Source organism: Pseudopodoces humilis, chromosome 10 (genome assembly GCF_049639895.1).
Source record: "Pseudopodoces humilis isolate 2021_Gansu_Grassland_sample_001 chromosome 10, ASM4963989v1, whole genome shotgun sequence".
In the NCBI taxonomy this organism is placed as follows: Eukaryota; Metazoa; Chordata; class Aves; order Passeriformes; family Paridae; genus Pseudopodoces; species Pseudopodoces humilis.
This window is the reverse complement of record NC_142209.1, coordinates 8,672,258-8,816,436: the sequence shown is the minus strand read 5'-3', so window position 1 is coordinate 8,816,436 and position 144,179 is coordinate 8,672,258. Positions and strand designations below refer to the sequence as shown.

At 40.1% G+C, this 144,179-nt stretch overlaps 2 long non-coding RNA genes across 2 annotated transcripts; both read right to left on the bottom strand.

The window, feature by feature from the left end:
* Positions 1-68,428: 68,428 nt before the first annotated feature.
* On the bottom strand, positions 68,429-71,938 carry LOC148183672 (uncharacterized). Its single transcript, XR_015773384.1, has 2 exons — positions 71,843-71,938; positions 68,429-69,604 (listed from the first exon to the last, which is right to left on the bottom strand). It is a non-coding gene; the product is annotated as an uncharacterized LOC148183672 (long non-coding RNA).
* A 12,898-nt stretch (positions 71,939-84,836) lies between these two features.
* Positions 84,837-111,989, bottom strand: LOC148183671 (uncharacterized). The gene is made up of 4 exons (XR_015773367.1): positions 111,657-111,989; positions 107,344-107,445; positions 100,211-100,445; positions 84,837-85,419 (listed from the first exon to the last, which is right to left on the bottom strand). It is a non-coding gene; the product is annotated as an uncharacterized LOC148183671 (long non-coding RNA).
* Between the last annotated feature and the right edge of the window lie 32,190 nt (positions 111,990-144,179).

Genomic DNA, 144,179 nt, shown 5'->3' with positions numbered 1-144,179 from the left:
CAGATGGTGATATATTTGCCTCAGCATCCTAACAGCAGCTCCAGAAACAAAACTGTCAGACATTCCACAGTGTTGGCCAGTGATGTTTAATGTATTCCAGGTGGCAGTCAGTTTACTGGTTTAGTTTATGACTTTGTGCTGATAATAATTGTTCTGCAAGATTTGTTCAGCTTTGCTTGGGTAAAGGACAAGCCTGGTCTGAGGAAATTTAGAGCAGGTAAGAAGGAAGATGTTTTTGGTACTTAAAGCATCAATATTTCTAAAATAAGCAAAATGGCAAAGATTTAGAAGCGTGACATTAATACATGCCATACTTCTCACCCTTAACAGTAGCAGTTAGTCGTTCACACTACTACAGAGATTAAAAATGGTCAGTCACATTCATTTTGAGGTCAGTACAATTTTAATTATTCAGTAGTATCCTGCATTAAGATCTAAACTTTTTTCTACCTTGCAAAGACAGGAAAAGTTTGTTCATGTTTGTCAAGAAAAGGTGATACTGTGAGATAACAACTATGGATATGACTGAAAAGGTTATTCCTAACAAAAGCTCATCTAAAAATCAAATACTGAATCCTATTTTAATCTCTGCTATGATTAATAATTTCTTCTAGAATATGAACTGACCTTGGAATACCGAGGCTGCTGACATGGACACCCCTTGAAAAATTAAACAGCATTTAGAAGTGTTAGTAGTTATATCAAAATCAAACCATATATTGCAAACTAAGAATAGTTAAGCTATTATGTAGACAAAACATTTGAATAACAGCTTCATTACATTCTAGAATTACATCTGATTTTAAAGCCCTTGCTTACCTGAAAATTATTCCCTGTGCCATCAAGGGGGAACTTAAATACACCCTTAGAAAAAATTGAAACACTTGTACCACATATTTGTACTTTCTCTTGCACTTTCGTTTTATAATCAATAAATTCAGCCTTTTTCTTTGACAGTGCAGCATGATTAATTTGCAACAATTTTCTGATGAACAGTAAATCTGTAAAAAACAAATCAAGAGGAACATATTTTAAACTGATGGCAGAGGTATAACATTAAAATACTCAGCATTTAGAAATATCTATAATACAATCCCCACTTGTGCTTAGCTGTTTTGATAAATGGACACAAACTCTATGGAAACTGTCTTTCATAAAATACATTTCTTTTCATTGAAAAGGATGACCATTTGGAAGAAGTTGTAAGTTCTGTCTTTAATTTTAGTTCTGCGTGTTAATCACGTTTCTGCCAAGTTTCCCTGAAACTTTCAGCTATGCAAGTTTTTCTTTATCTCTTAAATTAAGTAATTCATTAATTGCATACTTGTTATACTACTTAAGCAAACCTGCATGAGCAAGATATTCCTGTACCTAGACTTGTTGCAGATAAAAACGAGAATAAAATATCAATTAATAAATAGATTTCTGAGCAGTAAATGTCTGATGCCATTTCTTTTTTAACAAATTTATGCCTACTATGCTACAAAATCCAGTTACCAAAATTATATTGGAAAAATGTTATTTTTAGAACTCTGCTGAGTTGTGTTTTCAAAAGCAGCTTCATCTTGCCCAAATGTCACAAAAGGACACTTGACCCAATGAGACAGCGAACGTCCATTAAGGAATCCTGCATTCTTACGCAGTGCCAGTGTTCTAACTGAGTGAAAAGACATATCTGATTTAAAAGCACTGAAATCAAGGCACCTGTAGTGGAAATTAATTTGGATCAATATATAAATAAAAAATTATATATTTTAATTTTATTTATAATTTAATTTGATTCCACACAATTTCTAATAAGATTTTGCATTAATAGATGGGAAACTGAGTTACTTCTGCAGTGTTTTGAATATGAGTTTTGAGGACAAGAGAGATTTTCGCTAGTGGACAGGAAGTAGAGAGCGAGGGTTCAATCACACATCAGCATCCAAGGCTTATTTCAGGAGGCAAAAGCCTTTATTTTGGGGTTTTCAACCCTTTTTATAAGGTGTTCCAATACAAGTTAACCTGATTGGTACAAGGAACAACACCTCCCTTATCCCATTGGTGGGACAAGTTAAACATTCTCAAGTGTCATTATTTTGAGAAACTAAAACTTTGTTTTCACAACAGTCCTTGAGAGAGAAGAAGTTCCCAAAAGACTTTCCCTTGGGAACAGATCAGCCCCTGAGAGCCTAAAATTCTCTCAGGTTCAGAAAATCATGTCCACAAGAGATCTCCCCTCTCTTACTGCACAGAACTGCAGGAGCACAAACGTAAGATGTTTGTCCACAGGCATAGTAAAAGCATCAACAGATTTCTAATTTCTTAATTGCAATTATCTGACACACTCAAACTTTCAAAACAAATGGATAATCTATCAGTGAAATTGTATTATAAAATACCAACACAAATAAAGTTAGCACTATAAAATTGTTTTTTTTCAGATGTGGGCAATATTTGTATTATCTCTGTTGCTTTCTGTACCATTTTCCTTCACTCACATTGCTTTTTGAAGAGTGTGTAGATAACATGCTTCTTCTTCTATCTAAAAATCACACAACTTTATGAATACTGTCAAATATTTTAGCAACTTTAGTCCTACAACTTCCAACCAGTAGTAGCCAGTTAGAGACTGTGTTACTTAATTTTCATATTGTTATATTTGGTTTTAATAGTTTAACAGTTTTAACAGAAAAGTCTTTGTTCTAACACAAGCAGAAGTTTTCTGTACATTATGATTTATTTTACTCTTCTTCAAGCATCTATAAAACGTATATGTCTCAGGATCAAAACCCACCTTTTATAAAATCAAGAACTGCTATCTCCTCTTTTCCCTAACCTGATCTCAAGAAGGAAAATCTTCGCAAATTGTACTATTTGCTGCTTCAGTAAAAGAGTTTTCTGTTTCTGGGACATACTGTGTCCATCTCTAAGGCCAAGGAAGCTAGAGAGAAAACTATTCAATCTTCATCAGTATGAGAATGTGACAACTCATCCAGCTGAGGACCAGCTCCTTGGAAAAGAATTTAAAGTTTATTAGAGCTAATTAGAAAGTGGCAGATGAGTTGGTTAAGAGGAGATTGTAGAGATATGTAAACAGGAAAGGATTTTTGACAGTGGAGCCTTTGAGCAACATCTGAACAGCTTGTAAAGTGAAGGAAATATTATTACCATTTTAATAACGGAGCTTGCATGGTGGTGACAATGGGGAGCCAATGTCTGAAAGCTGCAGGGAAGCTGCTGTCAGACAACTCAATCTTACAGCCCAAAGGCAAAACACTAACAATTCAATGGGCATTTTTGTTATGTCACGAATGACATGAACAAAAGGTGGCCAAAGCCAAATCACAGGCAAGATTTGCAGTGAAATGAGAAGGGGGACGAACAGCAGCCACCACATGGTTTGCCTGTTAGAGAAGCCTGTATGTAAATCAGGGTGACTGCAATGATTTCCAGGGAGCCATGCCCAGACCCAGCTGATGTGACCTCAGCACTAATCCTGCACTGAGCAGGATGCTGGACAAGGTTCTCAGGGACAGTGCGATTCTGTGGCTTGCACTATACCACAATTTGGCTGCTGACAGGGAAGAACACAGTTTTGTTCATATAATTTAAACTCCTGCTGGATTCTACTCCTATATAAGACTTATGACTATCAAAGGAGGACAGAAAAGAGAGAGAAAAGGGGTATTTTGTGTTTTGCCCTCCTTCCCACTGGGGAAAGCAATAAAACAGCAGAAGTATTGACTCCAGAGCCTAATCATCTCTGTATCACATCTGCAAAAAGACAGAGGGACAAAAGATTTGCTGAGTCCAGCTCAGCAGTCATTTAAAATTCCTCTGCATATTCATGAATTTTATACTTTATTAGGTGTGATCAAAGAGTATTTTGCTATGTTTGGTTAATAAAGGATAGGTCTGATTTTAGTTTCCTGGGGAAGGAGGGAAGCATGTTTGTGCCATCCTAACTTAGTAGTCCAATTTGCACATAAGCAGCAATATTCCCAGGATATTTGATAATTTTTTAAGCAAATAATACTGATTTCATTTTTAAGCAAATGAAACATTCTTTTCTCCTCTACTCTTTGGATTTTCTTATAAGTGGCAGAAGGTAATGTGGTAGTAATAAAATGCTTTAATTGACCAACTGCAATTTATTCAGCATTCACTTTATTTAAAAGTATTTTTCCTCACCTATACCAGTTGAAAGTTTAAAAATACTGAATTATCCATCAATATTACAAAACAAGACATTAGATGTAGGCTAATTTGATCAGCTTTTACTTTATTCTTGACTTCTAACTGCTATTACATCGATGTCTATAAAGGTGGAAATGAAATAAATAAACAATAAATGCATATTATTCCAGCCCTTGCCTAAAATCCAACTGTAACTAAGGGTATTCAGTGGTTAATATTAAGTCAAAACATGTCATAAGGTCTGGTGTCATTGAGTCCCACGTATTACACTTTCTATGAAATGTTAAATATTGAAGATGACTGCATTGGTATTTCTGGTGCAACCGCCCTCACCCCAGTTCTCAAGATAAATGTCTGTGGGAACTGACAGTGGTCAAATAAGAGATTTTTAGGCTTCAGGCACTAGCTTGAGCCTGTGGGAAAGTCAAGCATGTAACTGTCTCACTCTGGCCTGGGAAATCACAAGGAGGAATCCAGACAGTATTTAGAGAAGGAAAACAACCTTTGCAGGTGTTCACAGATCACAGAATCACAGCATGAACAGGCTGGAAGAAATCTTCAAGATCATCTAGTCCAACCCATGCCCTAATACCTCAACTAAACTATGGCACCAAGTGCCATATCCAGTCTTTTTTTAAACACATCCAGGGATGGTGACTCCACCACCTCCCCAGGCAGACCTCTCCAGTATTTTATCACTCTTTCTGTGAAGAACTTTTTCCTAACATCCACCCTAAATTTCCCTTGGCGCAGCTGTGTCCTCTCATTCTGTCCATTGCTGTCTGATGAAAGAGACCAACCCCCACGTGACTGCAAACTTCTTTCAGTAAGTTGTAGAGAGTGATGAGGTCACCTCTGAGTCTCCTTTTCCCAGGCTAAACAGCCCCACCTTGTTGCTGCCCGCTCGGCCCTTCACGCCTCGGCTAGCTCTGGCCGACGTCCGCGGCAGGAGTGGGGAACCAGGCGAGCACTGCATGGCTCAACCTGGAACCTCCAGAGCTCCTCTGTGCTCTGGCGCTATGGCTCACAGGGCGACACGGGTTGTGGTGAAGGGAGAAAGAGTGCTCAGGCTCTCCCAATTTCCCAGGAACAAGTTTATTCCAACAGGTGTAGGGGAAGGAGACGAGGTACGGGGCTGGGATCGCAGGGAAGAGGTCTGAGCCGAGACCCTGGGCACCTCCGTGCGCCAGGTTTTAAGGACTGTGGGCGGCCCATACAGCGACCAATGGGACAGCATCAAGGGAGGAGTTGTGGGTGGTGATTACAATACGCAAGACCAATGGCAGGGACCCGGGGGAGGGAAGGCAACTGTACAATCAATAGGGCATTGAGGAAGGGATGATAGGCAAGGAAAGAACTGGAACAAAAGGTGGGGTTTACATAGATTGACGGGGCTTGGGGGCAGGATTGGGGTGATGGATGGGGAACAATCTGGAAAAAGGGGAAGGGTTTACACTGATGGGCAACTGGGGACAAACCATTTTGGATGACAGGGGAGCAACTGGGGTAAATCAACTCTGAACTTAATAAAACTAAACAAATCGGCGGCAACATCTCCCCCTTTCTTTTTTAAGAAAAGGAGGAAGGCGCGGGGTCTGGGGGAGCAGAGGGTACAGCAAACCATTCGGGAGCAGGAGAGGGAGGAGGAGGAGGAGGGGTAAGAGGGTTTAAATCAACATAGTTAACTTGCGGTGGGGGAGATAACAAAGAAAGGATGGACTGAACTAAACATTTCCGCAACACCGCGAATGCACACAAAATAATAAAGACAACAAAAACAATCCGTAATATAGTCCTTATAACAGAAGAGAGCCATCCGGAGACACCCCATCCTGAAAAGAGATTGGTGACCCAGTCACCAGTCTCTTGGTGTATTTGGTGGATCATGCCCTTCATCTCTGAGATGGTTTTTCTGATGTCGGTGCTCTTGGTCGTTAAATTCATGCAGCAAAGTCCCTCGAACTCTCGGCAATTGTGGTTATGCAGGAGCAGTAAGAAATCGATAGCTGCGCGGTTTTGAAGCGTCGCTCGTCTGGTTATTTCCTCGTCTTCGAGGAGGTCGCTCAGCGCAGTTGATGTTAAATTGGCTTGTTTGACCACCCAACACTCGAATTGTCCTAATTCACCAAGGGCTTGTGCGGCGGCCAACCATGGCAAAAATACCGACACTGCAACCCGTTTTGGTCTGCTCCAATGAAAGATTTTGGAGTCACAGTCGGGGTTAAGATCCTTCAGACTGCACTTCTTGATGGCCAAATTATTCTTTAGCTCCCAGTTTTCAATTTGGGTCGTATTGGGGGCAAACAGGGACAACCGGCCTAATGTGCACGGCCCTCCGAGAAGGCGAGAGGGGATGCCAGCCCACGCCCGGTCCCCACAAATTAAAAGCATGCCCTTGAGCAACTGAAGAGGGTGAGAACTAAGGGTAGAAGGCATTTTCACATGAGCAATGTTCTTACACGAGGAGGCTGCTTGAAATTGTTTGTTGTCCTGGATTAACTGAGGATAAAGAGTAGGAGTGGAGGGGTAATAACGAAAGTGGACACAATAGGGTGCGGGAGAGGAGTTTAATAAATCAAATTCTTGGGGCTCAGCGGTTGCCCGCTCTAAGAAAGCCAGCCAGTCCCTCCACAGAAGGAGGGGGTTTTGGACAGGCTTCTTTATTTTATAGATGGGCGCGGAGCGGACTACTCGCTGTGCCGGCCTCCCTTTATTAGCTTCTTTAAATAAATTTAACAGGGAATCCGGGTATTCATCAGGCTTTAACGGGATCCCCACCAGGCACGTGGTCATCGGATTTCCCGCTGCTCCGGTGGATAAGCATAACTCATCTCGCTGAAGGGACTTTGCTAGCATGACCCAAACATTCTGTTTGGGTTGGGGCACGATCCACGTGTTGACCTGGGTCACCAGCATCATCAGGAGCACGGTGGCCAGTGCGACGTTCGGGGTGGTCATCCTTCTGATGGCTCTCTGAAAATAAAGGAAAACAAATACTTCAATTAACATAAAGGGAGAGCAAAAAATCGATAGAGAAAGGGGGTTCGAGACATTCCTCCTCCTCGTCGCTCTTGGGGGTTACTGGGGTGGCTTGCACGGACACAATGACATCCTCCTGCTCGTCTGGTGGCCTGGTAGAATGTTTCGGGACATAAGGTTTCACCCACTTTTGTGGGATCCACCTTAGTCCCTGGGGCAAGGAAACACAAGCGTAGTCTCGCCCCCAGGTCACCAGATCGAACGGACCCAGGATCTTTTGGGTCTCTGGGTCCCGGACCAGCACTGGAGGGCGATGTTTGAGCTCGTAGTTGCTGGTGGAGTTAAAGTGCAGTGCCACTGGAGGATTGGGATTACTATCACTACAATTCAGAAAGTTGATAGTAAACAGCGCCTTGGATAGCCTATCCTGAGGGGCGCAACCTTTCATTGATTCCCATTGTTGTTTTAGGACGCGTTTGAGCGACTGATGGGCTCACTCCACGATTGCTTGACCGGTGGGGGAGTGTGGAATGCCTCTCTTATGTGTCACTCCCCAATTCTGCAGGAATTCCTCCAGTTTCCTGGAGGTGTATGCTGGGCCATTATCCGTTTTTAGCTCTTTGGGGACCCCCAGCACAGAGAAAGCCTGCATGAAGTGTTTACAGACATGCTCGGCTTTCTCTCCTGCATGGGCAGAAGCAAAGACTGCCCCTGAGAAAGTGTCTACGGATACATGTACGAACCTTAGCTTGCCAAATTCGGGAACGTGAGTTACATCCATTTGCCACACCTCACAGCTCCCCAGGCCTCGAGGGTTCACCCCCGACCCCAGAGAGGGCATAACGGTGGTTTGGCAATGGGGGCATGTGGCCACAATGGCTCTGGCTTGATCCCGCCGCAGGTGGAACTGGCGGACCAGACCAGGCACATTCTGAACATTTGGTGGCTCAGCTTGGCTTGTTGGAACCGATCGGGGAGTTGAGCCATGGAAACAGGGGCAGCGAGGGAATCAGCCATTTGATTTCCCTTGGCTACTGGGCCAGGGAGATCTGTGTGCGACCTCACATGCATTACGAAAAATGGTTGCTTCCTGTGGGAAACAGTATATATTAATTTAGAAAGCAACTCGAACAATTTCGGGTTCGAGACCTCCTTCAGGGCAGCGTGTTCTGCTCTGGCAACCACCCCTGCAACATAGGCCGAGTCAGTGACTAAATTGAAAGGTTCAGAAAACCTCTCAAAGGCCCTGACAACTGCATCCAACTCAGCAACTTGTGGAGATCCTTCCACATATTGAACATCTGCTTCCCACTGCTGAGTTTTGGGATTTCTCCAAGTCACTAGAGACTTGTGAGATGCCCCGGATGCGTCCGTGAACACGGTCAGGGCTTTGAGGGGCTTCCTGCTCCGTACTTCTTTTGGAATTGGTTCGAATTTAGAATTGAAAAATTTGTGGGCAGGGGCATGGACCGAAACTTGGCCTTCAAAACTATCCAAAGCAATCTGGAGTGTCTCATTCTCCCGCAGTAACTGATCAAACATCTCTTTTGTCAGCTTATCTGGGGTCTCCTTGTCCCGAGACAAGCTGACTGGTACCCAAAAGCATGCAAAGTCACACCCAGCCATCTCCCGAAGCCTGGCCCGAGCTCTCCCGATGAGCTGAGCCATCAGCTCCTGTGGCCGGGTGACACTTTTGGACCTTTGATGGCTCAAGAAAACCCACTCTATGATTAAGAGGGGATCCTTGGAGCCCTGGTCCCATTGAAAAATCAGCCCACTGAGGTGTGGCATTCTCCCGAGCACAATAAACTCAAAAGGCAGGGTCGGTTCGCACCGATGCGCCTGTCTTTCGACAAGTGCCTCCTCTACTTTCTCCAGGGCTTTCCTCGCTTCTGGGGTCAGGATCCTGAGAGAACTCAGCTCCTTCTCCCCCTTCAAGAGTGTGAAGAGGGGGGCTAGGTCTTCAGTGGAAAGGCCCAGCCAAGGCCTGAGCCAGTTCAAGGTCCCACACAGCGAGTGAAGGTCCGCCAAGGTCTTTGGATTGCTGTTTATTGCCAATTTTTGAGGCACAACAGTCCTCTCAGCAATCCGCAGACCCAGATACTTCCAGGGCGGCATCCATTGAACTTTATCCTCCTGGAGTTGAAAACCTGCAGATGTTAAAACCTTAACCACTCGGTCAAGTGATCGGGTGAGTAGATCGCCATGGGGGGCGCACACTAGGACATCATCCATATAGTGATGGATGATGACCTCCCTCATCTCTTTGCGCACGGGAGACAGCAACGAGGAGACGTACCACTGACAGATGGTGGGGGAATTTTTCATGCCTTGTGGCAAAACACGCCAGTGGATCTCCTCATTGGGGCTTCTCGGTTGAGGGTGGGCACCGAGAAGGCAAACCGTGGGGCGTCATCAGGGTGCAAGGGAATTTGAAAGAAGCAGTCCTTTATATCAATCCCGGCCAGATCCCAATTTCGGGGGAGAATAGTTGGGGTAGGCATCCCTGGTTGAAGGGGCCCCATGTCAACAATGATCTTATTGATGGCATGAAGGTCGTGGAGGAGCCGCCACTTGTCCTTCCCCGGCTTATGGATAACAAATACCGGGGAATTCCAAAGGCTGGTTGTCTCTACAATATTACCCTTTAATAATTGCTCCTCCATGAGCTCATTGAGAGCCCTTAATTTGTCTTTTCGAAGCGGCCACTGATCAATCCAGATTGCTTCATCAGTGGTCCAATCGAGCTTCTGGAAGGGGCGCTCCACAGTGGCCGCTATTAAAAATCCCGAGGGGTTTTCGGGATTTCGATCTTTACCCCACATTGTGACATAAGGTCCCTCCCCCACAAGGGAACCTGAAAATCCGCGACGAATGGGCGCAGGTTCGCCAATTGCCCATCCGGCCCCATAATTTGCACTATGCTCTTTGATACTTGCGCCAATTGAGTACCCCCTATACCCTGAATTTTCCCCGCCACGGGTTGCAACTCCCAATGTGACGGCCATCTTCTCTGGGGGATGATCGTCACATCTGCCCCCGTATCAAGCAGACCTCTCAGGCTGACAGATTCCGCACCCTGCTTGATGCTGCAATCGACAATGGGTTTGTCTTCACCCACTACTTCTGCCGAGTTGATGCCTGGTGCGTGGTCGTCCACTGGGACTCCCTCTGGGACAGGAATGTATTGGGCTATGATTTGCCCCTTTGGGAGAAAATATGGTGGGTGAATGCAGCGCACTAAGAGGATAAGATCTTCCGGACCACCCGGGAAGGTGATCGGGGAGATCTCAATCTCTGGGGGTGTGTGTTTAGTGTCCCCAATGGCGATGTACTTACAGTCACATCCAGTATATGTCTTCTTTCCCTCCAGTGGATCCATAGCAACTACTGTCCAGCGCTGGGTCCGAAAGAGGATGTCCTTAGTGATTGTTAGATGTCGCATCCGGTTAGGTGTCCAAGTCTGATGTAAAAAGCCCCCCTCCCCCGCGAGACCTGCCCCATTTATTACTTCGCGCGGGGCAGGCTCGCGCCGCTCTCCTAGATTTTTCATATTATAATATTGCTTGCCCTCGCCCCCGCACTGCTCCCTTGGCCAGGATGCCCTGCCGGGCAGTCCCTAGCCAGATGTCCAGGCTGCCCGCAGCGGAAACACAGTGGTTGACGCGCTGGTGGTGGTGGAAACTGCGTCACTGCTGCAGTCGGCGCTCTTCTCGACGGTTGCGGTGGGATGGCTCTGGACATCCCCATCGTTGGCACCTTCTTGGTGCAGGCTTCAATGAGGATGTCCAGTGTCGGGGCTGGATAGAGAGGCAAACTGAAAATTATCTGTTTACAGATGTCATTTGCATTGGCTTTTGCCGCTTCTAATATAAGCTGCTCTTGTAAATCCACCCGTTCTACTTGCCTCTCTGCTTGGGCTTGCAACCTGTTGATAAACTTATTAAAAGGTTCATTGAGGAGCTGGAAAATACTCATCAAATTTATCTGGGGTCCCTCCTCAGGTAATGTATTAAAAACTTTTTCTGCGGCCTCCATGATTTTAATCAGGACAGGCCAGGGTAATACTCTGGCCTGCTCCTCTGGCTTGTCCCAATCTCCCTCACCGCACAAGTGATCTAAAGTCAGAGGGACTCCGTCTGCATCAACAGCAGTATCATTACTACGCAAGAGGCTCGGAAGGATGGTCTCCAATGATCTCTTCCACCCCTGTCTCCACAGCCTGAAGTCAGCTGTGGAAAGGAGGCAGGAAAACAACTCCTTTAGATCACTGGGCACCATTTCGTTCGCAGAAAAGGTAGCTTTTAATAGACCTTTAAAATATTCGCTACCCCTCCCGAACTCCTGTGCTTTGCACAGCTCCCTCTTAGTTTGGAAGGAGAAGGCTTCCAATTCCCGGAACCGCCCTCCCCTTCCATGGAAAGACACCAGTGCGGCAAGGGGGATTTCTACCTGTTCCGGGTTCTGGCTTCCAGGCCTACCATCTCCGGTTCCCAAAGCGTGGGAACCGGATGTGGGACTGTGGGAACCGGAAGAAAGGGCATGGGAACCAGGAGCCGGAAGGGGCGGGACCGGAGGACCGCATGAGGAGGAGGGCAAGGGGGAGGAGCGACAATCGGAAAAGGCGGGGTTTAGGTGCATGACTTCAGATGGGCCCGCCCCTGAGGAGGAGGAGGTTCTCGAGGGGAACTGGGAGGAGTTAGTGTAGGGAGAAAGGGTGGAGCTAGGGAGGTAAGGGTTGTTCATTGGGGGACGAAAAGGATTATGGGGAGAAGGAGCACAAGGGAAGGTCCCAGCCATGTGGTCCCCACCCTCTTGTGCCTTTCGGGAACCATTTTGAGGGTTAGGAGAGGGGTAGGGGAACATAGGGGAACATTGGAAACTGGGGGAAACTGAGGCACGGGGATCTGAGGGTGAAAACTGGGGACTTGCAACCTGGGAAACGTTTAGGTGAGGGTTGGCAACTGGGGAAGCGGGGGAATGGGAAGGTGCTCTGGCAGCTTGGCCAGGGCTGCCAGGGCAAGGGTTCTGGGAGAGATGTGGGGAGCCAGGGATCCTGTTACCCTTGGGGGAGCCCTGAACAGGACAGCCTGCCCTGCAGGTCGCTCCGCAGGTCTCCCTCAACTCGGGATCAGGGGGAAAGGAACACGGGGATGGGGAAACTGGGGAAACTGGGGAAGTTTGTGGCGGCTGCTCCTGCATTTTCTTTTCTTCTATTAAGGCAGACCGAATTAAAATAAACAACGTTACAAATTTGGCAGCTGATTTATCTCCTCCATTCACTAACTCTGTTAATTTTGTTCCAACCACATTCCAAAACTCTACAGTGTTCGCTCTGTCTGGGGTCACATTGGGGAAATGCAGGAACAGCCATCTCACAAACTGTTTCACCCTCCCGTGAGAAAACCGTCTATTTCCCCCCTCAAGGGTACCCACAACTTGGTAGAAAACTCTTTTTTGCTGTGCCGACAGACGTGCGCCCATCTTACTAACCCCGGCACAGCAATCCCACCACCCCCTGCAGCTAAAGGCTAACGCAACGAACTAAAAGTAAGGGTCTGGACCGGGCTACCACACCCACTCCCTCCCCAAGGGAGTCTCAACACACAGCAGGAGAAGCTGCACACACTTGCATACCCCCTCGTCCCCCACGTGGGGACTACTCACCTGAGTCTGGACAGGTGCTGCAGGAGACGTCCACAACCCCGAGGCAATCGTCGGCACGTCAACGGTTGCCGCCTCGACCCCCGGAAGCGCCACTTGACAGAAGTGAGTCTGCTCTACTGGGGTAGCTGCCTCTCATGGTCTTTTGTAAAATCCACACAAGTGCATAGATTCACCGACCTCTCCGGGGGTCTCTGCTCCTCACAACAGGCCCCACGTTGGGCGCCAGCTGTCGCTGCCCGCTCGGCCCTTCACGCCTCGGCTAGCTCTGGCCGACGTCCGCGGCAGGAGTGGGGAACCAGGCGAGCACTGCATGGCTCAACCTGGAACCTCCAGAGCTCCTCTGTGCTCTGGCGCTATGGCTCACAGGGCGACACGGGTTGTGGCGAAGGGAGAAAGAGTGCTCAGGCTCTCCCAATTTCCCAGGAACAAGTTTATTCCAACAGGTGTAGGGGAAGGAGACGAGGTACGGGGCTGGGATCGCAGGGAAGAGGTCTGAGCCGAGACCCTGGGCACCTCCGTGCGCCAGGTTTTAAGGACTGTGGGCGGCCCATACAGCGACCAATGGGACAGCATCAAGGGAGGAGTTGTGGGTGGTGATTACAATACGCAAGACCAATGGCAGGGACCCGGGGGAGGGAAGGCAACTGTACAATCAATAGGGCATTGAGGAAGGGATGATAGGCAAGGAAAGAACTGGAACAAAAGGTGGGGTTTACATAGATTGACGGGGCTTGGGGGCAGGATTGGGGTGATGGATGGGGAACAATCTGGAAAAAGGGGAAGGGTTTACACTGATGGGCAACTGGGGACAAACCATTTTGGATGACAGGGGAGCAACTGGGGTAAATCAACACCACTTCCCTCAGTCCTTCCTCACAGGGTTTGTGTTCCCAGTCCCCCACCAGCCTCGTTGCCCTCTCTGGACGCGCTCAAGCATCTCAACGTCCTTCCCAAACTGAGGGCCCAGAACTGGACACAGCACTGAATGTGTGGCCTCACCAGTGCCGAATACAAGGAAAGAATGACCTCCCTGCTCATGCTGGCCACACTATTCCTGATACAGGCTAGTATGCCGTTGGCCTTCTTGGCCACCAGGGCACACTGCTGGCTCATGTTCAGCTGCTGTCACCAGTACCCCCAGGTCCCTTTCTGCCTGGGCTCTGTTCAGCCACACCATTGCCAGCCTGTAGTGTTGCAGGTTGTTATTGTGGCCAAAATGCAGGACTCAGCACTTGGACTTATTAAACTTCATCCCACTGGACTTTGCCCATTCATCTAAATGTTCCAGGTCTCTCCGTAGAGCCCTCCTACCTTCCCAGACTGACACACAGTCCCAGCTTAGTGTCATCTGCAAATTTACTAATGAAGGACTCAATACCTTCATCCATGTCATCAATAAAAATATTGAACAGGATTACTTGTGACTGGCTGCCAGCTGGATGCAGCCCCACTCACCACCACTCTCTGGGCCTGGCCATCCAGCCAGTTCTTAACCCAGCAAAGTGTGCTCCTGTCCAAGCCATGGGCTGCAGCTTTTCCAGGAGTTTACTGTAGGAGACGGTGTCAGAGGCCTTGCTGAAGTCCAAGTAGACAACATCAACAGCCTTTTGAGCATCCACCAGGCAGGTCACCTGGTCATAAAAGGAGATCAGGTTGGTCAAACATGACCTACCCCTCTTAAACCCATGCTGGCTGGGTCTGATACCCTGCTGCATGATGACACTCAGAATAAACTGTTCCATAACCTTACCAGATACTGAGATCAGGCTGACTGCCCTATAATTTCCAGGATCCTCCTTCCCACCCTTTTTGTGAGTGGGTGTCACATTGGCCAGCTTCCAGTCATCTGGAACCTCACCAGTGAGCCAGGACTGCTGGTAAATGATGGAGGGCAGCTTCACAAGCTCATCTGCCAGCTCCCTCATCACCCTGGGATGGATCCCATCTGGTCCCATGGATTTATAAACATCCAAGTGGCTCAGCAGTTCTCTGACTGCCTCCTCTTGGATAACGGGGGGACCATTCTGCTCCCTGCCACCATCTACCAACCCAGGAGGACAGTTGTCCTGAAGGCAAGCTGCTTTCCTACTAAAGACTGAGACAAAGAAGGCATTAAGCACTTCTGCTTTCTCCTCTTCTGCAGTTACTAAGTTCCCTCCCTTATCCAATAAAGAACAAAGGTTGGTCTTACCTTTCCTTTTACCATTAATATATTTATAAAAACATTTTTTATCATCTTTTATGGAAGTTGCCATTTTAAATTCAAACTGAGCTTTGGCCTCTCTAATTTTTTTCCTACATGCTCTAGCAGCCCCCTTAAAAACTTCCTGAGAGACCTGACCCTCCTTCCAAAGATGATACATCCTTTTTTTGTTCCTAAGTTGCTCCAAAACCTCCTTGCCCATCCAGGCTGGACATCTGCCTTGTCAACTTGTCTTTCAGCACACAGGGATAGTCTGTTCCTGTGCCCTCAAGATCTCTGATTTGAAGGACATCCACCTTCCCTGGACTACTTTGTTTTTAAGGGCTGCTTCCCAAGGAACTCTCTGAATAAGTCTCCTAAATAGGCCAAAGTCTGCCCTCTGAAAGTCCAGTATAAAAGTCTTATTTTTGTTCCTCCTGATTTCACTAAGTATCGAGAATTCTATAATTTCATGATCACAGTGCCCCAAGTGGCCTCCAACCACCACGTTGCCCACCAGCCCATCTCCATTTGCAAACACCAGATCTAACACAGCCCCTCCTGTGGTGGGCTCACCCACCAGCTGCAACAAAAAATTGTCATCCATGCACTCTAAAAATTTCCCAGCCTGCCTCTTTTCTGCTCTATTAAGTTCCCAGCAGATTGAAGTTGCCTACAAGAACAAGGGCTGGTGATCCTGAGACATTCTCCAGCTGTTTATAGAATGAAACTGTTTATAGAAATTCTTCTACCTCTTCTTCCTGGCTGGGTAGACAATAACAAACTCCTAGTGGGATGTCAGCCTTATTTGCCTTCCCCTTAATTCTTACCAATAGACATTCAACTTTGTTGTCACTAGTTTCAGTACTTATGGCATCAAAAGCCTCCCTAATATAAAGAGCCATCCCTCTACCTCTTCTCCCTTTCCTGTCTCTTCTCAAGAGCTAGTAGTCATCCAGTGCAGTGCTCCAGCTATGTGAGTCGTCCCAGCATGTTTCCATGACGGCAACTACACCATAGCTCTGCTGTTGCACCATGGCCTCCAGCTCTTCTTGTTTGTTTGTTTCCCATGCTGCGTGCATTGGTGTACATGCACCTCAGCTGGGCTACTGATTTCACCCCTAACTCAAGCTTACCACCCTTGGACCTGAGTTAGATAGGCTAGTTAGTTAGGCTTCCAGATAGCCCAGTGTCATGGAGTTACTTTACCTTTAAGAAAGTTTAAGTTGCTGGGATCTGCCTGGTGTCTTTTCTCCTGACCAATTATCGGTCATTGCTGAGAATTGACAGCAGTTTAGGCCATTGAAAAGTGGGATCAACTTGTGAACCCTACCTTAAAGTGTAAAACCAGAGCTCTCTTGGCTCTCTTTGTTTCCTGGCTGTGAAGGGTGGCAGAGCTCCAGGCCTCCCGTTCCCTGCCCAGGCCATGCGGCCGGGCGGGGACTGGGCAGGGCCCAGCGTCTCCCGGCCAGGGGATGCGCGCCCTGTGGAGGGGGTTTTCTCCGGGCTCCGGCCGGGCCGGGCCGAGCCGATCTCTGGCTCGGCTGCAGGTCTTTTGCTGTGGCTGGATTCACTGGAGACTGCTGAGTGAAGAAGGAGAGGGGCTCTGGGCCTGCAGCGGGCTGGGCGCGGCGACTGCACTCTCCAGAGCAGCCATGAAGAACTTTCCATCGCAGACGGCTCCAGCTCTTGCACCGGCCAAGGCCACAGAACTACCTACAACAGCCTGGGCAAGATTTTAACTCTTTCATTTCCCAGATGAGACTTGCGGATTAATCTTTTTATCCAGACAGAGAAAAGAGAGTGATCAACATGAAAAGAGACTTTATAAACTACTAGTGACAGGAAAGAAAAGAAGCTTCAGAAAAGGTAGAGAATTAAGAAGATGCTTTAATTAAGCTGAAATATCTTTCTGTTAAAACTATGGAAATGGACAATAAGGTCTTGAAAACACTCCTTTAATTCATGACAGTATATAGGGAGGAATAGAGTGTTCAAAGTGTAAATTTTGAGTAAAAAGTAGAGTAATTATGGTACAGTAAAGTGCTGGAAGATTTGAAGCCTTGAGAGGCAATGAGAAAACTGTTTTCTGGTGAAGCTCACAGAAACAGATGAAGAAGACTTTTTGCCTTTGAATAACTTATCCTTAAAAATCCCATCCCTAGACTCATGGCCCATACACACTTGAGAGTGATGTGAAAATGGGAGGAGTGGGCTCTAATAACAGCAGCTCTGGGCAGCTAACATTAGAGCAATGGAAAACTATAACAAAAATAGTTTTTCTTGTGAGAAACTCCATAAATTAACAGGAAGAAACTTCTGTTTCTCTATAAAGACTGGTGAAAAGACTGTAGCAAGAATTGGGACTATTGTAACCATCAAAGTTCCAAAGTTTTTGTCTCTTTTTGTCATGTGAACAAGGGAATAGTGGGTAGACAGGGGATGAAAAGGTTTTTTCTGGAAGTTTATTCTGGTGTTCTTATTGTAGTTTGTCAATAAACTTTCTTTCTTTTTTCCCTTTTAAGTTTTATGCCTGTTTTGCCTGTTCTAATCCATATCTCACAGCAAGAAATAAGTAATTTTCTTAGTTATTGGTTTAAAACCACGACACCCAGGTGCATCCCCTTCCCCCTTCAAACCTAGTTTAAAGCCCTCTCAACGAGGTCTGCCAGTTCATGAGTTTCTGCCCTTAACAGGGAGATGCAGCCCATCCAGTTCTAGCAGGGCAGGTACTGTAAAAGTTTCCCCATGATCAAAGAATGCAAAATTTTGCTGATTACACCAACTCTTGAGCCATTTGTTGATGTGAGTTTTCTTATTCCTTTCACCACTTTTCTTAGCCACTAAAGGGACTGAGGAAAAGACTACCTGTGCTCCTGCCCTATCAACCACTTGACCTACTGCCCTAACGTCCCTTTTAATTGTCCTGACACTCCTCATTTCAATCTCCTCACTGCTAGCCTGGAGTATCAGCAGTGGGTAATAATCAGAGGGATGAATCAGCCCAGGGAGTCTCTCAGTGATACTCTGTACCTGAGCACCAAGGAGGCAACAGCCCTCCCTGTGGGATGGGTCCAGTCGACATGTGGGGCCCTCTGTTCCACTCAGAAGGGAGTCACCCACTACAATTACCCTTCTTTTCTTTTTAATGTTAGAGGTGATGATCTGTCTTAGAGATGAATCGTGGTTGGAAAGCTTACTGGGCATATAATTTTCTTCTAAATCATCTGGCTGACTCTCTAGACCCAGGGGCTCATACCTATTCTGAAGTGGTACCTGTCTAGGGAATGGGGGTTGGGAGGAATTTTTATTATTACATCCCCGAGCAGGGACCCATTTCTACTCCCCTTCATCTACAAGATGCCCTCCTATTGCCTGACAGGGGGAGGCACAGGAATCTTCTGACTCTTGGTGGGCCTCTCTCAAGGATAAAAGGGCTGAACTCCACCAATCTATTTCCCTTTCCCTAATACTCCTTAGCCTTTGTCCTGAGGTGACTTTATGATGTTTGTATCCCCAGTCGCCTGGTTTATGTTACATATTAAGTTCTGCACCTTTAAGACTGGCTCTGAGAGCGAAGGTGGGGGAAGAAGAAGCGCGCAGTTTGTGTTGAAGGAAAACATCACTCCCACACATCCTGCTCCTGGACTATGGTGTCTGCAGCATGGACAGACAGTGGGACAAAGCTTCTCTTTTACTGTTAGTTACTTTTAGCTAGCTGAGACAGGGGAGTTCCCTGGACTTTTTTTTCCCTTGGATCTGTTCAAACCTGCTCTGGACTGAAAAACACCCAGCCAAACCCTGGGAGTTCACGTCTGTGGCCCACCGGGGCCTGGGCCTCGGCACTTTCTGGCCACTTTTCTGGAGGGACTGATAAGAACCTGAGCGGGCCGAGCTACACCACATGAAAAGGACTTTTTTTCCTGAATTTGTCATCTGATTGAACAGTGAAAGTTTTAATTTTTAATATTTTTCAATTTATGTTAAATAAACAGTTTTTTCCACTTCTCTCCAAGGAAACCTCTTTTCATGAACCAGCTTGGGGGAGGGGCCACTTGAATTTTCTTTTCTGGGGGAACCCCATGTTGAGGTTCTCTCCCAAATTTGCCCTAAACCAGGACAGCCTTTCAACTTTGTCTCTCAGCTTGGCCACCAGCAAAAGATCATTCACCTGTTCACACTGCAGGCAGGTTTCCCCCAGAACCCCTCCTGACACCACGGATAAGCTCAAACACTCTGGGGAGGAATGAGTCTGTACAGATGCATCCTTTTTGAAGGGTTCCATTTGGTTACCTACTTGTACTAACTACAGTTTTTGATTGTGTAAAAACCATTACTAACAGAGACCAACCAATCAAAAAAAAAAACCACAAAAAAACAACAAAAAAAAACCCCCAAAAAACAAACAAACAAACAAACTTACTAGCAAGAAAACCTGCAGCCCTGCCTGCTTGTCCTGCCTGCGCAAGCTGCCATGCAAACTGCCTTGCCACTCCCTCCGAGGCGTGCCACGCTCCTGTGTGCCTGCTCCTGTCTGCTGTGGTCCAGGTTGCCATGCTCCCTACAGGCCTCTTATCATCAGCCACTCACAGCAATGAGTGAAGGAAGAACCACCCCACTCTCACATGACTCACAATTCAAGAAACTAACCTGTGTTGTTTGTCTCCTTGTTGTTTACTTGCAAGAAATGGTTGAGGGGTATCGTTCCTAACTGTCCAGTGATGGTGATGTGTTGGTTTGATGCCCCATGAAAGCTTTACCTTTTCGGACCTTCTCGGAACTGTCTATAAAAGAAGATCTGGAAGAGTAAAACTCACTCTCTTTGCAACTCAGCTTGAGAGTCTGTGTCGTCACTGTCGCCATTCTTAATACAGTGAGACAAATGTCCATTTACATCTGGGCATAATTTATAGACACAAATAAATATGATACATAAAGGAGAGAGTTATTTTCCTTTTAAAAGGGTTTTTTAGGGGGGAGTGGGGAGGAGGAAGCTGTTGCTTGCAAAATAACCTTGAAAATGTAGAAATTGTAAGTGGCTGTAGGGGCAGTTCATCTTGTTCATCCTCTACCTGTGTCATTGCTACTTGGCCACTGGTAGAAATACCTGTTATCTGTTTCATTTCTATAATCACAAAGATTCAGAACTCTGAATACTCAAAATTCAGTTCTCCAATATAGGTTTGCTAATAAAATAAAAATAATTATCATGAACCCTTAGCTTTGGGAAAATAGCATAGGTCAGGTTCAGGTTACCTCCTCATCAGATGCACATTTACGACCTTATTGTTGCAGCACCTCTAATAGAGTTTAGGGGAAAAAAAGAATATTTTTGTACAGTTACTTAAATCAATTAGGATCTTTAAGCCTTTTTCAAGTATGAATAGATCAATTTAAAAAGCACAGACTGATAGAATCTCTCTAAAAACAGTTCTTAAGAAATACTACTAAATCTTAAAAGTCAGAGGCCAGTGCAATAATGCATTAATGCATTAAGAACTAAGTATTTAGAAATTTTCAGTATCTTCCATATTAATGTCTACGAATAAACACATAAGCCTGGAAACTCTTCTTACATTAAATTTAGAGTGCTGTAGTATCATTGATTCTGAGACAGTACTGATTCACAAGCATGCAAGTGAGAGGAGAGGCAAATCCAGAAAAACATCCAGAAAGACAGATTAGGAAAAACAGCCAAATGGGAGATTTTCTTTCCCTTCACTGTCAGATAACATAATTTTGATGTACTGCTTTTTCTTTTTTTTTTTTTTGGAAAAGAAGGATTAATCCAGTGGGATTTGTTGAGAAAAACATGCCATTTCAAAGTAGCAAACATCAGTGTCTCAGTGTAAAAAGGAATCTCTGTAGTTGTCATATGCAATAGAAAAGGTAGGCCTTTCAGTACACTTTGTATTCCTGACGTGCAGATACACATTAATGTACCAGCTCAGTGCTCTAATAAAAACATCTTTTCCAATTCTTAATCCAGCCTTCCAGAAATGAGTGTCTGACACTAGACCACTTTTAACAGTTTAGGCTCTCAAGCCTAAACTGTGGGATTTGTGTTTTATAGGTACTTGTCATCGTAATGGAAGACACATTGTCCTAATGCCAGGTTCTTAAAGCAAGAAGGGTCTTTTACAACAAATACTAATTCCAGGCAGGATTTACAAAACAGTGGCAGAGAGGTTTCCCTTAAGGATGGATTTTAGCTAATCATGTAAAAGCATTCTATGTGTCCTTTTTTTAATGCAAAATAAGGATGAGATTGAGGGCTCCTTGGATGAGGCCCTGAGCAAACTGGTCTAGTGGAAGGTCTCCCTGCCCATGAAGGGAGGTTAGAATGAAATGATCTTTAAGGTCCCCCTCCAACTGAAACCATTCTATGAAATTTCTCTGAAATGCAATGTATTTATAAAAGCTTTGGTTGATTATGGAAATAGGCATAATTATGCAATGGAGCTGTGAGGTTATCTGTGGAATTACAGTCACAAACCATTCAAATTCATGGACTCTGTGTATATATGCAAAGCTGAAAACATCTGTGGAACTTCAGCAGAAAGCTGGTCATTGCTTCCATTATTCTGTCCTGAACTTCAGTTCCTAAGGGTTTCTGTTATAAAGCTAATAATCCCTGGTCACTGACTTAAAGCAGTTTCACTGAACATGTAGTTATTCCAAAATGTAAGAACTGGGATTGAGGACCCATTGTCAGGTCACTCTGGCCATAAAGTCACCTGTAAAATGTATGTGATAGTTGATGGAGGCTCTTCAGTGAGGAAATCCCTTCTAACCTCCTTCAGCAGCTTGAAAAAATGGGCATCTACATATAACAAAACCTTAAGCGGAAAGCCCTATCTCCATGAACCCCAGAAAATTACCATATAATCTCATAAAGGGGGAAAGAGCACCGTGAGAGGTAAGGAAGTCTCTTGACATGTAACTTCTATTCTAATCATTAAAATCAGTGGTAATGTTTAAATGCTCCACACAATCATTTTGGGGTTTTTCCAGCCTGTTTGTAAATTAATAAACATTACACCAAATGACATGACAACCCCATAGATGGGTTTGTCTGTACTTGAGGCAGAATTGATCCAAACTGTGTTCCCTAACAAGCCTCTGACATGTGCTACTGGGACTTTGTCTACTGTATGCAGGATCTCAGACTGGGCAGGGCCTGCTTGGTTGGTGGAACCTTGGGCGTTAACTAATCAGGTGGCCTTTGCTAGATGCTGCTCTCAGTTTTTGCAAGATGCCCCACCCAATGCTTTCAAGGTGGTTTTTAACAGTCCATCGTACCTCTCCACTTAACCTGCAGCTGGTGCATGGTAGGGGATATGGTACATCCATTCAATATGATGTTCCCTAGCTTTCCACTTCTGTTTCATCCCTACGATGCAACAAGAACCATCAGTAAAAAGAGTGTAGTGTGTTTCTTCTGCTGGCGGTTGGTTGTATGGTGGAGCTTCTTCAGCCCGTGTCACTTGTTCCTGCTCCATCAGTGAGACCAAAGTTTTCATATTCAGGCAAATTTGTAATTATCTGCAAAATCCCAGGGCAATTCGGATTTCCAGTATGGGCATGCCGTGTGATGAGAGCAATCCACTTGCTCCATGTGGTGTCTGTGGCATGGTGGGTAACAGGAACCTTTCCTTTGAACATCCACCCCAGCACCAGTAGTCGGGGTGCCAGGAGGAGTTGTGCTTCCATGCCAATCACCTCTGAGGCAGTTTGAACTCCTTCATAGGCCGCTAAAATTTCCTTCTCTGTGGGAGTGTAGTTGGCTTCAGACCCTCTGTAGCTTTGGCTCCAGAGTCCCGGTGGTTGGCCTTGAGTCTCCCCAGGCACTTTCTGCTAAAGGCTCCAAGACAGACCATTGTGAAGTGCCCCCGCCCATTGGTATCCCACAAAGCAAGGCAGGTGCTTTGTGGAGAGAGGCAGGTGTTGGTGTTTATGGTGTAAGTTTTAGAAACATTCTAAGCTCCTAATCAAATTTTAATCAAAAAAAAGGCAGTTGTGAGGTGCCCCTTGCCCAGGGAGGCAAAGATTTTGTTTCATTGTTAAAGTGAGAGGCATGGCTTTAAAGCCTGGGAAGTCTGAATTCCATTCCTCTGGCTTGGGGAATGGGCCCTGTGAGCCCAGGAAGAATTGCTCCACCCCAGACCCTCATGGGATGGTAGCCCAGGGGTTCTGATGGGGTTTGAGCCCCTGGGGTTTCTCCCTTGCTCTGTCCCTATTAGTCCTCGACCTTAAACTGCACCCTGGTTCTGTCCCAAAAAACCATCACCCTGCCTCTGTTCGGTGCTCTCTGTCTCTGGATCTGTTCCTGTGTTGAATAAATTATTTCCTGAGCAGAAACCCATCTTGTTGGAGTCCCATGTCAGCCACTGGTAACTGTAGCCTACCTGTACATGATCCTGCAGCCCCGGAATGCAACAGACCATGGCTCCCAGCTGCAGAGTAGAGCATGTTCTTCACGTCTGGTCCTGTCCTAAATGGGCAAAGGGCTACTGCATAAGCAATCTCCTGCTTGATCTGGGCAAAGGCTTGTTGCTGTTCAGGGCCCCACTGGAAAGTGTTCTCCTTGTGGGTGACCAGGTAGAGAGGGCTCACAATCTGGCTGTACTCAGGAATGTGCACCCTCCAAAACCTTTTGGCGCCAAGGAAAGCTTGTGTTTCCTTCTTGTTAGTTGGTGCAGACATTGCTGTGACCTTACTGATGACCTCAGTGGGAATCTGACACCGTCGATCTTGCCATTTACCCCCAGGAACTGGATCTCTCAAGCAGGTCCTTTGACTTTGCTCTTCTTGATGGCGAAACCGGCTTTCAGGAAAATCTGAGTGATTTTCTCTCTCAAATACCGCTGCTGCTGTGTTCCCCGACACAATAATGTCATTGATGTACTGGAGATGTTCTGGAGCCTCACCCTTTTTCAGGGCAGCCTGGATCAGTCCATGGCAGATGGTGGGGCTGTGCTTCTACCGCTGGGACAGTCGGTTCCAGGTGTACTGCATGCCCTTCCAGATGAAAGCAAACTGAGGCCTGCATTCTGCTGCCAGAGGAATGGAGAAAAACGTGTTAGCAATGTCAATAGTGGCATACCACTTCGCTGCCTTGGACTCCAGCTCGTATTGGAGCTCCAGCATGTCCGGCACGGCAGCACTAAGTGGTGGAGTCACTTCATTTAATGCATGATAGTCCACAGTTAGTCTCCATTCTCCTTCAGATATGTGCCGACGCCAAATGGGATTGTTGAAGGGTGAGTGGGCTTTGTTGACCACACCTTGACTCTCTAGCTCATGGATCATCTTATGGATGGGAATCACAGCATCTCAAGTTTTTCTGTACTGCCAGTGGTGCACTGTTGAAGTGGCAATTGGTACTTGTTGCTCTTCCATTTTCAGAAGTCTTACTGTAGTTGGGTTCTCTGTTAGTCCAGGCAAGTCGTTCAATTGCTTGAACTCTGTCTCTACAGCCACTATCCCAAATGCCCATCTGAGTCCTTTTGGGTCTTTGAAATACCCAGTTTGGAGGAAGTCTATGCCCAAAATGCATGGGGCCTCTGGACCAGTCACAATAGGGTGTTTCTTCCACTCGTTTCCAGTCAGGCTCACATCTGCTTCCACCAAAGTAAAATCCTGTGATCCCTCTGTCATGCCAGCAATAGAAACAGGTTCTGCCCCCACATGTCTTGATGGGATTAGTGTGCACTGCGCACCAGTGTCAACCAAAGCCTCATATTTTTGTGGTTCTGGCGTGCCAGGCCAATGAATCCACACAGTCCAAAAGACACAAGGCCACTCTAAGCCTTGTTATCCTTCTTTCCCTGGGCATATGTCTTGGAGGTTCCTTCAAGGGGATCTGACATGTTGTCATCATCATCATACCTGGCAGTTCGGCTACAGGCTACTGGAGCTGCTTTCTTCTTGGTGGAACTTCCTGCCTGAGTCTTCCTGTCTTCCAATTCAAGTGCCTGTTGTGCCAGAGCAGCAGTAGATTTTCCATCCCATTTCCTCATGTTTTCTCCACAGTCACACAGGAAGAACCACAGCTCAGCTCATGTGGTGTACTTTCTCTTCCTGTCTGGGGGACATCTGTGTTTGGTACCAGAACTTCTGATCTGTATTGCCAAGATTTGGAAAAAGCCCTCTTTAATCTCCTCCCTGAGTTTCTTGTGATTCTCCTCCATCTTGTCTTCTAATTTCTTCAGATGTGTTTCCACAGCTGTGATTCTTGCATGTGTGGGGCCATGCACGGCATCTGCATATGCTCTGAGTTTCTTCACCATATCCAGCACGGTCTCCTCCCTATCATCCTGTTTCATTATTGCTAAAGCAGAAGTGTATTCTTGTGGCCCAAGTTGTACAAGTTTTCGCCACATCACAGATGTACATGGTACCAAGTCTGGGTTCCTAGTGTTTAGGTCATCTGAGAAGACAATCTCTGCCACTGCCATTTCTCTCAAGCGTTCAATCTCTTGTCCTATGGTCATCCACTAGATTTGCTGTATATGGAGAACGTCTGCACATAGATATCTTTGTGCCACACTTCCTAGGACCCATGCCCAGAGACTGTGAGGATTAGCCCCCCTCATCATTCCTTGGTTGATAACTGGATCATGTGACAGGGATCCCAAATGCCTTGCTTCAGTACCGTCCAGAATTGTAGCCTGGCCTGAAGCGACCCAAAGATGGACTAATTAACTAATTATAGATTCATCAGGTCATCAAGTGTAATTCTTTCTTAGGCTACGAAGGTCCTTAAGGGAAAAGGAATCAATAGTGACTTCTGATTTTGTGTCAGTTGCTCTGACTTCTGATTTTATATTAGTTGCTTTGACTTCTGATTTTGTGTCATGAACTGTCATTGAGGGTCCTTCCCCCGGATCATTATCATCTAGCGGTGGCTGATTGGTCTTGCTTGTGTGCTTCCTTCCTGTGGCGACTGGCAGGGGCTTAGGCTCACTACCTGGTTTAACTCCTGGCCCAGTCCAGCTGCTGGCTTAGCCACAGCCAGAGTGACTGGGATAGTTGCTGATTTATCTCCCTGCCCCTCTGCCTCTATTTGCTGCTCTATAGTATCTAGAAGTGTGCAATAAGCATATACCAGGGCCCAGCTTATTGCAATGTTTTTTTCTCCTTAGGATCATCGTGGCAATTCTCTTACAGATACATTCTCTTCTTCTGTGTTCTGAATTTGTTCACATGAAAGTTCTGAGGCTGGGGTGTTGCAGTGTCTTTCTTGTTAATTGTATGTTCTGTTATTGCCCAAGTTGATGGTTTGGTCCAAGTTAGTCCCTCCCACCCCATGTTGTCAATACTGTCTTAAGCCCACCACATGCTTGGAATTCCACTAAATTTCCATGTTTGACTAGTCCATGTGACCCAATTTTCCCCCCTACCTCCCTCATTGGATGATGATTTTATGAACCCTGCCTTTCACCCCTCCCCAGGATATCTCCAATTAGCTGATGCTAATCAGCTTTGAACCACCTCCATATTTCAGCTGTTGCACATTCACATTTTCTGTCTTTTTCCCCCAAATTCCCCAGAGCAATAAATCCTCTATTATCCCATGCAAAAGATCTCCCTCTCATCCTAGCCTCCCCAGAGCCCAGACTGACAGCCAAAAAGCTGTAGAGTAAGTGCTCTAGTGGCACCTTGGGTCATCCTGCTCCTGGGGTATGACCCACTCCTGGCACGGGCCAAAGTGATAGAGCCAGATTAGCTCTGGCCCATGCATGACTACTCAATTTTAGGGAATATATCCAAAAAAGAGTATCAAAAACTCTCAGAGATATTTATCAGCTTTTAAAAAGCAGTTTAAACAGTTCAGTTATTGATATTTATGATAAAATTATTTTGTATCAGAATTTTGGTGTGGGGAGGGTCTGTTTTTTGGGATTTTTTGGGGGGGCAAAGGGGATTCAGTTTTGTTTCTTCACTGTTTGACCAAAAAGTTTTCCTAAATAACAGGTGTTTGAAACTCCAATAGTTTACTGATAGTGATACTTTTCAATGAGTCTGCTTACAGCTGAGACTACATTGTTCACACCAGTTTTGCTCATGATAATTAGGATGGGCTCAAATTGATCAATAACTTGTGACATGTTTTTACTATTCCAAGTAATCTTAGACCATGTTTTTGTGATGGCTGTTTTTCCTTGTGTGCAGCAGAATTACAATGTCTCTAAATCTAAATAAAACCTATAAATCCTTGAAATCAGGCAGCCATATGTAATATATTTATACATAAATATATAAATTACGAACTTCTCTGTATGTAATGAGTGTTATTCTGAATATGATTATGTTCAATTTGGCTTATAGAAATAAGCACATTTTTAAAAAATAGTTTTGTTTGCACTTACTGTGGGAAAGCAATTGAAATCCCCATGATAAAGACATACTGCAGTAATATATGTATGATTATTGACAGGATCAGAGAAGTTATGGCAAATGGTCAAGGGATGAACTGCAATATCGGTGTTAATTGATTGCTCCCCCTTGTCCTATAAAAAAGGAGAAAACCAAAATGTTGTATGTTAAGTTTAAGGAGCATAAAGTAAGAACGTCTGGAAGTTGAACTTCTTCACCCTTTTATTCTCCATGTTGTTATTTATACATTATTATTGTTACCATTAGGTTTGTCTTTCATCTTTCTTGAGTAAAATAAATAGACCCAAATATTTCAGTCTTGCAGGTTTTCCAAACCTTAAGTGACATTTTCAGTAGAAACCTCCCAGTTTCTGCAACACTTTTTTTCACTGCAGACCTTGACCACTATTCCACTAGCAATTTTATCATGGCAAATAGGGACACAAAGTAGATGTTCTATCTTTTCAGTGTGCAGCAAAACTTCTGCTTAACACCTTCTACTGCACCATTATTGTCAGCTTGGGCTCTGGATTCCCAGGGCTCTCTCTGATGTTATTTCTTCCCAGTACCCTTTCCTGTCCCTGAAGAACATGAACTATTACTTTTATTCTGTATAAAACTCTATATTTAGTCAAAAACAAAGATTAATGTTTTCTACTTGTGCCTGGTTTACCATCAAGTAGAGATGGCTTTTTGTCATGATTATTCCACTTCATTAACCTTTGTCTCAATCTTTATATATCTGCAAATATGACAATAATTCAATTTATTTCTAGTGAGAAAGTCACTTGTCAGAGTATTAGTTCCAAACTTGGAGGAACTTCTTAAGTGACACCTAATTAAAAGTAATATCAGTCTATAGGGTCCTTCAGTGATTAGTGATATCCTAAAGCAAATATTTAGCTTGAGATCTGTTTCGTCTCCATTGGTTTGTTGTATATTCAGATTCCATGGCAAGAGATTAGTGTTTACAGGGGATGATGTTGGTGATAAGAGTGTCATTGAGAAAGTTCTTGTGACATAATGTAAAAGACAACTACCAAAGACTGTGCAGACGCTTTCTATTCCAAGTTCATTTCATGACTGAGTCTCCCTTAAATTTAAATGTTTTTATTTTGTGTGAACTTTTATCTGTACATAGTTCTTTCAGATGAAATTTATAGCCACTGGCTAATGTAAGTTACTTATTCCTCTCTAGAAAGTAATCAAAAGCTGTCCAGATTTGATGGAACGTTTTAATAACTTCAGGGAAAAAGATTAAAGAAAATCACATGCAACTTACTACACATGAACTGATGAAACACTAGCTATAAAATATTTTACAAATTCAAATTTAGTGACTCCTACATTGTTACAAAAAATATTTGGTAGAATTTATGTATTTTAATTAAATTTACTTATTACTAATTATTAATTTACTTATAATTAATTATTAATAATTCCTCTTGAACCTATCCTATTTCCAAAGTTTTCTTTAAGTGTTATTATAAACACTTCATGTTTATAGTTCTTTTATTTAAAATACAATTAAGGTTAAAAGAGAAAACCCTCTTCTGCATCGTCAAGAGAGGGACATTAACAGTGGTAAGAGGAATGGGAATTATTGTGCACGTGGGTATATTGCAAGATCTAAAGGATGATTATGACTCACCTATATTATTTACATCCAGAAGATTGCACCTCAGCTCTGTTACTTTTTTCTTAGATTTGAGGATTCCTGCCAGTTAAATGTAAAGTCTTCACTGGAAGAGTACCATTGCTGAACAATAGACCACAACTGTGGCACCAGCACTTATTGCACCTGATTTTGTCAGGATATTCCAAATGCCATCTTTTATTAATCTGCGTAAGTTCGGACACTAACAGTTTGTATCAGTGTAAAGGTCTTTTTTTGGCAGTCTAAATAATTTTTACAGAAATAAATCTCTTTTACTTCCTCCCTGTGGGTGAACTTAGATCTCTATTTTGTCCTCTGAAGGTAGTAATGTATTTACCATAACTATAAATAGTGTCAGAAGCTGCTTTGCTTAGAACCTAAGTGCTCTAAGGAGCTCTTGAAAATCTACTGATCCAATCCAGGATCAATACCTGTAGTATGGAGATACAGTATAGGTATCTTTCTTTTACACTCTGCTGTGTTATCTGGCTTTTCTGGGCATATACACAGAGCAAAGCTTTGTATAAAATGAAAATCAGAGATAGGCTGTCAGAGGGGAAAAATGCTTAACTCGTGGCTTAGAAGAAGTAAGGTTTGGATAAGCTTCATGATTTATTAATTTAACCGTCAGTGAGCCAGTCATTCCTGATTGCTACAGTAGCCTGCACAAAATGTTAACCAAGACCTACGATTCCCTAAAAGCTTTAAAACCACTCCTCAAATGTTCTAGACTTCCACCATGTGGACACTCCCTCTCCTGAGTGTTGCACTGACAGAAGTCACCTCACCAACACTGTCAGCAGAGGTGCAGCAACTGGGGACTCAGCCCTGGGTGTGTGTGGGTGACCGTGGTGTCTTTGCCCCCAGAAGGTTTAGTGGATTTACAGGTTTTAGATGGGGACAAGGTGCATAAAGCTGGAACACCACAATTTCTAACAGGAGCTGCTCCCCCAGGAGCTGACGGGGTGCCTGCAGCTGCCATGGCACTCATGCGTGGCAAATGTATTGTTGCAGCAGGCAATTACTGTAAAGTTTCAGCTTGTTCTATACCTGTGATGGTCTTGATTAACAAGCTTCTAAAACATTCCCAATAGACAGGGCTGTCAATACAACTGACATGTATCTTGTACTTTTATTGCTCTGCAATTCTTTTAGGGGTAAGATGAAGAGGCCAGAAAATGTAAGCATACTGAAACAGGCTCTGCTTGTCACTCTTTTCTTTACTATAGAACAGGCATTAGAAAAAGGTTATTAATTTTTGCAATGTTGGCTCAGTTTTTTATCACTAAAACAATAGATTTTAACCTGAGAAGACAGCCTAGTTTGAGCAGCTTCCTTCAATAACCATTATACTCGCCAGAATTTGATAAATCCAACCTATTTTTTTCCTTTTGTGAGAAAACTGTCATGTGTATTCTTTTTTCTGTGTATCTTGAGCCACCATTTCACATCCTTGATGTTATAAAATTTGTTACTAAAAAAATTTCAGAAATGGATTTGCATAATAGAAATTGTAGAGTATAATCATAGATAACATTAGCATGGCTGTGGAAAATTTGTTGGTTTTTTTTTTGTCTTTTCGTATCTTCCTTTTTAATGTGCAATGAATTGTTGATCTTTCCTACTTCAAAAGATAAACTGAAGTTATTTTGTACCTTGTACCTTGTTATCTTATTGACTGTAGTACATTATGAATCTTACTTGGGAGCACAATCTGGCACCCTACCAAGAACAAGCTGTTCTGTACTCCAGTTCATTGCAGTGTCTGCTTTGGAATAGAGCAGAAGTCCCTTGACAGATGTCCTGACAAAGCAATAATGAAAAGGTCATATCACATTTCCTGCAGCATTTATCTTGTTTTTAGTAGCTGTGTACTGAAAACTAGAGCAAATTACACCTAATTAGGGATATAGCAATAAAGTGTCTTTTATCAAAATTAATACACATTGTATTTGAAATTCCTAAAACTCTTAAATAGCATCTTGGTAATATTCAGATCCGGTCTTAAAACATTTTACCTTTTCTAAAGATCAAGGTCACAAACCCAGCAGTTCTTGTTTTATGGGGCCTTGGGGCCGTTTAGAACTACTACTGTTTCAGGAATTGTTGATTATGATTGAATACTAAAACAAAAGCACATCACAGTCTTCCCTGACAGCATTGCCAGCATATGGAATAAGAAGTGCCTAATATTTAGTGACAATTATGAAAATACTTGCTTATCAATTATTTCTTTTTCCCTTGAAAAGTTGTTAATCATTAAAGGCTGCTTCTAAAAATACTGCATGTTTGAGAAAATACACCATTTTTTTTTAAATCATAATCTGATTTTAGAAAACAAAGTAAAACCAGTTGAGGGTGATGAAGAAAGTATTCTGTATCAGGATAGAAAAGTAATTTGGTTAAGTTTGGAACAGACTATTTGGAAAGGCTACAGAAGTCTTTCAGCTGACTTAATTAGTTTTGATAAACTCACAGGCTGTTAATTTTAGTAGCAACAGTGTCATTATGCCACCAGTAGAATAAGGTGCTTAATTGTGCAGTTATTATGCTGCTTAATAAAGCCTTATTTATTTTCCTTTATGTCAGACCTTTTCTGCATAACCAATAGCAGTAACAATAAACTGTTACATTCCAGCTTGCTCCATATTTTAAAATGCTTAGAAAATGTGGTCCAAAATCAAGTGGGAGTTACAAGTCAAGACTGTTCTCATCACATTTTCTTCTAAATGGGAAACATAGATTATAATTAGTGTTGGAGTCAGAGTCACAGAGAGTGTGCCCTTATCTTTGATACCTGGCTCTGACACCCAAGAAAACACTGAATTTCATATAACACCGTGAAAACACCTGTTAAAGTTAAATAGAAAAACTAAAAGTGCAAGTGTGTAAATTAGAGAGTTTTCTTAAGTCACTGGGTGAGAAAGTTAAAGGTTTAAGCTAGTTTAGGAAATAAGAGGCAAGATGGAGGAATTAAGGCATTGTCTCTTTTCCTTCTTCTTTCTTCTTCTTCTTCTAGAGGTTTTTGGGTAGTAGTAAGTGATTGGATAGAGAACGCCGCAGTGCAGCACACAGGTCATTGGGTCACTAAGAAAAATAATTTACTTGGCATTTGTTAATTGGGTAAATGAACATATAAAAAACCTCGAAGAATATTGTTGTTATCCATTTTGCACCTTTCTATCTTAGTGCATGTAGCTCCTTGTACCTTGTAGGTATGTAATGCAGATAAAAGAAGAATAAACAATCAAGTCCGAACAAGAGAAAACTGCCTTTCTGTCATCAATCTCAGTCCAAGGAGGAAAACAACCCAACCACAAATGTCCTATCAAGACAAATTAGTACATCTGGGGACAACCTGCTTACATAAATCTTATTTTCCTTCTGCTTTGTGTAACAAGTGGAGGAGAGTCAGAATATAATGTTCCAATCACACAAATGCAAATACTGGGTCAATTTTTTTTTTTTTGGTAATTAGATAATTGTTTAGTAATGATAATTGTTCCACTAAATGTTTACATTTTTCTTTCCCTCTGTTTTTTCTAGTCTGGTGATTAATCTGCGACATACTCAGGTCGATGACCAAAGTTCTTCCTGTATTAAGCTACCTTTTTTTCACAACATCAAATCAAAATACACAGACTGAAGGAACAAAATTTCCAGTCCAGTTTCAGTCCAACTCTGTCAATGTCCCTCATAAAAATTACTTTTACATTCATGTATGTTCTACACTTGATATAATAGACACCTAAAAATAATGCACTTATATCCTGTGAGAATCTTTTTGTTATTGAAAAAGCTTTCTTCCAACACTGCATCAGGACTGATAAACTTGATTTTCATTAAGAAGCATGAGGGAGTGTAATAATCAAACTAAAACTAAAGCTGGTGAAAAGAAGAAAGTGAAATGAATGCAGCTTTGGTACAGTCTCTTAATTCCTCTTATTATTCTTGATAAAAAGCATATTTGGTTTATTTACAAAATGCATTTACTGTTATGTTCTTATAATATGAAACCCAGGATTAAATTATAAATAATTTATATTTGTTTTATTTTATTCCAAGAATAAATGAAATTAATTCTATTATGTTCACATCTGCTTTTGTGGGTTTGATCTACTCCCTTGACTTTATTTCCCAAAGTTTTTACTCATACTGTGGTTCCATCTTTGAGTTCAACATTGAGATGTTCTGTTGGGAGCATGAGAGAAGAGCTGATCTGGAGAACAAGACCTGCCAAGCAATGATGTGAGAGCAACTCTGTGACTGGAAAAAGCAAAACTGAGACCATCTGCAGAAACTGCAGTGCTGCAGGAGATGATGATGATGTCCGTCATCAAGACTGAAGAGCAGACAGTCCAAAAAGACTTCTGAAACAATGTAGAAGTACTTTGAAAAGAAATACCAAAGATACTGTGGGGTACCTACCTTGTGGGAGAAAGAAAAAGAAGTAATCCTAAAGAAATTCTTCCCCCTCAGACATCACTTATTTGACTTGCTTTTCCTGAAAAGTCGTAGTTTTCATCCTTGTAACTTTTACATAGTCTAATCCTAGAGAAAGAAGTATGAGAGTTATAAAAATAACTGAAGATAGAATCGATATTATAATAATTATTTAAGACAGAAATTATAAATAAAGTGAAGTAGAAATAATTGTATTTAATTTTTTTCTCTGTCATAGCGAACTAGGGACTAGATTCTTAGTAAAGAAATTGTTTAATGCAGACTTATTTTGTACAGTTGAGGGTGTAGGCTCATGTACCTCAGTGCTGTTCTGAGACAGGCTCTTGAAATTCATCCACTTCTCAAATTATGGGTGTTGTACTCAACTGAGTTATAAACAATTGAAAAAACAAATCATGTAATGATATGGAGACCATTCAAGATGAATTACAAAAGCAAATCAAAATTAATTACAAAAGAAAATCATAGCACCAAAATTATATAGGATTAGGATTTGATGTGCTGCTAGACTTGAACCACAATCATCTTAGCCAAGAACGAGTAATTATTCAAAATAAAACACTATTTGCTGTCAATGCAGACTTCTCAGAATATATGGGGTGTAAGTCTTCCCTGATGTAAAACAGTTTGGCTCAAAGTCTGGTTTCAGAATCAGTGTGTGTCTATGATTTCAGCTCTTAGCCCTAAAAAGGGCTGTTGAGTGATTGCAGCTCTTCAGGTGACATGGAAAGAAAGAGATGGGGTCCTTGTGTGGAGTTCTGCAGACAGCCTTTATTCAGCTCCTTCCTCGGAGGGCTCCAGGGACGAAGAACTGGGGAGTTAGCATGAGCAGGGGTTTATATAGGAAAGACAGGGGGTGGGGTAGGGCATCAGGGCCAATAATCTGAGGGCTCAAAGGCAGAGCAAGGGGGGAGGGCCAATGGGGTAGAAACAATGTACATATAGAGTAAAGGCATGTTTGGGGTAACCTTTTTGGCTCACCACAACTGAAAAGCTATTAGCTACAGTTTCTCCCTCAGGGGAAGTGTGTCAAGCTGAAGCCTAAGGGCTTTCTCTCCAGGGGAGAGTGGGCATATTGTTGTCTGGCTCACTGGCCTCCATAACTGTGACCTTTTAATGTCCTTCAGTTATCAGCATGTTCCAATAGCATGGATAATTTTTTCAGGCATTTTAAAAAGGAGTCTGCAGAGACAGAAACTGTATTGAAATTGTACTCTAAGCCTCTCTACTATCAACACTCGTGTTTTTTTCAGTCACACAATTTTATTTGGTTGTTTGTTTTTTTGTTGGGTTTTTCTGTGTGTTATGCTGTCCTATGAATTAAGGGTCAGTGACCTTAGACAGCCCCATGTTTGGATGTTCTTGGTGGACACTAATAGAGAGATACAACTGCAGGCACTGGACACTAAAATTTTCATTGAGAATTTGAATGGAGCTGTCAGGGTGCTGTGAATTTGTCCTTTTAGAACAACAAAAGTGAAACTCTATACACAGATAATTTCTCTCTCTCTAGGTGTGGCATTGTCAATAGAAGCAGTAACCCCCCAGATTTGTGCTGGACCAGAACACCTCAGTATAAAATGAGGGGCTTCTGTAAACTTGGGGTCTCCAGAAGTGTGAGGTGCAATGTTTCCTGGCACAAAGTACTTTTGGTACCAGAGTATACTAGTACCAAACCCTGGAGTACTCTACCTTGGTGTAACCAAAGTAATCCACTGCCAGTGAGTACTTCTACAAGTTCCTCTCTGGTCAAAAACCCAATGAGTGTAACTCAAATGTCATCACCTGAGCTCCCCACCAGCTGCAAGGGTACCTTTTACCTTGATTTGTTTTTAGGCATGAGCATTAGAAATTGTCATCAAAAGAATAAAAGTAATTCAAGTGGTTCTCAGAATCCTTAGGAAGACTAGGCATCCACTAAGTCAGGAAAAAATATAAGGAAATATATTGAAATTGTGCCTTAAGATTATCACATCAGCTTAACAGGTTCATGATAAAGGCACCAAGAGTTTTTTTCTTCCTCAGTGAATTTCATATTGGGAGTGCATGGAATTGACATCAGTTATTTAACTTCAGCATATCCTACAGACAGTGACTGTCAGGATACTATTGTAGTGTTACTCCATGATAGCAGGTTATTGCATCGGGCCGGAGCTTATCTGACTCTATCACCTAGGCCCACTCCAGGGTTGGGTGACACCCCAGGAGTAGGAAGACCCGAGGTGCAACTAGAACATTTGCTCTATGGCTTTTTGGCTGTCAATCTGCGCTCTGAGGAGGCAAGGATGAGAGGGAGATCTTTTGCATGGGATAATAGAGGGTTTATTGCTCTGGGGAATTTGGGGGAAAGACATAAAATGTGGAAGTGCAGCAGCTGAAGTATGGAGGCGTTTCAAAGGGAGGGTACAAAGCATCAGCTAATCAGAGATATCCTGGGGAGGATAAAAGGCAGGGTTCACAAAATCATCATCCAATAAGGGAGGGGGGGGGGGGAAGGGAAATGGGGTCACATGGACTAATCAAGTGTTGAAGTCTAGGGGATTTCCAAAGTGGAGTTCCAAGCATGTGGTGGGCCTAGGGTAGGATTGACAGGACACTCAGGGTAGATTGACAACATGGGGTGGGAGGGTCTCATTTGGACCAAACCATCAATGTGGGCAGTAACAGAACATCCCATTAACAAGAAACACACTACAACAGATCTCTGTTTACTGTTTAAGGAGAGTTTTGACATTGAGGAAGAGATTCTGATTGGGGGTACATATTTCTCCACCAGGACTGCTGTGTGGATACTGCTACATGACTGACCTCGGTGGTGGGAGAGACGATTAAGACAATTAAGACAATTCTCTTTAAAATGGAAAAGGCAATTAGAATAAGAAATAGAACTGAGAAAATCAACAGAATGGTCCTGACAATAGAAGCTATCCATCCCGTTAGTCCCCATCCTTTAAAGATGGAACTCAGCCAGTCCTTGGTTTCTTGTTTGATGTCTCTGAGGTGCTCTTGCATCTTATTGAGGAAGTGTGGACGCTTTTGCTTTTGGATATTAAGTTAAAGCAACAGAGCCATTCAAAGTCTTCACACCCATGGCCACATGCAAGAAGCAGGAAGTCAATGGCAGCATGATTTTGCAAGGTTGCTTTCCTGGTTATCTCCCCGTCATCTAGTAGACCACTGAGACCACTTGAATCAGGAAATCAGAGACATGGTAAACATTAACTAAAAACATCTGACATACCACTGGGAAAAGGAACAGTTGGGGATACTCTGACATCATCAATTAGGACATTGGGTTCTCCAGTTCCTTGGTGCTGGTGGCTGCGGAGGGAAGCCACAGCTACATCTTTGGTGGACTGGCCCGATCAAGAAATGGGCTTGGGGATGTGCGGTTTGACCCACTTTTGAGGGATCCATCTCAACCTGGAGGCCATGGACACACAAGCATATCCTAAGTGATTAACTCAAATGGGCCCTCTACTTTTGCTATCTCAGGACTCTTTATTAAAACTGGGGGGTGTTCTCTTGATTTCAGCTGTGTGTTACTGCTGAAATGCCAGACAACAGGTGGGTTCAAGGTGCTCAAAGGAGCAGTTTAAAAAATTTATGGTAAACAGTGCCTTACAGAGCTTAATCTGTGGTGGGTTTCTGCTGGTATTGCTCTGCTGCTGCTCTAGGACTCTCTTGAGCTACCAATGTGTTTGCTCAATGATGGGCAAACCTGTGAGGGAGTACGGGATGCCCGTTTTATGGTTTACTCCCCATTTCTGCAGGAACTCCTGGAGGGCCTTGGAGGTATATGTGGGACCATTATCTATTTTAATCTCTTTAGGGATCCCCAACACAGAGAAGCCTTGCACTAGATGTTTTTGGGCATCTGTGGTTTTCTCCCCTGTGTGGGCAGAAGCACAGACCACTCCAGAGAAAGTATGTACCAAAACGTGGACATACTTCAGCCTGCCGACCTGCAGGATGTGAGTCATGTCCATCTGCCACACCTCACAGCTGTTGAGGCCTCTTGAATTTACTCAAGGTTGGTACTGCATACCTTCGGCAACTGGGACATGCAGCTACAATGGCCTTGGCTTGGTCCTGCTTTAGATGGAATGGGTGTACCAGGCCAGGTACATTCTGATGGAATTGTTGATGGCTCAACTTTGCCTGCTGAAAGATGTCTGGCGGGTTGACCATCTCATCTGGGGCGGCCAGGGTGTGTGCTGTTCTGTTCCCCTCCATGATGAAACCCGGCAGGTCAGTGTGTGACCTCACATGCATCACATAGAAAGGTTGCTCTCAGTGGGAAACAAGATAAACTAATTTTGAGAGTAAACTAAAGAGGTTAGGATTAGAGACCTCCTTTAGAACAGCATTCTTGGCTCTAGATACTACCCCTGCTACATAAGCTGAATTGGTGACTAGATTAAAAGGTTCAGAAAACATCTTGAAGGCTCTGATGACTGCATCTAACTCAATAATTTGAGGGGAGCCCTCAACCTCTTTAACATCTGTCTCCCATTTCTGAGTCTGAGGATCCTTCCAGGTCATCACTGACTTGTGGGATGCTCTGGACGCATCTGTGAAAACTGTCACAGCACTGAGTGGCCTCTGACTTCGTTTTTCCTTGGGGACTAATTGGAATGCTGAATTAAATAACTTATGTCCAGGACTATGAATTGAAATTTGTCCTGGGTGTCTATCTAGAGCAAATTGGAGTGTCTCATTTTCCCTAAGTAACTGCCCCAGAACCACTTTTGTCAGCTTACCTGATGTTAGGGTAAGTGGTAGATGGACACATGCAAAGTCACACCCCACCAGTTCTCATGGTCTTGCCCTGGCCTTCCAGATCAATTGAGCCATTAACTCTTGTGGTCCTGGTGATACTTTTGGACTGCTGGTGACTGAGGAATACCCACTCTATGATCAAGAGTGGATCCCTCTGGCCCTGTTCCCACCAGAAAATCAGGCCATGGAGGTGTGGCAGTCTTCCTAAAACAGTAAACCGCAAGTCGGGCAGGCAGCAATGAGCTTGTTTTGTTGACATTGCCTCTTGAGCTTTCTCCAGAGCTGGCTTGGCCTCTTGGGTTAGGACCCTAGGAGAACTCAGCTCCTCTCCCCCTTTCAATAAATTGAAAAGGTGGGCTAGGTCTTCTGTTGTTAAGCCCAGCCAGGGTCTGACCCAATTTAAGGACCCACACAGCTGGGGGAGATCAGCTAAGGTTTTCAGGTTGTTTCTGATTGTCAGTTTTTGAGGAGTAATGGTCTTCTTGTTAATTTGGAGCCCCAGATACCTCCAAGGGAGCATCTGTTGAACTTTGTCCTTTTGGAGTTCAAATCCTGCAGCAATCAAAACATTGACAACTAGGTCAAGCACCTGCTGTAGTATATCATCATTTGGGGCACACACAAGCACATTTAATGCAGGATGATTGTTTGTCTTGCTTTGGTGTGCACTGGGGACAGCGATGAAACAACATACCAATGGGACTGTTTGTCATGCCTTGAGGCAAGGTTTGCCAGTGGTAGGGCTTCATTGGAGCTTCCTGATTGATGGAGGGAACTGAGAAGGCAAACCGTAGGGCATCAGCAGGGTCAAGGGGAATCTGGAAGAAACAGTCTTTTATATCAGTAACTGCCAAATTCCAATTTTGAGGGAGCATTGATGGGGAGGGCGCTCCTGATTGAAGAGACCCCATGTCTTCAATGACTGTTAATTTCTCTGAGGTTGTGGAGGAGTCACCACTTGTCCTTTCCTGGCTTCCTGGTAACAAAGACTGGGGAATTCCAAGGGCTGGTGGTTGGCACAATACTGCCTTTTGCTAACTGCTCTTCTACAAGTTTATTGAGTGCCTTCAATTTTTGTTTATTCAGCGGCCACTGATCTACCCATACTAGGTGCTCAAAATCTGACAAAATTTGTAAAAGCCACAAAGAGAGACTGTCTAATATTCACACAACTTTGCTTAGGTTCTTTTGTGGGCATAGGGATAAAGGCCTTCTCTGCAGCTCTCTTTACCTGTTCTAACACAGGTTGTGGTATTTTTTCTGCTTACATTCTATCTTGTGACCAATCCCCTTCACCACACAAGTGGTATGTTGAGTTATTGTTATCTGCATTAGTGGCACAGTCGGGGTCTTGCAAGAGCTCAGGAGGGAGCTCCTGTAATAATCTCTTCCATGTCCTCTCCCACAACAAATACTCTGTTCGGGTTAGAAGACATGCAGACAAGTCCCTGATATTGTTGGGAGCTAGTGTATCTGAAGAAAAGGTGGACTTTAAAAGGCCTTTAAAATATTCACTTTTCCTCCCAAACTCCTGAGCCTTGCAAAGCTCCTTTTTATGCTGATAATCAAAAGGTTCCCACTTAGGGGTTCCTCTTGCTTGGGTATAGGTAACAGGTGCAGCAAAGGGTATGGGCTCCTGTTCCAGGTTCTGATTTTTGGGCTTGTGGCTTCCGGTTCCCATGCCATCATGGGAACCTGAAGCTAGAAGAGGATGAGAGCTGCCAGAGAAGGAGGAGGGAACGGGAGTGGGACAGCAATTGGAATGGGGGATGCTGTTCACAGGTGACATCATGGGAACAGATGATGTCAAAGGAACAGGAGGCAGAGCCAGTGGAAAGAAAGGGAGGGTACCGGGGAACGGGCAGAGTTTGGGGACAGAGCAGGAGAAGGAGGGGCATGGGTAGGGGTGGGGTCAGGGGATAGGAAAGGGTTGGAAGGAACAGGGTGAAAGGATTGTGGGAAGAAGAAGCAAAAGGTAGGGGCTGAGCCATGTGGCTTTCAGCATCTTATGTCTCTTGGGGGTCATTCTGTGGGGCAAGGGAGAACTCAGGGAAAACTTGTGAGTTTCCTTTGGGGACATTCACTTGAACTGGAGGATTTACAACTGGGAAAGAGGGATTTAGGAAAGGGTCCTTGACAGTGTGGCCATCGCTCTCAAGGCAATGGTCCCAAGAATGCTGTGGGTGGCCAAGGAGTCGGTGCCTCTCCTGTGCTGCATTGCAGTTTGCCTGGCACAGACTTTCCGATGCAGGGGACAAGGATTTTGGATTAGGGGACGAGGGAGCTGGGGGTGTTAATTTGAGCCTTTCCTCCACTTTCCTTTCCTTAACTGTCACTGATTGAATTAGCACAAATTATGAAAAGAATTTGGCTACCCAGGCATCACCTTTATTTGTCAAGGCTGTTAATTTTCTCCCAAGTACATCCCAGAAGGGGATGGATGGTATTTCCTCTGGGGATACCCTTGGAATGTGGAGGAAAAGCCATTGGACAAACTGTTTTGACAACCCCTTTGAAAACTCTTTTTTCCCACCCTCCAGGGTACCCAAAATTTGAAAATAGATCCCTCTCTGCTGTGCTAACAATTTTTCACCCATTTTCCTTGATATTGAGCTGCGCCAGCACAGCAAAAATCCACCCTCCCCTGCAGCAAAAGAAACAATTTAACAAACTAAAGATAAAAGTTCCAGGGCCAATCTCAGGGACAGGGTGGTTTCTGCAGCCAACTATAATGGCCTGTAGGATAGTGGCCCCCCTCTACCACCCCCAGCGGTCAATGCACCCTTCCCACAACTTGTGAGCACCCTCAACCTAACTTGGGGTATACTCACCCTCCTTTGGTCCACTGGACAGGGGTCACAGGGAAGTCCTCCACAGGGAGGTGGTCCCCTGGATGCTAGAGGGTTATCACTTCTTCCCCCAAGAGCCACTAGAGAAAAACCAGTCTGCTGCACTCAGAGGCAGCTGATGGCCAGAACTTCTTGGATAAAATCCACAGTTTGTCTGTGGGGTCCATTCACAGGGCCCCACATTGGGCGCCAGCTAATGCATGGCTTGGAGCTTATCTGGCTCTATCACTTCGGCCCATGCCAAGAGTGGGTCACACCCCAGGAGCAGGATGACCCGAGGTGCGACTAGAGAACTCGCTCTATGGCTTTTTGGCTGTCAGTCTCTGCTCTCTGGGGAGGCAAGGACGAGAGGGAGGCCTTTTGCATGGGATAACAGAGGGTTTATTGCTCCTGGGAATCTTGGGGTCAAAACACAGAAAATGTGAATGTGCAACAGCTGAAATATGGAGGTGCTTCAAAGGGAGGGTACAAAGCATCAGCTAATTGGAGATATCCTGAGGAGGGGTGAAAGGCAGGGTTCACAAAATCATCATCCAATGAGGGAGATGGGGGGAGGCAAATTGAGTCACATGGATTAATCAAACGCAGAAATTTAGGGGATTTCCAAAGTGGAATTCCAAACATGCAGTGGGCCTAAGACAGATTGACAGGAGACTCAGGGTAGCTTGACAATGTGGGGTGGGAGGGTCTCATTTGGACCAAACCATCAACTTGGGCAATAACAGAACATAAATTAACAAGAAACAGACTACAACAGCAGGTAATAGAAAGAACACTTCTGAAGTGCATTCTCATGACATGTCATTTGATGACGGGTTCATTAACATTTTTTCACTTTCGTTACATAATGTCATTTCATTTTAGTTATATAATGCATTGCAAAACTGAGTACATTCTCTGTATTTCCATGCTCTAATCAGCTCATCCTCTACAGTTTTTAAAATACAAGAAAAAACTACTTTTCACTCCTAAAACACAGCTACTGCCTTGGCATTTTTCTCAGTACTGATGTGGGAGCAAATAAGTATGTTAAAGCTATCTAAACTTATCACCAAATATCCTAATCTATTTAATTTAACTTATCCTTGGATTGTGCATATTTCTTCAGCTGCAATGGACATAAATCCTGTGATTGAACTAAATAATCCCTTTGTTATTGTATGGTTTGGGTATCCTACACTTGCATATCAGTGGGATGACTAATACAAATATTATTTTAACAGAAATAAACTTCTAAGGAAGAATTCATTATATAAGGACTTAGTCTGGATTTTTGTTTTGTTTTGTTTTTTAATGATACTTTAACGGTTTGTTGATTGCTCATATTTTTCAAAGTGGATGATTAAAACTGAAAGCACCTGTGATGACTGTACAAGGAAAAGCCCACAAATTTGTAGGGTGATATTTGTTTTTTTTGCCCAATGAGAAAAAATTGTATAGAATAAATTTACTACTTAGTGTTACACCATCTAGAACAATATTCTATAGCAGCAGTTCAAGTACTTCATCAGAGAAAAGGGAACTCTTTGGGGGCTTATGCACAGGTTGTGAAACTTATGAAATGTTGATGTTCCCACAATCAGAGTGAATTTGAGCTGGGGCTTGGCCCAGCTGGCAAGCTTGTATTAATATTCACAGAACACAGAAACGGCTCTAGTTTCAAAACCAAAGAGTAATAAATTGTTCATACTGTAGCTGTCACTGTGAGTGGGGCCTCCAGAGCAGCCTCTCATTAAGGGTACTATCTGTGAGAGCTTACACTAGATTTACAGTAATGGATACAGCTGTTCCATTCCATTACTGTGGATATGTATAGGGATAGAATATATTGGCTCTTTTGTAGTCATTTAAACACGGCTGCACTGACAGAAAACTATTAGTGATGAAGTCTGGAAGGGATTAAGTTTTAGTATTACTAATCTGATCTATTTTGATGAAACATTGACTGTTGTATAGTTAGAACCTTTTCATCCGTTAATATATGGAAGGAGGACTACAGATCAGTCTTCCTGTTCAGAAATTTTAAGTGATCAAAACAGTTTCAAATGGGTCTTTCCTCCCCTCCTTCATCATGTGAGTGGATTCTGTGTACATAGATGGATGAAAAATTCAGAGTACCCTTGTCTCATTCTAATGCTTCCTGACCAGAATATTTATGTGCTGTGCTGATTTGTAGGTTACCCTTTTTTCATGTCATATGACAATTTATGGTATTGTCTCAAAACAGACATTTTAGCAAAATGAGCTCTTTGCTTTCTCAGATGTTCTTAGGTATATCAAGCCATTTGGATTTTAAATGTGCTAGATTACAATGGAACTCCTGTGGAAGTACCTGTGACATTCACATGAACACCATATGAATTCTTAATAATATGCATGTTATACTGAATACTGATTTAATTATTAAGACAATATAACTATATTCCATCTTTGTGATCAGGGCAGCTCTGTGAGTAGAAAAGTAAGCATGTCCTTGATCAAAACAGTAGGAGAACTTGTAAAATCACAAAGTAGCACATATGAGAAAGGAGACAGATCCACTAAACAGGTGAGAGGGAAATGAAAAAATGCAGGCATGCCACTGGTATATTGTGTGTCTGTGTCTGTAGGTAATAGAAAGAGTTATGGAATGTCATGCTAAAATGTAAAGATTCCATGCCTAAAAAATTTTCAAAGCTTGAAAGAATTGAAAAAGAAACCTTGACATATCATTTATTTGAACATTGCTAGTACACTATTACTGCAGGGTACATAGAATAAAATGAGGAAAAGAAAAATTAGTCTTTCCTACTTTTTGAATTATATTGCTAGTAAATTTTTTTCGGAACATATGTGGGGGAAAAGAATGGAAGCTTCTTGGTGAGCAAGTCAGGGCAAAGGAAATATAGTCAGTGTTCATTATGTGATACTGAGTGGGTGGAATTTTGGCTGTGCTGAAAAGCTTGGAGAGTTCCTATTAATTTATTTCATTCTTGGTGTGTTTCATAAACCAAAGCTCCCTGGTGTAACTGAGAAGCCTTCTACTGCCTTCTACTGAATAAATAAATAAATAAATAATAATTAATAATAATAATAATAAATAAATAAATAAATAAATAATAAACCCCACTCTGTTGACACCTTGTCCTCCAAGCATGACCAAAAAAAACAGTAAAAGCATTTTCACTGAAAAAAAAAATCTCAGTGAAACTGTAAAAGCATTATCTTCTTGTTAGTACATTTTCTCCTTAATTTATAAGTTCTTTTAGTGTCTTCCCTACAGACAACAAAGAAACTTAATGTCCAAAGAAACACTAATTCCTATTTATTTTTTTTTTTAATTTTTTTGAAGAGAAGTTTAGTTTTAATGCTTGCCTTAGATCTGGTTCAGAGCTGTGTTTGAAATACCACCATTATATTGGAAATATTTGAATAATATCTGAAATCTTTAAATCACCCCGTAAGAGAACTTCTTCCCACCTTTCCCAAAGTTCAAAAGTTCAGCTTTCCTTATTACTATGAAAAGATTGTTATTGATTCTTATTGAGGACTTAACTGTTCAATATTGAAATAACTTCAATACTGGATTTATCAGGATAAACATGGACTGTTAACAGTAGCAGCTGTTATGCACTTTCATCTATTGTACAAATAAAAATGAGTAATTGACATAGTGCTGTGTTTTATGATTTTCAGTTTAAAAATACCCACAGAAACTCAGAACTGATAGAGCTCCAAAAGCATTTAAATTCATAGACTGTTTTACATTGATAGCCTATTTATTTATGTCATGGGTGTAACTGTATAGCATATATGTGGTATATAATTAGGATTCTCCAGAGTTTTGGGGGTCTTTTTCTCCATGATTTTAAAAGGACAGAACTTTTCAGAAGTGCAGAAGATTCATCAGCTGAAAATTCAGGAATTCTTGTTTAACTTTTTTGAAAATCTTGACCCAAATATGTTGTAATGCATTTAGAAAAATGGTATAACTCAAGATGTATCCTTGAAATGTAGAATGTTAGCTTCTTCCCCTTATCTCTTCCTCCCCAGTTTTCCTTATTGGCTGTGTGAATGTAACCTTTCCCCTTCCCCCTGCCTTCAAAAAGACGTGCGTTATCAATTTTCTTCCTCTTTCTCTCTTTCCCCATGCAATCCCTGCAATAAAGCTGCAATACCATCTCAGCAAGGAGAGAGCCTCGGTTTAGTTCCTCTCTTCCATGCTATAATATCTTCCCTGCCTCCCTGGCTACTGTGGGGCGGACGGTGGCTATAGAGGTGGGGGGAACATACAGAAGATAAAGCACAAATATATGGAGGTATTTTGTACCTTACTATTGTATACCTGACCATAACAAAGTAGCAGCAACCTGGAACATCAGATAAAGTAGGAATGCTCTTAATAATGAAGATATATTGATGATCCTCCTCTTGTCTGGTTTTGCTTTTAATCTCTTTTATTAGACCTGGCAATTCCTACTACTTAGGTTGTAATATTTCCAAGAAGCTCTCTTAAAAAAAAAAGGGTAAAAATCAATTAATCTTTTTAAAATTATTTGTAAGTTTATATAAATGACAAGTTTAAAAAAGAGCTTGATGTGTTTGGATACATCCACTACTCAAGTCTAGCATTAAGTGTTCTCTGCAAATCTCATTATATGCAGCTCATGAGTGTAATTAACATATCAATTTATATGCATATCTAAATGCCAAAGTATTTTTATATAGCAAATTCCTTTCTACTCTCAAATTGGTATTGGGGAAAAATATGAAAGAAACTTGGTGGGGTCAGAATGGGAGGCATTGCAACTCTCATCAATTACACTTTTTTGACTGTTCTTAGTAGATGCACTTTCAGTTGTCTCAGTTTTCAGGATGCTCTGTAAAGAAAAATGCAGATCTAAAGAAAATTGTGCTTGGAATTTTTTTGTCAATTCTTCAAACTAAAAATATACTTCTCTCAGATATTAGTAGACTTGTTTTTGTGTTTGAATAAGGCATTGCTGTTCGTTCTTAACTTAACCACTCAGTGATTTTGCAATATAATCTCTAAATACCCCTTAAAAGTAATCCCCTATAAGTGAAACCTGGAAATCTCACCTCAGTCTTGTACTGTAATGGCAAGTGGAGAGAAAAACTTGAATCAAAAAGTGTGTTTGGGTTATGTTTATTTCTTAAATAAAAGACTAAGTTATTTGCTTCTTTCCTTAGAGCTTGTTCTGAAAAGTAGCATCAAGGAAATGTATGTAACATTTTTGGGAAGTAGGTTGGGAATGTCTGCCAAATCTGTGTGGTCCAGTTAATTCCAGTGGAAACTGCACCTCTCAGGAATGTATTCCTGGCCATGGAATCTGGCATAGCTGGTAATACTTCAGCCTTTTACAATTAAACCAACTATAAGAGAGTTATATCAATCTGGCTTGCTTTTCTTTAACATAAACAAGAAACAGCAGAACATCAACAAACAATGAGAAACTGTGACTAAAAGCTTTTGCATTTTGGTGTTAACCAGCATAAGAAAGTCCTGCCATGAGAGGTGAGAGAAAGAACTGGTAGAAAATGAAGATTGTATAAGATGTTAGTTGTTCTAGTTCCGAACAAACACCCTTTCTCTCAGAAAACTGATGATCACAGTAAGCCAGAACTGTTTCCCTGGGTTGTTTCCTATATGTGGGTTATTCAGAATCAACTTATTACTGAACTTACTGTATTACTTTAGGGTTTCTTGGCTGGTTGCTTAGTTATTTTTTACTCATCTTTATTACAATGAGTCTGAAATGCAGTATTTTGTTCCATCTCAGTAAGTATTTTCCAAAAGCATTTGGTGGATAATACTGAAGAATATGTTAAGTTGGAGCTGCTCAGAGAACTAATCATTAGCCGCTCCAGAGAGTTCCCAAATGGAAAAGAAATTTACATTAGAAAAGGAAGATCCAATCATAAAAGTTATGTTAATTCAATTATAAACACTTAGTGATTCAGGAGTTCATGGACTGTTTGCCTTATTTACTAATGAGCCTAGTTAAAAAGATTGCTGAAGCCAAAAATAATGGAGATGACAACTGTTAAAACACTGTGAAGTTGCCAAAAAGAAGCATTAAGCTCTACTTCAAGTCTCCAATTCTGGAAATAGTCCTGGCTTTTAGGATCTACTATTACAGAAGGGAAGTAGTTGTACAATTATTCATCCGGTCTTTATTTCCAAAAGTTCGGAGTTACTGTGATTCGAGACAAATGACAGCAATTTTTTGCTGTCCTGATTTACTAAATTAAACGGGTGACTTCATAACTTTGTATCTCCTGACTCTTTAGCCTTTTATGATTATTAGTTCTTCCCCATCAGCATAGTTATGTATTTTGGAATTTTCAATACTTTTTTTCACTGTTTTTGATCAGCCACAGCTAGAATTTTTACTCTTAAGATCAGGGGATATTATTTTTGTTAACTCACTTAAGGACAATTTCCATCATTAAGCACTGAAATTTTCTTTTTCCATTTTTTTTACAGAGAAAAGATTGTAACTCTCTCTCTGATATGTAGACTTGTCTATCTGACCCACAGACTGGATAATCTGGGGGCTTTCAGTTCCAGAGAATGAATGTTTAAGTAGCAAATTATGAGTCAGGATTGAGATCACTATGTGGAATATCAACAAATAAGTTATAGTTGAGTTGCTTAATGACTGTAAGTAAAATTACGAAATGTTTGAAAACTAGGGATGCAGCTTCATTTCTACTGTTAAGTTAGGGATTCTATGAATTCCTAAATGTTAGGACTAAAAATTAGTTATCAGTTTAAAAACTGCCTTAGCCAGGGCTGGATATAGCCTTGGGCAAAGAAAAAGTGTATTTTCTCCAAAGAGTCTGTTATAGTGGATGGTTTTATCTGATTCTGCTGATCTTATTCTTTCACTGTATCTGAAGCTGTGGTGCCTGCAGTCTCACTAATTTAAAGTCTTTATCTATTCCTGCCAAATCTTACCATGGAATAGGACTGAAAAAGTATGTGGTAAACATTTTACTCATTAAATGCATGTGTTAAAAAACTGATATGTTGTTGGGGATTAGGTGTCCTTTTTTTAGTTCTGGCTCACCTCTGGAATTTTTACCCATTAGTTGTGGGGAACACCTGACTGCAGGTACTTGGTGGGTGCGTGAGAAACACAAAGAGTTTGTCTGGGCCCAGGGAAGGGAAGGGGGGCAGGAAAAAGGGAGGGCTGGTGACGCTGCTCTTGGCCGCACTGGAGCTCTGGGCTAGCTCTGTGGTGCCACTCCAGCACGGTCAGTTGCCAGGAGTGGGGAACTGCAGGGGAAAGGCGATCCCACTGTAGAACGTTCAGAGCACTGAATCCTGCCGGGCTCTGCCAAATCAGGCGTCACAGGTGTTGGCAAAAGGAAGGAGGAGACTCACTCGGCTGTACTTCCCAGGAACATGTTTATTCAGGATAGGGGATGAGCACAAGGGTCTGGGCTGGGAGAATTCAGGACCAAAGAGAGCCCAGAGCACCTCTGTGCATGGGGTTTTATCTCAGGGGCGGGCACAGTCCAGGGTCCAATCGGAGCTCGCGGAGGGAGAGGTAAGGGGAGGAGGTTACAATGTCAGAGACCAATGGGGACACAAAGAAGGCGGGAACATAACATAACCACCAATAACGTGTCGAGGAAGGGATGATATACATGGAAGGAGCTGGAAGGAGGGGTGGGGTTTATGATGATGGATGGGGAGATGGGACAGGGTAAAGGTGATTGACAGGGAACATTCAGGAAAACTGGGAGGGGTTTTACATAACAGACAAATGGAACCAACCAAAGCAGTAAATGGGGGAGAACCAGGAACATACCAAACAGATGAAATACTAACAATTAGAACTGAATAAACATACTACAACAGGCTGGGGCAGTTTTGGAGGATTTCTTTTGGCTTGAGAGAAGGACACTTTGCTGGGAGGAAAGGGAATTCGCCATCACCCAGATGGAGCTGCTGCTTCTTCTTCTTCTCCTTCCCTCTTCATTGGTGGCCTTGCAACCCCTGTCCTGCTGGGACATGTGGCAGTGCCAGCCACTGCCCTGGAGCTGCTGATACACCTCAGTCACCAGCCCAGGATCTCTGCTCATCCCTGCTGTTCCAGCTGGCTGTTCTGCTGAGTCCTGCAGGAGCACTGGGACTGACTGCCCGAGGCGGTTTGTGAAGCAAAGCCTCTCCTCCATCCCTTCCCGTCTCGGCTGAGAGGCTGTCACGGGGTCCCTGGTTCTGTTTTGTTGTTAATGCTGTAGTTATTGTTGTTTGTGTTCCTGGTTATACATACTAGTAAAGAACTGTTATTCCTATCCCCAGATCTCTGCCTGAGAGCCCCTTGATTTCAAAATTGTAGTAATTTGGAGGGAGGGGTGGGTCTACATTTTCATTCCAAGGGAGGCTCCGGCCCTCCCTAGCAGACAACTGTCTTCCAAAACCTAGATATATGTTTAACTTGTCATTCCAAATAAATTTAGGGTTAAAGGAATGAACTAAAAGACCCAAAAGTTTTTAATGATGTACGTATGCCAGTCAAAGCACCATCAAATTACTGAAAGCAAACACTTCAAGATACTATTTCGGTTATTTTTTTATTTTTTAATTTTTTATTATTTTCCTTTAAATGGCCATGGATTCAGTTTGGTAAATAGATTTGTATGATTTATGAGTCTGCAGGATCTATGAGCAAACTCTGGCTTGATGTACAAATCATCCTCAATCCTGAATTATGAAACAACACTGAATACTGGGGTCATGACTTAGTCTGACACAGCATTGCTGCCCTTTTATTATTTACTTGCCATTCCATCCAGAATAATACTGAGAGAAGAAAAGCATTTTACTGTGCTAAATGCAAACAGATTTTTACTTTATCAGTGTCTATTGAGAAATTAGAACACAGTTCTACAGAATCAACCAGAGTTGCTAAATTTCTGAAATGTATATTATTTCCTCCGAATATATATTTCAACTCTTTTTTCTATAAAAATTAGAGCAAGTTGGAAGAATTTAATACAGTGATTGCAGAATTGTCCCAATGCACATGTTTAGAGAAACCTTAAAATTTATTAATCTGTTATAGAAACATTTGTATAAAACTTCTTTCTGAAAATGCTGCTAGAGCAAGAAACAAGTTAATCCTCTTAGGTAACAATGTGCATTTTAATAGATTTCACAGGGAAACTGTGCAAACGAAGATATAATTGTATAACTAAATGGCAGAGTTAAAATACTTTTTTAAAGATATATTCAAATTGCTATGCTCTATACTTGGGGGATTTCTGCAAGCTCTCTTCAGAAAAGCTTTGGTAATGATATACACTTTTAGAACTGGGGATATTTGCCATTTATTACAAGTTGTAATATGAAGAAAAAACTGTAGCAGAAAATTTGAATAAAGTTACACTCCTTATTAGTAGAATTAGATTACTTGAGTAGCATTCCATTAAGATGCTCAGCATTCAGGACATGGTATTTGGTGTTTGGCGTTCAGGAGCCAGTTGGATCTGCTCTTGGCACAGAGCAATGGTCTTCCTTGGATCAGGATTATTTGCAGGTTCTAGTAAAAATCCTGCTGATGGCACATGTGCTGAGAGCTCTGTGCCATTCTGCTTTAAGAGATTCAGAACTGAGTCAGGGAAAATCACTGTTCTCTAAGGTGCAAATCACCACCCATCTCAATGCTTTGAGTCTTTATTGATTTTGATCAATACTGAGGGAGCTAGAATTGTGAACACTCTGTTGCTGAAGGATACAAAGTTCCTGAGATGAAGCTCAAGCTTCATAACCAGAATGGAGCAGCAATATGGAACGAGCCTGCTGAGTGCTAATACAATATAGAGCTCAGGTTTTATATATCAATTTGGGTAATGGAAAACAAACAACAGAAAGATGCTATTTGGAATTAATGTCTTTTTATTCTTTTTGTTGCCGTCTTCACAAACATAATGGAAAAATCAGGAAAAACATGTCAAGAAAACAACACTGAGAGCCTGCGGGACAGTCATAAAGGTGTTTAAAATACCATCTCAAGTGTTTGTGATTAGTAGAAGTAAGTAGAAAAATAGATTGTTCTTAGCCTATGAATGCACTTAAAACTTCTGATTAATCAATATGGCCATTAGTTTTCTGCTCCTGATGTCATAAATATCAGTGAATTGGAAAAAACTATTGACATACCCTAATTCTGGCACTGTGACAGATTCTGTGACTTTTACTTACAAGCTTTACCACCAGCCTTCAATTTGTGACCCAACTGAATTTTCTTCAGAATTTACAACACTCAGATATTTGGGTATTGCTGCTTCTCATTCATGTCATATGAAAGAGAACTATGTACTTTATTTCATCTTCTGACTTCACATTTTGAGGAAAAGTTTTCATTGTTATAAGATTTAAGTGTGAAATTGTGGTGGTTTTTAGCACTAGCTAAAATCACCAGGGTACTTACTCATTTCTTGCTGTGAGATATGGATTAGGAGAAGGGCAAAACAGGCTTAAAACTTAAAAGGAATAAAGAAAGTTTATTAACAAGACTACAAGAAATAAGAAACCAGAATAAAAGCTCCAGAAACCTTTTCTCCCCCCACCCAACCTTTCTTTTCCCAACTGACCACATAGAGACAAAACCTGCGATGTTAAAACAGTACCAACTATACAATAGTCTTCATTAGTCTTTGTAGGGGGAGGGGTTTTCTCTTGTCATTCCATGGAGAGTTCTCCACAAGAAAACAGTTCTCTTGTGGCTTTTTGTTTCTATGAATGGCAGCCGCCTGGGCAGAAACTCTGCCATCGTGCCTTCCTCCCATTTTCACAGCCCTCCTGGAGATTTGTCTATGGGCCATGAACTCAAAGGGTATTATTTTAAGGATGAGTTATTCAAAGGCAAAGGTTCTCTTCATCTGTCTCTGTGATCATCTCTGGGAACAGAGGTTTTCTTCTTCTCTCCCTGGGGGCAAAGGATCTTCATCAGCTCTCATCTCTCTCTCTGTTCAAGTGTCTCATAGGGTCACAGCTACTCCAACATCTGCTTAGCTTCATCAGTGGATGCCTCTGCTCAGATCTAAAGCTTGAATACTTCATTCCATCAATACTCTTTCATTAATGGAGTTATTTTTCAGAACATTATTGTCCATCTCCATGGCCCTACCAGAAGAATATTTCAGCTTATTAAAGCATCTCCTCATTCTCCTTCCATCTGAGGCTTGACTCCTTCTTTTACTGACCTTGATGTTTCATATTGTCTCGCCATGTGTTAGATCACTCCCATGTTTTTCTCTCCCTGGAGAGAGAACAAGGTCTGAAGGTCTCATCTGTGTAGTGAAAGGGTTAAATTTTGCCCAGGTCTTGTGGATGGTCATGTGATCTCTGCTGGAGCCAGCAGCTGGAGCTGTTTACCATGGATGATTTTCGGTGGCTGTGCTGGGGTCTCAGCAGCCAGGCTAGCACTCAGAGGCAGCACGCCGAGAGCCCATGGCTTCCCCTCCCCCTGCCTGGCAGCTTCTGGTAAAACTCAGTGGTGGCAGAATTTCAGCCAAGCTGGGGACCAGCCTGGCCTGGCAGCGCTGCTGGAAAGGGCTTGGTGGACTCTCAGGGAGGGCTCAGCCCCGCCTGGGAAGGGGCTTCTGCCATCCCACAGCCTCCATTCCTCCCCTCCGGGAGCCGCTGGAGTCTGGCCCAGCCCCCCATCCGAGGCTGCAGGGGATCAGGGCCAGCTGCACCAGAGTTCTGCAACCTTTCAAGGCCAGAGAAAGCGAAATTCCTGGACTTGGGTTTTTAAAGTTGGTATTCACAAAGGTGAATTTAACTTTTCAGTGGTGCAAAATGCTGTCAGTTCTCAAAACTGGCTAGGTATTGGCCTGATCTCAAGCAGAGAAGAAACTCCCAGCAGCGTCTCTCAGGGAAATGACTTCCGTGTGTGTTTCCCACTTCTTTCCCTAAATGCCAAACCACCACATTAATACATATCTGTATATTATAAGTTCTCTTGTAAAGGAGAAATAAATTACTGTATTATGGTAGCTGGCTGTATAAGCTACTACATGGTCAGAGGAGGCAAAACCTGCATAACTGGAGGAAGAGGAAAGATAAATTAGGGACCAGAACAGGTTTATTTCTTCTCCTAAGTGTTCCCAAGTGTCTCAAAAATAATATACGCTTTGTTGTATTATTTTTTAAGCATTTTCTGAATACAGGCACTTGATACAAATAGCACATGGTACTGGAGTGTCTTTAATTTCAGGATTAAGTTCTAAATCCTACTTATTCCAAGAAGAAGGTAGAGCACACAGATACTAACTAAGCAAACAAGGGAGTAGGAAATAAGAAAGAACATTTTTACAAAATTTCAATTGTGAAAGCTACATGTGAGTAGACTTCATCACATACACTTCTGCATAAATGTTCCATTCCTTCAGGCTGTTCTTGAATGACTGTATTTAACTGTGCATTGAAACAAGCACAGTGATAAAATCATCATCTTGATAGGAATGCTTGATCAAATAGTTACAAAATAGATGTTTTGTTGTACCTTAATTGTGGATTTTACACTTCATGATATATCAAAACACACAGTCAGTTCAGAGTTAAGGTGACTCTTTAAGCAGCACCACAGAGTCTCCGTGGATTTAAATGTAATATCCAATTCCAGAAAGAATCACATCTGTACTCTCCATGCAATGATCGTAAGGGAGAAAGAACATGAAACACAAAATTTTAAGAAGACTGCAAAGTACAGCAATAACGGGAAGCTTCAACTACATAAATCTTGAATAAATGTCACATCAGGACAGAATGCTTGCTTCTGACATATCTAGAATTTGAGTCTGTTCTTTTTGGAGAAATCAGTCAGGAAATCTTCAAAAGCAGATGTAGCACTCAATTATTTAGCTCTGATTCAAGATGTACTAGAGATCATAATGTGCTGGAGTCAGAGGCACAGAAAATAGGCCCTTTTCTGTGGTGCCTGGCTCTGACACCCAAGAGAGCACTGAGTTTAGCATAAAACCATGGAGACAGCTTTTAAAGTTAAGTAAAGAAACTAATGATGTGAGTGTGCAAGTTAGAGTTTTCTTAAGTCACTGGGTGAGAAAGTTAGAGTTTAGGGTTTAAGCTATATTAGTGAATAAGAGACAACATGGAGGATTTAGGGCGGTGTCCCTTTCTCCTTCTTCTTCATTCTTTGTCTTCTAAGGGTTTTTGGGTAATAATGAGTGATTGGATAACGAATTCCTCAGTGCAGCACACAGGTGTCAGGTCATTGGGTCACTAAGAAAAATAAGTTACTTATTTGATTAATTTGATTCTTGGACAAATAGACACATAAATGACCATGGAGAGATTCTTTGTTCTCCATTTTGCACCTTGCTTCCTTAGTGTATATAGCTCCATGTTCTCTGTAAATATGTAATATAGATAAGAAAGAAGAAACAGCTGAGCCCAAACATGAGAAAACAGGTCTCTCTCACATTATCCCTGACAATAATGGACCTACATTTAACTTCTCTATGTAAAATGTAAAGCATTTTTAAGACAAGAAACTGCTTAAAGGAAAAAGGGAAGAAAGAGATAAAAGGTTAACCAGGTTGATGATTCTATATGTTGCCAAAATTCCTTAGCTCCAAGCCCCGGAAACTCTTCTGACTAGCTCCAATCCACCGGGGTGTCACTGTTGGACACAAAATAAGGAGCGTGAATTCACTTCAACAGGCAGAGGATCATCAGAAGGGTTTATTTCTGAACTTTTCAGCTTCTTTTTAGGGTGTTAGGATACAGGTTTAACATGATTGGTAAAGGGAACAACACATCTCTTATCCATTGGTGGAACAAGAGAAAAACACACTCATCACAGCTGTACAATATTGTCTAGAGAACTATAAATTATTTATAAAAATAGTCCTTGAGTGAGAAATGTTCTCTAGAGACTTTCCCTTGGGAACAGATCAGCCACTGACAGGCTGGAAACTCTCTCAGACTCAGAAAATCAGGTCCACACTGGGGGTAAGAGGGGTACAGCAAGGACAAAGGTAAAAGACGGAGGAGGCTCTTTTCTCCCAGGACACTGGCCCCAGTCTATTCCAGAAAAACTGCAGGGAAAAAAAAAAAAAGAGCTAGCTGGAAGTGGTGGGGACTTTTATACTGAGGGAAAGGGGGTGGGGGAGAGTAGAGTTACAACCAATGGGATGAGACCAATGGGATGAGACCAAAGGGGTGGGGCAAGGGGAAGGAACCAACATACCACAGACCCGGGGCAGGGAGCAACAGGGAGAAACCATTTCAGTGCAACACGACAATATGTCAGAGCTGTTTTGGAGTAATGTATTTGACATTATATTAGAGTTAATGTGTACCACAATTTGGCAAAAAATGCTAGAGGGGTGACAGGCTAGTAAAATTCACCCAGCAGCTTAAGGAGAATTTTAAGGCCAGGCTTATAGAGTGAGAATCATTTGTGGAAAATAAGAACAGAAAATTGCACCAAGTCCAGCAGGTTCAAAACAGTCCCAACAGATTAACTGAACACTAATTTTGAGGTGGAAGATGCTAAGTCATAACATTTTATAAGGGCAAGTGTTCTAAAAAGCAGGATCTCTACTTGAGATTTGTGGTGCACACAAAAAACCACACACTCACAAGTTAAATTTGTAACATATGTAATATAGTAGCCTATATGTTATGAGAGATATAATCTGTTACATATTATGTGTTATATGTTAGATACATAATATATTGCAATTATGTTGTAAATATTCTCTATATAACTACATATAGTCTGTTACAGCTTTATAAAACATATATGTAATATATCTAACAGATCCACTGCCTATAATTCTATATTATACATTCTAAATTATCTCTTACAATGCTAATGATAGAAGCCTGTGGCAAGTGCACACAGTGTCTGTGCTTAGTCTTGATTAAACTGTTATGACCCATCAAGGGTTTTTCAGCTTCAAATCTCATTGATACCTTTTTTATATTAATAACTTTTTACTTACGTGAGTGGAGAATCAGATTCTTTATAAGGAAATTGAGATATTCCATTTTCAGAAAATAACCTGACTTCTTTCATTCTTTGCCATAGAATTTTATGCCTTAAGCTAAAGAAGATCATATTCAATGCCAGTATATCACCCCATATTTGCTTTATAGGCATCTTTCCATTCTCTGTGTGCTGTACAAACATAATGTAATGGGGTGCAAATAAAACTCAGAGGAACAGAAATGTACAATTATGGGGAGAAAATATTTACAGTTGTGGGAGGGTTTGCTTGGAAATTCTCCAGAAACTGCTACAGTCTTCAGTCATTATTTTCAAAAAAACCCAACTATTGTTGAATACTTTCATTCATTTCAACCCCACCAAAATCAGATTTTTTAATGTATTATTAAGGTTTTTCATTCAATGACAACCAATACAATTGTTTGAAAAGAAATGAGCCAAAGGAGAGAGAATGAAGAGAGAATGAGAATGAAGAAAAACAAGAATTTTTAACTTAGAAAATGATTTGTGAGGTAACATTAAGAAGATAAATACATGCAATCTGAATAAGTGATGTCTGAGAAAGAGCAACAAGCTGAGAACAAGGGTGAATATTTGGATGGGATTAAATATATTCATAAGAAATGTAATGGCATAATAGAGTGATGGCAGGTAGTAGAATTTTAGTCTGGCTCTTACTGTATTTCTTTGTATTATACTATCTTTGATAGTATAAAAAAATGATGGCTTGATTTTGCTATCTCAGGGAGTTTGAGTTGGCAAAGTAATGAACTGCTTTTGTTGGCAGCTGAGTTTAGAATGAGTTCTCTAAGTAGCTCCAGAACCTTGGTGATTTTTCAATTTTTTCTGCTATATTTCTTCCCAGATGTTAAAAACTCCCCACCTGTTATATACTCTATGAAGAAAGTAGTTTTCAAAATAATTGGCTTCCTAAAAATAAGCTTGAAGAATTTGAAAATATTAGTATTTCATTTAAAGATGTCAGTTTTAATTTTTAGAAAGATCTGTAAAATTTATGGTTCATATTCCTTTAGAGTGAAGATGGATGGCCACAGGAGACAATGATAACAGCTCAACTTGGCTTTTTCAGAAAGTATAATGCCAGTAGATTTTTATACCCTGCTTCTTGCACAAGCCTGATAAGCCAAAAAAATATTAAACCATTTGATTTAAAAAAAAAAACAAAACAAGAAATCTGAATCTCTTAGAGCAGGTTCAGAGGAGGCCACAAAGATGCTCAGAGGGCTGGAGCTCCTCTCTTACAGAGACAGGCTGGGGTTGTTCAGCCTGAGGAAGAGAAGGCCTGCGGGAGACCTCAGTTACTTAATTTCTTCCAGTACTTAAAGGGGAAAGTGACTTTTGACATAGGCAGGCAGTGACAGGACAAGGCAGAATGGTTTCAAACTAAAAGCTGAGAAGTTTAGATCATGTTGGTAAGAAGTTCTTAACTCGGAGTGTGGTAGGCCCTGGCAGATTGCCCAGAGAAGCTATGGATAACTCATCCCTGGAAGTGTCCAAGATCAGGTTGGGTGGGGCTCTGAGCAGCCTGGTCTGGTGGAAGGTGTCTCTACCCATGGAGGAAGAGTCAAGATGATCCTTAAGATCCCTTCCAACACAGGCCTTGCTATGATTTGTGCACTGAGAATTGTGAGAAAGTGAAAAATTTACTTTTAGTCCTAGAAGTAAAATGAAGAGAAACGTGCTCAGCATTTCTGTATATGCATGGGGTTTTGTGATTAAAATCAAAATGGAACAAAAAAGTCTCTTTGGAATATTTGCCTTCAATTTTTCAGCGAGAATGAGCACTATTGTCTAGAAAATCTCTCTCCTCAAATACTTTTCTCTGTAGTCAATTTACTTTCATTTAATTATACTTAGATACATCCTCATAAGAGTTTAGTTTAAGAGCAGAGTTTAAGTTGCTGTTTGCATATGCTGAGTGATACCTGAATGGGAATTAGCATGGGTATGAAAAATATTATTATTATTATTATTATTATTATTATTATTATTATTATACTTTCTAGTATTCTTCTTATGGTTTGAGTTAGCATATATTCAAATAATTTCAGTACCCTGTTGTAGTTAAGGCCAGGCGGAGCGGAAGATACCGGGTTGTAACAGAAAGTTAGCAGACCCCCCCTCTCTGTTAGGATAGTAAGGCCTTTGCAATTAGCCAATAGCACCTAACTGTGACGTATGCAGAAGGGAGTAACACAATGACACTAGGCTATAAATGTCAAATTCCCCTGCAATAAATGCCATTTATGCCATCCATCATTCCACATTGATGCTGTGGGATATGGTCCGTGTGGCTGGAGATAGCCACCGTGCTGACGCTGGCCAGGGTGCCTGCCTTGCTTAAAAACCCACATATGGTGCCGAAGCCCGGGAGGAAAAGTGGGAAGAAACGTGAGAAGAAATTCAAAAAGCAAGGATACCCTGGACCACCGAGCAGTGGCCAAGATAGCTGGACTAAGTCTTGGCAAGAGAAATCCTGGGCCCAGAAGGAAGACGGAATCATTGATAAAGGTCAGATTGCAATTAAGTTGTAAACCTAATTCGCTTGCTTTCGCAAGGCTTTGGGTTGTTGAAGTCGTAAATGAGCTTGTAAGGTTTATCCACCCTAAGGTGTGGGACAGATGTGCTAAAATCCTTGCCGAACAAATTTGGGGAACGATGAGGAACTGTCTGCTGGCTACCTTGAAATTTAGGGTTAGAGCTTTACAGCTCCCAGAAAACAGCAGCTCAGCTGAGCCGGGAGGGGGGGGCCGGGAGTCCCCTCAGTCCCCAAATCCTTATCTGCTCTCAGAGAAACAGCGAAGAGCAGAAGATTTTTGGAAAAATTTAACAGAAGAAGCCAGAAATGTAGCAAAGACAGTAAGGGGAGAAACATCCCCCAAAAAACTTAAAAGATGGCGCTGAGAAAAAAAGTTATAAAGCAGGAAAAAATGTCTTTAACAAAGAACAAAGACTGGCCATGAAAGATGGGCACAGGCAGGAAGTTGAGAGAGATAAGAATTGTGGAAAAGAAAGTGGGGGATGGGTACAGAATGATTGGAATGCAAAGGGAGGAAGAGGAGAGAACAGGGGGCAAAACAGAGCCTGGAGTGAGGGGCGGAGGGAAAGGCGTGGCAATAGGCGGAGTGGAGGGTGGAACGAAAGGCGTGGAGAACCAAGAGGGAGGGAACGGCCCGCCCACAGGGGTGGCAGGGGGGGGCCGGGGCCCAAGAAACAGGCACGGAAAACAGGAAGTGGCCAGCCAGTCGAGCTCTGACTCTGACCGAGACACGAGCGACGAAGGGTTGGAGCCCGAGTCCTCAGAAGAGGAAACAATAGAGATAAGCAAGAACATCCCCCCCGCTCCCTCTCTAAGAAGAAGCGCCGGGATAATACCCAGTTTGCTACAAAGTCATGATTTATTGAGTTTTTAAAATGTGTTTATATACCCTTTTAGAGTTAATTTTGTGTTTTAAGTAATTATGAGTTTATGCAGTTGTAGTTTTCAGAGTTTTTTCTCAGATTCAAAACCAGCCCGGCGCAGACGGGTTTAGTAAAACACAGGGCAACATACAGCAGCCAGAAATGCTGTCGCCATGACAACCACTGGTGAAACAAGTAACAGCAACTTCGATAAAACCACGGAAAGCAAAGCAACAAAAGAAAAACAACAAAAAGCTGGACATTTTGGAGAGGGATAAAAAAGAGAGGGTTTTAATTGGACAATTCAAAAATTAGAAGCTTTGTAAATTATATTGTTTATAAATCAGCAAATTGTTGTAAACAAGATTAAGATTTAAAAATAAGTTTCTATTGAATGAAGTGCCTTCAAAAAATAGATTAAAAAGTTTATAGATATTTTATAGTGAAATATATATAGATGTTGTATTTCTAATAATATCTGCTGGTTTTGTTTTTATAAAATGGCATGGAAAATAATTATATTTATATATCCCAAGAAACTTAAAAGATTTTTGTTTTGTTTCAGTATTTTCAATACATGAAGGTTTTAAAAATGTTATCTTCTCTGTACATCTATTGATAATGTAATATTATATGATATGGAGTGATCATCAATTATTATTACTGTAGTTACAGTTAATTTTTGCAGGATGCATTTTTTTAAAGTTGAGTTGAAAGATCATATGATTTACCCTACAGAAAAAAGATTTAATAACAGTGTTTCCAGAATTTTAAGAAGATGTACCATTGCTGAGGATCAGCTGCCATGGAGGAGGCTTCAAATTAAACCAACTGCTGAATGATTAAATTAGTCTGGTACCTAAAGTTTCTAATTATTTGCTTTGTATAAATGCATTTCAACAGTTTACTGTGCTGTAAGCATCTCATAGCTGTTACTATTGAGAATCTTGTTTTAGAAATATGTTAAGAGGCATCTTTCCAGTTTAAAGCCTAGGCCCTGGCCAAGTCTTGACTTTACCTGGACAGAATGTTTGCTAGCAGATCCAGATGTTTTTTGTATCAAATCAGTATTTGAGTCACTTTTGACTCAGCAGTTTGACCCTATTAATACGACAGCTGGATCAATTTTGAAGTGGGCTTGGAGAATCATTTCTGGAGGTGATTATCCAATCCTTCACTGATGATTTTTTGTTTTTGTTTGTTTGTTAACTATGGGATGCTAGTGCAGTGTTTTAATAATTAACAGTACTTTTATATTACATATGTTATTAATAATGTTTATGATTTAATTGATTTTCAACTGCTTTAGGTTTTCACTAATTGTGTATAAGGTTTTGTGTTAATGTTGAACAGAAATACATCTCATTTTTATTTTTTAAGAAAACGGGGGAAATTGATACCCTAAAAGCAATTTGATTAGTGTAATTCATTAACTTCAAGGAGAGAAGTGCCTGTGTTTTGTTGGCAGGCTCAAAAAGGTCACCTGTCCATTTGACCAGACTGTGTGCCTCTGAACACACGAGATCCAGTGAACAGAGAAGTCACCACACAGCCTTGGTACTCCAGATATGGATCAGAAGTGGACCTGTCAGGACACAGTTGTGTCTGAACACTATACAGACAGTTGCCAACAGAAATTTTATGTTGTTATTATGATGTTGTGTCTCTACCAATTTTTCAGTTATCCTTTGTTTTAAGATTTAGAAGGATGTAAAGGACAACTTGAACATCAAAGCCCTCAGTCACCGATCAGCAGCTGCCAGCTGACATCACGGGAGCAGTGAACGTTTCAGGACTGAATCGTGTTAGAGAAATTCTGTAGAAGATCTAGGAAAAGTGTAGAGACTCCATCTAACTGTATATAAAACAAATTGTAGTTGTGTGTTTATCCTTTCAGCAAATTGTTTTTATGCTTAGACTATGTATATACCAGAACATGTATGTTAAAAATAGTTAGATAATAGTTTAAGGTAAAGAGTTTAGCCTGTGTAGTAATTGTTATGTTAGTATAAAATATAAGTATTTTCCTTTTAAGAGGTAGTGTAAGCATCTTTGAAAGTTTATTTAATGTTAAAATTTTAGCTGTGAGTTTGTAAGTATGGTGTCATTTACATGGTAAACTGCTTATAGTAATTGTGCTGTTTATAGTTACAACACCTGAAGCAGTGGGCTAAGCCCCTGCATTTATATCCAAAACTTTAACTCCTCTGTTGACTTTTGTGTATTAGCTGTTATCATCCCCAGGGTCCTATACCACTCCAAAGAAGAAGTGAACCAGTACCTTGAGCGAGCAGGCCGCCTTCAGAAAAGAGAGCTGTTGACAGGACTGTCAATAGCAATGCTGCTCGGCTTGGGAGCAACTGGAGCAGCCACGGGTGTCTCCGCCCTGGTAACCCAGAGTCAGAGTCTCTCTCAGCTACAAATGACTGTAGATGAAGATCTACAGAGAATTGAAAAATCCATATCCTTTCTAGAAAAATCAGTCTCCTCACTCTCCTAAGTTGTTTTGCAGAACAGGCGAGGTCTTGACCTTCTGTTCATGCAGTAAGGAGGCCTCTGCATCACCCTGAAAGAAGAATGCTGCTTCTACGCAGACCACACCAGAGTAGTGAGAGACACCATGGCAGAGCTACGAGACAGGCTGTCTCAACGGAAGGCAGAGAGAGAAGCTCAGCAAAGCTGGTTCCAATCCTGGTTCGATCAAGCTCCGTGGCTAACCACCCTGGTGTCTACCCTAATTGGACCAGTTGTGGTGATTTTACTTGTGTTGATCTTTGGACCATGTATTTTAAATAAGCTTGTGTCCCTTGTTAAGAGCTGACTAGAAAAAGTTAACATTCTGTTTATAGAAAGGCAACAGATGCTTTAAAATATACTTAGTTATTGCATGTGCTTTATATTTACCAATGAAAACTGTAGTATCTATAAGCTTTTAGCTTTTTAGTTAAGTATAATGTACCCTATATTTTACTCTATTTTATATTATCTATTTTTAAGACTAATACACCTTATATTTTAGCAAATTAGTTATTCATAGAAAGGGGGGAATATGTTGTAGTTAAGGCCTGGTGGAGCGGAAGATACCGGGATGTAACAGAAAGTTAGCAGACCCCCCTCTCTGTTAGGATAGTAAGGCCTTTGCAATTAGCCAATAGCACCTAACTGTGATGTATGCAGAAGGGAATGTATGACCCTAGGCTATAAAATGTCAAATTCCCCTGCAATAAACGCCATTTATGCCATCCATCACATTGATGCTGTGGGATATGGTCCGTGTGGCTGGAGATAGCCACCGTGCTGACGCTGGCCAGGGTGCCTGCCTTGCTTAAAAACCCACAGTACCCCTTGAAAAAAATCAGTCTGCTGGGATTTTTTTCCTTTATGTTGTAGGCTGTAAGTAGTCCTTTGCTCTCAGTTTTAGTCTAATTGTTCCAATACCTTTTGTCATTTACCTAAGAGCTACTGGAATTTAAAATTATTATTGCAATTGTTTTAAAAAACAATTGGGTGTCAGGTTCATTGCCAGATTTGTAATTAGATCAAAGATGCTCCATTTAGTGTATTTAAACTATGGAGCATCACACACTGCTGAGGAAGTGTGGCAAAGAGCTGCTCATAATTTTTCTACATTTGGTTTTAAACATAAAATACTAAACCAACTAAACCATAAGCCTTAGGTGAATAGATTACCCTACTTGTGTTATTTACAGCTTGGATAAATTAGGTGTACATAATAACCAGCTGCCGATCTCCAGATGTACAGTCAAGCTGCGTAAATTCTGCACCACCATACACTGTGACTCTCCCTGATGCAGGACTTGGAGGGCTGCTGTAAATAATTTCATACTGTGTAATCTAATTTCATTCCAGCATTGTTTTTACTTTTATTTTTTCTAGTAATCTAATGAAAAACATGTAGGAGTAGCAAAGTCTGATTGCAGTGAAAATGTTGGAGTTCTACTCTTTTAGAACAGGGAGGCAGAAGAAACCAGAGAATCTGACATTTCAACTGCAGTGCTTGCAGCACATGACAGAAAATTAATGAGTGAGGAGTCCTCACTTTTAGGAAAATGCTTAGTTGTAGTTGCAATGTTACAGCACCAGTAATAAAGTCTGGGCCGTTCTTCTCCCTTTAATTTTGTTGGTTAGAGTAATTTCAGTGAAGCTGGTGAATAAATTGGATAATTGACAGACTATCAAAACACCTGTTGTTGTTTAATGAGAAAGTTTCAAAAGCCTGATTTCTGAATAGGTCAATAATCCCTTAATATGTCACTCATGGGTTTTTATATGTTCTCTGGCAGAAGATTATTTCCTTGTGGTGTCATACTCCCTACAGTCTGTTCTCCTATGAACTCTTTTTCCCAGTATTATTGTTCATCTAATGAGTCATTAATTTTCAGGATTTTCATACCTTTCAGACCTGACGTAGTCTAATTTGGACATCACTTGTTGCTTAATCATGTAGATTTTTAGGCTTCTTTCTCTTCCTCCTCTCCAGACACTTTTCATACAATACAATTTTTCTTAGTCTATACAATAAAAATGTAATACAATATTTCTTATTGTATTATACAATACAATACAAATATTTCTTAGTCTAAAACAGCTGTATTGAATCTCTGATTCACTTTCCAAGTAATCAAGTTATTTTGATTACATCAAAATAACTTGATTATAGTAATCCTGAAGATAGGACTGTGTTCATTCATCTTCATGTCTTAGCCACTTTAAATTTATTAGCGTTTTTCAAATCTGTCCATATTTGTTGTGGAAATAAATAAGGAATTACTGATTTTTAACTATGCTTGACCTATTATGCTGTAATATCTCTAGGTTCTCAAAGAAAGGGGTTTGCTTCTGTGAGTCCCACTTCTCTCAAATTTTTAATTTGATGTATCACTCTTTACATTTTGCTCTACAGTTTTTCTTGAGAACTTGTGAACAAGCCTGACCTTTCAGCATTTTGAAGTAAGACAAGAGTATAAATTCCAACTGGTTGTCATTCAGTGTGATACTAAAATGTTGTGGGGAAGAAATTACAGTATGCATTCTAGAAATCTCTTTTAAAACCTGCTTTTATTGTAAATGCTGTTGATTTCACTGAGCTGTAGCAATGCAGCTGTGTATTGCAGAAGTGAACCAGTATTAATATATTTTTACATAAGCCTGTACAGAGTTTACAATATGAAACTGTGTGAATTCTTAAGACTCTTGTGCTGAAACACGAAGAGAAGCCAGTGCTGGCAGAGTGTGACTTCACAGCCCACAGTGTTGCAGCTTCATTGTCAGAGCTGGCAAAATGAGGTGGACCTGAGTATATTTGTATGAATTCCTTTGGTTTGGAGCACGTACTTGAGCTAGAGTTTCTCATTAACTTCTGGAATGATGCAAATTGTTATGTGCTTAATTCTCTCTGACAAATGACTCTTCATAACCTCTACAAGTTTCACATGTGGAATTGAATCCATTGTGATTCTGTATAAGCTGTAGGGGCTTCAGAAGCCTTTGATGTACCAGTTGTAGTCTGAGTTTCCTGACAGATATTTACTGATGTAGCTTCAGTTATCAGGTTGAAATGAAAGGTATTACTCTAAGTATTTTGTGCTTTTCTTTCAGACATTTCTATGAGTTAATAGAAAATTGATTAACAACTTGCATGTACGTGTAACTATCCACACTGGAATTAATAAAGTGTAATTATATATATGATGATATGATAATAAGCTTCTCTGTATTAGACACTCACTGGGTTTCTTCCATCTAAGGACCCTGGCTCAGTTACCTACATTTTGTAACAATCCAGATTTATAACTCATGTTCTTCTCTAGGTGAAATAGCAAACATAAAGCTTCTGCAGAGCTGTAGTAGAATGGTGTGCCATTTGTTGGTGTTTCACATTCTTCTCTGTTCTTAGGTATTCTTGGGTGAACTCATTTCATATTCATTAACCTCTGCTGCTGTTTCAATCCAAGGCATTATGTCTTCATGTAATAAGGTATACTGATTCTCCCAGTCTAATGAAACAGCACAGATGAAAAAATATTGTCCCTGTTCACAATACTTTTACAATTGTATTAGAGATGGATTTCAGTAAACACTCAACAAGTAATGAAAACCTACAATAAGAAGGAAAAAAATCATTGTTTTTCAAAGAGATAAGATACACACAAAATATTTAGAAGATATTTCTTTAAAGTGTATGTACCATTAAAGCCAAAACTCTCTTTTAGCACAACTTTTTGTGTTATAAATTCTGATCAGTAGGTGTTTTATGTGTGAGTAAAGTTAAAACAGTGATGTATAACTGAAGTGCATAGAAAGATAATTTTAATTTGAGAACTCAACAGTATTTCTTGTAGTACTAGTATTCCTTGTATTCCTAAGTTAATCAAAAACCAAAACCAAAACTTGACTTTTTATTTATTTATTTATTTTATTATGTATTTGTTATAACCAGAGGAAATTTCCCTCCCTTTCAATCTGATACATGACAAGGCCGGAAGGTTTATAAACGTTGTATATATCTAGGCTTATATTTCACTTCACGTGGTACATAAGTGGTTTATGAGTGACCTCTTGTCATGGCTTTAAAGCATTAGCTAAAAAAAAATAGAAAACGTACTCATTTCTTGCTGTGAGATATGCATTAAGAGAAGGGCAAAACAGGCTTAAAACTTAAAAGGAGTAAAGCAAGTTTATTAACAAAACTACAAGAATAACAAACCAGAATAAAACCTTCAGAAACCCTTTTTCCCCACCACCCAACCATTCCCTTGTTTAATTGACAACATAGAGACAAAACCTGGTGGTTAAAACAGTCCCAACTTTCCTATAATCTTTTCATCAGTCTTTGTAGAGAAAAAGAAGTTCTCTTTTGTCAATCTATGGAGAGTTTTTCACAAGAAAACCATTTCCTCACGGCTTTCTATTTCTCTGATGCCAGCTGCCTGGAAAACTCTGCCATCAATCCTTTCCTCCCATTTCACACCACTCTGAGGTGTGTTTGTGGGCCATGATTCAAGGGGTGTCATTTTAAAGATGAGTTATTCAAAGGCAGAAGTTCTCTTCATCTGTCTCATCTGTGATCATCTCTGGGAACAGAGGTTTTCTCTTTTTCTCTTAAGGGCCACATATCTTCAACTCACTTCTCCTTTTCTGTTCCAGCACCTCATAGGATCACAACTACTTCACCATTTGCTCAGCTCTATCAAGGAATTACTTTTGCTTAGATCCACACCTTGAAATACTTCATCCCCCCAAAATACTCTTTCATGAATTAAAGGAGTTTTTTCAGAACATTATTGCCCATCTCCACAGTTTCAATAAAAGAATATTTCAGCTTATTAGTGCATCTTCTTATTCTCTTCCCATCTGAAGCTTAATTCCTTTCCTCACTGGCTGTGATATTTATGTTGTCTCTTTACATGTTGATCACTCTCTCTCTCTTCCCCTCTCTCTGGAAAAAGGATTAAATCTGCAGGCCTCATCTGGGTAGTGAAAGGGTTAAAATCTGGCTCAAGCCACAGCAGGTGTTCATGGTGCCAGGTTTCAGCTGTGGCGCTTAGAGCTGGGGACGCCCCCGGGAAAAGCTTCAGCCACCCCAGAGGTTTCCCGGGAGGCTGCAGCAGAACCCGGCCCAGCCTGGGCCTGAGGAAATCCCCACAGGCTCCATCTCCTGCCCGGGAACCGCGGCAGGCCCAGCCCAGCCCCGGCCCAGGCCGCACGGTGTGGGCAGGGGACGGGAGCCAGCTGGGGCTCTGTTACCTTTTAAAACCGGAAACGAGAGCGAGCGAGAGAGAGAGAGAGCGAGAGAGAGAGAGCGAGAGAGCGAGAGCGAGAGCGAGAGCGAGAGCGCGAGCGAGAGAGAGAGAGAGAGAGAGAGTTCTTATAATACATTTATTAGGTCTGCAGTATTAGTTTAATGTAATTTCTGAGGTTTGGGGGGTGTTTTTTCACAAAACTATCAGGAAGAGCTGCCTATTGAAGACCTAATCAACCCCAGTCTTCACACAAGCTGAATTTCCATTGTTCTTTAGCTCTGTTCTGATTCTCTACCAGAGCAGATAGAAAATCCACTTAGTTAGTTAGTTAAATAGACTTACAGTTGTTTGGCAGTGCCAGAATGATGTTAAGTGTTCTGCAATACCTGAATACATACTGAGAAGTTCCCTTTCCTGTTTTTTAATTTATTTTAAATTTGACTCCTAATTGATTCTTTCACATGATTGCACATCCAGTTAAGTTCCTTACAGTGACCAGAAAACATTGCTATTTCTGGATTAATTTTAGCATGGATTTTTCTTTTCCATGAATTTCCAAGACATTTCACCTTGAAATAGAAATGATTTTTGATCATTTAAGTTACTTTGGTTTCTGCTCTAAAAGTCATGTGGGTAGGTCTTAGAGAGTAATTTTAAACCATTTTTTGTAGCCCTGTTAAGCAGCAGGAAAGAGGTAATTGGTAATTGGTGTCTGTCCAGCACAAACTGTTGAAATTGATTTGGCTTCAGGCTGCGAGGTAAAAGCCAGACAATGCATTAGAGCGATGGATCATTGTGTTAATTGACACCAGGGGCTCTTCATCTTCCCTGTATCATACTCACTTTTAACTCCCATGGTCCCATCCTGATTCTTTTTTAGCATATTCCAGTGCACACCAGTGATGGCCCCATGGCACCCACATTGTTATCAAAGCTCAGCTGCCAGTGATTGTGGCTCAGCAGCTAGGACAGTTAAGTGGTATCTTAGCCCCTTTTATACCTTTGCAAAGAGGACATAAATCCTCTTGGATTTGCACTGACCAGTTGTCACTAGAGGACACGAAATATTTTGAGGGTTCCAAGATAATCATACACACAGCCACTTTTCGTGAGGTGAAAAAAGCCTTTATTGCGGGGTCTTGTCAACCCTTTTATAAGCCGTTCTGGTCAGGTCATCCTGACTGGTAGAATGAACAACACCTCCCTCATCCCATTGGTGGGACAAGAGAGACAACACTCTCAGAACATCTGTGTCTTGTTTTGGGAAAGTAAAACCTTATTTACACAAATAATCCTTGAGTGAGAGAAGGTTCCCAAGACTTATCCTTGGGAATAGCCAGTCTCTGAGAGCTTGAAATTCTCTCAGATTCAGAAATCATGTCCACAATCAGTGAAGAATTCTCTGCTATTAGTGGACTGTGTTTACAGTGCTTGTACTAAAACAAACTGTGCTTCTTCTTCACTAGAAAGATGCTGTTTAATCTTACATGAAACAGTAACTTACAGCTGCTAGTCTAGCTCCAATGAAACTGGTAAACATTTTTTTATATGTATTTTAAAACTAAAGAAGTCTATGTTAGTTCTGATGATTGGATCCTTGTGTTCTTCTCTTGGTTTCTGACCAGATCTGGTCAAGCATCCTGTCTGACACATCTCCAGATATCATTTATGTTTGGCAAATATTTTAAGCTTTTATACTGAGTACACACAGTGCCATTACACACAGGGAAAACATCTAGGTTTGATTCAGAGACAAGCTGGTCTGTAGAGCAACCTCTTCTGAGAGCTGTATTTTAGTCCAATTGCTTGTACTGTGCTCTGTCAGACTTCCACTGTCAGATAAATGTGTACTGAAACCTCTCACAGAATCTTGCTGAAGCTGAGAATGCTTCTGTACTGTGTCTGCAGCAGAAGGAGCAAACACACAGAACAAGATCTTACAGTCCTATCCTTTTCAACACACTTTAGGTAACTCTAAATAAGGGATTTGGAGTGTTAGAAGCCATGTAGTCACTTCAGTAGGGTGTTTTCATTGAACTGATAATAACCGGTTTGACAGCTCAAAGGAATCCCTCTGTTGTTGAGGTACAGCTCAGTTTGTAACAGGATAGGGTTAGATAGTCCCTGAAGAAAGTTCCAGTTCCCTTAAAGTCTTTCTTCACTCTTGACCACATACTCCTTCCTTCCACTTTTCCTCCCGTTGTCTGGTCCTCTCCTGGGTGAGCCAAATGAGAGCATTTGAATGGCAGGAAGCAAACACCAAGAACAAAATAAAGGTGCTAAAAGAGGGAGAGAGAAGGAGAGGGAATATGAGACAAAAGAATTACTTCTTTTAACAGGCAGGGATTATTACATCAGTTTAGCTATTTAATCCTTATTAATGTTTATCAATTTACAAACAGGCTTAAAAAAATCCTAAATTATTGTGTGGAGCATTTAAACATTACCATTGATTTTAAAGATTAGAATATTTCCTGGGGTGACGTTATGATGCTTGTATCCCTAGTCGCCTTGTTTATGTTACATATTAAGTTCTGCACTTCTAAGACTGGTTCTGAGAGCAAAGGAGGGAAAGAAGGAGTGTGCAGTTTGTGCTCAGAAACAGCCCTCACTCCTCTGCATGCTGCTCCAGACTGTGTTGTCTGCAGCGGGACAAAGCTCTCCTTTGCTTTTAGTTAGTTTTTAGCTAGATGAGGCAGAGAAGTTCCCCAGACTATTTATTTTTTCCCTTGGATCTGTTCAAACCTGCTCTGGACTGAAAACCCAGACAAACACCAGGAGCTCACGCCTGTGGCCCACTGGGGCCTGGGCCTCAGAACATTCCAGCGCCGGAGGGACTGATAAGAGACTGAACAAGCCAAGCTACACCACATGAAAAGGACTTTCCTGGATTTGCCATCTCTTCGAACAGCAGGAGGTGTTATTGTTTAATATTATTCATTTTTTTTATGCTTGTAGATACTTTGCTTGTTAAATGAACAGTTTTTTCCACTTTTCTTCAAGGGAATCGTTTCCTGACCCAGTTAGGGGAGAGGCCACTTAGATTTTATTTCTGGAGGGACCCCATTTGGAGGTTTTCTCCCAAATTTGCCCTAAACCAGGACAAATATATTTATTGGTGCCCAGCATGTGGCCTGAGAAAGTGGAAAAACCTGTACTGATTGCATTTTGGTTGTTCTTAGTCGGTATCAGGATAAAGCAGTCAGTAGCCATGTTGCTTGAATTCATGTCTCTTGGGGTGGAGGCCTTCATGTGGTTCTGGTCCCTAGGCTTTTTTTAAGTTTTAACCAGGGACCTTTCTGGTCCCTGGGTTTATTTTCTTATCCAGAAATTGCTCCAGTATTGTCCCTAACGTAGCTTTTACAGTAGAAGGGCATGGATTAAAATAGCCATTGTGCTGGGCTCAGTGATGTTGATTTATAGGAAGTTCTAAAGGTACTGAAGTTCGTGCCAGGTATGTTTGGCTTATGGTTTCTTCGTCCAACCCTGCCTCTCAGTCCCAGTAGCATTTTTGGGGGGGTTTATTGGTAATTGAACTCAGTTTGTTAGAGGAGGAGCAGGGGATGAGGCTTTTCAGCCTTTCCTTTCCTTTCCTTCTTCTCCTTTGAATCTGTTACATCACTTTTAGAGAAAGTTCAGTTTCCCCTGAATCTTAAAGAGACCACTTTCCTGGTATTTAATCTGGTAAGCTTCCTCCATATGGTCTGCAGCTTCTCTAGAGTGAGGCTGAGATATCCAGAGGAGCTGATGAGACCCCTGGCTCAGGAATAAACCCAGGTATGGAAAGTCCTAAGTGGTGTGGAGAATGGGAGAGAATGGGCTGGACCCTGAAGGGATTTTCTGATCCCCCAGTAATGCATGGGCCAGAGCTTATCTGGCTCTATCACTTTGGCCCGTGCCAGGAGTGGGTCACACCCCAGGAGCAGGATGACCTGAGGTGCCACTAGAGCACTTTACAGCTTTTTGGCTGTCAGTCTGGGCTCTGAGGAGGCAAGGATGAGAGGGAGGTCTTCTGCATGGGTTAATAGAGGATTTACTGCTCTGGGGAATCTTGGGGGCAAAAGACAGAAAATGCGAGTGTGCAACAGCTGGAGGTGGTTCAAAGGGAGGGTACAAAGCATCAGCTAATCAGAGATATCCTGGGGAGGGGTGAAAGGCAGGGTTCACAAAATCATCATCCAATGAGGGAGGTGGGGGGAGGGAAATGGGGGTCACATGGACTAAGTAAACATGGAAATTTAGGGGATTTCTGAAGTGAAATTCCAAGCATGTGGTGGATTTAAGGTAGGATTGACAGGAGACTCAGGGTAGATTGACAACGTGGGGTGGGAGGGACTAATTTGGATCAAACCATCAATTTGGGCAATAACAAAACATATCGTTAACAAGAAATACATTGCAACAGAGAAGTATGCCAACAAATAAAAGAAAGAAAATGCTTCATAATTAGTTTTAACAGGAATTTGTAAGAATATACAAGAAAGAAGCATAATAAAACTAGCATCACTGTAACTTACCTGAGAACTACGTATTATAGCAGTTGCTTCTGCCAAACTGGGTCTACTTGGCTGGACTGCCTTATTAAATAAGTGTCAGAGCTGGTGGGAAAAAGTTTCAATACAGCACAATTTCAAAATAATTGCTTAATACTCAGATAATGATTATTAAATGTGTTTAACTATCCTGAAAACAAGCAATCAAAAACAATGAAGAAAACATTTTGAACCAATATTTTACCTCCAGTTAATTGAAATCTTTTTCTCTACACTGACTAACACTTCTAGAGATAAAAGCTGATATTTTTAAATGTTTTTCTGAAATTAATACAACCCAAACCTCTGCCTACTTTCAGTTCTCAGCCTGAGGGTGCAGGTACTAGCAAATGTCTCTGAGCACTGAGAAACCTTTTATTATTGATGGTTGTACAATTTTTTAACCATGATAGCACCTTGACTCTTTTCCCTTTTTGTTGTGACAGATAAGCCTAAAATATTTCAGAGTTTGAAAGGGAAGATAAGCAGTAACAAGAAAAATGTTTGATGATTATTCAAAGCTTATCTGAATTGCCCATATTTCCTGAGACCAGTGTGTGCCATAAGATCCACTTCCTTCCAAATTCCAGACAGTTCAGAAGTACCTGGAAAATTGTTTTTACTCTCTGTATGTTGGCACTTTTATCTTTGCAGACTTCAGGTATGACCTGCAAATGCAAAGTTGTGCACCAATTTTTTAAAAAAATTAAAATACTTAATATAACTCTGTACCTTAAACAGTTTGATTTTTGAGGACTATTATGATTTTTATTTGGGACCCCTCAACTGCCATGCTATCCACTCATCAATCACTGGTCTGTCATATGACTGTCCAGATGACAGATGCTATTGGTCATATGACATTCTTTTGCATCTCCTTAGCTTATTTTTCTATATTTTAAATTATTTTTTTACTGTAGCAGCAAATTATATATTCTAAAAAAAATCAAGTTCTGTCATGGGAAGAAAGGCACACACAAAAACAAAGTTAGTCTCAATACTCAGGAAGTAAAAAATTCCCAAACCATTATAGGTTTCCTCAGAAAAATTAATTCTAGTTTTACCTTCTACACTACAGAAAGACTGAAAAGCATTTTCAAGGTAGGAAAGTTAAACACTCCAAGCTACTCTGCATTTTCAGCTGTGCTCCAGACTAAAAGCAGAATGAAATTCTTACTTTATAGTTTCAACCATTGCAGGCACCTACCCTCAACCCATCCTCACATCTCGTGGAGAAAATGACTGTTGTATAACAAAACCAGAAGAATCCATGTTTGCCAACCTGCACAAGACATCTTGAAATCTGAACTGAGAAAGAAAGAAATGGATTTACCCATGGCATTTGTGTTGTACGTGCAACACTTGTCAGCATTTAGTGCACAAGCTGAATGTCCAGGAGTCATGTGTAGAGGTTTTTCAAGGCACATGATTGTTGCTAGTGGACATGAAATAGAAGAGTGGATTCAATCACAGCTGCAGAGGGTTTTCATCTGAAGAAGGCAGAAGCCTTTATTTCAGAGTTTTTAAGCCCCTTTTATAAGGTGTTCTGATACAGGTTTAACATGATTGGTAAAGGGAACAACACCTCTCTCATCCCACTGGTGGGACAAGAGAAAACACTCAGGACATCTGTATAATATTGTTTTGGGAACCAAAAACCTATTTACAAAGAACAGTCCTTGGGAGAAAAACTGTTCTCAAGAAACTTTGCCCTGGGAACAGATTAGCCACTGACAGGCTGAAAACTCTCAGGCTCAGAAAATCATGTCCACACATGATTATCTCTTTTTCTTCACTTTTCTCTCTTACTTGCACACTGTCCAGCACACCCTATTAATGTACATTTCTCAGGGATTTAAAGGTATTCTAAGGTAGAGTCTGTGTTGCCTGATTGGAAAAGTCAAGCACTTTATCTTCTAGTCACAGAGTAAAATCCTTTGAATTTGGGAAAATGTTCAAGGCACAGTCCTCAACTGTACAAATACCATTTGGGCTTTAAGCATTGCCATAGGATCTAGGAATGTCCTGGAATTCAGAAGAACAGAAGCCAGCACATAGAACTTTCTCACAATGGTCTGTTCTCAAAGAATATATTTTTCCTTCATATTTCTACCCCTGATTTTCCCAACATCAAAAAATGATATCTAAAACTTTTGTGTTGTATACTTCCATAATTTATTTACCAACATGGTTAGCAGAAATCAACTGTCCTTCTACTTGTACATTTATTTTAACATTTGAAGTACTCTGTAATTACTCAGGACTGGATTATCCAAAGAATTAAAACAAAATATATCCAGGTGACAATATCCATGTTCTTTGAAGATTTTTCTTCAGCATATTTTCCTTCTAGACCAATGAACTCACAATACTGAAACTTCAAGCTGCCCCCGTGTCTGAGTATTCCAGTTCCTGTCAAACCATATGGCACCTCTTTGAGTGTTAATGATTTCATGTTCAGTGTGAACTCTTTAAAGTAATGCTGCATTTGTCTTTGATATAAAGTAGCCTGATATAAAATAGCTTAAGTAAGATAATTTGATATGAAATAGCTTAATTAGAAGTTAATTCAGTACATTTTCAGTGTGCTGTAACTATAGTTCCTCAGCCCCGAACTTTTCAATCAGGACATATTTTTAATTGATAGAAGTGTTACAGTGGTTTTAGGAAATCTTTTTCAATTAATTTGGAAGTGTTGTTCCAGTTAATAGAATCAATGCCAATAATGCTATTTATGTTAAGGGGAATGTTTTGTTTCTAAGCAAATTAAATCCCAAAGGACAGAAAGTTTTGTTTTAGCAGGCTCTCAATATGTTTTCTGTTTGAAATAATTTCAAATGTGCTGGTTGCTTTTAAAGCATATAATATGACTTCAACTTCTGTGCAAGTCTGTGAAAGACATTCTGGATATACTGTTTCCCAGGGGGAGAAAATCCACTGGAATAGAAATCACATCAAGATTTCCATGCAAAAGCTAATATACAATGCAGTCCTAATGTTAGTCTGACAGTGCCTCCCTACTCCTGTCATGTATTTTGTTTATCCTCATTGTTATAAATGCAAAGGCAAATTTAGGTTAAATAAAAGAACAATTTATTATAAAACAATTTTTATAATAAAAATAAACAACGAGGAAAAACCACAATAAAATAAACAGCGCAGCGCTGGGTGGACAGGGGTCTATACCCAAAGGTATAGGTGTTCCCAAATCTATGAAGGAGGGTAGACTGTCTGGGGTTTTTATAGGGATTTTGTGTCCTGAGGCCAAAACTCTGAGCAGTTACTGTTCAACAAAGAGTTTAGATGGCTGGTTGAATGAATTTCCTGGAACCGTGGAACTGAATCAATAGACGACTGGGCAGAGTCCTCTCGTATGTAAAAGTTCTGAGTGCTTCTTGATTGTATCTTCGGTTTGGGCTCTCAGAGTGAAGTATCTAAGTCCGGTGTGGAGTCCACAGATATCTCGGCTGGGCTTCTACTTATTGTCCGGCCTGATTGCATCTTCAGTCGGGGTTTGCAGGAAGGGGTGCCCAGGTGCGGTGTGGAGTTGATGGCCATCTCGGCCTGGCTCCTTTCTTTGTTTAGCTTAATCGTTCGTGTCCTGCTTTTTCTTTCAGGCTGATGAACGTCGCCTAGGGTCGTTACCGCCTGAATGGGTAGTTACTGCTGGGTTTGGGGAAATTCTTAGGCCACACTATATTTTATATACTTTTTACATTGTTACAAATCTAGTTATATACTTATTTATTCTTTCACGAATTTTTTATCCAAGGTTACATTTATCACAGTCCCCCGCCTAATAATTTATCACATTAAAATTCGTGTTATTTCATTCATTTCTAGTGAGGGAGAACTGCATAGTTTTAACTATATTTGTCTTATTCCCAGTCTGTAAGTGAATTCTCACAGTATTCTTGAGAAGGTTTGTTTTTATTTTCAAATTTCTTTAAGGCTTTAACTGCCTTCTGGTTCTCTCTTTTCTCCTCTAACTTCATTAGTTTAGAGAAAAGAGTGGGTTTCCCTGGTGCTTTTTCTGGGTCAATTGGAAGAGTGGCAATTTGCATTCCTTGCACAACAGAATGAATTAACCTGATGAAGCAAGGAATCAAACACGGGAGAAAGATGATTCCGGCAATTGAACAAGATATAAAGAACACTAACTTTTTTCACTAAGCCCCCTGTCCAAATATCTGGTCCTACCAGGAGGCTTGCAGAATTGAGTTCCATTTTTGAACGGGCACATGTGCTACTTTTTTTATTTCGGCAGCTAGTCTTTTTATTGTCTTTCCATAATCATCTATTTCCATGCAACACTCGGATTCATTGTATTTACCGCATACTCTTCCTTCTTCGGCTAACAAATAATCGAGAGCTAATCTGTTTTGGTACACAAAGGCTCTCATTTGTGAATGTTGCTTCGCTAGGAGTTCTAGGGCCTCTGAGGTGTGGTTGGAAACCACTTCTACTATCGCTTGTAACCTGATAAGTCTGTTGAGAAGGTAAATGGGAGTCCTGTAACTCCAACTGCCATCATTTGCCCAAGTGGCAGGCCCATAATACTTAATGATCCTTTCGGCAGGCCATTCTTCTTTTTTCTATTTCTGACTGCCTCCTGCCATGGGTAGTTCCCGTTTTAATTCCCTTTTTTGTCTATTTAATGTTTCAAAGAGGGGAGCTCCCAGCAATTTACTTTCTGTTCTGGGTAGAGTAAAGAAAAAGGGTCTAATTATTCTGAGAGTGCAAGACCCCTTCCATTTCTTAGGTAGTTCACTATATGCTTTTTTGCTACATAACCAGTAAATGCCATCGGGAGCTTCCCAGCCTTTGTTTGTTCTTGCCGGATCATCCCAATATTCTTTCAGGCCTTCTAGTGCTTGGAAGGGATTGGCCCCAGAGCTTTTGTACTAACATAGTTCAATTATTTCAACTCATTCGCAGTGATTACCCTGGGTGCGACTCCAATAGCCCGCGGGTGGTTCAGGTTGCCAAGTTTTTGATTTACTGTCAGAATTCACTGTGAGTGTGCTTACACACGGGGTATAGCTTACTAAATCAGTGAATTCTTTTCTTTCTCTGCTAATGCAGACGGTACCGATTATCTTTTGGTTTATAACTCATCCCTCTGGTCTTCGTTTTGTTTTTGACATTTTAGAGCCTTCCCATTTTAGGAGTTGCTCTGGGGTGAGTTCTTCTCCCTTCTAAGGCCACTTTTCAGCCGATTTTAAACCGCCACAGATCCAACAGTTAGATAGACCTAATTCTGTGGCTATTTCTTGCATTAGGTCTATGAAAAGATTCTGGTTGGGGGCTGGCAATCCCCAATTGCTGTATTGTCTCTCTAATTGCTTATAGTGCTCACTAAGAGAGTTAAGCCTCTCTTGTTCTAGTCTCTTTTTCCGAATTTCCACTTCTTGCCTCTTTAATTCTAGGGTTAGTTGTTTTATTTTGTTTTCAGGGTCCATCCCTTCCTCATCTCTGGAGAAGCAGAACACTTGGTCGAATTGCAAACATACTTGGTCATCACCACTTTTTAACAAATCAAGGATTATCGGTTCATTACTAAAGGAGGCTTTCTCTTCATGTTTTAAATTTTTACCTTCTCAATACACTTTCCCCCCTATGGTACACATTTTTAAGTTTGCTTTATTGTAACATAAAGGGTTGACTTTATAATATGCTAAAAAGGTGGATTGTCTTTTTCCTCCTATCCAGACAGTTTTGTTACATTGGCTGCAGATTGGAATTGGAAGGAGCATTCCCACTTCTCTCCTATACCTGAAGTGGGTAGCTTTAGTTTTTCTTCTCATAGGAGTTTTAGACTGCCCGTCCTTAAAACTTGCCCTTGAGTGATAACACCAGACCTCCCCCTTTAGTTCACAGAGATTATACCGAGTGCCGTTGGATAAACAAAACCCCTTTTGTTGTTCTGGAGGACAGTCAATTATTCGTCCAGCATCTGTGGCAGTCTGACACTGCTCACACTTCCCTAGGGGACGCTCCCCCAGAGGTACCTCGGGACTCATTCCTTTGGTCAAGCACATGGCTAGATTCAGGACTATCAGGATTCCCCACCGGTGTATCCCTCTGCCTTGCCCTTCGCCCATATAAAAATATACGGCGGGGATTACCATCTTCTTGGCAGCAAGGATATTCTTCAGGGGCCCTTGTAGTCCTTATGGCGTACCTTCTTTTGAAAGCAGCCCACCGAGACGACTTAATCGTGTCTGTCCTGCACGGTACCTTTACTGTCTTTCGGCACTCGATTTCCAAAGCTTCTGCCTTGGAGTCTAGCTTCCCCCTTACCCCTTTTTGAAAAAGTAGGAACCACTCAGGAGAGTCGAGTTCTAACAACCCCGCCCTGGTGGCAAGTATTAAGAGACGGCTAGTCAAATCCTGTTCTTTTTCTAGACACTTTGTACACAATCCCTTAGGTTTGTACCCTCCCCAACAGTGGGTTACTCAAATCTGGTTACAATAAGCGCACTTAAAATGTATAAACGGAAAACAATCACACTCAGGGTTGATACAACTTATCTGGTCGTCACTGGTCATTTGTGGTGACGCTGAAGCTTAATTTTCAGTTCTCCCGGAGGGGTGGTGACTTTCCACTCGGAGGTGTCGTATTCCTTTACTTTTTTTACTCGAGATGAGTGCGTCTAACTTCTTTCTGCGATCCGGACAGCTGTGTCTGTGGTCAGGAGAACCAGGAAAGGTCCTTCCCAATGGGGGGTGAGGGGAAGCTCTTTCCAAGCTTTGACGAGGACTTTATCCCCAGGCTGTATCTGGTGTATTGCGAATCCCAGAGTGGCGCTTTGGGGGATCAGTCCTCGTTTTCACAATTCCTGTAAATTTTTGTTGATAGCAATGAGATATGGTTGTATTTGCACATCCTCCACTTGAGGGTGTCCTACTGGCATTCCATGTTTGTATGGCATCCCATACAACATTTCAAAAGGGGACAGACCCGTTTCAGAATGGGGCATTGTTCTAATATTTAGCAAAGCAAGGGGGAGACACTTAATCCATGACATTTTCGTCTCTATCATGAGTTTAGACAATTGGGATTTAAGTGTTTGGTTCATTCTTTCTACCTGCCCTGAACTCTGAGGATGCCAGGGAGTGTGGTATTGCCATCTAATACTCAGGGCCTCTGAAATTTGTTTTATAATTTTTGAAGTGAAATGAGTTCTTTGATCTGAATTAATACAATCCACTATCCCATACCTAGGGATGATTTCTTCTAATAGAATTTTTGATACTGTTTGGGCTGTAGCCCTTGCCCTGGGAAAGGCTTCTACCCAGTGCGTTAGTTTGTCAACTATTACTAATAAGAATTTATATCTACCGATTTTTGGTAATTCGGTGAAGTCCACCTGGATCCTCTCAAATGGTCTGTATGAGAGAGGATGCCCTCCCCAAACAGTTTGTTTGGAGTTGGATCTATTCACTTTTTGGCAAACCACACACCCCTGTACCTCTTGCTTGGCAATTTCAAAAATCCCCTTGCACCCGAAAAATTTCAGGAACTGATCGGCCAGTGCCCGAGTTCCCCAATGGGTCTGTTTGTGTAGTCTTTGTAATACTCTCCTTGCCACTCCCTTCGGGATTAGTTCCCTCCCATCAGGTAACCACCATTTTCCCTGTTTCATGACTCCCCCTATTTTCTTGAATTCTTCAATCTCTTTCTCTGAAGGGAGCATGGGGATTTCAGGCGATTCCTCCGGAGTCACCTCGGGAATACTTACGGTGAGCAGAGCTGCTTGTTTTGCCTCTTTATCGGCTAGGTTGTTACCTCGGGTTTGAAACTGCAACCCTGTCTGGTGTCCTTTTACATGGACAACTGATATTTCTTTCGGTTCTCGGACAGCCTTTAGAATCTGTCGGATTATTTCCTCATGAATTAGGTCTTTTCCTTTAGTATTTATCAGACCTCTTTCTTCCCAAATTTTCCTAAAAGTGTGTACCACACCGAAAGCATACCGTGAATCTGTGTATATGGTCCCTCTCCTTCCTTTCAACCTCCGGAGGGCTCTCAGGAGAGCATAGAGCTCACAAGTTTGTGCAGACCAGCTTGCTTTCAAAGGACCAGATTCTACAACCTCCCCGGATGCACCATTTATTATCGCATATCCTGATTTTCTTTTTCCTTCAATAATTTTCGAAGATCCATCTACAAACCACTTCTCTCCCCCTTCCAACTCCTGATTCTCTAAGTCCGGTCTTATTCTGGTCTGCAGCTCCACGATCTCAGAACAATCATGTACTAATTTCTCTAGAGGTTCACCAAATAAAAACTGAGCAGGATTTTGTGCAGAAGTGGTTTTCAATTCTAAACCGGGTGAGCTGATTAAGATGGCTTCATATTTTAGAAGCCTGGAATCAGTCAGCCACTTCTCTGCTTTTTGCTGCAATATGTTTCTCACATCGTGGGGAGTGTAAACTACCAGGGGAGCCCCAAAAGTTATTTTCTTCGCTTCTCCCACTAACAGAGCCACTGCTACAATTGCTTGTAAACACGTAGGCCAACCCCGACTGACTGGATCTAAGATTTTTGAAAGAAACCCTATAGGCTTCCTTTTGCCTGCCCATTCCTGAGTCAGGACTCCCTGTGCTGTTTGTTCACTCACATCCACAAACAACTGGAATTCTTTATTCGTATCTGGTAGAGTTAGTACCGGGGCAGTCATAAGAACAGTTTTTAATTTCTGGAAATTAGACTCATCCTGTTCAGTCCACTTCAGCCTGTCAGTGTTTAATCTTTCATACAAAAACTTCACTTTTTCACTGAAACCCTCAATCCACTGCCTGCAATATCCCAAGAGCCCTAGAATTTGTCTAATTTGCCTTTTTGTTTTTGGTGCAGGCAATGCAAGGATGCCTGCTACCCTCTCTGGGTCCAATTTTTTTTTCCCTTGAGATATCCAATGTCCGAGGTATTTTATTTCAGGCTCTGTGAATTGCAGCTTGGATTTTGAGACTTTCAAACTTTTCTTTTCTAGAAAGTTTAACAAGGCAATCGTGCTTTTCTTCACGCTCTCTTCAGTCGGTCCAGCTATTAGCAAGTCATCTACATACTGCAAAAGCTTTGTCCTGTCCTCAAGAGCAAATTGGGTTAACATTTGTTCTAAAGCTTGTCTGAAAAGGTTCGGAGACTCCACAAACCCCTGGGGGAGGACCGTCCACCTTAGCTGTTGCTTACGGTTTGTATCTGGGTCCTCCCACTGAAATGCAAAATAATCTCTACTCTTTTCATCCAGAGGGCAAGTCTAAAAAGCATCTTTCAAATCAATCACACTATACCACACATCTTCTGGTGAGAGTCTATTTAGTAAAGTATAGGGGTTGGCCACCACTGGGAATCTAGTCCGGGTCCTAGCGTTTACCGCTCGTAGGTCCTGGACCAATCGGAAGCTGCCATCCGTCTTCTTTACAGCCAGGATGGGGGTGTTGTGTTGAGACATGCAAGGTTTTAAAGTACCCCCTTTTAGGAGGTCATTAATTATTTGTTTCAACCCCCTTCTCCCCTCCATCGGGATGGGATATTGTTTAACCCTTATAGGGTCCTCAGAGTTCTCGATTTCTATTTTGATAGGTTTGATATCTAGCTTTTCTACCTCTCCCTTTGAATGTCATACTTCAGGGTTTATTTTCTCTTCATTTTTAGGAGTCAACTTAAATATTTTCACCACCAATTCAGAATTTTTAATCATGATATTAATTCTTAAAGCGACAATCATGTCCCTTCCCAACAAATTGTAATCTGCTTCTTCCACTAATAGTAAATTCTCTAAGCAAATTTTATTTTCAGATTCTATTTCTACATCTTTTATTACAGGTACTTCAAAGGGGTCTCCCTTTGCACCGATTACAAAAACTTTTTCTCTGCTAGCCACACATCCGTATGGCAATTTCTGCAGGGTACTTCTCTCTGCCTCAGTATCCACAAGAAAACTTACCTCCTGTCGTTGGGGTCCCACTTTTAATTTTATCAAGGGCTCCTTGGATGTTCCGGTCTCCAAATTAAAGAGCCCCTGACACCCCTAATCCTCCTGAAAACTTTTCTCATCTTTTATTCTTTGTCTACAATTCCACTGAACGTGTCCTACCTTTTTACAGTAGTAGCATTCAGGGGGTTCTCTCCGTGGGGCCGGGGCTGCCCAGTGAGAACCTCGACTTTTTCCGGGCAGTGTTTTAAACTTACCCTGCATCTGCTCTTGTTTCTGGACCTCTTTCACTGCAGTTACTAAAACCTTAGCTTGCAATTTCTGCTTCTCATCTTCTCTCCTCATGTATACTTTTTGAGCTTCCCTTAGGAGCTCCTGGAGGCTTTTATCTTGCCACCCCTTGATCTTTTCTAATTTTCTCCTAATGTCCTCCCAAGATTTAGCAACGAATTGTGTTTTTAACAGAACCTCCCCCACAGGAGAGTTCGGGTCAGTCCCAGAGTAAATCTGTAAACTTCGCCGTAATCTCTCGATCCATTCAGTGGGTGGTTCCTCTTTCCCTTGACACTCTCCAAAAACTTTGCTAATATTCTGACCCTTAGGGACCGCTTCTCTTATACCTTGTACAATTATGCTCCTTAAATCCATCATGTTCCGTCTGCCTTCCTCCGTCTGCGCATTCCAGCTCGGGCTTACACTAGGCCATTTCTGGTTACCTGGTGTCCCCTGTGGATTGCGTCTGTCTCAGTCTCTGATACCGGCTTGTTTAATCATGTCTCTTTCCTCCTGATTAAACAATGATCTCAGGATTGCCATAAGATCGTCAAAGGTATAAATACTACTCCCTAAAAATTCGTCTAACCTCTCAGCCACAGCAAAAGGATCATCCAACAACTGCCCCATCTCTTTTTTAAATGCCCTTACATCTCCAGAGTTAAGGGGTACATTCACAAAACCGATCACTCCCGGGGCCGTCGGTACTTCCCTAAGAGGGAACAACCGGTGCCCCTCTTCACTCTCTCCCCATTCATTATCCATCATTCTCGCTCTCAAACGGGTTCTACTTGCAGGAGGGGAGTTGGTGATTGTGGGTTGCCTCCCCGTTATCAATTGTGGGAACTCTGCCGCCACCCGGCTGAAGGGAGGGATCCCCTCCATTGTATGGGAGGGTCCCGGTTGTGGCGACTGGACCGGCAAGGACGGATAGGGTGATCCCCAGCCCTGTGCAGGAGAAACTTCCGAAGAGGCTGCTGTGGCTACGGTGTTTGCAGGCGGGGAAAGGGGAAGGGCTGCCGGCATCGCTGCCGGCCGCGAGTCTCCCGCTTGAGACACACGTATCTCAGTGGGTTGGTCTCGGGGGCCCAAGGGTGCTGAAGGCACCACTTGATCTGCAGAGGAAGGTCCCGCCGGTCCATGATATGGGGGTGGTAAGTGGTCGAGGGGTTCCCAGGACTCAGCTCTCGACTCACGTTTTTCTTTTTGTTTTATTGGGAATAGCCCTACTCTGACGTTTACCCAGAGCTTAGCATATTTCCTCTCCTCAGGATCTGAGGGGACCTTGTTCTCCACATAGGAGAATAACTTATTACAAGTCCATTTTTCAAATGTGCCTAACACTGGCCAAGTGAGATGACTTCTCAACTCCTGTCCTCCCCAAACCTCCATACAATAATGTATCAGTTTTGCCTTTGATTTCTCCTTCCTCTGGGGACAATCTTCCCAGTGTTTTAGCATCCACCCCAAGAGACTTTCCAGCGGTCTGGTCTGGTGATTCCTCCCCCTGATCGGAGGAATTTTTCCCTGTGCTTCTTCTTTGAAGCTTACTCTTTTTCTGCCCCATACATTGCGAATATATTTTCTTACCTGTCTTCGACTTCTCCGTGAGTCGGTATCCGTTTCTGCGTTGTGTACTTACTCTAGGAATCAAAATTTGCCGATACTCACCCTTCAGCGAGCTGAGCTGAGGTCTCTTGTAATCGGTACTTTTGATCCTCTTCCGGACCTCTACCTGGGTCCGTTAACTAAAAGGGTTTACTAGTTCCCGAGCTCGACAGGACGTATCCTTCCCCTTTTAGTTCCTTGCGATCAGTCCCCCGAGACACCCTTTGGCCTCAGGTTTTTATAAGTGTGTGTCGAGAAAAAAAGCTTTCACTCTGTATCGCTTCCTTCGCGGCCGGCCAATTCCCTCGCGGGAGGATGGAAACGCGGCCTTGAAGTCCACACTCGCCTCATGATCAGATCACGTCTCACACACTCGCCCGATCGCCCACTCAACCAGCAGTACTTACAGCTATTTTCCTGCGTGGGTGTCTTTGTGCACAATAGACGTTTTACGAGCAAAACAAGCCGCGGCTTCCTGAAGGCTCCGTGCCTTCCCGAGCTCTCTGATCCGGATCCTTTTCCTTTTTATTGTGGTTTTTATCTCAGCCTAAATTTGGTTCGGACGTCGGAACGAGCTACGGGGGCTCTCAACTCACCAGGCCGCCAAAATCAGCGGGGGTACCTGTCTTGGGCAGTGAGATTCCCCACAGTTTCTCCGATCCGAGTCACGGCACCAATCTGTTATAAATGCAAAGGCAAATTTAGGTTAAATAAAAGAACAATTTATTATAAAACAATTTTTATAATAAAAATAAACAACGAGGAAAAACCACAATAAAATAAACAGCGCAGCGCTGGGTGGACAGGGGTCTATACCCAAAGGTATAGGTGTTCCCAAATCCACGAAGGAGGGTAGACTGTCTGGGGTTTTTATAGGGATTTTGTGTCCTGAGGCCAAAACTCTGAGCAGTTACTGTTCAACAAAGAGTTTAGATGGCTGGTTGAATGAATTTCCTGGAACCGTGGAACTGAATCAATAGACGACTGGGCAGAGTCCTCTCGTATGTAAAAGTTCTGAGTGCTTCTTGATTGTATCTTCGGTTTGGGCTCTCAGAGTGAAGTATCCAAGTCCGGTGTGGAGTCGACAGATATCTCGGCTGGGCTTCCACTTATTGTCCGGCCTGATTGCATCTTCAGTCGGGGTTTGCAGGGAGGGGTGCCCAGGTGCGGTGTGGAGTCGATAGCCATCTCGGCCTGGCTCCTTTCTTTGTTTAGCTTAATCGTTCGTGTCCTGCTTTTTCTTTCAGGCTGATGAACGTCGCCTAGGGTCGTTACCGCCTGAATGGGTAGTTACTGCTGGGTTTGGGGAAATTCTGCGGCCACACTATATTTTATATACTTTTTACATTGTTACAAATCTAGTTATATACTTATTTATTCTTTCACGAATTTTTTATCCAAGGTTACATTTATCACACTCATCAAAGCTGGACCTGTCTGAGTAGGTGACTGTTCTAAACAGGCTGCTAGTACGTGGGCATGTTGGGAAGAGTTTAAACAAACCTCCTTAGGCACAAGGAACAGCAGTTAGCACTGCATCCCAGGAAGGATCAAATACTTGGACTGAATCGGCACTTCTGGCAGTAGAACATAAGGGTTAGTGTCTCTGGCACCAGCATTCTCCATAGAATATGCAATTGTCTTGGGAACTGAGCCTAGAGCACCCCGTTAACAAGCGACTTGAAGGCAGGACTGTTCCAAGTGACTGCTTGATTTTGGTCAAGATGTGCACTTGTCCTGCAAAGCAACAAACAAAATTGCAATCCAATCCCACTGGATCCAAATATCATTTGGGTTCTCGACCTACAAGAAAATGCTGTGCATCTTTTTGGTGTTCTGCAAGATGTTTATGAATTGCCTTTCCACTGAAGAGTATTTACTCTGTCCAGCCAGAGCAATGTGTATTTTGTTCAGTGTCATTCAACAGCTGGTCAAAAAATATTTTATTAATAACAAAAGAACCAATGCCCAGATCTCCCCACATACTCTGAGGCCATTTCTTCTCTATAGCACAGTTCCTTTTTGCTTTGGTAGTCAAGCCATTCCTTCATCTGCCCCAAACTATGTTTCATTCCTGTTGGTGTAAGGAAGTTAGCTAGTTAGTAAGGAAGTTTAGCTCCCAAACCAGAAAAATCAAGATAAAAGCAGGTTCACATACAAAAAGGGCACAGCTTTACAAGTTTATGTTCAGTGACACCCAACAACAGAAATTCACCACTCACCTGTCTAATAGTTTCTCAAATGTTGCCTATCTGATTTTCCTTCCCCAGCCTTTTCCTAATGTCACAAGTTTCCTTCTTATATTCTTCTAGGCCTTCACTAATCTAACAGGTCCAGAGTGCTCTGATCAACCACAGAGCACTCCCTAAGTTTTTCCTCCCTGCAGTCTGAACTGTTAGTTCCTGCATGAAGTATGTGTGACACTGTGATGGATTCACAACAGATCTTTATATATAAGCAAATTTTAACCTTACAGATGTGAAGATTGCATTAAAACTAGCAAACTTTCATGCTTCACTTTCCTTAATTAAATTTAAAGTGATAGCACAAGTTAACAGAACTAATAGTAGAAACACAAGAAGATCTATCACTTAAAGAATGTTTATTAAGAAAATTATCTCAAATGTCATGGTGAGATGGCACAGATCCTGTAAGGTGCTTAAGCTAATGCTGTCAAGTGTAAAGGATTTACTGCGCAGTGATAATTTACAATGATATGTCAGCATCTCCTTCAAGTAAAGGTGAAATGAGATGGAATACAAAACACTATACAATGATTAATGAAGAAAAGTTAAAAGTTTGGTCACTTATTAGATAATATAAATTTCTTAGAGCCAAAGAAAGGATGACCATAATAATTAATGAATAATTTATCTAAAGAGAAACGATGTGAAACAATAATCAACCAGAAATGAGTAGCTATTCTGAGCTAATTAATATCCTCATTTAAACATGATTGACAGCCTTGCACTACTGGGCATTGTGTGAGAGGTAATCCACAGAGGGTAGTTAAGCAGAGATATGTTGCATCCCATTTGAAAGTTGTGTGGCTTTTTTCATTCAGAGATTTTGGTATTCCTGTAGCAGATGGATTATCGGAGAACACCTTATGTGGTAGTGTTTCTACTCCACAGCATAACCGAAACCACACATAAAGTTACTGTAAAAGCTTTTTCAGGAGAAGTTTGCTACAGGGTCAAGGTTTGTAATGCAATGCACAGTTATCATATTTGTCATTCAAGGAAGAAGCGACACTTTTCCCCTCTTGCTGTGTTCTGCAGCTGCAGGATCATGTCCAGAGAAGCTACAGTTACCAGTGAGTGGCATGGGACACCAACGAGATGGGTTTCTGCTCAGGAAACCATTCATTCAGCACAGGAACAAACTCAGATCCAGAGACAGAGAGCACCAAACAGAGGCAGGGTGATGGGTTTTGAGGGACAGAACCAGGGTGGAGTTCAGGGTCAGGGACCACTAGGAAGACAGCAAGGGAGAAACCCCAGGGGCTCAAACCCAATCAGAACCTCTGGGCTGCCCCTCGCAACGAGGGTCTGGGGTGGGACAACTCTTTCAGGGCACATATCCTGAGGCACAGGTTTTAGAATTCACACTAGGCTGGCTTTACAGCCACGCCTCTCACTTTAACAATGCTTATCTGAAACTAAATCTTTGCTTCCCTGGGGGTGGGGGGGGGACACACCTTGTACCCTCTAGCTTTTCAGGCTTGACATATTTCAGTAAAGTCTATATCCTCTTAATGTTTCTTCCCCATAACAATTAAGCTACTTGGAAAAAATAATATCTCTATTTAAATCACTACATACCAAACAAGAAGACAACACCCTGAATTCAAATATACCTAAGGTACAATCTATGTCAGTTACTCTTGTGGTGAATTTCATTCTTCAGAACATACTGGATTAGAATATAATGAGGTATAAAACAAAATTTAAGATTTTTTTTTTGTTACTAGCATGCTAGCAATAATTACTAAGTGTCATTACTACTTTTGTTATTTTACTGGGAAATCATTGCATTATTCATGTTTATCAATCAGTTATCTGCCACTCCCTACTCTGTTTTTCTTCCTCTCTCTTCACATCAGAGAAGATTCAGTACAGCAGCACAGAGGCACAGCAACTTGCTAATGTGCTACTCATCGAAAATTGAAAATTACGACTCACATTTCACTGCTTTGCTAGATGCAAATAGCAAGGACTTCAGGAAATCATTAACAAGATCTTCTGAATTTTGGGTGGTAATTGAGCACATAGAGACAACTAAGTCATTACTCATTTTTCTAGGAATTAAGTAATTCGCCATTTGAATTAAGCCATTTGAAATCACTTCAGTTGTTAGTTCATGGAATGCCGTGTTTAATCACTATCCATTCAGATAGGACAGCCAACTTTCATTAAAAAAGAAGGGAACTCATCCTACTTCAGATCATACAACAAGACTAAGTTCCTACATCAGGCTTTAGGACTGAAGCTAAGTTTGGGGCTGCTGTGTGTCAGCTGTGTCAGGGCAGGTAACAAATCCTTGCCTTCCATACATGGTTGAGAACAAGTCTGGGCTGCAACATGAGAAATGAACCAAAGAGTTCTTCTAATTGTATGAGAAGTACAGAGACACCAGAAATACTGTGAAGTGCTGAAGCTCACAAGTGTTTACAGAAGACATTTTTTTTATCTACCAAGAGAGCAATATGTGCACTGTTAATGTTGCATATTACACACACATAACTTTGGATTTTGGCCCCAATATGACCAGTATGGAGGGTCCCAACTCTGACTGGATGGAAAGTCATGGCCTCAGAGTGCCACTGTAGCAGTTGGTTTTGCTGTGTATACTCAATGAATAGGGAAGGATTGTGTGCTGTGAGAGGCCACAGTATTTCTCAGAATATGATTACTGAAGTTTTGTCTTCAATAATGTCTGTGTAGTTAGAACTCTGAGGTTTTTCCCATGAATAAAGGTTTTAGAACCATGAGCTAATAGCAGTTAGAGATGGAAAAGGCTTGGATAATCATGTTTATACAGAGATAAGGAAATAAAATCTTACAAAGTTCACACTCTGAATTATACGTTGAATTCAGCTCTTCCTAGGAAGATGGCAGTTTTGACAAACATCATGCAAGATAAAATTGTATTTGTTTCACGGTAAGAATGCCAAAAATGGAGTTTCAGTATGCAAAAACAGCTTCCTGGGTGGTAGTGTGGTGCATAGTTAGTTGTAGTAAAATATTTTAACAGAGTAAAAGCATGATATTTTAGTAAAAGCCTGTCTGCACAAGCCAGCCTTTGGTATAAGCAACAATATTAAAGGTAGTGTCCTTGAAACTCTCTTGGAGCAGTGAGATTGAAAGAAAAACAATAGCCTTGTGTTCTGGGAAAAGAATGTAAAACAACATGTATTAACCAATACTCGCTTGCTAAGCCCACGGACCCTGTCAGACCCTATAAAAGTGTGCTAAAGATAGAAATAAACGATGTTCACCATACTTCTGTGAAGACTCAACTGAATACTCTGAGTGGTTTTTCAATAGTTGATGTCACCTCCCACAAAGTTAACAATTTCCTGTTTGCAATCTGTACCTACTATAAATGTGAAGAGATGGAAAGTCAATGTATCTTAGTGGATGTGTTGACTCATCTATGGAGGGGTTAGGTTTACAAACTGTCTGTGGTTTTTATTTTCTTCTGTTTATGTTTGGAAGGCTGACTCAATCAGCAAACTGAGCAAAGTACTGATCACTTCAGGAGATTACTTTCCAGTGGGCTGAATAACTTCAGAAGAAAAATACCCTAACACCAAGTCCTAATGGTTTCTTTAGAGTTTCTCAAACCTAGTAATTCTGCAAATGCAGGGACGTTTCTATCTACACTGCAGTGCTAGGTGCTATTTAATGTTTGATTTTAAATTCCAGTATACTGATTTGAGTGGAATACTGTTTGTTTTGTGTGTTTGTTTTTAAATTTACCAAGTGTCTTCCTATACTGAAGATATTTGTCAGACATTAAAAGAAAGGTGAGTTGGGGAATACCAGATACTATTTGTAACTGTCTATTTTGTAATTTTTATTCTGAGTAGACCTAGAGAAATGTGAAAACAGTTGATCATTAAAGATTAATACTGTGGGAGATTACACTATCAGTTAGAACTGCATTATTTATAGAAAAACACATTAATTTTCAAACTTTTTTCTGACAACTACTCTATTCTATGGATTTGAAAATTAAATTGCACTTGAATTAAGGAGTTGGCTCCTACCCTGTTATTCACAGTCAAAGCTACAATCCAGAAGATTCATAGCAACAAAGAGAATTAGACGAGCACAAAATTGAAACATTCAGCAGTGAAAGATATCAATTAAAAAAGGATAAAAAAACCCTCACCTGCGATATTTTTTTTTCAGTTGCACAGTGGCTCTGGCTGTGGCAAATGCTGCTTAATAGAGATGGTAGCAATAAGAAAGCAAAGCAACTGTATTTCACATGACTAATATTTTTTTTTTTTTCCCAGAAAGGCCCATTTTGCACAATCTCAGAATTTTTTATCATGCAGCTATGTCACAGATACCATTTTTAAAAAAAAAAAAGAAACTAGAAATATATGTGATCATTTCTGGCAGTAGACACGGAATCTTAACTTTTCAAAGACAAAGCATTATAGATTTCTGGCATCCCATTACTCAGAAACTTAGCTATCGGGCTGATGTCAACATGGCCTTTTATAAATTAAGAATCTTCCTTATATTCTTATAATTTAATGGTAAAAAACACATTCTGGCAAACTACAGGGTGGCAGCCAACATTTGTCTTTTCTCTGACTCTAAGGAGTCATTGAACTTAACAGAACATAACAGAAAAACCCCTCAACTCCACATTAGGATTAGAGATTTTGGTAATAGACTGTCAACATTTTCAGTTTCAGGAATTACCCAAGAGATGAATTCTTAATGAATTAAGCAGGCTGCTAATTTACTGGAATTGTCTCATTGTCCATATGTTTAGTACTTTCTGTAAACGCAGAAATCATTCTTAGTATTTTTTCCCTTTCCCTGACAATTGTTAATCAAATTGCATTCGGATCTAATTTTACTTACATCTATTTGTGCTTGAGGAGATTTATTTCACTGAAATCATTTTCAATATGAAATTAACATTTCTGGAATGTCTTTTGTTGTTTTTTTTTTTTGTGAAAATTCCAAGACATATTCCACAAAAAAGAAAGAAAAAAAAAAGAAAAAGAAAAACTATGCAACCCCCTTGTTTCCATTTATAGTAGAGCAAAATTAAGTCTTCACTCAGCTCAGTTATGTTTTCATAAATATGTAATCACAGCTTAATCATGCTGCTTATAAGGCAGCATCTTTTTACAGCAGCTCTAACTGATCTTTAAGCAGACTCTGTTGGCTCCAACCTCTTGTCTCCAGAGCAGCAGGTTCCTGAAAGAAGAGATCAGTTTAGACCCTTCGAGACTGCTCCCTTTTAGGAGAGCAAAGCTACTCTTTCTGCCACCACCTGAAATCATAGGCTGGTATCACCTGAGTGACCAAGGCATTAGATCAGAATGGAAAGGATAGCTCATTCTGAGATATTTTTTTGGAAGCGCTCTCCCTGTACACTTTAAAGCACTTAGCAGATTTCTAAAACTTACTAAGTAATGAAAAAGGTGTGCTCGGATATTCAAGAATATTTGAGAGATGTTTTCCTTCATCTTCTCTCATACAACTGCATCTTGAGCAATGTAATTGCAAACTGTGTCAATGTTCTTAAAATTAATATAAAGACTGATTTCTGCATAGCCCAACTACAAATATAAAGTAGGTGCCAAGTTAGTGAGACAGATATGTCTTTCTAGTTGCTTTTCTTTTTGGTTTTTTTTTTAATAATGTAATAATTTAGAGATATATTTGTAAGTAATATTCCTTCTGTGTACTGCCAGAGTTCCCAAAATTCTCCGTGGATTTCAGAAGCATCTGCTCTGCTCACTTTCACTTACTGGGGTATGTACAGAGCTCACAGATCTACAGCTGTTCTGAAACTCTGAACTGCACTGTAATAGAGAAGTAAAAAAGAACAAAGATGCATGCCTTGAACTGCATTTTGTTGTACTTTCCAAAAGTCAATAGGAGAAGTGAAACATACCAGAGTGTACTAATAAGCCATACCTAGAAAACATTATAAAACACCCAAATGCCCAAGGATCAAAGTCTAAGTAAGAAACTGTAGCAATATTTTTCCTCTAACTCCAGATGGAGAAGAAACAAAATTAAATATTTTTCTACTGCTGGGATGAAAAGACCCTTTGACCTCTATAATATTTATAATTATGAAGTCATTAAGGGTGCCCAAGAAATTAAGGAACTAAGTATATTGATGAATTTGCTTTAGTGCTTTATGAAGGAAATATCTACTGCTGTCCACCTATCATGAGATATTCTTAAGAACACAATATAAAAATAATTCAGTACAACTCTGTCAGTGACTTTACAGACATGTCATGCTACAACAGTGTCATTCCAGGCAATATGCCTTACCCTTTCTAGAATATTTGAAAGAAACATTTCCTTGTTTCTGAAGTTAAAAGTTGAAGAAAGCATATTTGATTTTTTATTAGAGTATAACAGCCAACACTGGACCACTCTGCACCGTACTGCACAAAGACAAGCTCTGTTCAAAGCAGCTCACAACAAACAAGCAAACAAAAAAACCCAAAACAAAACAAACAAAAAAATCAAAATAAATAAAAAAAATCATAGGCAACACATTGTACTCTTTTTAAAGATGAGGGCCTGGGGCCCAAACACAGCAAGACCCTTAGAAGAGACCAAAGGTCATCAAAGGCCTCAACTGAATACAAACCTCTTTAGGTCATTAACCATGTTGCCACTGCTCAGTCTCACTTTTACAGCCAAATGTAAAAATTTCCATTTGTTTATTTAATTTTAACGCAAAACAAACCAAAAAAAGGCTATCAAACCCATTGTTAGTCTACAAATAAAAAAACCCTCAACTTTGTTAATAATATTGACTTAGGAAGAAACTTTTCAGTACACAATACCTTGTTGCAGTTAATAATTGCTAGTACAAATCCGGTTGCTATATCTTCACTGCCATAAAACATTCACTACCATTAAGAAGCTAATTTCCATATTACATACAAAATCATCGGTTCTAATAATTTTCTAGCTGCCCGAGAAATAGAGGTTGGTAATATTCATACCGAATGATAAGCTTTTCATATAGTCTAAACAATTATTGTAATGAATGTTTCAATAGGCATGTAATATTGGTTTTCAGTGGTATTAAATTATTCAAATTGATTTTTGCCAATATGACCTTAATTTATTATATTGCATTATTACAATGTAATTGCTTTCCCCATATTTGGGATATATCTTGATTGCTGATTAAGTCTTGTGAGTTCCCCACAGCACATGGTGTCCAGCTCAGGCAAGAAATGCAGGTGTTACTGCAGTGTTCCAGAAGTGGAGATGCCTGGGAGTGTGGGATGAAAGGTAAAGACCAAGTAACATCTTATTTCTAGGGCTCAGGACATCATAGAGGTGTTTCTCTCCCACCCGTCTTGTCCCTTTTGCACTGCAGGACCTGAGTTTAGGCCTAGGTACAACTTCACTTGGGATTAGGGCAACATCCTGGACAGTATTTCACAGTTCTGTAAAGCAGAAGGACCACAGCTGACCTTCAGGTGTCAGGTACTTCATAAAAACCTCCCATCCTGAAATTTGTTAGAAATCTGATACCATGACTTTCTCTGAACTGAATCTAAATGAAAATATTTGGGGCTTGGATAATTAGACTCATCTCCAGCAGTGTGTTTGAACTTAATCCTACAGCAATGTTGCGTTGCATAATTATGACAAAACTCTCCTCTTTCCAGTGCTATCTCCTTTGCTGGTGGAAAAGCAGAATTAAATAGACTTTTGCCAACTTGCACTAGGTCATTTATTAGACAAGGTATCATATTTTTCTGCAAACAAATGTTATTTTGATCCTCCTAAGTTTTCTTTAATAAACAGAATCACTGATAGTTATGTAAACAAAATACTAGCCTTTTGCTACATTACACATTTTCTGCAACATCACTAAAAATCAAACTTACACCCTTGTTGTAACTTTTCTCTAAAAAATTCTTTATCTCTTTCTCTGATTCTGCTGCACTTCTTCTGTATTTTTCTTTCTCCTCCTGGATTTCTCAGTCTCCTCTGGGCTGAATTCTTTTGGGATCCTCCCTCATGGGGAGCCCTGCTTATCTCTGTTCTCTGGTTTTGAAGAAAACTCCCGAGCTCATTAGAATCTTGTTTCTCGTGTTTATTATAAGGTCATTACAAAACTTGGCAGGTCTCTCCAGACTGGCTGCACAAGCTTAATTCTTTGCAATCAGGTACATTTCTTTCTTCTGATGGTACAACAGGGCCTTGTGGCTCACTTTGTGTTTGAAAGCACAAAATGGCCCCGAATTACACAGTTCTTTTATCTTTACACTTATTCTTACCCAATTAACAATAGACATGTATATTATTTTTCTTAATGACCCAATGACCCAACACCTGTGTGCTGCACTGCGGCATTTTCTGTCCAATCACTTACTATCATCCAAAAACCTCTTGAAGAACATGAAGAAGAAAGAAGGACAAGAGACAACACCCTAAATCTTCCATCTTGTCTTCTGTTCTCTAAACTAACTTTTTAACCCAGTGACTTAAGAAAACTTTCTAATCTACACACTTACACTTTTATCTTTTTCTATCTAACTTTAACAGTTGTTTTCATGTATTACCATGAAAACATGCTCATGAATTTCATGTTTTATGAAATTCAGTGTTTTTCTGGATCTTAGAACTAAGTATCAGAAACAAGGGCACACACTCTGCATCTCAGACTCCAACACTTGTGGCCATATTTTTGAGCTATAAAAACCAAGTCAGAGAGTAAACTCTCATTTTTAATTGAAGCAACAGAACTGTTCTGTTTCGTTTTTCCCAAGAACTTGATCATTATCTTGTCATGGTCATACAAATGCCTTTTCCTTCATCCCTTGTCTTCTGTCAGTTTACTTTTATTTAACAAGTTTTCTACCAGCTACTACTTGTAATGTAAACCCTTGTAACCACAAGAACAGGGAATATATTCTGAAAAATAAACAAATGAACCTCACCACTCTCCCCACAGAAAACCCCAAACAAACAAAAATCCAAAAAACCAAAACATCACATACCGAAAAACCACCCAGGTAGTAAATATATCGGTATTTTACCATAATTTATCCCTTGGCACATTGTATAACTTAAAGCTGAGGCCATTCTTTCCTAGGATCCCACAATGTGTTTATCTCTGCTTACACTATATAAGGATATTATCCCGTGCATACAGCCTGTTGCTACAAGTTACAGACCTCAGTAATACCCACCTTGATTCTGTGGTGGACAACATTAATTGTCATTTCTTACAAATATACTCCTTTCTTGATCTTTAATTGTGATTTTACTATTGAAACTTTAAAATCACATGTGGAAATCACAGGCTGGAAGAAATGGAGCTGTTTCAGACTTCGTTTCCTGAAGATGGGCTTGCCTTGTCGTTTATGAGTTCTATAGTGTCAGTTCCTTTAATTAAAGGGCTGCTGAATTTTCCCAAGCACCTCCAGTTCCTATGCATAATTTTATAAATGTCTTTTATTAGTTCCTAAATTCCCTTTCTACTGTGGGTCTGCTTTAGGGACTGTTAATTATCTAATTTACCTGAAATTCTGACCCCTGAGTTACTGGCAGGAAACTGATTGCCCTTTACCTCTTCTTCTATTAACTGCATACTTAGAACTGAAAGAATAAAAAGTCATCATGAAATGGAATTACATGAAGGTCAGCTGTGGGGATGGCTTTTTTCTTCCCATGGTGTTTGTTCCATGTTTGATTAAGTTTGATTAAACCAGAAGGTGGATTGGAAGGCACTGGTGGTTTGCCAGTGTTTACAGACACAGAGGATTCCATATCATCCATATTCTTGATACTGTGGTCTTCAAAAACGTTGAAAGCAACAATAGCTATCCAAAACACTGTGGGTTTTTTTGGTGTTGTTTTCAATTATTCATTTAAGAAAATAATTTTATGATAATTTATCAGAGATTAAACATTTTTCTAGTATTAGAAAGAAACCTGAACAATCCACTCCTAAATGAAAATCAATATCCCATGATCCCAGCAATGAAAATTTTTGTTTTGTTAAAGCAAACAGTTTACAAATAAAGAAGAAAATATATTTGTAAAAATTAATCTTCAGAGAGAGGTGAGTACTTCTGAGCAAACTGAGGAGGCTCACATACAAGACTTGCATATAGAAAATGCTATAAAGCATCTGAGAAGTTCTAAATTAACAGCATTTAAAGTCTCAGTGAATGCACATGATTCAAAGTTAGCGTTAACCTATTGAAAAAAAATAGAAAAAAAGAAAAGATCCTGATGTCTGCTTGTTTTTCACATGGAAGGCAGCGTTTGAAAGCTCATTGAAAGCCTTTACAGTACACTGAAATATTTCCTCTGAGTTCAGTGGACCTCAGATGAGCCCTCTGGGAAAGAAATGAAGGGTAGATAAGGTTTACAAAGGATAGCTTTGATTAAAAATGAATCTTTAAGAGGAAATTAAAACAAAAATAATTGAGTGCATTTACATTTATTTTGGCACAGGTTCATATGAAATGCTGTAAATTGCACTGACAGAAATTAAATGAATAATGGTAAGAGATTTCAAAAAAGAAGTAATAGTTTAAAGAACCTGGTTAAGAGATATCATTGAGGCACCTCTTGTGATGAACACCTGCCAGAGACTGACAGGGCACTTCTGAACACTTGAGTACGGAAACACTGCGTTTGTGCTGATTGACAAACTTTGGTCTGGGGGAGCAGGCGGGAAATGGTTACCGTTTGAGATTTCCAGATGGGTTTTGTTGAACAAATAACAAAAACTTTCAGAGAATTTGAATGAATTAGTTTACAAAGCTCCAATCTTACCAGTGATGCTGTAAGAAGGGCCATATAAACATGGAGCAGAGTTTTATTTTGCCATTTTCTTTTTGTTTCATACCAAAAGGTGAGGCTCACAGGACATATGTAGCTGTGCCAAAACTTGGCTGTGATAATTGCCCTTTGATTCCCCTCTTGAGCACACAGATCTCTTTATGTCTGAGCAAAACCTGCACACTTACATTTCAAGGCTTCTAATGTCTTGAGGGTATAATTAATGGACAGGCACAAAATACACCGAGTTTGAAGGAACCACGCTATAAGAAAGCAGGATTGCTGGGGAAAGAGGAGACAAGAGTACAAATGTACATCAGCAGAAGCCTGTGCCCTTTTGCAGCCAGAAGACAAATACAAGTTTATCTCAATGGCAGGTACTTAAGACAGTTTTCTTCTAACAATGGCTTTTCTCTTTTTAGAATTCCTCCAAGGGCTTGAGAAGAAAAGATTGAGTGCATTTATTTTATAGGAAAGGTGCTAAAACACATGACTCAGTAGGATATAAATGCATTTCCTTCCTACATTACAATGCCTGTTTTCTGAGTAGATGGGAATACAGAAGACTTGAATTAGACAGATACTGCTTGAGTTCTCAGTACCATCTATAAAATCAACACTAACAGCTTTTAATTAATTGCCTCTTTTCTCATATGAAGCCACTTCACAAATTGAGAAGATTTGGAACAAGAGGATTAAGGTTTCAATTTCTGCCTTGAGCCACATGGCTCTTTTATGACCCTGAGTTGGTCACTTAAACTTACGTATTCAAAATTACCTAAGGGATCGCAAAGGAAATAAACTTCTGCAGTTATCTGGCTGTAGAAAGTTTCTTCCACTTCTCTGGATCAAATTGGTGACTGTGCAAGTTCTCTAGCATTTCTGAGCTTTCTGTAAAGAACAGCAAAATGTTGGATTCCCTGTAACACCTCTCAAGGAGCATCAGAAGCAGCTCCATGGAGGATGAGCAGGAGCCAAAGGCGAGGGCAGCACAGGCTATGCCCTCGCCAGCTGGCACCACCCCACAGAGTCTGAGCAGGGAGAACAGGCCATGTGATAGATACAAGAGAGCCTGGAACACCTATGGCACATACCAGGGAGGCAGGTAAGCTCTGGAAAATGAAACAGGGAAAAGAAACAGGGAAAAGGGAGGCAGAGCAGGCTGCTCAGGGCATTTAAAGCCTACAGCTGCCCTTGGGGCCATGACAATACCCATGTGCAGGAGTTTCAGAAATGAGATGAATTAAATAGTTGCCATCTAGTCAAATTTGGTCTTTATCAACACAAAAGAAAGCTGGCCCAATTGCCAGGCTGTCCAGGAGACAGCCAGCAATGAAATGACAAGAATTTGGCTGGAGCAGAGAGAGCTCTGCCAGAAGAGCTGTGGGGAAAAGCTTGTGGAACACCTGCTCCCAGCATGGCTGGCTCCAGCTGCCACATCCAGATTCAAAACATTTTTATATGCAGCACTTTTTCTCCTGAAAGGAATGAAACAGTCACATACAGTATTTCCAAGATTTCTTTTAAATATTTAAAAGCATCAGAAAGAATCCATCAGAAAATCAAGAAAATGAAACATAGCTAGCAAGATACAACTATGACTTTATACACCGAAGATGCAAATTTGCTGTGTGCATATGATCAAAGTTTGCTGCGCTTTAAGAAATAATTTCCTTCTGACTACATACAAGAGCATTATAAGACTGCGCTGTCAGGGAATTTATTACTTAAAAAATATGCAGGTATGGTAGCTTTGGTGCATGTAAATAAGAATAAGGACGTCAATGCATACATGTAACCTTTATTGCTACATGCTAATCCACCAAGATGTTGGGTAAATCATGCTTTTACCTGCATCACCAATTATGTTCTGTGAATACACCACAGAGAACAAAATATATGGAAAACACCTCATGACTCTCTAATTCTATCTCTCTCTAGCAGTATCTACTACAGATCTTGTGGAGTCAAAGTATTATGCTTTATGGAAAAATTAAATTATTTTTCAGTGTGAAAGGCAGAAGCAAATTAAATTTCAAAGCCCTTCTTGCTGCAATAATAGCTCTAATTATTTGTCTCCATTAAAATTTATCATTGACAAACTTAAGACCAGTTTTTGTAAGCTATTCATATTACATTGTCTGTCCTTTCCAATACTCACAAAGAATTGTCACAAGCTCAAATTTTGGGTACACAACAGAGGCAGATTAATATTACCATTAATTACTGCAATTAATGCAAATTATGCAGAACCAGTAAAACTCAATTACCGAAGAAATAATAACCTTTAAACTGAAAATACAACAGCAAAAGCAGAAGTTCAGCTCATAATTGCTTAATTGTGACAGAAAGAATGCTGAGCAGTGTTTAGATTTTGGTTGTAATATGCTAAAGCCGCAAATAATAAGTGGCATAGATCTATAGACTGCTAATATATGAACATAATATAGGAGGTGGTATTCTATGAAGCTGCTCATAGACCATTTGTTTTATAGGATTTGATATTATTATTTAAACCAGCTATTTTAAAAATCAGTGCACAGTGTATTTCTCACAGAGGAAAACAGACTGGCTTAATCCTTGTTTGAATGGAAAAACTCCATTCTCCCATTTTAAATCAATAGAGTAGGCTATTCTTACAAAATTATTAGACTTTCATAAAGCTGTAACTTCACACACAATGTGCCCAACATGTAGGTAGTGTAGAGGGGGTTTGGAATTAGGACTTGCTTACAGTTCTAATCTAGATTCATTACAACCTCTAATCTCAGTTAGAGGGTCAGAAGTTTGGGGTTTTTAGGACTTGTATTATTTGTTATACAAACACTATGATAAAGATAGAAGAATTGAAATGGCCTATAAAATTATGAACCAAATCACAGAGTTCCTGAAAGTCACCTGCTCTTACTGAAGCAAAAGAATTCAGGACTTTGTGTCAAAGAATCAGAATTTCACCAGCTGTTGTATTCAGATCCAATATGAGGATTTTTATCTTTACAGCTTTTGGTTTCAAGGCCACCCCTCCATCTTAGTCCATATGCTTCTGAATGTATGATTTGGGTGAATAATAGGGAGTACTGTAATAGGTTATATAATTTAACAAATTACTTTAGGACATTTGAAAACTCAGGTCTTGAAGACAAACCGTATCTTACTTCTGAACTATCAACTGTGTAATACCAGTTAGCAGAAAGATATCCTAAATTTCAAGCAGCTCATGGTCTTGACTGTTTTATGCAAATGTTATATATCTAATGGAATTGTGGAAGTTCTCATGCATTTCTTTTGTAAATCCTTTAGAGCTCTTCAATTAAATTCTTGTTCAGCAATCGGTCTCAAATATGAATTATGTGTGGTATTAAAAAAGGAAGCAATTAATATGTTTATGCTTTACTTTGCCCTGCTAAGACAGCTTTCTTTGGAATAAATAGCAGGAATGCTTCACAGTGAACTTTATATATTTACATTTTGAAATTAAGACTTACCCTGGTGTCAGAAATCTTAAATGATTATATTCTGCCAAATGTGCGAGATAAAAGGCATTTCTTTGGAGAGGGCACCCTTTAAATTCCCTTTGCAATCCGTTTTCCCATGTAATGTGCCATGAGCAACCTGGTTCAGTGGAAGGTGTCCCAGTCCATGGCAGAGGGGTTGGTATCAGATGGCTTTTGAGATTACTTCCAAACCATTCTATGATCCTTTAACATACAGGTGCTTTTCCTGCAATTCAAGAGATAATGGTTTATATCAGTTGAAAATACAATTTTCTGTTTAACTGAGAGCAAACACTGTTGTCATCAAGGATGCGTTAAATGGCGATCACATACTGTAAAATACCAGATAGCCTGAAAAATCTGACAGCTGTGAGTATTACAAAATTCTGTGGTGAATCAGCAGAGGCCAGGTAGGAAAATGCTGCTGGTAAAATACAGCTACTCTCCAATAAGTATAAATGTTTAGGTAATGTATATTTTAAAACAAAATATGGTACATGTAGGTATATGCATAAATAGGAATTACAAGTGAAAAAAATATTACCTATTAGATATGTGCCTATTGAGGATTGAGTTCCTACCAGACCAAGTACTATAGGGATGATATTGACTGTATACCTAACTTGGAGGTATGGTTTGTCAGGTGCTGCCTGGAAGAAAATCCATCAACTTTACAATTTTTTTTTCTATCTTAACAAAAAACATAGCAAAAATTAAAGGCTTGATTCTGTACTTTCTCTGAAGGTTGGATTGCTCCTTCTTGGCCATTTTTCCCTCTGAGTTCAAAACACTTTATATCAAACTCTGTAGGTACAGTTTCATGACACTTGGAAATCAGTTGGATCATTCATTTTCCTAAAACCAAGAATGCCTATAAAGTGTTCACAAGATCATTGCCCAAGCCTTCTATTAAATATTTTGTGTCATTTTATTCTAGCTGACTCCAAGTGTGCTCACAATGCTGAATTTCTTTTGTTGAACAGGAGCTCAAGAATGTTCACTTTATAATATGAACTTTGTAATTTTTTGTAAATAGCTTGTTCAAAAGATTTTTTTAAGATTACTTCTTGGTTATTTTATTTGGTTGGTTGAGATTTTTTTTTCCCCCTTGATAAGAGAGGTTTAAAGATATAAGAAGAAAACTTACAATTGGCTCATTTGAGAAAATGAAGCAAAAAGGCAGCCTTGGCACACTGGGCCCGTACATTACCAGTGTAGTAAGCAAAAGTGTAACCAGAGTACATGCCAAATGAACAGGTGAAATAAAGCTAAAATAAAATGTTTGTTGGTCTGTAATGACAGGTATTACTCCTTGCACTTAACCTGCAAAATTGCTTCTATTTATCCTTCCTCTTTGCAGGATTCAATTTCCTTCTTCTATATTACTGCATGTTTGAGTTTTACCTTTCTAGAAATGTAAACAATCACAGAAGAAAAATGGGGAGAGCAGTCACACTCATGCCAACATTCCTTTAGCCAGCAGGAAAGGCAACTTCATACACTGTCACTGTTGGACATGAAATGATTTACACAGACACAGCTCGAAGTGTGATGAAAGAAGGAAGTTTATTTTGTTCTTTCAGTATTTATAGGTATTCGACAATGACCAGGGATTGGATAGTCAAGTTACCACCTTCCCAACCACACTGGTCATGAGAGACATTTATCAAAAGGCTTATCTTTAATGGAATGTATAAACACTTATGTTTATAGTTACTTTCCTGGGAAAGTAGTTAGAAATTATGAAAACAATATCAAAAAGCCTGATTTTCAGGGTGACAATACACCCTGTATAACCTACAAGCAAAATCCAGCACCCCAAGTCACCAACCTGAAGCTGGATTGGTAGCACCTTTTCTACTGCTTTTCACCAAGCTGCCTGCCTGCACTTTAATATACTCATGCTAATGACACTGAACTCCCATTCCTTAACTGAGCTTCCTGGCCAGTGGAAACACCCATAATTCAGATCATCCACCCTTGTATGCTCCCATGTGACAATAGCAATGACTGAAATTCCCAAAATCATGAGGTTGTCTTAGAAATCACTAATACATGCATAATTTCTGAAATTATGTGATCTGAAGAATATAGAATATTATAGGATAGCTTTAAAAATGCATTGCTAGGAGTATTTGTATACTAATATAACTCCTTTTATTCACTTTATACCAACACAAAGTGTTAGCAGTTCTTGGACACTGTGTGATTGTTATGGCAGGAACATGCTTTTGGAACAGAAAAGTCAGGCAGGAAAAAACTCTCTCAAGAAAGAGAGCTCTGACCCTGTGCTACTGTGATTATATCCCCTTGGAGGGGCAGTGTTCACCTGAAGCTGGTCTGCTTTGCACAGCCTCACACACAGCTGGCCGTGGAGCTGCCATCCAGGGTGTGAGGAGTGATGACAGCCAATGCAGCACTCACAACTCTTACAGTATAACCCTCTTGTAATATCTGTTGGTATAATTCTTATTACAGCTTTTCTTACCCTGCTGAGAGCTCTCAAACTCCACTTGGTAATATTTTTAAGGCCCTTATACAAATTCAGACCAAGTAACCAACAAATAAATAACTGAAAGTAAAGGCCATGCAACAACTTTCCTCCTGATGCAGAGCTCCATTCCTGAGATGATGTTCATATCACACAAAAACACTGCTTTCCTTGAAATGGAAAATGGGAATTTTAGCAGCAGTAATATGACTACATAAGCTCAAAGATGGCACTGCTTCCCACTCAGAGCGGGTACTTCCATACTCAGAACCCCCATCTGGCAAAACAACATTCAGATGGTTTAGATTAACAAGTGTTTCAGTGTTTTCAAAATGACTGAGATATTCTGTAATAAAGATTGATCATAAAACAGGTGGTTCATATCTGGAGGAAAATATGTATTTTATTTTCAGTTTCAGCAATCCCTATTTCATCATTTCAGACAATTAAATAAAGTTATTTTCATCATAACCATAGAATTTCAGCCTCATCTGTTCTATGCTTTAAATGACAATATAAAACTCAATTTTTTGCACCTGTTTTTTATCTGTTAATAAAGTTCTATCATGGTTTTCTTCCCCGTTTCTGATGAAAATATGACTTAACAAAAATCCAAATTTAAGAGAAAACAAAAACAATACCCACAAAAACCAAACACAATACCCTCCCCCCAACACTCAAATCCACAAACAAAACAAAAATTTCCCCCAATTTTATTCAGCATTTTGAGGTTTGATAATCCATTACTCCTCACTGCTTCTGGAAAATTATTTATCCCTTCTTTCTCCTTCCCTGGGAAAAAAAAATGCTTTTTGAGTATAACTAAATTTCCCATTCTGCCTCTTGAGAAAACACAGGAAGGAAACTAATATTTCTGTTGGCTCTTTTAGGAGACAGAAAAGTTATAATGGACTTTTTTTTTTTTGAAGACTGCAGAAAAGTCAAAGGTGAAATTGTACTTTAGCTGAAAGCACTGGAAACTCTGCTATTCACTTCAGAAACCAAGATTCACCTAAAATGTTTCCAAAACACACTTCTCTTACTATGATGGATAGTTTACAAATTGCTTTCCTCATGCACTGTTCATGAAATTTAAACATTTGGCATTATCTTTGATGTCAGGAGAGCCAGACAAGAAAGTCCTCAGAGATCTTATTGCAGAGTGACCTGGTTATTAAGTCATACAAAAATGTTACTCTCCAGAAGACTTACAATCTCCAAAAGATGTATTTCCAGTTCTGCAAATCCAAGTTAATCCCTGTACAGTTTTATGCAAACTCATTTTCATTACTAGTTCCTACACTATTTACTGTATTTCTTCTTTCCTTATCTACTCTTTTCCCCAGTTTTATCATCATTGCCTTAGGCTGTGGTAAACTTTACTGTACTAGTTCCTTACAATATTAGAAGTCACAGGAAAATTTATTTTTTATATGTCTAAGTTTGCTTAGAAGATTCAGTTTGGCTAAAGTTGTTTGCCTTGTTTGGAATAAAGAGTACTTGAATTGATTTGAACTCTTTGGAACATTGAGAAAAATCAGAGGAATGTTATTGTCTGGGATTTTTTTCCCCCCTTCCAACTTTGACTTTATCTAACTGTGTAAGAAAATACAGCAACATGCTGGTTATATTTTGAAAGTTCTATATAAAATATTGTATCAATATTATTTTTGCCAACCAGCAAAGTAATAATAACTAATAAATAATAAATAAGTAATAAAGTAATTACACAAGTAATAAATAATAATAGGTTTTTTTTTCACTGAAGCTGCTCTATCAACAATCACAATTTATTTTGCTGTGGTATGTTTCCAAGGACAACACTATTTAATGCAAATCAAGTTATTTTCCTTAACATCTGAGTTTCTGTTTCTAGAAGAGATCACTGCCAACATTTCTTTAATAAAAGATCAACCATTTGGAAAGGAAGAAATTTTCCTACTTAAGCAATATTTGATTAGTTCATTCCAAACTCTCCCCTTGAGAACAGGGAATTTTGTACTGGCCTGTACATTGTCGCCCTGAGAACTCAGCTTCTGAGTTTGCTGACATAGTTTTCTAAGACTATGTAACCAGGACAGTAACTGTAAACATAGAGATAGGTATACATTCCTTCTGTTACACGTCTTGTGATGGACATCTCTCATGGCCAGTGCAGTGGGAAAGTGTTATCCTGACCATCCAATCCCTGGCCATGGTCAGAAACCTATAAATCCTGGGAGGAAAAATAAACTTTCTCTTCCTTTCACCACATCTCGAGCTGTGTCCGTGTGATCTATTCATCTTCAGCTTCAACAGTACATTGCTCTGAGACCTTTGTTTTACTGACAATAAGTGAAGCCAATACACAAATATGCTGAGGCTGTAACCCAAAGGAAGCAAGCTGCTCTAGCCCTCTTTGAGAAGAGCATCTTCCCAGCCCTGGGCACCTTCCCAGCCAGCAATGAACACTCCGGAGCAGTGTAACTGCTCTGGTTTCCTTCAGCCCTTGAGAGCTTCTTGAGGTATCTGTGAAACTAGAGAAGGTAAGACTAGGCTAGAGAGTGAAAATAAAAGCTTTGTGTAGAAACTTGGGCCTCTGATTCTATAAACTTCTGATTAATTTGAAGCATTGTTAGACTGAATTATTTAAATCCAGTTTCTTGACATTACACAGATTTTATGCAGATTCTTGGTTAGATACATTTATTCATATTTCCAGAAGAAAACCATACCTATTTGGTCATTCTTTGCCAAGTCATCTTTACCTAAGTGGATAAGCTTCCTTCTATTTTTATTTTCCCTTCAGTTGTCATTCTTTGGCAGTGCAGACAGGGCCCTGAATAAGCTAGCCATTAAAAACATGGAGATGCTGTTTGAGACTAGGCCAGTGTCCTGAGGTGACTTTATGTTTGTATCCCCAGTCGCCTGGTTTATGTTACATATTAAGTTCTGCACCTTTAAGACTGGCTCTGAGAGCGAAGATGGGGGAAGAAGAAGCGCGCAGTTTGTGTTGAAGGAAAACATCACTCCCACACATCCTGCTCCTGGACTGTGGTGTCTGCAGCACGGACAGACAGTGGGACAAAGCTTCTCTTTTACTGTTAGTTAGTTTTAGCTAGCTGAGGCAGAGGAGTTCCCTGGACTTTTTTTTCCTTTTTTTCCCTTGGATCTGTTCAAACCTGCTCTGGACTGAAAAACACCCAGCCAAACCCCGGGAGCTCACACCTGTGGCCCACCGGGGCCTGGGCCTCGGCACTTTCTGGCGCTGGAGAGACTGAAAAGAACCTGAGTAGGTCGAGCTACACCACATGAAAAGGACTTTTCTTCCTTGATTTGCCATCTTGTCGAACAGCAAGAAGTTTTATTGTTTAATATTATTCAATTTCTGTTAAAAAACCAGGTTTTTTCCACTTCTCTCCAAGGAAATTTTTTTTTTCCCAAACCAGTTGCAGGGAGGAGCCGTTTGAATTTTTCTTTTCTGGGGGAACCCCATTTGGAGGCTCTCTCCCAAATTTCCTAAACTAGGACAGCCAAAGATTTAGTATTTAATTTCTCCCACTGTCCATATTTATTGTTTATACAAAACCTTATTTTCTTGTCTCTGATTCTATAAATCAGAGTGAATTATAGACTGAATTTGGTGCACTCCAAATTTGTTGTTAAAACTAGCTTTTCTCAGTGGACTGAGAGACTGAAAATGGAGACCCACATCCTTACTAATATAAACATTTATTTGCATGCTTCACTAATTTAACTGCAGGCGTAATTTGGTCAATGCAGGACAACAAAAATGTTGTTGTGTGGCTGCATTCAAGGAAATGAACATACACAGTAACACCAATGCAACCTTTGATGATTGGAGCAGCATCCATATCAGATCACAGCCCTGCAGCCTTCTTGGGATATTCCTAACAGCAAACTTTGGTACATTCTAATTACCCAGGATAGACACAAGTGTCATGATTACCTGTTTAGAGCTAGGCCTTTAATCTACCTCGTAAAGTAAAATGTTCTTCATCAGAACCAGATCTGCTAAAATGGTAGCAGAAATTGCCAGTATTTTCCAATAATTTCATTTTATCAAAATGAGGTGCAGTTTGAAATAATTTGGTGTGAGTACAGACTGATCAAGCTAATCTAGCAAAAACATAGCTCAGTTTGGAGAGGCAAGAAAAACAAAAATCTAAATATTAATACTCTTCTATTCCTGGGAAAGGAGGTTGGCTTTAGGGTTAGCACAGCTAGCAAGAATTTTCTACTTTGCAGGTGTTATAGCCTGGGAACACTCAGCTGTAAAAGCAATAAAGTTTCCTCATTGTTCACCCACTGTGGATCCGATTCTCTTTCTGCATGCGTCAAGTAAGAGTATATCATTAGTATTACTACTAAGCCCCAAAAATGCACCAACAAACGGAGCTGTACCTTTGAGACAAATATGTGGTAGTGGGAAGAAGTGCATAACTATTAATATATGAGATACTGATTTTCTGTTAGTTAAAAACAGTTGTAGTTTTCCTATGCATAAAGTATCTGAGCTGAGCCTCATCAGTTTTGTGTCTTTGTCTTCCTTGCTATTGATACAGAATTAGGCAAGAAGCTACAAAGCAGCGTATTTAAAACCAAAGACTAAAACAATGGTCTGAGAGCTCACCTGGCAGAAATTGCTGACATTCAGCCTTCTTAAAACAAAGTATTTTATAAAGTCACTTTCGGCTTCAGAGAATCTCCAACCTACGACTACACCACAGTCAGGCTGTCATAGAAAGGAGAAGACGTTCAGGATCATTTGATATTTTATGAAGACAATTTAAAGCTATTTTATACAGAGAAAAAATGTGAAGTCTAAACTACTTTTCCAAGTTTCCAATTAAAGGAGTCAATGCCAGAAACTCATGCAGCTCTTGCTCCTTTGTCTCTGAGAGCGCAGTGATAACCAAAGGATGAGCAGGATCATTAGCACATGATGCTGCTCTTGACTCTGGTTTAAATTCACCTGTACAATATACATAACACAATAAAAAGAATGCCTGGTTATATACAAAATTGATTAAAGGTTTTCTCTTGATCTGCAATAAAATTCAGCATGAAGAAACATGAAAGAAACCAAAATTGCTGGTAGAGGGCACATAAAATATTTTTAGGTATAAGAATAAAATGCTGAACACACATTTTTGTGTCAGAGATTTATACATTACCTTGATTTTAAAATTAAAGACTTGGTAAACTGTAAAAATATGTATCTATTAAATTATTCTATAAGTAGATGGCTTTGTTAAATTGGAAGACTGCATGCAAAGTATTTCATTAATTCAGAAAAAATAATAAATTAAAATGAAAAAATATTCAAGTGTACTCAAGTATCTACAGTTAAAAATAGAACAATTGTTGATGTAATAATATAAAATTAATTTATGTATTAATATAAAATTAATTCATTTAACATGGAGTAGTAGACTACTATTTCTTAGATGATTCCAAATCACAAGTACAACTTCAAAACAACAATATTTTATCTAATTCTTCGAAAAAAAATAAAAGGTGCACACAACATTCAGGTGACTGTGTGGTGAAGGACAGAAACAAAATGAAATAAGAAATGTTGACATCACCTTGTATTTCTAAAGTGCACCTCAGCAAAGTATTAAAAAAGACACTTTATTGTAAAGGAGCCTATGCCTATGCATGTAAGGGTCTGCAGAAATATGAGACACAAAAGGGAGAAGGAGCCACTCCCTGAGCACTTCATTCTTAGTAGGGAAGCAATATTTATATTTATATAAATATTTATACATTGACACTGCAATAACACTGAATTTTTATGGCACAAATAAATAGAAAAATGATTCATAAAGATAAAAATACTAATACAGTTTTCTAACTTCAGAGAGTGGTTGAGTCCTACAGATATTTTAAACCTGATCTTTGAACGAAAAAGTTTAGTTGTATTAAAGGGAATCTTTCTCATCTTGTTGTAAATAAAATTACCTACATTATAAAAAATCTTAATACTGTAACAAGGCACTTTTCGTAGTCCATCTGAATGCATGCTCATGAGAGCAGAAGAAACTAAATACCACAGAAAGAGGCAATTTCAGACCCAAATGAAGGATTTTTTTTTCCCTAGTAAGAAGAAAAGCTCTTTTCTATTACTGCATAAGTAGCTGCAGCATCAGTGACAACCAAAAATAATAGTAAATAAATAGCACAAGTGTAAATCTGAAAAAAAAAACCAAGAGATATTCAAGCTAGAAAGCTGATTAAAGAAGGAAAAAAATGGCTTTATGTTGCTTTAAATATTTAAAATTTCAAAAGCAGGCAGATTAATAGTGTTTAAAAAGATATTCTTTCCTGTTGCTTTTCATAGCATCTACACAGTCATATTGAATCAGAATAATGCCATGCAATATTTACAGCAGTACTTTACAATATACTTTTTCTTAAATGGCACACTATCTACCCTGTTTTATACAAAATGAAAAATGCCTCAATTATATTCTGCCAACTATTCTTTGTGTGTGCAGTATAAAGGACAGAAATTGCCCCCAGAGCAGTTTTAGATTCTCAGCAAATCATTTAAACTCTTTATATTGTATTAAGGGCTATACCTGCAACATTATCTCTTATTAATTTTAAAATTACCTGTTTAGTAAATTCACATTTACTGCAGGAAAATCATGTCATCTATGTGGAAGAATGAGCTTATTCTCAAAGTCTCTAACAGTTGCTATCTCTGCTGGAATTTGAAAAAGCAAGATCATTTCAGGACTGAGACTAGAATTTATCAATTTTTCTACTGTTTTGTCCTTTGATAGCTCTCTCTTAGCTGCTGTAAATACAGTTACATCCTAGTAATTTTCAAGGTAGAATCGCACCATGTTATTTATTTTATTGAATAAACCAAATCTCTGAAAGCCCAGGGATACACAGGAGTTCAAACAGGAGCTACAGTGGTGGAGGAATTCAACTGATAAACTCTGTCAGCTCTGCATATTCAGGTATCCAAACCAGCTTTTCTGTCGACCTTTTCTGAAATTTTTCACGTATCTGACAACAATTCCCTCAAGTTTTCTCCTTTTCCTTATCTTTTTACATTCATATTTGTCAGATGTAAACCTTTACCAGAGCTTTCTAATCACTTCTAATTACACTAGCCTTACTTGCACTGTTCTACTCTGGAGGATAGAATCTGCATGGGATGTCTCTTTGTGTCTTTAATGTGATCTCATTCACTAAGGTATTGCAGTATAATTATAACTCCACTCTGCAGATGCAAAATTAAATCAGATGAAATTGAAAGGTTTGATTCCTCTGTCTCACAATTTTTTAGAAGGTTTCTTTTCTCCTGTAAAATTTGCTTCAATATTCAAAGAACTCACTAGTGTGCTCTGAATTCTCTGCATTTGTTTTTGACATCAAAACCAGAAGGAATCCTTAAGATTTATGGAATGAGTTTACTGTACATGTTGAAAATAATAACATTGGATCTTCCCTGTAACTCTGTGCTCCAAGAGCTTTGTTGAGCCGAGGTGGAAGCTGAGTTTGGTTGTTGAGGGCTGTGCTGTCAAATGTCTCCAGGTCAATGCAACTTGGCAATCGCAGGTAAGACATTTCATGAGGTTTATTCTCAACTGACTATTTTTCTTTTGTCACACTTGTCTTCCTGTGGCACTGTCTCTTGCAACTGTGTGCACTGAGGAGCTTTTTAGAAGCAAACTGGCTGCCATAAGCAAGACTTGTGTTATCAAGTAAACATTTTTTTAATACAAACAATAGAAGACTACCCCAAAGATTATACTTGGGAGCAAAACTTGTGATTTTGTTCCAGTCTCCTTTCCTAAACTTTAATTTACTTCAAAGGTCAACTCCAAATAACCTCTTTGTAATGATTTGTTTTATATTTTTCCATTAGACTGATTTTACTTCTTACAGATATACAAGGATATGGAATTGTTTCACTGTTCTGAGTTCACATGTTAAATGACATCTTTATCACGTTCAGAGAGAAATTGCAGATGCACCCAAGAGCCAGTTCTGTTGATACTAATTTGATCACAAATTAATGTTAAATGACATCCTTATCACGTTCAGAGAAACTGTAGATGCACCAAAGAGCCAGTTCTGTTGATACTAATTTGATCACAAATTAAAGGTCTTGAAGAGTATCATACAGCTGATATGATATAGTTGATATGATATAGACCAATATAGTTTAACAAGTCTTTTCTATTACAGTTTTTATTTCTTGGTTTTACTGACATGCCTGCAGCTACAGCTTGCCAGGTAGTTTGTGGAGATATTTATTTCTCAAGTATGAATGATAATAAATGCTGATACGGGAGTGGGAAACCCCTGCTTTTGCCTTTAGTATTCAGAATATGTGAAGCATTTCCACATCAAGAGAACTTCAAAAGCTACACAAACCTCTGTAGATAACAATCTAAGCAAAGGACAGCATATTATAGTACATAATATTCGATTTAAGAAAGGGAGGATAGTTTTCAGTCTTTCAAGTGCCTGGTAGGAAAGCTATAGGAAGATAATATAAGGTGTGGAGGGAGAAACAGAATAGGAATAAAAGAATAGGGCAGAAAGACAGATTCTTCATAAACGTCACACTTTGCATAACACACAGGCCTAATCTCTGAATTCCAGCCGTCCAACAGGGTAAGTTAATAAAACAGCAGCAGCTGTTTTCCTTTTCACTGTACCTTGTTGTGGTGGGCTTTTTAGTTTGCCAGCTAAGTTGGAGGCTTTTTTCCCTTCGACCGTGGCTGGGGTGTACGCCCATCCCCCTCGCTGCCGCGATTAAAGCTTCTGCCGGGTTCTCCCCACCGCTCTCCCCTTTTCCCGCTGCTGCGGCTGTGCCCGCCGCCGTCCCCGCCGCCCGCGGGGGGCTGTGGCTGCCGGCACCGCAGGGCCCTGTCCCGCGCCGGGTGCACCGAGGGGCCCCCACCGCCGCCTTACCCCGCAGCGGGCTCGCTCACGCAGGCCCCAGCCCGCGTGAGCCCGGGCTCCGGCTTCAGCTCGTGTTTCTACCCGTGCTGGGTCCACTTCGGTTTTCCCTCCGGGCGGCCCGGACAGCTGAGGAACACCTGCTCCTTTGTTGTCGGGGCCCCGGAGCCGGCGTTACCTTGCGGCTTGCTCGTTTTCCCCTGCGGCGCTCCAGCCCTGCGCCAGTCCCAGTGCGGGCGGTCGTCGCCTCCGCGGGGGATTCGCTTTTTATTACTCCGGCCCCGGTGCGGTGTCTCTGCCGCTTTTGCTCGTGCTTCCTCGTGTCCCAGTGGCAGAGGCTCAGGTGGCCCGATCTCTTCCCTCTTTCTCCTGCGGCTCCACCCCGCCTGTGAAAAAAACCCTAATCCTCAGAAATTAATTAGAGAATTAGCATGTCCGTTACCGCTTATCTTTACCTGTTGGTATTTTATTCGTAGAAAGTTTGTGTGCCCACCAGCTGTAACTTCTAACTGGTTCTTAAAATTCCCAGCCCCCCCAGGGCATGAACCCTTTAAAAGGTGACGATCAGACCCCCGTTCTTTGTCTTTTCTCCTGGATTTCCCCTTACAGAATAAATCGGTGAATTGCAAACCAGAAGGAAGTCCCCCGTTCATTCCTTCACCTGACCTAACAGACGCATGTTCAAAGAAGGTCTGAAAGCTCAAAACCCGAACCGGGGCTCAAACAGCAACCCTGGCCCAGGCCCCTCTTGGCCCGTGCCAGAGAGAGAAAAAGAAAATCTATCAGAACTAGCCCAGGAAATCTCTGGCCCTTGTCAGTACCTCATTATATCTCACCAAAGAATTATAGCTGTGAACAAGCATCAAAAAAAACTTTGTACTCCCTATTACCATATTGCTTGCAAGCTCTTTAAAGCACCTGAGGAAATCAGGAGTTCCATTTTTACCCTAATAAATATGCTCACCTTCCTCTTGTTTCAAGGTACTCATTGAAATGTATCATGCACCTAAGAGAATACTTTTTCTTTCAAAAACAGTTAAGGATCCCAAGATGTTTTTCTCCCTAAATGACCCTTGTGATATTATTAAAAAAACTTTTATATCTCAGTGTGCTCAAATATAAACAAAACTTTTTCTTCCTTTTTTTGTGTTTGTCCTATACACATCAATAAAATTTTATTATACCTCTTCTATCTTCTATGAAGATCTTTTGTTATAAGTGGTGTGCAATGAAAATGGGGGGATGGTATATGAGAGGAACATCTTAGAGAGGGCATGGGAGAGTGGAACAGAAGTCTTTACGGTGTCATTCTGATTTCAGCCTTTTACAGATAGCTGCACTTAGTAATTGAGACTAGACTCAGCAAAGAACAGAGTGCTGGTTGGTGCTTTTGTCATTGTTGTCACAATGACACCTCTTATACAGTTATGAGTGTAACTGTCTGTTGGGGGTTAGGCGTCCTTCCTTTTGTTCCTTCTCACCTATGGAATTTTTTGCCCATTAGTTCCAGGGAAACCTGATTGCTGGTACTTGTTGGGTGTTTCAGAAACACAGGGAGTTTGGCTGGGCTGAGGGGGATAAGGGTGTTACCACTGAAGATGAATAGATCATGAAGACACAGGTCGAGGTGTGGTGAAAGAAAGAGCAGAGTTTATTTTTCCTCCCAGGATTTATAGGCTTTTGGCCATGGCCAGGGATTGGATGGTCAGGATAACACTTTCTCACTGCACTGGCCATGAGAGATGTCCATCAGAAGACGTGTAACAGAAAGAATGTACACATATCTATGTTTACAGTTACTCTCCTGGGAAAGTCCTTAGAAAACTATGTTAGCAAGCTCAGAAGCTGAGTTTTCAGGGCGACATAAGGGATCTCCTCCTTCTCCTTCTCCTTCTCCTTCTCCTTCTCCTTCTCCTTCTCCTTCTCCTTCTCCTTCTCCTTCTCCTTCTCCTTCTCCTTCTCCTTCTCCTTCTCCTTCTCCTTCTCCTTCTCCTTCTCCTTCTCCTTCTCCTTCTCCTTCTCCTTCTCCTTGCTTCTGCTTCTTCTTGTGCTTCTTCTTCGTTTGGCCTCGCACCCCCTGTCCTGCCGGCACGTGCAGTAGTGCCAGACATCGCACCAGCCCAGGGTCTCTGCTCATTCCTGCCGTTCCAGCTGGCTGTTCCACTGAGTCCTGCAGGAGCACCGGGACTGACTGTCCAAGACAGTTTGTGATGCAAAGTCTCTCCTCCATCCTTTCCTCTCTCGGCCGAGAAGGCTGTCAAGGGATCCCTGGTTCTATTTTGTTGTTCACACTGTATTATTGTTGTTTGTTTGCCTTGTTATACATAGCAGTAAAGATCTGTTATTCCAGCCCCCAGATCTCTGCCTGAGAGTCCCTTGATTTCAAAATTATATTAATTTGGAGGGAGGGTTGTCTACATTTTTATTCCAAGGGAGGCTCCTGCCCTCCCTAGCAGACACCTGTCTTCCAAACCAAGACAATGTGTAAGGTTTAAGAAAAGCCAGTAAAATGCCATTATACTATCCATATTATGGATCAGTATTTCATATGGTGTGCATTAAGTAAAAACTGAAGAACTCAGAAAGAAATGCTTCTAGATCTGGCCAAAAACTAATTTAGAATCACATTACTCTCAAAGATGCAACACAGGCAAAACAAAACAAGAATGTGACATCCTGGAAAAAATTAAGCAAATCAAGAAGCTCTATGAATACTCAAATTAATTCACCCAGGAATAAATTGGAGTACAAGATCAGTATATGCAGAAACACTTGGTCAAATGTACTAAATATCTGTCTGGAAAGACTAAGAAATTCCTGCCAACATCAGAAAAATAAAATAATAAAAATCTGCATACTGCTCTTGGATCAGATTGTATATATGGCAGTCATACCATTCAAAGTGGCTGTTACTTCATAGACCATCATCAAACAACCAAACACTGAAAATTTAGTATATATTTAACTCAAGGAGGAGTAGAGTGATCCAGAAAAATTTTACAAGATATTGACAATAAAACATGCTAGAATGGAAAGATACTTTTAAAACCATTAAAAACACCAAAAAGTTTAAAACTTTCTGTAAATGGTTTTCCTTCTCTAAAGAGTTCTTCACTCCTGCTTATGAGATCTGATTACCTTTGGAATGACCCCATGGCCTGCTCTATGTCACACGTGCAAAGGATAATTTCTTAGCTCACATTTTGCCATCAGGAGCCATGCTCATCCTGAAAATTTGTTGGTTTCTGTTCTTTATAATAGGGCCTTAATCTACTTCCACCACTGACTGCTTTTCTCAGCCTTCTTTCCTTTCTTCCTGTCCCTGGGTTCTTCTGAAGTCTGTGAAGTGATGGAAGTCCTGCAACATCTAAATTGCCCTAGTCTTTCTTGTGAACTCCCTCACAGAATTTCTGCCTCCAGAGGAACTCACAAAGTCTCAGTCATTGCTTTTCAAATAAAGCTATTTCTCCTGTGACAGATTTCTCAGACTACCTGCTTGCCAAGTGAACAGGACCTGATCTGGATCTTGGCCCTTAAACTGTTTGATTTTATGCAAATATATGATACAAAGCCATTCAGAGAGGAACAGAGAAGGATAGTAAGTATTCCATCTGAGAGTCTGGGAAGGAGAGATGGCTATTTAAATGCACATACTGAGGCATAAGTGCAGAACTGGTACTGTAACATCCAGAAACCCTCAAAACTCAGAACTGGACCTGCTAATTTTCCTTTCAGCCTGGCTGAAGTATTGCTTTCAGCTGCTTTTCCACCTTTACAGTCAGAACTGGAATGGATCTTTGCTGCTCTGCTGAGAGTGACATTTGCTATTGGCTACATGAAGCAGTTTGTAGGAACAAACAGCCACTGAAGAGTTGTCTCTGCACCTACTGCAGATTGAGAAGATAAAGGGGTTCTTTGGCTGCAGAAATTTCTAATATGTATGCCAATGCCTTAATCCTAATTATCTATAATCTTCCATGAGGGAATAGAGACTCTATCTTCCATCAATATGTCTAGACATGAAGATATTTGGGTGTCTAATTGTGATGGATAAGAGGGCTTAGTGAGTTTGAAATCTCAGTCTAGGAATATCCCAAATCAGTCTGCAGTCAGCTTCAACTGAGGTTTTGCAACACCTTTTGGAAGAGAAAAGGAAAAACTATGCTTGAAATAAGGTTTGATTTCTTAGAGTTCTGAATGCTTTCATTTTCATGAGGTGTAAGAGGAAAACAGCACAGGATGCAGTGAAGAATGCTATATGCAACATTGGAATACAGAGGAATTTGGCTTGACTGACTGTTATTAGAACTAGTGTCTGGGCAGCATATTGGGGTTAGTGATCCTATTTACAAAAGGTACCATGGGATCACAGCTGATGCAGACCTCTGGAATTGATATAGACTAGCTGATCCAAAAGGCAGCATAAACAGAGACTCAGAGCTCCCTGAAGTCATGCTGATACAGTAGATTAATACCTCAGGGGAAACCATTTGCAATTCCTACAACGTTTATCATCCAAATATTGATGCATCCTAAACACGGTTAGTCTGCGTGCATTTCCTCTCCCAATGGAATGATGGAGCACAGTTCAGGATGCTGTGAGTAGCTCAGCACTATCAAAGCTGCACAAGTGCAGATAGATGGATACAGATAGACATGTCAGAGATGGCAGATGCAGTAGTCAAAGGTGTTCTGCTGTGCTATGGAGCCCTCCTAAGAAGTTAAATATATTTTATTAGCTATGACTTGCTGCCCCATAAGGATAAAACAATAGAAATGCAGTGCCTTGATTCTTCTTAATCTATTTTATGCCTGTAACTTCCAATGATAACATCCTCCTTGCACACACATACAGTGATCAGAATATCATTATTTATTTTGCAGTGCTGTTCATCATGTCATGTTGCCGCTGAAGATGAATAGATCACACGGACACAGCTCGAGATGTGGTGAAAGGAAGAGAAAGTTTATTTTTCCTCCCAGGATTTATAGGTTTCTGACCATGGCCAGGGATTGGGATGGTCAGGATAATACTTTCCCACTGCACTGGCCATGAGAGATGTCCATCACAAGACATGTAACAGAAAGAATGTACACATAGCTATGTTTACAGTTACTGTCCTGGGAAAGTCTTTAGAAAACTATGTCAGCAAGCTCAGAAGCTGAGTTTTCAGGGCAACAATGTCATGAAAAAATCATTATTGGGACAGTAGGCCAACTTTCAAGTCAGACAGTTTCTGTAGATAATTATGCTTACCATTGTGCTCTTAATTCTTCTGCCTGGATAATCAGGTGCCAACTGTGTTGTCCAGGCTTAACACACAACTAACACATCCTGACTAAAGTGTCAAACCTTGAACCTGAAGTTCTACGGAAAAGAGTTTGCCTGAGCAGCTAGGGAGAATGATATTTTCTATTGAAAAGCATTGAAAATACTTCATATTGCCTAATTTGTCTTACATGTGCAAGATCAAAACTCTAGGCATGTAAATCCCAATCCCATGGCCCACACTGAATAACTATATACAAGACATATAAATAAAAGTTGTGCCTCCATATCAATCATGAATGCGGTTTTCTAACATAAAATAGGCAACTTTTAAATTTTGAGAGTAGTACTCTGTGTTGGATTCCTACAAAAGGATTCATTCCCAAGTAACAATTTACTGATCCATAAGGACAAGAGAGATGAAGTTATCTACTTCTCATTTATTTCTTCATTTCAGAACAAATGACAAATTCTGTAAGGAATAATGAGTCAATACCAATTAGTGTAGGGTTAGGATTAATTTTAAAACTCCACAACCTAATTGGACTTCTTAAGAAGTAGTTTTCAGTTAATTCAATCTTTCACAAAGTTCTAAGGCTGTTGTATAAGAATAACAAACCTGAGTATTTGTTCCCCAACTTGTGGCCAGTATGAATTAACTTTCACTTCATAAAATAACTTGCTATTCTTTCTCTGGTTTTGAGAACTGTACATGTTTTCTGATATCAGTTATAAATTGAAGAAACAATAAATTCCATGTCCCACAATGTATATAAAATTCATATGGATATAGATAAGAAAAAAACCCTGAATTATAAAAAAGTAAATCACACATTGAAAAACAAATGTATTGGAAGTAAAAGGGGGAAAAAAGGAAAAAATAAGGAAATTTTTAATGTCTACTAACAAGGAAAGAAAAATTCAAAGTGATCTTAAAATGACATGGTTAGTACTTTGTATTCTGCTAAACTCCCCCAGATTTTAGCATGCTCCACAGAGTCAAAAATTACTGTATGATCCTTTTAGGGGAAACTTTTACCTCTGCATTCAATTATGGAAATATTTATCAGATTTCCCTTTCAGTATACCCTTTACTTTTTTTTTTTAATATATAAAGTCCATGACAGTTTGGATTTAAAATTTGATTTAAAATTTAAATTAAGCCTGGTGGAGGGATTTTTTTGTTTTAAAAAGTGTTTATTTCCCATTATAATAGAAGCAATAATGAATAATTTTTCATGTCATGTCATTGATTTCTCTAGAATTCAGTCAGAATGCTGCCATATGAATTTCCATACCAAAGCTGTATTGATTTCCTACTTTGCCAGCACTTGCTGATTAACACCTCTTTATATTGCCACACCTCCAGCTGTACTTTTGACTCCGCCACAAACTCCTCAAATGAAATGAAAACTACTAAAAATTTCAATCTTCTGCCTTTTCAGTATGTTTCTCTGTTTTAAATAGATGAAGGAACCCTTCTTCTATAATAGAGGAAATAATGTTTTTTTTCTCCAAAAGATGTGGAGTGTACTCCCTCTTATTCTTAGGGAAAGGAAAAAAAAGGGAATATTTTTCACAAATTTAAACAATAAGGAAACTTTCTCCATTCATTTAATTATTAATTTTAATTTGCTTTTTTTCTCATATATTTTACCTTTATAAATTACGCAAAGGGGTTTTCCCCTTTTTACAGCTGTTAAAGAGCCTTTCCAATAAATGATGACTAGTTTGTTTATTCTTTTGTCATCTTTTCATTAAAAAGAAGCCTGTCTACTGAACTCTAAGTGATGAGAAAAATGTTTCCAGCTATGCATCTTTTGTGGTTTGCAGAAAAATTGGCAAACTCCTGTTTTCCCAGAGAGCTTAGATGGCCTTTTGAAATATTGATCCTGTATATAATAACATATGACTACATTTCACATTTTATGCCATTCTTAGCCCCAGGTATTTGATAGCTGCTTTAAGGAGAGTAAAAGCTGTTTCAAATTCCCAAGCCATGGAGCAGCTGTTAGAAAACTATTTTTTCCCAGCTAAACCTACACTGAAGTAAAAATAATTCTGTCTAAATTCTGTGCAGTACGCAATGCATTTGCACATGTAATTTATAAGGAAGGTTAATTACATTGCTCTGCTGGCACCACCCGCTTCCATGCTGCAGCCAAGAAAGCATTAATGATTTTAAAGAATTCATCAAGACAGTAGTTTTTTCCTATAGGGTTGCTTCTGAGTCTTCTGTGCTCAGCCAAGCAATAGGAGATGAACATGTATCTGCTGTGATTATATTCAGAATCCCAAGAAGTTTGAACCTCAAGAAATGTCAAACAAAGCTCAATAATAAATGAATTTTTGACTGCAGAATCAAAACAACACAGGCAAAATTATTTCTCTATAAACCTTAAGTTATACATATTTCAGGAGAATGTAACTATGAATGTTGTATGTTTGACCATTTACAGATAATAAGTTCATGCATTATCCAGGTAAATTATTTCCTAATGATTACAGTTTCAAAGGGTAGGATAGATGATTTTTAACACATGAAGTTGATAGAGAAAAAGTGATACAAGGAGATTCACTGTTTGTAAAATACAGCACATTCATAAAGCATATCTGTCTTAACTGGATTGTTACTGCTTGCACATTATGATCATTGCTGTGTTCTGTAATCATGATATTTATGAGACACAGAATAATAATTCCAGCTGGCATTAGTGGCACTGCTGAGTCATCTGGCAATTATTGGTTCAGACCTCTTAAACAGAGGGCAGGAGGCAACCAATACATTTTGTCCTTCCTTTAATACAAAGACAGTATTGTCCACAGCATTCATATCAGCTCCCTGCACAGATTCCAGAAATTACAAGGACCTGACACACACAGCAAGATGGTGCAACTCAGTACAGCTACATCACACCTCTGAGAGAGCCTCATGGTCAAAAGACTTCTCCTTCTTCGGATGATTGACTGCAAAAGAGTAATTTTAATACAAAGACCTTCAACAGTGATTTTTCTACAAAATTACTGTGGGAAGGAAAAGATTCACTCTGTTTGAAAGCATTTTGTTTTACCTGCAGTTACATAGAAAGTGGATCCAAACCCTCACGCCCTGTGCATTAGAGCAGTGAGTATAAGGAGGAGCTCAGACAGATTCAACAAAGGTCTCAAATCTGCCAAATAACTCACATTTCATGTGAGAACCTGTTAAATATCTTACTCAGATTTGAGAGACACAACTAGTCTGTCTGACTAGGCCCTTTTGAAGCCACAGACTTTAATGAGATTGCAGAATTATGAGGACTAACTCCAAATAATTTGGTAATACACCTGGCATTTACAGTGCTTTTGATACAGCCACTAAACATCGACCTACTGTAATTAAGCAAGTTTGTTCAAGAAAGTTTCCATTTATGAAACACTCAATAAGCTGGGTTTTTAAAATAAGTGCATCACTCAGCTCTTTCCAATTGAAGCCATTATTTACTGAGATAGAGCTATTTATTAATGAATAATCAACTGTATGGCTGATTAATGCCAATAATACACTATGCTTTAGATATGGGGCAGCAGAGGAGAGAACTCCAGTGCCTGATCAAATTGGATGAGCTTTACACTAAATTCTGTCACGCAGTTATTTATTTGAAATTGAAAAATGGTGTCTGATATAGAAAAAACAGACAGTTCAAGTAAATGTTTTAAACAGCCTCCAGCAAGTGTAAGTCCACATAAACCAAACCAGAAATGTTCTGGTTTTATCATGCTTTTCATCTATGCATATGAATAAATTTATTCAAAGTAATGGTAGATGAACATATAAGAGCTGATCTTTTAAAAGGTACTGGCCAAAAAATATTTTTTTTTTTATATATACAATGTGTTGATTGGTTGACTATGATTTTGCTTTTAATGCTATTTCTTTCCACTAGGAGGCACAAACTACTCACTAAAGAAAAATAAATTTAAAAATTTTGCATATGTTCAAAATCACTTTCATTAAGGAAAAATGCCTAGTGACTCAAGATAGAAGAATATAACATTTTAAAGAGAATTGTCATTATGTGATACATCCTCATCCTCATTTAAGCCCCTCTCTTAAATCCAGTCCCCTCAAAGCCCAGCAAAATGTCCTACAGATGTTAGAAACAGGTTTTAAATACTCCTTAAGAAAATATTCCTAGGACACTTTGCTAACTTCCTTCTGAAACATATATGAACACGCATAAACAATAGAAAAGCACAGGTAAACATTTACCTCGCTTTGCATCATGACAGAAAAAAAGTATTTTTCTCAAAGATTTTCCTGGCACTGATACCTTATCAGTTACTGAAAGGTTATTTCTAATGCACAAGATACCAAATCACCAAAATGCTGATATTACTTTTTTGTTCCACAGGGTTTCCTTGCACTGTCACCAGGGCTATAATGAAGGCTAACAAAAATAGTAATTACTTTAACTACAGGCTACTATACAAATTTAAATGCTCCCTTATTTGGATTTTAAGATTCAAGTCAAAACAGCAAAGAAACATAATGCCAATGCTAGGCCCTAGTTTACTGCTGATTTATTTGACAAAAACCCTCAAACCTAATAAAAATCCATTAATTACTATTTTATTATACCTTATTCTCCTTCATTATAAGTCTACTATGGGCATAATTATAATTTAAAATAAAAAAAAGACCAATTATATAGAGGAGGATTTTCAGATATGTGAACAAGAAACTTTATCTAGGTCAATATTGGGGAGTGTGAGTAGATGATGCATATTTCTAATCTTAAAATCTATTAACCAGAACTACTCCTGTGTCACTGTTGGACATGAAATGATTCACACAGACACAGCTCGAAGTGTGATGAAAGAAGAAGAGAAGTTTATTTGTTCTTTCAGTATTTTTAGGTTTTTGACAATGACCAGGGATTGAATAGTCAGGTTACCACCTTCCCAACCACACTGGCTGTGAGAGACGTCCATCAAAAGGCATATCTTTAATGGAATGTATAAACACCTATGTTTATAGTTACTTTCCTGGGAAAGTGGCTAGAAATCATGAAAACAATATTGAAAGGCCTGATTCTCAGAGCAACACTCCCGTAAGGTAGACTTGAAACTTTTTTTTTAAAAAGCCAAGTATTCACTCTTGTGGCCCTGTGTTGACATATTTATAAGTTATTTGCACTGTCCGCAGTAAGATTTATTCATTTTATACTTATATGGCCTATCTTCATTACATCTAAAGCACAGCATTTTTTAGAAACATAAAGAATTCTTCAGGGTGCTTGTAAATTAAAGTTTTAATCAAAACAATATTGGTTTGAATGCAAGTAGGATTCTAAGGTAATTCTCAAAATTGGTTTTTACTATAGGGTCTAAATGATTTTAAATCCTGATGTCTGAGGAAATTAAGATTACATTGACACAGATTTCTGTGCCACCAGAAGTTTGAATATTTATACTGCTATTAGTTTGGAAATACACTGTATCCCCTTCCTACTTAAACGGTCATTCTGACTATTTCACAGTTATTCAGAGAGGGCTCATAGCATCTTTAGACAGCTTTGCCAGCAGAAGCAGCCTATTACACCATTAGAGTGCAATAGATTAGAGGTTTGATTTTAAAAGTAGATTTGAATAGCATAAATGAATAATATCTGACATCTCAAGCTGCAGAAACTTTTGATGTAAATATAAGTAGATCCCTTTTGGAATATAATGAACTGTGTGAAAAGACTATCTGAAAATGACACTGGCAATGAGCTCTTACTAAAATACGTGGAATCACCTAACGAATAGAATTTTCCCTGCCACTATATTCTTGCACACTCTTAACACCTAAAATATAACAACATGCTTTATAGCAAAAATTTACGTCCAGTTCTCTAGACAGACATTAAATAGTCAAATGAAAAAGATGTGAAAGATTCTAGAAGTCCTATTGTAATTATTATTTTCTTAGGAAGAGTTCAGAATTTCTTAATTTGAAATCTGTGTTTAACTAGTTTCTTTAATGTCATGTTGGTGTTAAACAAAGGTAAAGTACTACTTACAAGAAGTTGTTCCACAGCTTTTGATTTAAGATGCAGGACAGAGGTGAATCAAGACCACTGGATACAGTGAGGGGGTATCATGCTTTGAAAACAACACCCCATACATGTATTTTCCAGCTTAAAAAAACCCCACAGTGAAGTATGTGTTGCTTTCTCAGCTCTTTCCCTACATGTGTATGGGTTTTGAAGAGATTTTGCTATTGAAGGCAAGAAAAATTTTAAAATGCTCTTTGAGCAGACAATTTTACCATTTCTATTCAGAGAAACCAGATAACATCCAGAAAATTCAACTAATGCTATACTTTTCCCCCCAGTTAATTTTTTCTAATTGCACTGCAAAGTTTGAACTACACTTTACTGGAGATATGAGTACCAGTAAATGTTGGACTTCTCATTAATCTAAACATACGTGAGTGATTGTGAATCAAAATTCCCTCATTAATTTCAGCAGAAACTCATTTACTCTCTGGCAAGTACCTTACATGTTAAACATATAAATAACTTCCCTTATCTTGGTAAGTGAAAGCGTAAGTGGAGCTGCAGATAAGTGCATTTGCAGCACTCAGTCATCTTTGGAGTGCCATGCACGGTTTGTTTGGTTAATTGATTTTATGCATTCTTATGATTTATGTTTATTTATCAAATTCACAGAATGCAAATGCTGACCAGCACTTACACACACAGTGTTTGGACTTTGCACAGGTTTTCTGATTTGAAGACAAAAATGAGGATCATTGATTACACTTCAGAGAAAGAAAATTTATTTCCAGTCACACATGTTAATCCTTGACCATGCGATGTTCAGAAAGCAAACTTAAACCACCTGTCAGTGACCTAGAAATTCATAATTTGCTTGCTTAAAATGGTTATGCATCCAAAACCTCTGAAATGTTACCACATAAAATTAGGTATAAAAAGTTACAAAACAAGCTCTTAGAACACCTGCTTTTATTTTAGTAATCTTTTGTTCTCCTGTTAGAAGAGCAAGAAGTGACATTTCCTATCGCCATACTATTTCCTTCACACAGAGATGGAAAACCTTAAATTATGTTTCTTGGTGGATTAGGCTGTCCTCTATTCATTGGGGTAGTTGGAGAGTTCTCATATAAATTTTTTCTGCAAATTCAGATGTTGGATCGGCAATTTTGAACAGAGAAACAATATCAGGGAGCTGGAGGACATCAGGATCTTGATCTTGTACATTAATTTGTAGAAGTATTTTTCCTTTTCCTAACCCATTGTGAGCCCACACTTCTGACACTGCACTCTAAGCAAACACATTTGCAAAGGCAGTGGTTTATGTGCTAGAGACATTCTAGATCCAGCAGGAGAAAAAATTAATTCCACCCTACACAACCATACACCTCGTGATAAGGATGCAGAATCAATCAAAATCTAATTTACTACTGAAGGAACAGGAATAACAAGTACACAGTGACAGACACCCTGCAAGTAGAAAACACACCAGTAACTCTCTGCCACAGAATACACACAGATTCAACTAGGAATACTTCTGCAAATATTTTTTTTTCAAAAATCCTCTTTCATTATTAAACAGGAAGATTTTTTTTCTGTCTTTCTATTATGCTAAATCTTGTTTTTATTGAGAAATATTTTATTTCTCCTGTGAGACTAAACAAAAGTGTCTCATGCTAGGAAAAGCACATTCACCATCTGTTCAGTGGAAAATCCATGACACTGACTGCATATCAGGCATCTGATTTTAATTACATTTCTAGATGAGAGGTGCTCTTCTCAGACCATTTTTTTTTTTCTATTTTACTTTCTGTGTTATTTCCAAAAGGCTCCTAGCAAAAGTTGCTTTGCTTGAGCTTCAGATCTATGAAGCACAAGATAGCAGTTAAGGTTTTCCAAGAGGGATTACTGCATACCCCATGCAGAAAGTGCAAGAAAGGTGGGACAATAAAAGAAAGATTATCTTTTATTAGTTGTAAGAACAATCTGCAAAAACTTTTCTAGTCTTAAACAGAATTTCTGTTCCTATTTCCCAGTTTCTAAGTCCTCAGGTTGGAGCTGTAAAAAAGCAATCATCATTACTGCCCAAGTGAAAAATATTCCAGCACTGTCACCCTGAAAACTCAGCTTCTGAGCTTGCTAACATAGTTTTCTAAGGACTTTCCCAGGACAGTAACTGTAAACATAGATATGTGTACATTCTTTCTGTTTCACGTCTTCTGATGGGCATTTCTTATGGCCAGTGCAGTGAGAAAGTGTTATCCTGACCATCCAATCCCTGGCCATGGTAAATCCTGGGAAGAAAAATAAACGCTGCTCTTTTCTTGCACCACACCTCAACCTGTGTCCGCGTGATCTATTAATCTTCAGCGGTAACACAGCACAGGTTATTTTTTTTTTTTTTTCACCTGCAACTGGTTGTGATCTATAAGCCAATCGCAGGAGGAAGTCTGGCAAGATCCCCTTACATCCATGAAGGCTGCTGTTCTAATATGAATGGCCCATTCATAAATTTTCAGGTGAATTCCTCATGGCCACTTTAAATACATCAGCGATTAAGTAAAATAGATCTATTTTCCTTTTGTTCTGGAAGCAAGAAAAAAAGGCTTTTGGGATTTGAGAGGAAGGCAGATGAGGATACCAAGAATCACATGCATTTGTTCTCTTTGTAATTTCACTTCTTGAAGTGGATGACTGAAAAATACAAGGATATTAGTCTATCTATGGCTAAACTCACAAAAGCCAAACTGTATGTGATTTATATAGTGGAAATACATTCAGAATTAGATATCCCTGCATGTTCCCATGTTGCAAGGATTTTCCCTGAGAACATCATGGGGGCAGCAGACAGGAGCCTGTGGCTCTTTGGTGCAGCAGAGGCCCTTGCACTGCCCTATCAAAACGCAGCAGAATTATTACACAGTCTGAAGTATGTAGTGCAAGGCAACATGGCATTAAACATTTACCACAAAATACTATACACTCCAAATTTCTCAGAATTTTATGTGGGGAATGGACAGTACAGAGTGACAAAAAAATCTAATCCTGATGGCAGTCTTGCTTCAAATGCTGATGAGAGCAGGGCATATTACTCTGTCTGATTTTTTATCACTTTGAGCTTGCACTGTCACAGAAGCCAAGCAGGAAAGTTTTTAATTTGTGTATTTTGGTAGCGCTGATGGATGGAATAATATCTTTAGGCTTCTGTTTTGCAGGAATGTAAGACATCCAAGGTCCTTCTAAGGTCTGTAGGAATAAAATATTTCCATAGTAAAAATTTGAAATTGAATATGGACAAATGAATATTTTATTAATTGAAAATATTGGGTAAATATTACTCATCAATATGACAGATTCTTACCTCTCCATTTTATTAGCCTGTTTAATAATGAGAAGTTAGTCTAAAAAAATCAACATGCATAAAACTAGAAAAATGGAAAAAAAAATCAAAGAAAGAAAAAAAAAACAAAAACAAAACACAAAAAACCACAAAACACCACCAAAACCACACCAAGACTCACAAATATAATGAAAAAAAAAATCCTTTTTAGCATTTTTTGAGCCTAGGAAAATGACATGCCTTCCTGGGAAATAGTCCTGCTCTAGGCAGAGCTCGTTTCCAGAAAGGGGTTTGGTCTGCTTTCCTAGCAGACATGGCAGAGCTAATTTCAAATGCTTTTTGGTAGAAATATGAGCTACCTTAGAAGTAAAGGGTACCTAAACCCAGAAGCACACCTCTAAATAAAAGAAGGGCTGCATATATATTATACACATCAAATATATATGAGGTCTTGAGATGCTTAATATAACTTATATTAAGGAGAAAAACTGCTTGTTCTGATGGGGAGCTGTCAAAAATTAGCACCTTTTCTTTTGAGCATCAGCACCAAGTGCCATGAAACCTGCAGAAAAACAGTGCACATGTGCTAAGGGTGCTTCCCAGTCAGACACTAGAACAAAATGGCTTGTAATTATATTTATTCTGTAAGTTGCATAATTACCTAGCAGAAAGTAAAGTCTTGAAACCTCTCAGAGTAAAACTGCTACTCTTATCATGTCTTGACAGATATAAATTGCTCTGCATTTTTACTTTTGGCTTTATCTTGCCATGGGATTTTGGGGGGGACCAGGCTCCAGAGATCTCCCCCTGATGTAACTGGGGTTGTCTGTACTGTGCCAGCGCAGAAGAGAAAGCTTCCCACAGGATGAGGGATGTCCTTCCTCTTGGCATTACTCCTTCCCTCTGCAGCCCTCCCAGGGTTGCTCTAGGCACAGGCTGATCCTACCTAAGTATTTCTATTCTTAGATCCCTCCTTTCCAATGTCATAATCTTTGAGATGTGATTTCTGAAGAGCCATCTTCCTGTGCTTGTATCAGCCATATTATTCACTTAGAAAATAAAGGTGCCACTATAACAACAAACATCCTTTATTATGAATTACTTATTTATTGGAACCCAGATAATTTCAAGAGAGGGCTCAAAGTGACAAACTAATGAGAACAGGTCACTCTAACTAGAAATATTTTTCAAAATGCTGTGTAAGGCAACAACAGTTATAATATTATTCATAATTCATTAAAACCTAAAACATTCAAGTGAATACAAAATACTGTATGTGCAACTTTGCCTGAAAGGCTGCATGCAAAAAGAGATACGAATGTGTTCTAGTTGTATGATAATTTCCCTTTTATTCAAATGACCTACATTTTTGTCTTTCTTGTGATGTGATTACTTTCATAGCAACTGTTTCAAAGTTGTGATCAATTTGAATGAAAAATGATTATGACTGGATGTTTAAATTCAAAGTTTCTACAAGATAATAAAAGGAAGGTAAAAGGGGTTTAACACATTCTATCAGCAGCCGGATTCCGAATAGCTGAAAATACGTGAGTTTTGAGAAAAAAATATAATGCCTCATTTCCATGCCTGCAATGCAGTTAATGAAATAGCTTCATTAATTTAAAATAACTTCATTTCTAAATGCTCTAAGTACACACTTAAAGACAGCTGATCAAGTGCTATTTTAAATAATATCATTTCACATCAAAACAGCTTTGTGATTACCTGGTATTGGTAATTTTTCTCATTTGTTTTGCTTAATTTGCCAAGTGTTTAGTGTTCTTTATTCACGTAATTTAAATCATTCATTTTAAAAATGGGTGAAAGGAAGGAAAATATGCAATCCAAGAACTAAGCTGTAACTGCTAATGCAGCATGAACTGCAATATTGTTTAGATTACCAGTGATTACATCAGCAAGTAGAAAAAGAAATATAACTGCAGACCTTTGCTATGATCTGTCTTACAAACACAATGCAATTGGAAATTTCTTTATCTGTAACTGTTTGCACCTAATTCTGCTACTGTTTTGCAGAACTGCAAATGCAGAAATTCTGCAGAAATACAGAAACTGACTCGGTCACAGATTTTCCCTATTAGGCATTCTGAGAACACAATAAAAATTATGCTAGAATGTATCATTAGTATTTTTTTAAATTAACCTTATAATCTCCTTCTTTAAAACAGGCAAAAATTGAGGTCACATTATCATACCAATGTAGTAACTGGATAGTGGGATACTTAATGCTCCCCAGATAAATAAATGGGTATTTTAATTCAGGTTTAATACAATGGCCTGCATGTACTATGCAGTTCTTGTAACAGTTCGTTTTGAAAACCATCCTTATTGGTTGATTCAAGCTACAAGCTATATTTCACCAAATATAGCTTGGAACCTATTACAAACACAGTTTACAGGAAAACAGTCACAAGTAAAGGACCTCATCAACTTTATGTTTAGGATATTGTCTAGGATGCTTGGCTATCACCCTGAAACTAGAGCCTTCTGATTGTTTAGAATATTGTTCATTTTTCTTTTTTCTTTTTCTTTTTCAAAGGAGAAAGGATGAGATGTTGCTCTGGAAATTGAAGCCTTCTGATAATGTTTTCACAGTTTTAGCTACTTTCCAATGGAAGTTCTATAAACATAAGTTGTTTGTCACATTCCTTCTAAGAAACGTCTTTTGATGGACGTTTCTCACGACCAGTGTGCTTAGGAAGTTGGTAACTTAATTATCCAACCCCTGGTCATTGTCGGGAATCTATAAATACTGGAGTCAGAGAATAAAGGCACTGTTTTTTCTGTTCTGACACTGAGAGGTGTTTGTGTGAATCATTTCATGTCCTCTAGCGACACTTGGCTGCTTAGTTAACATCTCAGTTAGACTTAAGTACAAATGACCAGGCAGCTGGACCCTTTAGTGAAAGGCTTAGTTCCTTGTAAAAAACTCAAATAAATTCCTGTGATATTAATGAGGGTTTTTTTTTTCTTATTAGACATGTTGCACTATCTGTAAATAAGTGTTTAGTTGTTGTATTGGTGAGCTGTGCTAAGCATTCACAGCAACCACGTAAAGTGACACAGTACACTCTGAAGTTTGTGAGATGGGAGAGTCAAAAGTGACAGTCAGTTTCCCCAAAACTGCAAAAAATTTATCATGAGATTGTTTTTTAAAATAACACTGGTAAGATTTCTTGGTAATTTTTCTTCAGGCCCAATATCATATTACCAAGCTTTTCTTTACAAGCATGAAAAGTTGAATTATACAATTAAGTATTTACACATTTAACTGAAATGATTTTTTGTAACTGAAGATTTTGGAGGCATTAAGGAGATCTGTGGTGATTTCGATGGTGAGCAGAATGGTGTTATAAATTTGTATTGTGATATTGGCTTTCACAGATGAATATTATATGTTAAATACTTTTTAGCTATGTATGTACTTTTTTCTTGCTAACAAGTTTTAAGCTTGAAAGAATTTCCTAGGTACAGGGCAAGGAAACCCCAGAGGGCAAGGACAGTGGGGCCCAAGCTGGTTATCAGGAGAACAATAGAGGCCAAACTGTTATCAGCGGAAGATATGAAGCCCAGCTGCCCTCAAAGGAAGGATGACGGGCCTGGACTGTTATCAATACTGACCATTTGCAGAAGAAAGGAAACCAGACTCAAAATAATGGTGGTCAGCAAAAATAATGATGACCAGCAAGAATAATGATGACCAGCAAAAATAGTGCTGAATAGCAGAAATAGAAATCAAACAAAGCATGTTCTAAATAGGTGAAACCAGGGAGGGGACATGCTAAATACTTCTTGAAAAAGTTTGAATATGCATCAAATCCTCACAGTAGGAGGGGATAAAAAGAGTGTTCCCAAGATACCAGGTGTGTTCCTGGCAACCCACTAGGGCACCCGGCCGTTTTAGCCCTTTACTTTATTTGTCTCCTAATTGTCTTTTTGTTTATATTAAATTTTTATAATTTATTAAGTGAATCTCATTTTTAATAATGGAAAGGAGGGATTACATGGAATAATACACCAAAGAAAATCTCTAAACACAATGAAAACAAGCCTGTCCTCCATGCTCTGCATTGTCTCCTGCTGCAAGAGGCTGTCCTTGATGTCCTGGAGTAACTTTATGATACTAGTATCACCAGTCACCTGGTTTATGTTATATATTAAGTTCTGCACCTTTAAGACTGGCTCTGAGAACAAAAGGAAAGAAGAAAAAACAAGCAGTTTGTTTTCAAAAAAAAATCACTCCCCCGCATCCTGCTCCTGGACTGTGGTGTCTGCAGCATGGACAGACAGCAAGACAGAGCTTCTCTTTGGCTTTTAGTTAGTTTTAGCTAGCTGAGGCAGAGGAGTTCCCTGGACCTTTTTTTTTTTTTTTTTTTTTTTCCTTTGATCTATGCAAACCTGCTCTGGACTGAAAAACACCCAGACAAACCCCGGGAGTTCACGTCTGTGGCCCACCGGGGCCTGGGCCTCGGCACTATCCGGCACCTGAGCGAGCCGAGCTACACCACATGAAAAGGACTTTTCTTCCTGGATTTGCCATCCCATCAAACAGTGAGAAGTTTTATTGTTTAATATTATTCAATTTCTGTTAAATAAACAGTTTTTTCCACTTCTCTCCAAAGAAATATCTTTTTTCCGAACCAGTTAGGGGGAGGGGTCGTTTGAATTTTGCTTTCCTGGAGAAACCCCATTTAGAGGTCCTCTCCCAAATTTACCCTTAACTAAGACACCTGACAAACCTTGTTTACCCAGACTGGCATCCTGGGCACCAAAACTGAAATCTTGAAACACAAAAGCATTAAATGACAAGGGAAGGATTCTTAATTTGGAAGGTGAATTATATTTCAACTGTTTTTGTTCCTGAGGTCCAAAGAGCCAATAAAGAAGGTGTTTGAGCTTGAAAAACCAATCTGCTCTCTGTACTGGATGACAGAAATAAATATCTTCACAAATGTAAAAAAAGGGCTTTTTGTTTGTTGTATTACACTAAAGTGGTTTTTCCCTGTTGCCCCACCTAGGTTGGTGGTGTGTTGGTTCCTTCCCCTTGCCCCTCCCCCTTCGGTTTCACCCCATTGGCTGGGGTCCTGTTCTCCCCGTCTCCTTTACCCCCCAGCTTAAAAGTCCTCATGATTTCTTTCTCTTTTTTCCCCTGAAGTTAGCTCTGAAAATATGCTGTGGGACTTTGTCCCAGAGAAAAGAGCTTCCTTCTCCTTTTACCTTTGTCCCTCGTCAGACCCCCCCGTCTCCCAGTGGACAAGAAGCTAGCTGGGTGATACGCGGGGCTGGGGACAGAGGTTTCCAACAAGGGCTCATCACACCTTGTTTTTCTCTTGAGTATCTTGAAATGGAGCAATATTTCCTCTTTGATTTACTTGATCTCACTAAAGCCAAGAGCAGTTACTTATGGAGAGAGATGTTTCTTCTGGACAGGAGATTACCTCTTATTTTGTCAAATAGCCAGTGGGCCATATAAATCATAGGTGGCCTGAAGACATTTACCTGATAAAGGCTCCTAGAGCAGTGTCAGATTTTCTGCTTTGATAAGCCACTGCCCCTCAGGCAGAAAGCAGGAGTGATCCTGTGCTTTTAGCCTGCTGCACTGAAATTCCACGGAGTTTCCATGTGCCTTATTGCAATTTTTTTTCTATATTAGCTTATTTTACCACATTGAATGACTCCTGGGTTAAGTGAGAAAGTCACCAGATAAAAGTGAAGTTAGACAAATGGGCTTTTAATTATTTTTGTCCAGATTTTAAAGCTGTCCCGCTGTTTTACATAATTATGTGTAATTACTAGGTTTATCATTAGAAATAGGCTTTGGTGCTGAGTAGTAAGAGACATCCCTTCTCTTATAGAACTTGCTTAAGGTTTTGGAAAAGCCAAACCGCAGCTTCTTCCATCATCTCAGACTACGTGATTTCAAGGTACCTTTCTTACCAAACAAGAAAAGTCCAGCAGATATGTAAGTTTTGGGTTTCACTTCAGCAAAGTACTATGCTTTAGTGTGTCATTAAATGTAGAAGCACTTTAAGGCATTTTCTGGAATTAGACTTAACAGCTATTGGTACCATGTATCAATTTCATGGCAAAGAAAAGAATAAAATACAGAAGTCGTAACTTTCAGGCTTCACAATTAAGTTTTCAGACCATGTAAGAATGAATAGTTATTTGCGTTTTATTATTCTCGTTTGTCTAAAGTATCTTAGAATTCTTGTTTAATATACAGGAAATTTAATTAATTCCCGCTGTTCCAAAGTGCCAGATAGATTGACAATAATGTTGAGAATACCACATGCTTGGTAATAAATATTGTAAAAAATATAATTGTAATTCACATTACATATACATATGATTCCTGGAATTATTAGTGATAGAGGAACTTGTTACATTTGGGCTGTGAAACACTCTGCAGGCTTTTCCACCAATGAGAAAAATAAAGTGGGTGAATCGAAAACAATTCTAGTTCTCTCCTGCAGAGGTGCATTATTTTCTGCAGGTAAAAGACCATCCTCCAGGTTCAGAACCAGCTCAAGATGTCAAGAATTACCTTTCAGTTGCTCATTACAACTTCTGTTCCCAAGTCAGAAATAAGAACTATTAAAAATACTGCAAAATTATTTTTTTAAAAGTCTGACTTCTCACTGCACATGTATCAGGAATCACTATTTTACAGACCTGCTTGTTTCAGGAATACCTGGGTACTTGATACTGCAGTAGACTTCAAATTTTCTTTCATCTATTGGCATGTTTATCAATTTATTTTCTGCTGTCAGAATTTTATAGAACAACATTTGTAATTTAATACTTTGAAATCTATGGAAATTACTGCTTCATTTCTAATGCTGTCCTTCATTAGTTTAGGAGTGGAGTAACTGTATATTTGTGCTAATGAATACAACCAAATTCATCACTATTGTCACTAAGGCATTTGAAAAAGAGGGCATGCTTTTGAAAAACTTGAACAGAACAGAATCATGTAGGTCGCACTATATTGGGAATGGCAAGGTAGTAATGACACGGACTCTCTTGTGAGTTGAACAGGAGATCAAGGTTTATTACCCCAAATCTTCTTTTAAAGACAAGTACACGGAAGTCCAGAAAAGTAAAACTTTTATTGGTCAGTAAGCAATGATTACCATCATTGGTCAGTGGGGTACACCACCCCTCAATCTTCTCTTGCAAGAAAACAAGAAACTGACAACACCTGCAAGGCTGTCTTCTATCTCTAAGGATTATTTTGATTCCTTCTTATGATTTCCCAGGCTGCTTTCTCAGGTGAAACTGAGAAAGTTATGTGACTTGCTCTTCCACAGACACTGAGCTCCGTGCTTGCTGCTTGCATTTAGCATCCACATATGTACATTCTTTAAAGGACAGAAAATTTGTCACATTGATTTGACTGAATTTAGCTTGGTGATCAAATGTCATTCAGTAAAACTTGATTGTTTTAACGGCCTGCAACTCTTGAGCAGGATGCTGATAAACACGTGGTGTTGGTATGATGAACATGGGCTTTTTTCCATGTTCTACTGTAATCCTTAATTGCTTCTGTGTGACTATGACAAATTCCCAGTGGTTACTTTTTTTAAGGAGAATACGTAAACATTTTTTGAAAACAGAAGGGCACTGTCAAACCTCAGTCTCACTGGGGTGAAACTCAGGACTGCAGCTCCATCTGTGCATTCCTCCTTTCAGACTGCAGGGCCCTGACAGAGCAGCTGAATTACTGCAGTAAAAATAAGCATAAAAAGGATTTTATCGGAGAGGATTCTTGTCAAATCAGAATCCATCTACTTCAGTTTCCATAAATCTTAATGACCATACATTAGCACTTAATGCACTTTAAACACTATTTTCTAGTATATTAAATTTGCAGTAAGTAAATGCATTTGGGTTCTTCTGAATTGGAGATAAAGTATTCTGTAATGTAACTGAAATTGCTTAATAGCTGTCTTCAGACTATACATTCCAGATTATTTTTTCTATAGAAAAAAAGAAAAAAAAACAAACCAAATTACTTCATTTAATATCAGTTCCTACCCTGATAAAAATTTTTCAATTTGCAGTGTGACACTTTCTCTTCCAGAATTTTCATCTCAAACAAATGAATCTATAAAACACTTGGCTTCTCTCTTTAGGAATGCCATTCTTCATATTATTTCTTATTCCCATTGACAGAAAGTTTTTCCAAACAGGCTGGAAGTGTTACTATGGGGTTAAATGTTTTTGAAAATCATGAAAAAGTAGGCCACAGGAATTCATGGTATTCGGGATGGTTTAGCAAGTTAAGATGTTTGTAGTAACAGGAATTGGTGCTTGGGGTCTCTAAGACACCTAGAGGTAAGATCTGTACATGTTCATACAAGTAGGGGCTAAGCTACAATGAAGCAATATTGATAAGGTTGTTAGAGTGATTACCGCTACAGCTGAAATTGTATAAGTATCTGTACTTTGGACAAAGTCAATGGAGCTAGATTTGGGCTGCTGATACCCCTAGTTCCTAGGTGCTTCAATAAAAGCACCTGCATATAATCATTCTGTGATCATGTATGTTCATGAACAGTAATATTTTGGTGACCCAGATGGGACCCTGTGAGTGCTACTGAGCAAGTTTGCGACCCAATCATGCTCCAGCCAGCACCGAGGGATTCTCAGGGAGCCCATCTGGCCGCAACTGTCTCCGCTGCTGACAACATCCCTCTGAGAGGGGTAAGGTGCTTTTCAGTCTGGTCTGGTGCCTGCCGATAAGACTCAGCAAAAGCTCCGCACGGTTGGGCTAAAGGAATTCCTGGTATTGCCTGGGCACCACCTGTCAGACAATTGTGAAAGCGCTGCAGGTTCGGCATCAGTGGTGTGTGGTGTATTTTGACTGTAACATGGAGAAGCTTAAAGGGATTTTAGATGGCAATGCCCCTATACCACGTACTTCTTTGGGGTGCTTATTAGCACATTGGAAACAGGGTAACTTTGGGCAAGATTTATGTAAAGTTAGTTAGTATGGAAGTTCAGCTTGCTCTCATTTTCCTTGGGCAGTCACAGGATGGTATTAGGAGAAAATTGCAGAAGTTAGAAGGAGAGGAATTAAAGAATTTGGATAAATTACTTGAGGTGGCTTGGAAGGTATACCATAAGAGGGAAAAAGAAGCTAAGAAAAAGCAGCAGCAAAATCTTTTGGCAGTAATACAACAGAGAATCCAGGTTTCAGAGGATGCGGCAGATGTAGTCGTGAACTGGGGAAGGGTGGACTTGGCAGAAGACCAGGGGGATCAGTTTTGTCAAGATTAATGTTAAACCAATGTGCTTATTGTAAACAGGAGGGGCACTGGAAAAATTAATGCCTGTGTCTGTTTAACCAGGGCAATCAGTTCAATCAGGATCAGGAGATTTCAAAATTAATAGTATTGTGAGAATACAGCAGCTGACTAGAACTGGAACAAAAACCAATACAGGAACCTTTAGTAACTATACAACTGGGAGATAAAGAAGTAAAATTCCTGGTGGATATGGGGGCTACATACTCTGTATTAAATGATCTGAAAAGGTAAACTGGGGACATAACAACAATAATTGGGGCCATAGGGAAGGAGGAAAATTGGAAATTCTTGCAATCCCTGGCTTTGTGTTTTGGAAACAAGGTTTCAACACATGAATTCCTATATGTGCCTGAGTGTCCAATTCCACTTTTAGGAAGATATTTATTGGCAAAACTGGATGCAGTAATAACTTTTGAGAATGGAGAACTTTTAATGAAAATTCTTGTATCAAAGACAGGACAAATTTTAATAATGTAAGAAAAACCAGTCCTTACCATCCCTAGGGAAGTAGAGGATGAAGCAATTCCCTCTGTATGGGAAACAGACATACCACGAAAATCCAAATTGGCACAACCGGTACATGTAGAATCAAAAGAAGGAGCAAAAGCTGTACAGGTTAAACAGTATCCCATGAAGCCAGAAGCACGGCTAGGAATAGCAAAGATTATTGATAAATTTTTGAAGTACCAAATTCTAGAAGAATGTGAATCAGAATTCAATACACCAGTATTTCCAGTGAAGAAACCAAATGGCGAGTACAGACTAGTACAAGACTTGCAAGCAATAAATAGAATAACTAAAGATATTTATCCAGTGGTCGCTAATCCTTACACATTGTTGACATCCATAAAAGAGAAATATAAATGGTTTACTGCAATTAATTTAAAAGATGACTTTTTCTGCATACGCCTTCACAAAGAAAGTAGGAAGCTGTTTGTCTTTGATGGGAAAATCCAGAAAACGGAAGAAAAACTCAGCTTACCTGGACATGACTCCCACGAGGATACAAGAACAGTCCAACCCTGACGCTGCTCCTTAGCCGCACCAGAGCTCTGGGCTAGCTCTGTGGTGCCACTCCGGCATGGGCAGCTGCCGAGAGTGGGGAACTGCAGGGGAATGGCGACCCCACTGCAGAACCTACAGAGCTCCGACCCCTGCCGGGCTCTGCTAATTCAGGCATCGTGGGTTGTGATAAAAGAACGGAGGAGGCTCAATCTGCTGTACTTCCCAGGGACAAGTTTATTAGGGCGAAGGGATGGATACAAAGGTCTGGGCTGGGACTAAACAGAACAGGAGAGAGCCCAGAGCACCTCTGTGCTCCGGGTTTTATTCAGGGGTGGGCACAATCCAGGGTCCAATCAGGATTCGCGAAGGGAGGAGTAAGGGGAGGAGGTTACAATATTGGGGACCAATGGGATAAAGGGAAGGCGGGAACATGACATAATAACCAATAACATATAGAGGAAGGGATGAGGTACATAGAAGGAGCTGGAAGGAGAGGTGGGGTTTACAATGATGGATGGGGAGAAGGGGCAGGGTAAAGGCGATTGATGGGGAACCTTCAGGAAAAAGGGGAGGGGTTTATATAACAGACAACTGGGGCTAAACCATTACACTCAACGGGGGGGAAACAAGAACATACCAACAGATCTTAACATATTCTTAACAAAATTAAATAAACGAACCACAACACAACCCTATTTGGAAGCCAGCTGGCTAAAGAACTGGAGATTTGGACCGAAAACAGGCAAGTTCTGAGGGAACAGTACCTGCTGTTACAGTATGTTGATGATATGCTGATAGCTACAGAGGAGAAAACAACCTGCATAAAGGTAACAAATGTAATTTTAAATCAGCTGGGAATGGGAGGATATAAAGAAATAAAAGGCACAAATTACCTGGCAAACTGTGGTTTACCTGGGATGTGAAATCTCACAAGGGCAACGAAAGCTGGGTACTAATTGTATTCAAGCTATTTGTGCTATTCCGGAATCCCAGAAACTACATGAGCTGCGAGTCTTCCTTGGGATGACAGGGTGGTGCTGCCTGTGGAACATGGACTATTGACTAATTGCTAAACCCCTGTATGAGACCCAGAAGATGCAGCCATTTACCTGGGGCAAACCACAGAAGGAAGCCTTCCTCAAACTCAAGGAGGCATTGACAGCTGCTCTGGCGTTAGGATTACCTGATTTGTCCAAAGATTTTCAACTGTTTGTGCATGAACGACTACACCTAGCACTGGGAGTGCTGACCCAACATTTGGGAAGCTGGAAAAGGCTGGTAGGCTACTTCTGCAAACAACTTGACAACATGAGTGCCGGATGGCCTTCATGCCTGTGGGCAGTTGCAGCCACTGTGATGCTGATACAAGAAGCCAGAAAACCCACTCTGGGTAGACACATAGATGTCTATGTACCACATATGGTAACCACTGTTTTGGAACAAAAGGGGCGCCATTGGCTATCCCCAAGTTGAATGATAAAATTCCAAGTAATTCTAACAGAACAAGATGATGTAACATTAAAAACAACTAGCCTTTTGAACCCAGCCTTGTTTTTAGATACAACAGTTGAAGAAAGCCCATTGGAACACGATTGTGTGGAAGTGATAGAACACTCCTGTTTGGCTAGAGCAGATCTGAAAGACATCCCACTAGAACAAGCCAGACTGGGAGCTGTTTACAGATGGAAGCAGTTTTGTGGAGAACGGGACCAGATATGCTGGATATGTAGTAACAACAGTAGGTGCAGTGCTAGAGGCAAAGGCCTTGCCAGCAAACACATCTGCCCAATGAGCAGAACTGGTTGCTTTAACCAGGGCGTTAGAGCTGAGTGAAGGGAAGAAAGTAAATATGTGGACTGATTCAAAATACGCTTTTTGAATTGGTACATGTACACGTGGCACTGTGGAAAGAAAGAGGACTGTTGTCTTCTCAAGGCATGCACATTAAACATCAAGGCAACATTAATTGCAGTCCTGCAATTAATGGAAGCAGTACAGAAACCAACAAGTAACAATCATGCCCTGTAGAGCACACCAATCAGGAAGCTCCAAAATTCATGGGGGAAATCGAAAAGCAGACTGGACAGCCCAACAAGCTGCTCAAGACGTGCAAACTGCAATGGCATTGATACCTTTAAAAACTAATGTATCTCAATTCAATTCGCCTCCAAAACCAAAATATTCAACAGAGGATGAGAGACTGGGATGCTCGTTGAATGCACAAAAGAATTCAGAAGGGTGGTATGTGACTACACAAGGACAAATAGTGGTACCCCCCTTGATAATGATAGAAATTCTACAAATTAAACATAATGAATGTCATTAGGGTGCAGAGGCATTGGTGAAATTGTTAAAGCGAAATTTAATCTCGGTGCGGATGTTAATGGCAAAATCAGTAATGTCAAAATGTGAAATCTGCTTAAAGAACAACCCAGTAGCTAGATGACAGGCACAGTTAGGAAGAATTTGAGTAGGAATAAAACCAGGAGATTATTGGCTGGTAGATTTTGCAGAATTACCAAGAACTCGAGGATACAAATATCTGTTAATGGGGGTTGACACGTTTTCTGCATGGCCAGAAGCTCTTCCCTGTTTCACAAACCAAGCAAAGGAGACAGTCAAGTGGTTGCTGCAAGAAATCATTCCAAGATTTGAGTTGCTTCTAGAAATATCATCAGACAGGGGCCCACATTTCATAGCCACAGTAGTGAGAGAGGTAAGTAAATTGCTGGGAATAGCTTGGGATCTCCATACACCATGGAGACCCCAATCCAGTGGACAGCTAGAGAGAATGAATCAGACATTGAAGAGGCAAATCAGTAAAATATGCCAAGAATCCAAATTGCAGTGGCCACAGGCTTTACCAATAGCACTGTTGAGGATTCAGATAAAGCCTAGAAGCGGGAAGTCAGTCAATCCTTATGAGATATTGTATGGGAAACCATATGAATCTCCTGAACCTAATCCAAATGTACATGTTACAGGGAAGCAAGAGGTATATAATTATGTTCTGTCTCTTGGAAAAACTCCAGCTCAACTTTGGAGCACCGTTGTGTGGAATAAGCCGCTGACTCTTGAGAATCCAGTTCATGACATATATCCAGGAGATGAAGTGTACGTTAAGACCTGAAATGAGGAACCATTAAAATAAAAGTGGAATAAACCCTATCAGGAGCTGTTGACTACCTTTACAGCAGTCAAAGTAGCTAGACTGGATCCCTGGATACACTACACCAAAGTGAAGAAGATTTCTCCTGCATTGTGGACTGTGCAAACTGTAAGACCAATGAAGCTGCAGATAAAACATGTTTAATTGTTTCAAATGTCTGGGTTGTCAGTAACTGTAACGATGATAGTTTTATGGCCTTTAGTGCCATCAGTTGGGATCAATGTTACTTTGGGATGTGAAATGCAAAAGGATCAGCTGACAACTCTTCATTTTAGAATGAAGAGGGATGTGGGGCTACAGCCAGAAACACAAGTGATAAAAGTCTCTAATACAATTCAGACAGAAAATTTAATGATTGGATTAGTTAAAGATTTTGTCAATATGCAAAACACCAGCAGAATAACTGCTTGTCTGCCAATACCAAAGGCATCAGGAGATCCAATAAATTGGGGAATCATAACATCAAAATTACCTGAAGTACAAAAGAACAAAACAATTGCATGTAAACAGGTACCAGAGACAAGACATGTAATTAAAGAAACCTGGAAAATAGTAAGAGAAAGGATGAAACCTTTAAAGAAACCAGATTGTGCTATAAGTCATGGCAAAGTGGGGAAAATCATAGACTGGGACCTTTGCATGGCTTCAAATGATGATGAAGCAAGGTGGGAATGTATTTTACCAAAATATGAAAAAGCTATATAAAATGTTTCAGATACTGTTCTTGTATGGAGGCATGAAGGGCAGGAGGGGAAAGATGGAGCTGAGGCTTGGGACAGTGCATAGTCAATGAGTGTGCTTCAGAAATTCCAATATATGGCAGATACCCCTTGGTGCATTAAGTGGGAAGGCTCTGAAAGTGAAACAGACCCAGGGGTATGGAACGTTGCAGCCAGTAGTAGAATAGAAGCAGACCAATTGGTGGGCATGTAACAAAACTTATGACTGTACTTCTGATGATGAGGAAATAAGACAAATGCCACCACTGGTAGTAGCTCTGTGAGCTGGATGTGCCTGCAGAGGAATCAAACATAAACCAGGTAAAATAAATTATAAAATAGGACAAGTGATCCAGAAAGTAAATTTCATTTTCAAAAATACTATGACAATTCACCCTACAAAATTACTTTCTAATGATTCTGGTTTTCTCAAGTTAACTTAAGCTTTACATTATTTTTTAGTGCAATGCAGTAAAAGAAAATTAACTTTCTGATTTTTTTAGATATTAAAAAAATCAAAATTTGTGAAAAGTCTTAGCTACTTATTTACTTAATTTTAATTTGGAGAAAATACACCAAATACCCAATTTATTACTACAACAGACTGTTCATTTTCTTGAAATTCAATTACAAAAACCAATTTGAGCAATTTAATATTTGACAAGTTACAAATAATTTCAGTTAACGAGCTGGTTTTACAAATAAGCACCATGCCACATTTTGCTTTTGTGAGATGGCATTCACTCAAAGCACTTTTATTAAGCTGATTATTACTGTGGTATCCAGCACCTATTTTGGACAGCTTTCCTTACAGGCAGTGTAATTTTACTCAGTTTCTCAGAACAGTAAGAATACAGGCTTTTAAAATAGGACCATTTATAATTTGCTTCCAAACTAGCGGAGCACAGCAGCTCAAGAACTAATCTAAGCCCATATTCTCCACATTCACTTCAGGGAATTCCATGTTTGCACCAATTCCAAAGCTGTGGATTGCTGAACTTTAACCAGAGCTGGCTGGGTCTAGCCTCAGGACAAGGAATTTGGAACAACTGCAGATGCATTTTGTACTTATTTAAAGATACAAAGGGGCGTTACAGAAGCTGGAAACTTGAGATTCTTTGAATTTCAAAACTGACCTAATTATTCCCATTAAAATCAGTAAAGAATTTACTATTGACTTGCATGAATATACAGCTAAACTGGTGGTAAGTAATTTTGCATTTGCCTTTTCAGAAAAAAAATATTTATTTATTTGCCGCTCAAGAGACGGGCAAAGAGTGTTGGGCTAAATTTTAACATCCCTTCTAAACTTAGTTTTTGTGTATTTAAATGGAAACTGTACCTGAATATAATCAATTAATTGATTGAGAATCTGGGAATTTGACCCCCTGACTGTCTTAGTTTGAAAGACAGGTGTCTGCTAAGGAAGGCAGGAGCCTTCCTTGCTATGGAAAATGCAAACTCCCTTCTTCCAAGTTATTATAATTTTGAAATTAAGGGGCTTTCAGGCAAAGATATGGGAATAGGATTAACAGTTATTTATTACAAAATTAAAATAAAAATGTAGTAGTACAAAAAAACCACTGACAGTCAGAATACAACCTGACACCGTGTTTGTCAGGGTGTTGCTAGCAGTCTGATTAAACAGTGGCTGCAGTCCTCCTGGAGTGACAGATGTGATTCTCTTGAAGTAATGATCCTGTAGATCCTGATCCTGTAGAAGCGTGTAGTTTTTCTGTGAAGGTCCAGTGGTGGTGTAGATGGGTCTGGTCTTCCTCTGGGAGTCCAGTGGTAAAAGAGTGACTGTGGTGTTCCAAATCTCAGATTATACCCAGGTAGGAATGCTTGGCTCTTCCCCTGGGTGGAGCATCTCACAATGGCACGATGTAATTTTTTTAGTCATGCAGTGAGACTCAATGGCCCATTAACAGAGGATACCCCATGGAGGGAGGATGGGTCTGGAAGAGATAAAAAACACAGCCACATGTGGTTTTAACATCTGGCCTATTAACAGAGGATCCCCAGAGTTATGAGGGATGGGTCATGGAAGAGATAAAGAACAGTGCCCTACCTGGTTTTAAAAGATGGTAATAGAATACATACTTTTGGTTCTATCTTTGCATTGCAACCTAAGACACAGATGAAAAAAAGAAGAAAAGGAATTGATTTGCTGTTTAGAAGCCCTTAGTTACAGGTAAATAGTTTCCAGTATGCCTAGGACTAGGGAAATCTTAGCTTGTCTCACTAAGTGTCCAAATACCAGATAATTTAAAAAATATTCTTATTTGCATTTAAGATTTTAACATATCAAGGTCTAAAGTATCTTATCGGTTAGGTACATCCTCCCTCCTTATGGAAAAAATACTCTATGGAAAGCAGAATTATCATAACTGGAAAATAACTATTAAAACAGAGATGGAAATTTCTCAGGACAAAAAGAGCTTTTCACAGGTCCAGATTTTAGAATCTCCAAAATTAGGCGTAAAAATAGATGTCCTTTCAGTGCTATTACTAGAGAAAGTCTTTTTCCTTTGAACTGCCAGATATACAATGTCTAGTAAACTGTAATTAAATAGGATATTTAAAGTCAAAACCATTAGGTCCTAGCAACACTTTCCTCTTTCTTGACAGAAATTCCTGGGCACAGAATCTGAGCAAGGTTAATAGCAAAGTTAAAATGTGGATGGAGAAAACAGAATCACTGAAACACTGTGAACAGCACAAGTCAAGCACATTGTAGCTATTAAGACCCAATATAGGTTAAAAGAAAAGACACCCTAGATAATTAGATGGTTTTCCATTTAATGTATTTATAGTTTCAGCTGGTTGGGGATGAGCATAGCATAAGCTCTTTTGCACATGGAAGGCAGTAAACATACTGATGAGCTATTACACATAATATAATGATTCTAGAAACTTGCTGATTCTAATTTTATGGCTGTGAAATAGTTGAAGTGTTGTGTTTCTGCACTGGGATTTTTGTAGTTGGGGTTCTTTTGGGTTGTGGTTTGCTTGTGGGTTTGTGTGAAAAAGCTCCTGTATGTGAAGGTACCATAAATGAGCACTAAGAAATACTTAAAATTGCACACACCTTGAAAATAAAAGGCAGTTGAGTACCCTCTTTGTTCTCACAGGCAGTATAAAGCAGTAGAGAGTTGAAATGACGAACATATATGGTTTTGAAAATTCAGAATTTTAGAAGCCTATAACATGCTTAAGCAGGTGGAGAAGAAAGAGTTTGTAACAGATTACATAGGAACTTAGTTGCCAGGGAAAAATCATTAAGATAAACTATATTATATAAACTATAAGACTCAGCAAAGCGAGACCTAGGTATTGTGAAAATCTGACAAAGCAGAAACCTGTGACTCCAGAAACCAGCCAGGACCAGATGAGTGATTTTGAGCAGAACAAGATGACCTGAGGGAGAGCCAAACCTCCACTGTGCCTGCCCAGAAGCAGAGGTCAAACAGCAATCACCAAGGAAGATATTCAGCCTTCATCCCAGAGACCCTAGCCCATGACCACCAGGAGGTGTGGCAGCTAATTATAATATGAAGAGAGAGAAGGCAGAGATGGGCAGGTATGGAGGTGTGGGCTTGTGGGATCAATGTGTATTTACACCTGGAGCTTGTCTTGACCAGGTATGCGTGGTTTGGAAGACATATCCCCCCATGC